Genomic DNA, 121896 nt, shown 5'->3' with positions numbered 1-121896 from the left:
ATAAATAATATGAATCTGCTTTCAAGCTTTAGTGTATTACAACAATTGCAGTCAGTCGGTCTTCCTGTAATAAAGCCCAGTTGGTTCTTACAGATAAGTGAATAACAACAACATTTAGCTCCTATATAGCAATTTTTATCCATATATCTCAAAGCAGTTTCAAAGTAGGGAAGGGTCAGTATCATCTCCACCACACAGGGGGAAACTGAGGAACAGAAAGGTGTAGTAACTTGTCCTATGTCACACAGCAACACTGGAAATAGAACCCAGTCCCTGATGCCCATTCGAGTATCCAATCCCATGGCCACACTAAATCCCATGATTTTTTCCTGGACAATGGAATTTTTCATGTGTGTTTAGTAAACAATTATCCATAGGAGCCACACAACAATGGATGCTTATTAGGTTTGCAAAACAGTGAAATTAAGGGCAGATTACGTGAATCAGATGGCTGATGCAGTTGGAATGCCTACTTGAAGTGATCATGTTTTGAAGGAAATCTAATTAGGCTGATAGAACTTTAGATGCCCATCAGCAGCCCAGGGAATGCACCAATTCTGCCAGTATTTCAACATTTAACAACTACCATTGTTCCTTCCCTACCCCCACTTCCTCCCCGCCCCCCTTTCCATTTGTCTTTTAAGGTGATGATGCTACATAGAAAAGGGTTTGTATAGTGGTAGGTGACTAGTGTCTAATTCTGAGGTTTTGGCCAAATTCTGGGTTGGGTAATTACATTCTGTCTACCTCAATTTCCCCTTGCAGCTCTAATGAGGTAAAGGTCTCTTCACAACTTGTCCTAAAACATTGTGTGGTATTGCTGTGGGCTGTTAAACAGTTAAGAATACTGTTGAAACTGCAAGGGACGTTTGGGTAGAGAGAAACCAACGACCAGAGCCCGAATTTGGCAAGGAAAGCAAGATTAGCTCTCCCACTCTTAGAAAAAGTGCCAATGAATCTGTAATGACTACAAGTGGTCAGACCCTTATTAGAAAGCATGTGCGCGATTAGAGCACAAGGTTGTCTGACCAACTTTGAATTTCAGAATATTTGCACCTGGAAAGTTATGTTTTATATTCCTTTGACAAATGAGTCAGCACAGAAGGCTGTGATACTGCAAGTCTGGAAGAGATTATCACAATTTTTTGTTTGTTTTGTTTTTGGTGGAATTTATTAAGTTTAAAGTTGGTGAGGAAAAAAAAGTTCCAGCAACTTCAACAAAGATAGTATCTTTAAAAATGTCATTGAAAACAGAAAGCCAACCCTAGTTATACAAGTGAGTCAGACAATGCATATTCAAGCTTCAGCACCTGGTTGTGCAAAAAAAAAAAAAAAAAAAGTCATAAAATTTTTAAACAAGTTTAACAGGCTCTTTAGTAATACAAATGTAGGTATTATAAATTATGCTAAATAGCTATGTTAGGAAGTACAAATAACTTTCTTGTCCCCTTAAAAATACAACTATACAATTAGAAAATTTTGGGCTAAGGTGATTTTGATACTCAACTCTCAAATTATACTAGTTAATACCACTTTACTCATCGAAGCTCATTTAGGATTTTAGAAAAACATTGTTTTAAAACTTGAAATAAAAAATACACCAGTCTCCCCATACAAACATTGAATAATCTTCCCATTTCTGCTTCCTTCTTATCAAAGTCATAATTTCTGTCTTCAGATTAAGGCAGCTATGAGTTCTGTCCTCGTCTCATTTCACCCATCTCCTTGATCTCGACCTTCTCATACTTCCCGGTCCTCCTTCTGGTAATAACCAGTACAGTAATCCCAGTAATAATAGTCAATATCACCACTGCCAACACAGCAATAACGCCAGCAGTCAGACGTTTCATAGAAAACTCTGGTGGCTTTTCATCCACGTAGTAAATTAAAATTCCTTCCACATCCAGAGGGTCTCCGTTAATGGAGAGGTTGAATGCATTACTACGATGAAATATGGAGTCAAGTTTAACATCTTTTTCAAAGTAATAAGCCACATCAGCTATATCAACATCTTCTTTGGATTTCTGGGAAGCATTTTGCTTCAGGTCAATATGGATGAATGGGTATTCATACTCAATGGCAGTAATGTACTTTGGATGCAGCTTGTATCTGTTGTGAATGATCTGTTTCAGACCATCTGCCACTTCAGAAGCATGGAAGGCTTTAGACCTCTCCTTGTGTTTCAGTTCGATGAAGATCCAGTTAGTTCTGACTAGTTCATTGCATCTTAGGGTTGTGTCACCTTTATCAGTTCTTCTCACCCCAGCAGAGTTCACACACCAGCAGGTATTGGTCTGATTGCACTGCCTGGCTTTGAAGATACCACTATCCTCACAGTCTGGATTGTAAACGCCATCATTGTCTAAAAAGCCATGCTCAGGTTTGGAGATACGCCTGCCCTTTGGGGAGCTCATTTCTGCCTTCATCAGTAGGCATTTTGAAGTCAACACTGAACAATTTACTCTTTGATTTGAACCCACCAACGTGCAGAGGCAGCTCCCAAGCGTGTCTTCAGTGCAGAGAGCCCGTCTGTTGGTCGCACAGGTACAGTTCTTCTGGGCAGATGATGATGCAGCTGCCAAGATCAAAACCAGCACAACTCCAAATCTAGATTCCATGTTCAAGTGAGAAAGAGAGGAAGAAGCTTGTGGGAAGAAATGGCAAGGGCTGTCTGAAAACTAAGCCCACTGACAGCTAGTCTCCTGGTTTTTGTGTATTGGTGAGCCACTCCCTATTACTCAACCCAAATCAGACCTGCCAGACAGGTTCTGCTCACAAACAACTGGTCTCTGGCAACACAGAAAACCCACAGAGAAGTCAGTGAGCTGCACCTTCTTCAATTATACCTTCAGGGAGTGGCAATAACTCCCCACCAGCCCATCTGTCTCCCTCCCTCCTGCTGAATGAGGAAATACAACAGGCAAGCAGCACACGCACCAATATAAAACGTGGCTCAACCAAACACAGAAGGGCCATTGGCCCTGCCTTGTGGATCAGAACACAAACGCAGTTTTCTAAGATAATGTGAGTCTGCCTGAGCCCCTTCCTTCCGTCTCTGTTTCCATCTCCTGCAGAAATAAACACAGTTAGGACCCTGTGCAGATGGGAACTGGAGAAAGGAAACACACAAAAGGTAGGACAGCAGCCTACGCTGGTGTTTGTGGAAGCCTTGCTGCCCTGATATTATGAGGGAGAAGTACCATAATTAGCGGTGGGATGAGGGATGTCACAGTTCAGGGCAAGGGCTCATGCATTTCCCTTCTGTGGTCCAGCAAAGGCACCCACTCATAGGTTTGTGGATCCCCAGCTGTTGCCTCTCTTGGGCTGAGACATGCATCTCACACTCCTGACTGAGGTATTTTCAGGTTATACAGTTCCCTGCCTATACTGTGAATTTCCCAGCAAAGTCAGACAGCCTAAGCAAGCCTGCTTTACTTTTCTCCTCAGAGATAGTAAACAGTGTAATTGGCTGTTACACACAGTTAAGTTACCAGACAACTCTTCCTAAGCAAGCATATTGACTCTAAGGAAAAAGCATTACAGAGAAAACATATTAAAAACAATAAAAGAACCTACATGCATGCTCAGCTTACCAGAGATCACCCCCTGACTCCAAGGACTCTGGCAGGTGAACAGTCCTTCAACCCACACCAAGGGGTTTTCTTGTGATTACAAGTTCATAAACCCTCCTACTCAGAACAAGAACACAGAACAGGCAAGTCTTTCCAGTCCTTCTCAGGAAGGACTGGGGCCCCTGCTTAGACCGAAGGTCTTGTCCATTTGCTGGATCAGAAAGAAGGCCCTGAGTCAGTCTTAACTACGCAGTTTACTCAAAGGTCCTTTCTTTGTTGGTCCCTGAAGAATCCAGTGTGAATTAGTATATGCGAGCCTCCCTCTAGGTGGTGGTACCTCTCTGGAGGTGTTACAACTTGAATGAATTTGTCTACCCATCCTCACTCTTCTTAGTTTTTGTAGGGCTGTGATCTACCTCCCCCATGGAATTACATACAATTCTTGGCCCACAACGATGCATAAACTTAATTCAATATGGTTTGTCCAGTATATTGCAAGAAATTGCCTTAGCTGTCACATGTCCCCCTAAAGAAGTGGGTATAACTAGGGTGCTGTCCAGCAGCCTAGGGGAGTGCACGGTCTTACTTCCTGGACAGGCTGATCTGTAAATGGCATTTTTGCTCTTAGTTTTTATAATTTCATATAGTAAATATTTTGCAAGCAAGCCAGCATTGATCCTTCAAAATCCCATAGTGTCACTTGTCCACCAACCTGTATAATTTCTCTCTTTAGAGCCTCTGGGCTGAGCACTCGCATGGCCCTTCTTATCCCTTAGCCTGTAGGTGTTAGCTTGAGATGGGGTTCTCTCACTCCCATCTGGTTTCTAGGGAGTGTGTGTGGTGCCTCCTTGTCTCCCAAAGGATTTGCTGCCCCAACTGTGGGTTGAGGTTCCCTACCCTGACAAACAAGGAAGAGCCTGACAGAGGCAGCACCACATTCCATCCAGACTGAGTACACCACGATAACAGGAGTTGTGGACAACTCAACAGAAGCTGCAGCTGGAGAAGAACACAGCAGCTAGAAGACTGGAATCAAGAAGCAGCCCAGGATCACCAGTGCTAGTATAAGAGAGAAGAGTAAGATAGCCACTTTGCACTAGTTTAAGACAAGGGAGGCTGCTGCTGCAAGGTAGGCAAGGGGCCAGAGGATGCAGCCTGCCTGATGAAATACATCTGATCCCTCAAGAACACGCACAGGACAGGTGAGCTAGTGAGACACTGCATGTAGGATGTGTCATTGTTTCGTATGAGGTAACTCTCCTGTGCTTTATCTATTAAGTAAAGAGCATAAAGTCGAGTAACTGAACAAAGTGTGTGTGCTGACCATTTACGACTGCTGTGGGCCCGAGGGAGTTAAACTGTAAACCAGAAGCTGAAGGGTTAGCGCTGCACCCAGAGGGGCTAGGCAGTTGGATGGTGGATTAAAACACTCAGTGTGATTAGGGACCACAAGATTGGGGCAGCAGCTGGACTCCATTGAGGTTCCAGGAGCTTAACACACCCCAGGGCATTCAGAGCACAGAGGCTTGGATTCCCCAGAGAGCAGTCCTAATAGGCAGCCAGGAAGGGGGCACTCATTAGGATCTATGCTGGGGGGGGGGAGAGGAAAGGGGTGATACTGCAGGCAGAAGCAGATGGGTGGAACAGCCCTGCCTCCTTGGCAAATACCATTTGGTTAATACTGCTCCTAGGAACATTAGCTCCCATGTTTACACTGTTTTGGTGAGGGGGTACTAGCCCCAGGCATGGACAATGGAGTTAGGAGCAGTATGGCTCCAAAAGGAGCTGTGCTGCCAAGGACAGGGCTAGGCTGGCAGAACCACAAAGGGGTAGCTATGACTAATGCTTCCTTTTCTCCTGGATCCCTGGACTCCATCGTCTCCTCCACGATCACATAATCTGCTCCTCCTCTGAAGGGAGCACAAATCAGTAATGCGGCCACAGCTTCCCAATCCTCTATCCTGCAGCTCCCATGCTGTTGTATTGTCTGGTTTCTTATTGCTTGGGGATTTTAGTTTTGTTTTGTATATTCAAAGTTCCTTTTAATCTGCTCTAATAAAATCCCAGAGCAGCTGCAATGTCAAATCAATGATGGGTTGACAGTTTCTCCACTTGCAGATTATACTTTCATTTATAAAACAGCTAGGGCATTCCTTCCTCCTAACGAGGATGGTTTCTGCCTCTCCTACTTCCCTTTGATATACAATTTAGCCTAAGCCAATAAAACATATAAAAACTTTCACACTTGTTCGGTTACCTTATAGAGTGGTTGATATTGTCATGGCAGTTTCTGGAGATACTAAAATTTCTGATGGTGGGGTAATTGCTCTGTGGGCAACATTCCAAGTTTCTTAACAATCCACACTCCATGAGTCACTGTTTTCACATCTTCCCATTGCTGCCAGTAGGTGTCGGACGTTCTACTTGCTCATTGCCTGTGGACCTGGGTAAGCACAAACTCCTGAAACTCAGATTCGCTGAGCAGCTTGTGCAAGATGTTGAGCGCCCTCAGGCACTCTGTAATTCACAGGATAGGTCCTGGAAAAAACTCATATTCAAACTCTACTTCCACAGGGGTTTTCCCAGGGCATGCCCTTTATTTAACTTAAGGCAGGTCTCATTGTAAATAGTGGACGAATTATTAGGACGTTACAGTGGCTGCCAATTCATATTTTCAACCAAATATGGGCCTAAATCAAACCAGCAGATCCAAATACCCTCAAACTTCAAGGAAGCTCAGACCTGAAGCTGAAATTGGTGGCTTAGCCCCCTCTCTATCTGTATCTGGAACTGAATAAAAGAAATTGTTATAAAATACAGTGTAGGGAATAATCCTTCATTGCCAAGAAGAGGAAGTAGGTAAATTCCTATATTTACTCCTGGTTCTTGTACAGGCTCATTTTATGACCTTGAGCAAGTCACTGCACTACTCTGTCTCTGTTTTTCCCTCTGTAAAATGAAAATAGTAGCTACCGGCCTTTGGAAAGAACTTTCAGACCTGCATGTGAAATTGCTAAGCAGTATTATTTGCAACTCTGATTTCTTATATTTTTTGTAATATATGGGGTGTGGTTTGTTTCAATTCTCCTCTCCTGGTATGAAGAAGCCATGTTGCTTCTTCCTCTTTAATGTCACTAATATTTACCTTCTTTTCTCTCTCTCTCTGACACACACACACAGTTGCCCAGGGTTTGGTCACATGTTCCTGGTTATTGTAACCTCCTTCACAGCCTTCCATCTTCAATCCATTCAAAATACTGCCGATGAAGTCATCCTCTCCAGCCACTCCAAACTTATCACCCACCTCCTCAAATCCACCCCTTAGCTAGCTTCCTGTCTCTTACCACAGCACCTTCACTGTCCCTGCCTGCATCTCCGCTCTCCATTTCCTCAAACTCCTCCATTTGCTCTCTACACTCCTCCCCAACCTCTCACCTTTGACTCTTTTACATTGTCACCATGGGAAAGTCTCCCAGTCAAGCCAGTCCACCACCTCCAAAACCAGTTCTTCTAGGTGCATTTCCTTCCCCTTTAGCCTCACGGAGCCTCTCTCCTCATAATTCCTTTCTTAGCCGTGTCTCGGCTGCCACTTGTCTTGTCTCTTTTATGTTATAAACTCTGTTTTTTTTTTATTCTGGAGAAGTTTTTTAACTCAGAGAGATCCTCAACTGGTGTAAACTGCCATAGCAATGGAGCTATAATGTACATGAGCTGAGAATGTGCCCACGAGTATAAGAATATAATTAGGAAGGCCAAAAAAGAATTTGAAGAACAGCTAGCCAAATACTCAAATACTAATAGCAATTTTTTTTTTTAAGTACATCAGAAGCAGAAAGCCTGCTAAACAACCAGTGGAACTGCTGGACAATCGAGACATAGGTGCCAACTTTCCCCAGCACCGGTGGGTGCTTGCATTCTCCCCTGCCCCGACTCCACCACCCTTTCCAAAGAAGACAGTCAAAAGAATGAAAAGACTAAATGAAAGAAGCAAACCTACCCCAATCTACAGCCAATAAAAACTAATAACCAGTTAATGATTTCTTATACACACTGGATACAATGATTTCTTGATGTCATCTCACCCTGCTCGGGACCACAGTCTTATTTCAGATCAGCTCAATTTCATTTAATGAATTACCATACAGGACTGGGAGTCTTGAGAACAGGGTTCAGTTCCTGCCTCTATTACAGGCTTGAGGAAGGAAGGTCCAGTGATTTGGGAATTAGCCTAGGACTTGGGAGATTCGAGTTCAATCACTTGCTTTACCACAGACTTCTTATGTGACCTTGAGCAAGTCACTTAGCCTCTCTGTTCCTCTGTTCCTATCTGTTAAATGAGGATAAGAGCACTTTCTTACCTCACAGAGGTGGTTAAGAGGATAAATCGATTAGAAAGATTGTGAGGTGCTCAGGTACTATGGTGATAGAGGTCATATAAGTGCCAAAGATCCACTTCTTAGACCTTAGGCAAGTCCCCAATATCTCTGTGCCATCTATAAAATGGGAATGCTCCCATCATTACTGGAATTATTTACACTGCAGTAGCACCCATAATAAGCCCCGATCAGAATCAGGGTCCTACTGTGCCAAACACTAGACCAGGGGTAGGCAACCTAATGGCACGTGAGCTGATTTTCAGTGTCGTTCACACTAACCAGTTCCTGGCCACCAGTCCGGGGGACTCTGCATTTTAATGTAATTTTAAATGAAGCTTCTTAAACATTTTTAAAACCTTATTTACTTTACATACAACAATAGTTTAGTTATATATTATAGACTTATAGAAAGGGATCTTCTAAAAAACGTTAAAATGTATTACTGGCACACGAAACCTTAAATTAAGGTGAATAAATGAAGGCTCAGCACATGACTTCTGAAAGGTTGCCGACCCCTGCGCTATACAAAAGACAGCCCATGCACCAATTACACCTCTACCCTGCTATAATGTGAGCCAATATAACACGAGTTTGCGTATAGCACGGTAGAAGCAGGGCTCTGGCTGCTGCGGAGAGCCCCGGGCCCTTTAAATCACTGCTGGAGCCCTGCCGCCGCTACCCCGGGGCTGCGGCAGCGGGGCTTGCCGGCGATTTAAAGGGCCTGGGGCTCCCCGCAGCGGCTGGAGCCCAGAGCTCTTTAAATCACGGCCAGAGCCCTGTAGCCCCTACTCCGATATAACGGGGTTTCAGCTATAATGCGGTAGGGATTTTTGGCTCCCTATGACCGTGTCATAGCGGGGTAGAGATGTATCTTATATTCTAAAAAGACAAAAAGTAAATAGAAGGTGGGGAAAATTGATACTCTATCAAAACAAAGCAATCAGGGTGACAGCATGTTAGAACTAACTGTCTCTCTCTCTCTCTCACACACACACACAGTTTTTAATGTAATACAAAAACACTTTAAAGATTTTAGGGGAAGGGATTGGTGGAAAGAAGGAACAATCAGGCCTAACTAACACTCCAAAACACTAATATCTTCAGCTGGAAGATGCTATATTAAAGCATTATATTTTTAGTTAAATATATCAGTGTAACAAAACTCCATCTACTGGTGCTTATCACACTTAGTTGAACCACATCATTTTTAGTGTTAATTTGTGCTTAATAGTCAATTCTTAAGTTATTTCAAAAGACAGAGAACTAGTACAAACACACACTACAGCTGTAAGGTTACTTGATACACAATTTTTCAGTGAAAGAACATTCTAAAAATAGCTACTAGGAATACTGACCATGTCTGAGCAACATGTAAACGTGTATAACTTACCATGGGCAATGACAGTACTGTGTATGAATTCCTGCAACTTAAACAATTTTCCTAGGAAATTAACTTATTTATTCGAGGTTTTTTAAGATATTGATGTACAAGTCAAGCACATGGTATAAATCCCTGTGATTAAATACTGCAAACAATTGGGTCTTTAAAACTTAAAACAGCCAACAAACACACATGTAAGTATATATGAACTCTTTGCACACACACAGCATTCATGGGAGTTACAACATATACAATCGATGAAGAGAACGTGTTGTTTTCATTTCCCAAAGGAGAGGTGTTTCATAATATTGCATTGAGCTCAGTTGATCACAGCATCAAGACAGATTCAATTTAAAGTACTTTGGTCAACTTGGTTTTAGGTCTTCTAAGATGCTGCTTACTATTTTCTTCTCTCTTCTGAGCAACTTATCTTGGCAAAATATGACGTGTTATAAAAGATTAAATAGCACATTCTAGCACTGTCATACTAAAAACATGGTGCTCATCAGAAAAGCGTCTGGATAAAAAATAGAGATTTCTGAGTAAAAAGAAATTATTCCCTGTGTGTGTTTAAAGTCATTTTTGCTACTACAATGAGAAAAGTAAGTTTTTACTATTTTTTTAAGTCATATTAGCACTGAATCGCTGACACAACACTAAGGAAGAGTGAGCTGGGTTCCTTTTTGGCTCATATACTGTCAATAGAACTGTTAACTATCATCACAAATGCTGCATTTATTATTTGTTTGTAGTGTTGTTGTAGCCTTGTGATCCCAGGATATGATAGGCAAAATAATGTCTTTTACTGGACCAATTACTGCTGGTGAAACAAAATATATTTATTACTGGCTATGACGCATGAACCAGAAAGAACACAGCTTGGATTTTAGATCCAGGATTAAGTTTGCAGCAATAGCAGTTACAACCATTTTTTCTACAAGTACATTGAGCAAATTTGGACCCTAATTCTACTTGTAAACTGAGTCAACAGGTCTCTGGGCAGGCACAAGAGTCCACTCATGAGAATGGGATTGCAGGATCAGAGTGCTGATGTGCAAGTCAGAGTGACTCAGATGCCACAATTTAAAACATCCTGTACCCAAAACATCTTAGCTGATATGGTATATATGACTCTTTAAAATCAATTGCACATCATTATTAATGTTTTTGCTCACTCTAATCATTAAAAAGGGGGCACAGCAGCCAGCAAATTTAGTTTCCATTATTTTAGCAATACTGCCTCATTGTATTTTTTTTAAATGACTCAAAAAATAACACTCAGAACAAAGACACTACATCTACCACATACTGCAGCTATACTTGAAGTTCAAGTCTTTTGACAAATGATTTTGTTTCTACAAATAACTATTTACAACATATTTTAGTACAGATATATACAATGTGACTTTTTTTTATAGAGGAACATATAAAACCCCTGAAAACTGAAACACAATACTTGATAAAGGAATACTCCAAAATTTAAACTGAAGGAGATGGGAAATCTGTTTTGTGAGCAAAATGTGTAGTTTACAGCTAGAAATACTGAGAGCCATGCAATACTTTCATTTAGGAAAGAGGAGAGAGAGATGGCATTTCACATTACATCCAATCTAGGGGAAATAAAAGGTCCACAGATTGGATATATATGAGAGAGAGACAGAGAGAGAGAGAGAGAGACACAGAGAGAGAGAGAGAGAGTGTGTGTATAAGGATTGCACTTCTTTTAAATTGATGGACTATACACATCACACTAGAATCTAAAGATTCTTATCTGCAGATTTACACAGTGCAGAAGGTTCTCTAATATTAAGACAATAGGTCTTGAATACAGCCTGGAAAAAGTCTCTAGTTATCTATGTTCGCATTTTTTCTAAAATTAGGTTCTGCATCATCCACTTTGAAATGAAAAGGGGCTAAACTCCATTTTAGAAAGCTCAACAGCTGATTTTACCTTCTTGGAAACAGGTATCTACTTGGGATGTGATCCCACAGTGTTAAAGTTTTGCAATCCTCACTTTTAATTGTTAACATAGCTTTTTTTCCCCTAAGTGCACAGAGCAAAATGAAGTTAAGATGTAAATCTGAAATATTTTAAATTGCATTTTTGTTATACAGGGCCAGATATAAAATTAAAATGTACATTTTATAGTATGATTAGATTCTAAAAACACAAGGATAATCTAAGTTCTTGGTTACTCTCTGTTTTCAAATACCTTAGACATTTTGGCCAAGATACTCTTTACATACAGTAGTAAGTGTACACTCATCAACAGTTTGCCCATGATTCAGGAAGAAATCTACCACTGATATTCTTCTACAAAAATTTACACACTGTGGTACAGCTGATAAAATGTTTGGAAGTTACGATTTCTGATAACAGTATTTCTCTTGAGGTTCAATTACAAATCAATCTGCTTACTTGGCATTAATTTATCTGAATATATAATTGTATCAATGTATAATTGTATCAGAAGCTGATATGAACAGCGTAGTTACTTGTTAAACTGCTATTGTAAAGAGAAGGGAAGTGAATATAACACATGTGCACTTCATTTTCTTTCTTGCTGTGCAGCTGAGACAAACATTTTTTTGGCTGCCATAATACAGTGATAGATTTTGCCATATGGCATTAACCTGTGATAACCAGGAAATGACAAATAATGATGATCTGATAGAACAAGATAGCATTGTGTCTCTGTAACATGGAAGATTGGGAAGAGTACAACATGTAATAACCAGAACTTATTGTTTCCATTGGAAACTGTGGCAACAAGAAGTGACAAATAATTATGTCCTGCTAGCCTTATTTCCATGTATTATGGAAGATGGGGAAGGGTATGTCAGAAAAAAATTGTCTGTAGTGGCTCAGAAAGGAATAACAGAGTGAATTAAATTAGGCAGAGTACAAGTTTAGAGTAAATACCAGGAAAATTAGTACCAGATCTACTATAATCTTTGCAGTGATAGAGTGGTATAAATCTCATCTGCAGAATTATCCAAATTTAGACAACACAATGCACTACGGGACAAATTCTTCCCTCTGATGTACACATCTAACTCTCAATACAATGTGTATCTGAGGACAGAAAAAAGGCCAAAATTCCATATTCAAAGACTTAGAGGAGGGACCCTCTCCTTTACGCACAGAAACAGTGTGCTATATTTCAGCTTATCCTTCCCAATGGTAGGTTGCTGGCCAAATGATAACCCAAAGTTTGTGATACTATTCAATAATTTTTCAGCATGTAAAAAATACAAATTTCACATGTAATCAGAAAACATCTGTTAGAGGTTTTCGAAATGCCTTTAGAACCATTACACTATTTGAGATACTGGATTATGTCCCTGTTACTGTCATCTGAGACAATAACTTTGAAAGAGGAACAATGGATAGTAGTCCATACAACTGAAATTTCATCACTGAAAAAGCCATCACATTGGCAATTCATTTGCACACGCATTCTTATTTTCTTCAGCTGTATTATTCTGCTTCTCACTTTTGTAGCTAGAAAGGAATAAGTGTTCTATCTGAGTCAAGAATTCTTCAGCAATGAAGCAGTTCGTTACCTTGCCCAGAGTCTTCCTCATACACGCCAAAAGCTAGTTTAAAAGAAAATTATTATTACGTTCAGAAACACATAACTGCTCAACTTAGACATTTCAGTAGAAAAAATGAACGAAACTGTTTTGTCTTTCTAGCTGATGAATGCTGTAAGAGTAAACCTTGATTTATTTGGCAGGTTTGCAGAAACCGTTCAATATAAAAAGTGTATACAGGGATTACCATAAAGAAACAGATCAGTGATCCCTTTTAGGGATCCTGACTCTGATAGTTCCCTATACAACTGCTTTAGAGGAAAGCCAAGCACAACTGGATCAATTGTGCTTAAGGGAAAAATTATTTTTCACTTTAGCTGATGATCAGTTTGTGTTCAATAATTGGCTATGAAATATAGGATTGAAATAATAATCTTTGCATCACAGGACTTACATTATTCTATAGACAATTATGCATGGGATTCTTTACCATAAATCATACAACAGTTAAATTCAAAAGATCTTTCTGCCAGTTCAATTTTAGATTTAAGTTGTTTATGAACAGTCATGTTGAAAGAAAAAAAAAAATGAGAGTAATTACTGCATGTCTTCTGTTTATATGACTTTTGCTTTGAGCAAATTTTCTGTCTTGTTATGCAATTAGTGTTACAGATTCAATTATTCAGAAATTCATAAAATTCTCACTTATGCATGACAAATATGGAGCAACATCATTTTAAGAATAGGATAAAGAACGTAGGAGACTAATTCTCTCAATGTGCAACAACTCTTGTTGACATTAACAGCAGTCAAACATGCAGAGAACAGGCAATAATTTGCTTTTTTTCCTTTTTAACTAAGGTTAAAACTTCAAATATTGCTTTAATCATTGGCCTCAACTCCAAAAATGAAGTCAATAGCAAGTATGGAAACATAAGCCAACCTTATTTTCATAGTTATGGTAAATAAAATTATGAGCTGCAATATAAAAGATATGTATAGCAACTGGCCTAAAATTGTGATTTTCATGGCTGAGAATATAGATGTTTCAGATTACTCCAAAAAAAGTGACATTTAAAAAATTGAAATGCTTACTTTTTGCAAACAGGTCAGGTCAGAATCCCTGTGAAAGATTTTATCCATGGGGACACTGCTATTGGAAGAAATATAAAAAGTCTTGATTGGATGAAATGGTGGATGAAATGGACAAATCTGTTTTCTGTTGAAATACTAATTATAAATACACAAAAACTGTAAAGTGGCTTATTTTAAAAACAAGTATATTGCAAGCAAACACACACACCTATGAGAGAGCCTGTATTTTTCGATTATCCATCTTGTTTTTTCAAACACTAATTCCCACTGAGGTTCTTCCAACATTTGATGTACTTCAAACTTGTAAGGCAGGCCTGTAAGTCATTAAAACATGATTACTCCCTGGTTCCCTTACACCTGCCACTCCTCTTCAAATCTGGAAGCAATCTCCCTCCTTCCTTGCAACTATTCATACTTTACTTATGCGTGTTGCAGCAACAATAACTTGCAAACCTATTACTTACGAAAACTAAGCAGGTTGAAGTGACACTGTCAGCTATTTTAAGGTTCCAAATTTAAGTTTGGTAGAAAAACAAAGTTTTTTTCATTAAATTATACCACATTTTTGTTTGAGGTTAAACTTTCAAAACAAAATAGCTCTGCAAAAGAATAGTAAAACAGCAAAATTAAACATTTTATAATTTATCACCACTTCCTTTTATTTTTGAAGTCACATTTCTCATCTCTTGGCTGGTGTCCCAGTGTTCCCTGTGGATTAAACCATATGGGTAAAATGTATTCTTTTTTATTCACAAGTGAGGTGTGGTGGCTGATACTGCGGTGACTGACTGTTACCCTAAATTTGGGGGGAGGGTAAGAGAGAGCAAGGAAAGTTAAGTTTCTAAGCAAGAACTTCAGTCCTAAAACTTCTAGTTACATTACTGAGAATGGGCATAGATAAACAAACCTAAAAAGTGTTATACACAGAATGCAAGAGGATGACTACTAGCCCACAAATCAGTTAGCAGATTACTAGAATTTACTGTCTTCACCCAGGTTAATACTAAAAATAAATCTTTTCAGGACCACAAGAATATAATGAGCTGATTCACATGTTTTCATTCAAAACCTCAAAGGAAAGAAAAAGAAGGCAATAGCTACAATTTACTATGTGAAAACATCTCAGATTTGAAAAAATGTTCAGTCGGTGCAAAATGGACTTTCAAGAGCAAGAATGTTCATCCACTCAAATAGTTATCACTAATGTGAAACTCCAATTTCTGTCCATTTCCCTTAAAATCACATATTTTTGCCACAATAGAACATAGCTGCCTCAGAGTTAAATATAAAAAATACAACAATGAATAATGCAATTGTTAGAGTGCTTCGCAAACCTTTAAGGAATCATTGAAGCACTATGAAAGACACTGAAAAATATACCATGTATCTAATATTGTAATTTATTTAGTTAATAGGAACAACTGTATAGAAAGAAACAGATTGTTTTTTTAAGACCCGTGCATGAATTATGTTTCTATCTGCACTGACTGGAAGGTGGCCACATAAGATACCAGAGTTTGATTTCCAAAAGTATAGGTTATATTTAAGAAAAATGTACTTACTCCCTATACTGTATCTATTTGCCACCTGAAAACAAGTCATCTCCACAAGCTACAGAACAAAAAGACGACGACTAAGGCCAGGTATCATTCACAGGCACTTTAGCTCTGAGTCATAGGAAAGTCAAGATGGCAGGACCAGGGTTACGCTATGTGACGCTGTCAGTATGGTAAACAAGGAGTATCACAAAAAGATCATCTACACTCTGCCCACAGCACTGGGAAGCACATTTCCAGGTGGTTGGTCTCTCCTCAGTACAGGCCATTATAAAACATAATGAGGGAAGTGTGAGATCTATCTATCTTCCCCAACACCGCAAGATTCAAGTCTCTGATGTTTGGAGGCAAAGGCTGAATTAGGGGGCAGCATTTATGAACTGTGGAACAGGAAAAATTAATTCTACTACTGGACTATTCTCCTGTGACTTTGCCTCAGATCAGCAAGAGAGTAAACATAGGAAACAGATCAATTCTTATAGTCCTTGTAATTTTTATACAAAGTGTCTCTAGTTTGTTTTTTTTTAAAAGGGGAGGGGGGGAAATACATCATATAACACATGAGATGAGAATAAATGAAAGGTGTCAACATGGAATGGGATTCAGTTTCTTCTGTGAGGTGTCAGGGTTTTTTTCCATCAACATTTTGCCCCCTACATGCTATTTATTAGTTATCAAAATATCCAAGTCAAAAATTGATAAATTTAAGAGATACTTACTAGCCAAAAGAATAAACCTACCAGCCAGAATTGATATGTGAAACTGGGTGAAATGGAGCAAGCCTGGAAGGTCTATGGGCAATATCCTTATAAGTAGCCCATTTTGTACTGCTGGAAAGGGGAAGACAGCTGGGATTCCTGCCAAGATATTAATCTGGGAATCTGTTTGGGACTACATCTTTTCATATTAGCCTCTGGCTGACAGGTACGATTAGTGTGAACCCCCTCTGCACACCAAATTCCCAACTACTGAAAAGTAGCCTCCAATTGTTCTACCCATTCATCAATCTCTCTTATTTGCTTCTCCATCCTTCTTTCTAGGTCTCTGTGATATCTTGGTCCTCCTCCTCTCCATGCCTGTGTCTGTTCATGGTTTTCTGAAGCAGCAGAGTGAAAGTGAGATAATTCTTAAGGGTTTCACTGGTGTCCACAGAGTTCTGAATATCAACGGTGAAACTGACCAGTCTTGGTAACTTCACTTGGCTGTGATTTGGGAAAGCCATGAGCAGCAACAGAGACAATACACATCTGTATGCAGCCATGAAGACAAATACTAGATCTCTGTATAGTTGGAAGCATTTCTTTTCACTCACGAGGTCATAAAATACTAACGTTTTTTAAAATAATAGTTAGATTATGCAGGAACTGATGGTTTAAGCCCCTCTATTTCAGGGAAAGCTGCCCAGCTTCAGAGATGAGAGAATACTTCAAGCCCTTGTTCAAGTGTTAAGAATCTAAATTTTCCATCTAAAATCCTGAAGGACCAAGAGGAGTGAGGTAAAAGTAATTAGTTCAGATACTTACGGTATGAGCCATCAGAACTGATCTCATCACTAATAACCAGACAAGTAATCTGAGAATATGGAAGAGGATTATTTCGGTTATAAGGACTTATGATCATTCCAATGAACATTGCCCCGCCTCTGGAGAAATAACTCTAAATGAAGGAAAAAATAAAATTAGTAATATATTTTCTAAGTGCAATACAAACTCCTCTTCCAACTATCTTTTATGTTAAAAAATTAGAAGGTAGAGAGAGACATTAGTAAATCCTTATGAATCTGAAAAACAGGTTACTCCACTAATGTAAATATAGAATATTATATTTATTATCCTTTTTCCCCTCAATTTCAATTAAACAATATCTAAATTAATCACTGTAAGACTCTGTAAAGCTAAAAATCAATTTACAACAAAAATGATTTTCAGTTGTGCAAACCAGAACCATTATTGCATTAAGCGTATTAAATTCTAAATACCAGAAATGAAAGGCTTTTTTAACATACACACAAAGAGTACCTGGTATTTAGCCTGAGTGTCAATATCTCGTATCGAAGGGTTGGGGTCAAATGCAGGATGAGAGTGGTACCACCCAATAACACTGTACCCTCTAACAGCCAAGGTTTCTGAGGCCTGAGTTTGAGACACTGGATCCATCTCGCACTGCAGTCCTGTACTGAGACTATTACATGGTTCTGCTGCACAAATCTGTAAATAACATCCACATAAGGATAAATGGAAACATTGAGTGAACACATTTAAACCAATCATAAATCCATGTTAAATACTAGATTCTCTTATGCAAGTATAGAAGAGATATGACAGCCAGTTACTTTTATGAGGTCTTAAATTTTGTAACGTCAAGATTACAATAATTAACTTTTCAAATTTCAACTTTTTAAAACTAAAGAACAACTAATTCAATAATCTGTAGGACACTAACTCTTGCATCGATTTTTTCAATATAAGGCATTTAACCAATACTTTTAGTGAAATGCAGAATGAACACTGAAACCCTTCCCCACCCCCCCAAGAACCAAAACCAAAACCAAAACTTACTTCAACAATTCTATCAGCTTCAGAGTATCTTCCACCTAACAGGCCTATTACTTCTGCCATGGAAACATGAGCATGCTAAAGATATATAATATATACACATTACTTAAAATATTTGTTAAAAATATCGATTTTCAGAACAACTGCTAATCTTGGATTTACATTATAAAACACCGTCTTCACAGGTTCTTTCACAGTAAGGTTTAGAAGGAAAACTGAGAATAATAAAGACTCTGAAATACTGTGTGTTTCAATTTAAAGTAACCGAATAAAGATGATCTTTGCCACCCATCTAAGTATTAAGCAGGTGTGAGGCATTGACGGTTGGGGAAACTGTCACCATTTAACACCAGGAACCCAGTGCCTGGCATGGCATATTTTGTTTTTACAAAAAGAATACACAAATACTGAATCTTCTGGATTGCTGGGCAAACAGAGTAATGATCCCAATGGGTTCCTAAGTGGTAACATGCACAATGAAGAGATGTTTCTTTTGGAGCAACTCCTATCACAAAAGATGGATATCCTAGGAGAAATGGAACTGAGTACGGATCTGTTACTGCTCTTATCTAAGTCAGTGACAACTCTTTAGTAACTTCATCTGGAACAAGAATAGGCATTAACAACCATTCATGTTGGTAGATAGCTTGCATAAACTGTGGTTATTATTACAGTAAAATATATAGACACAACCGTAAGGACATGCAGCAGTTTGGGATTTCTCCTGTAGTAGACTTTTGCTTTTAGCTCTAAATGGGAAGGAAACTAATTGAGAAAAATGGGGATATACCAAAATATATACCTCAGTCCATTATAAAACAATGCTTAATCCTTACCAAGTCCATTATTAAAAGTGCTTCTGAAGCCACTTTCACCTGAAATGGTTCCTGAAATGACAAGCAATAATGAGTACAAGAGACATCCTGTAAGTATATAAATGAATGTTCTTGATTATTCATGAATATGTACCTACTCGTTTTTCTTCAGTGAAGAAACAGCAAGGTATCAGCTGAAAGGGATCAAAGGAACTACAAAATGAAAGAAATTTTCTCTAAAGATAAGGACAATCAATGAAAAAAAATCTTTAAATAAATCACATTTTCTCCCAACAGCTCCTTCTTTGTTGTAGTTGCTCATCCCGCCACTCCAGAGACTGGTCCCCAATTACTGGAAATTTTGCAATTTACACCCATGGATTTCAACGGTAAATTTTTGTAATTTACAATTGTGATGTCAGACTTTTTAAAAATCTAGATTGCAAAGCACGTGTCTACATAGCAATGATTCATAACATTTAGGTTTGAATCTATGCAAGCCAATTATCTCTATTTCCAAAAGAGATATTGCAGAGCAAACAGCACACAAGAAGAAAACCTTTTGATTTGTCTTGATCCTTTAGAAGGTTTTGCAGGTTTAAGTTTCTCCTCCTCTCTCCTTCTTGCTAGTTCCTCAGCAGAGAGATGCTAAAAAACAAATTTTATCAGTAATGATTTCCAGGCTCCTTCAAAATACTTAGATTCTGGACACTAATTTGCACGCTGCAATGCTAGCAGCTTTTGTCACTGAATCACTCATTATGCACTGAAACAGCCAGAATACACCATGCAGTGTGAAAATAGTGACAGAGTCATTAGCACATAGATCTGTTTTTGCAGGAAGATGGAAGAGACTCTTCCTATCATCCCCCAGGCTTGATCTAATCAGAGTTCAGGTAATGGCATCCACATCTCACATAAGCCTTCACTGTCAAATGTATGCATAAGTACAACTTCCATTATAATCTGCTGGTCAAAACTTTCTCAAAGCAGTTCCTCTTTGGTGCTGAAATTTTCCACGTTGTCTCAACCTAAAGATCACTCTTTGCAGGAAATGGTAGACGCAGCAGCCAAAGCCATTCAAACATTTTAGTTATTAGATCCCATGCTTGCCTCAATCATGAAGCATGACTGTCTTGTGAGCGACATTTTGTACATACATAACTCAATGGCAGAAAAATGGTTTTTTTTTAAACTGCACGTGTTCTCTAGATTTCAGTGAGATCTAATAAACAAATTGAGTGTGAAAGAAAGTACAGTAGTTCAGTAATGTTGATGTCATTAAGTCACACATTTTTCCCCCACACAGGAAGAGTAGGATTATCTGTTAAGTTTCTCTGCTCATTCTAAGGTTTAGAACACTAGGAGTGTGGACGCACAGTAAACAACTGTTTAGTCTATATTGACTTTGAATGTTGATGGCACTGCAAAATACTTCAGTGTCATCTAAACTTGTAAACACTTCAAAACTCTGGAAAATCTTACAGTGTTGGATATCAGATAATTTTGGGGAGGGGGATGGCACTGTTCATATTTCCTAAACTCTATCCCTAGAGGAATAAGTACACGGCTGGAAACCTAAAAGGCCTACATTTTCTTTCCACCTCAGCTAGCCTTAATAAGGTCACAGGAAAAAGTGTAAGAATCAGGACTGAAACTCAGGTCTCCTGACAGTGCTTCCTAGGTATATCACAAATGCTCTATTTTTTCCCCATGATAACCACTCACTGAACCTGCTATAAGGTCCCCACTGTCTTACAGCTAAAAGCCCCAGGTAAAGGTGAGAACTGGTCAGTCACACATCTATCACTGCTGTCTTTCTTATGCAACATGTAAAACTCAGTATGTGATGTAAAGAAACTGCCTAACGTAGTACATAGTCTTCAGGAAGGTATTTTTTTGTTTTTTTTAAGTCACTATAAAAGATCTACAAAGCAATGCAAGCATTAAATCAGTTTTATTTGTTATGAAGAATGTTTAAAATAAGCAAGCTGAAACTTTTTTTTTTTAAATATAAACTCATACTCTTATTGCTGACAATTTGGAATAAAGACCAAATTCCAGATTTATGAACGCTTGATATTTCAACCGTAATGTTGAATTAGAGCTACATTTTTTATACACAAAAGGTTTATATGATGTGAAATGAAGAGCAACTTTTCACTGAATGAGAATAAGACTGACCAAATCTGCAAATTAAAATAAGAAACATTATGGCCACGCCATGACATAGTGTATGCTTTATAATATGACTGGACATGTTTGGGACATGCATACTCAAAGTACATTCACCATATTAGCACAATTGCCTAACAGTTGCTCCAATATTATTTTCAAATCATAGTTTCAAAAAGAACAAATGTAATTTTAATGCTTATTGTGCAATCATTTTTTCTAATGCCTTTGATGAGATATCATGCGATAAATAGTTAGCAAGAATCATATCTACCAGAACAGTTTAAAAACAGAAGAGTTACCTCAAATGTCTGTCCTTCCAAATCCTTGGCATCACACCAGTTTCCCCAGGGGTCTCGCACACGTCGTCTTCTTGTACGCTGTAAGAAGCAGATAAAATACTAGTCAAACATCATCAATCCATGCACATCAAAGCACTGACATTTGCTGAATTTAATCAGCCCTAAAATGACATCCAAATGGTCAGTGGCTCATCAGCATTAAGACTCCCAGAATAGTCCCACTGAATAACAGAGAACTCTTTACTTTTGTTTATATTCAACAGTTGGCAGCCTTTCTAGAAATAAATCAGGAAAGGGTTTCCTTAAGAGGTACAGTAAATACCTGAGTAAAAATCCATGGATCCATCCATCTAGTACAGACAGCATGGTTTAGGACATGTGGGCTTGGCGAATTTCTTTATTTCTTGTTTTTCTTCTTTTTTCTTCAATTTCAACAATTAATATTTATTTTTATTTTTAATTTTTAACAATTTTTATTTTCACAGTTGTGAGAAATTGGGTGGTGGGAGGGTAGAGTTGGAGTTAGGCTAGCACTGACACTAAGGCTACATGGGGCACCCTGTGTGGCTGAGGGGCTCAAGACACTGAGGCGCTAGGTGCCAGGGAGACCTGGCAAAACTAAGACCCTTAGCCAAGGCACCAAGGACAATGACGAGCCCCTGGCTGCAGGGAAGGCCATCCCGCTGCTGCACAATTCCTGCCAGGACAGCCCCTACACTCCTGACTGGTGAGTGAATGAGAGAGCAGGGCCGCGACAACAGAGCTGCAGAGGGCTCCCTGTGCTGCTGCAGTATGGGTGACACCCGTTCCCTGGAGGTGCATAGTGTGGGGAAGGCTGCGATCATGGCAGGGCAGAGCACAGACACCCAGCCAGGACTGCAAGGGGAGGTGGAAGATGAGCTGCCAGCTACCGGACAATTATCCTGTTGCCAAATGACTTTGTTCCCAGGCAGGACTTCAGCCTTCCCTGCACCTTGCACCTGCAGTGATCCAGCATCATCAGCCTTGCAGCCATGCAAGGAGCTCTCTGCAACTTCGTTGTCAAGACCCACTCACTCACTCCCATAATAGCATGGCTGCAGAAGGCTCAATCTGTGTTGCCACAGAACCAATACCACCCAATCCCTGCAGGCACAAGGTGCAGGAGGGGGAGGCTGCACTTGCATCAACTGTTACTAATGGATTTTTTTCCCATCACTTTCAGTGTGTCAGCTGAAATCAAAATTTACAGACATGGATTTAAATGGAATACTGCCGAGACTAAATATACTGGTAAAGAATTGCAAATTGTCATGCAAACAGTATGAGAATGGCTCATGCTTTCTGCATAACATTTTTATTTCATATAAGGATTTTCTTTTCTGCCACTTCCTTTGTGGGGTTGATTTAGTTTCCTTGTACCAATATATTTAAATACATAAGATATCTTTACAGCAAAATAGAAATTGGATGTGACATACACTTGTTACATAATTATCTGGCAAATCTTATTCTTTTAATGAAGCAATAAATTATTTATAACGTCCCATATATGCTTGGTTATAAATGCTGAACTCTAAATAAGTCACTCGAAAAACTTGGTAAATTTACACATTAAAATGTAGGCAGCCTCCCTACATGCTGCCAGAACACTCCAATGCTTTCTCACAGATGCAAATTATGCTGGGTTTTCTAGCTCCAGACAGATAAGACTGACCAAGTTGGAGCGGAAACCAACTGTGCAATAGAATAGTAATTAGGACAGGTATGACAAAGAGTAACACTAGTGCTAAAGCAGACACTTGAATCAAAGAACACACTGGAAAGTGATCAAAGCTGAATAGGTTAAGAAGAAATTCAGAGAGATGCCCTGTATCGAAAGTGAAAGTTGAAAAGGACCTACTGCTGACACATATAACTGTTTATTTTCATCTTACCATAGACTGCAAACGCTGAGCAAGCTGATATGCTTCTATGGTGTCTTTGCCTTCTTTGGATCGTGTTTTATCAGCCGGTTGTGGTCTGTTATACACAGCCTGTTCTATAGGAATGCAGAGAGCACACATTATTCTTCATTAATCCTGGTAAATAAAAATTCCATATTTAATACAAATCTCAACTAGGAGGTACTACTCTATGATCAGGCAATAGTATAGTCATCTGGTCCTCACTCAGTAGCATGCCAACTTTAGGAAAGGAAAACTTCGTTATCTGTGAATTTTCTTTCTAAGACCCTCCATGTCCAGCAGTCTGTACGGTGGGGCATTCTTCCTCCCCGAAGGTTAGAGGCAGAACAAAGTTTCACCTACAGCTAAGGGCCAAGATCATCACCTGTGGAGAATCCCAGAATGGTGGCTGCCAAAGCTGAAAATGACTAACGGTGGGGCCAATATGAGTCAATCAAGAGGATGGTGGCCGGTTCCTTTAAGATCTTTTTTCTCAACCTCGCCAGTAGAGGTACGTAGAGAAAGCCGGAAAGTAAGCATTATGGCCACCTTTGAGACAGAACATTGATTCCTTTCCTTGAGGCAAAGAGATCTGTGATTGGAACCCTGAACTTTTTCTACACCTCCTGAAACAGAGAAGGATTCAAGCTCCAGGTCCTTCCTGCTGAGCCATTATGTGGATAGCTTAGGGGGAGAGATGATGCTCTAAGAAAGTCAACAGATGTATCACTTCCTTGTGGATGGAGGAAGATTTCATTCCCCCTTGTTGGCTGATTTATGCAACTGTAGTGGTGTCATCAGCTGTGAGATACATGATGCTGGTGGACAGGCGTTTGAAAGCAGAGGAGGGGTAGTCTGATCATCCTGAGCTCTAGCTCATTTATATGCCTCTTCTTCAGACTGGACAAAGTCCCATTAGCCACTGTCCTATTGAGGAGTGTGTTCCCCATGTATGAATGTTTACAGTGATGGTGATCGTGTATTTCACCAGTTTTGAAACTGGACACGCTGTTGGAATCTTAAAGGTGATTCAGTCCACCACTTGAGGTAGGAAGTGATTCACTTTGGAACAGTGATTCTCTGTTCCTGATTGGGTGCAATTTCTTCCTATGATAAGAAAAATATATCTAAGCATCCTTAGATGAAATCTGGTCTGTTGTAGAGTATTTACATATGAAACTAGCATACTGAGGAGTTGTATCAAGGACTTCTAGGGATGTCTGATGACCAGATGACACTTAGAGAATTAAAGAGAGGGTCTTCTGTTGTCTCTCCTCTGAAATGGTGTCTCTGATCACTCCTAAAAGCAAAACTCACTGAGATGGCTAGAGAAGAGTCTTCTGCATGTTCACCAGAAACCTATTATCCCAGATGCAGGTTACAATCTCCTTTGGATGCTGAAGGGTGATCTGATAGCTTCCTTTCCAAGTACTTGTCCTAAGTAGGGATAAACATGTACCCCCTTCCTCTGAGAATGCAAGACCATCAGGATCTTTGTAAAGACTCGTGGGGCAGACACTAGTACAAATGGGGGAGCCCTGTACTGAAAAATTCTTCCCATCATAACAGAAGGGCAGAAATTTCCAGCGATTCTCCTTGACTATCACATGAAGGTAAGCCTCCTTGAGATTTAAAGAAGTCATTAAGTACTGGGGTGATAAGAGTTGTAATGATAGACTTTACAGTTTTCAATCAGGACTTCAGAGACCTGGTGGATTTGCTGAAGGATCTGAGATCTAACATGTCTCGTGTCCCCATTCTTCTTTAGAATCACTAAAAATACCAAAAAACCAGGAGTACTTGTGGCAACTTACAGACTAACAAATGTATTTCAGCATGAGCATTCGTGCGCTACAGCTCACTTCTTTAGGTGCATAGAATGGAACACACAGATAGGAGATATTTATACACACAGAGAACATGAAAAGGTGGAAGTAAGCATACCAACAGGAAGAGTCTAATCAATTGAGATGAGCTATCATCAGCAGGAGAAAAAAAACCAACAAAAAAAAAAACACCTTTTGAAGTGATAATTAAGATGACCCATAGAAGGTGTGAGGAGAACTGAACATAGGGAAATAGTTTCAATTAGTGTAATGACCCAACCATTCCCCGTCTCTGTTTAAGCCTGAGTTAATTGTATCTAATTTGCATATTAATTCGAGTTCAGCAGTCTCTTTTTGGAGTCTGTTTTTGAAGTTTTTTTAAATTCCACCGTGATTTTAACAATTTCCATCCCACCATCAACCTCAGCCTAGACCAATCCACACAAGCGGTCCATTTCCTAGACACTACTTGCTAATAAGCGATGGTCACATAAACACCACCCTATACCAGAAACCCACTGACCGCTATACTTACCTACATGCCTCCAGCTTCCATCCAGGACACACCACACAATCCATTGTCTAAAGCCAAACTCTAGGATACAACTGTATTGCTCCAATCCCTCAGACAGAGATAAACACCTACAAGATCTCTATCAAGCATTCTTAAAGCTACAATACCCACCTGCTGAAGTGAAAAAACAGACTGACAGAGCCAGAAGAGTACCCAGAAGCCACCTACTACAGGACAGGCCCAACAAAGAAAATAACAGAACGCCACTAGCCATCACCTACAGCCCCGAACTAAAACCTCTCCAGTGCATCATCAAAGATCTACAATCTATCCTTAAAGATGATCCCTCACTCTCACAGATGTTGGGAGACAGGCCAGTCCTTGCTTATAGACAGCCTCCCAACCTGAAGCAAATACTCACCAGCAACTGCACACCATACAACATAAACACTAATCCAGGAACTATCCTTGCAACAAAGCCCGATGCCAGCTCTGTCCACATATCTATTCAAGTGACACCATCATAGGACCTAATCACATCAGCCACGCCATCAGGGGCTCATTCACCTGCACATCTACCAACGTGATATATGCCATCATGTGCCTGCAATGCCCCTCTGCCATGTGCATTGGCCAAACCGGACAGTCTCTACGCAAAAGAATAAATGGACACAAATCTGACATCAGGAATCATAATATTCAAAAACCAGTGGGAGAACACTTCAACCTCTCTAACCACTCAGTGACAGACTTGAAGGTGGCAATTTTGCAACAAAAAAACTTCAAAAACAGACTCCAAAGAGAGACTGAACTCGAATTAATATGCAAATTAGATACAATTAACTCAGGCTTAAACAGAGACTGGGAATGGTTGGGTCAATACCTAACTGAATCTATTTCCCTATGTTCAGTTCTCCTCACACCTTATATGGGTTGTCTTAATTATCACTTCAAAAGGTTTTTTTTGTTGTTTTTTTTCTCCTGCTGATGATAGCTCATCTCAATTGATTAGACTCTTCTTGTTGGTATGTATACTTCCACCTTTTCATGTTCTCTGTATGTATAAATATCTCCTGTCTGTGTGTTCCATTCTATGCATCCGAAGAAGTGAGCTGTAGCTCACGAAAGCTCATGCTGAAATACATTTGTTAGTCTGTAAGGTGCCACAAGTACTCCTGTTCTTTTTGCGGATACAGACTAACACGGCTGCTACTCTGAAACCTAAAAATACCAAGTATACCCCACAAAATCTGTCTTGTTGATACCAGCTATACCGCCCTAATGCCAAGATGGCTTTTAGTTTTTGGTGTTTGGTTGTTTGATCTGGGAAATACTATGAACTTATCTCTGGGTAACTGCTAAGTTTGATGGCACAACCCTGTAGAACTGCCCATAGCATCCATTTGTCCAAAGTACACGTCACCCATATTTGGGTAAATTTCTGAAGCCGCTTGCCAAGTTAAGAGGTCTTCTTGGAAGTGGGGCCCCAGACACGGTCTGAGGCAAACCTTGCTTAGAAACCCACAGTTCTAGGAGTCTCCAATTAGTCAAATTAAAGATGTTTTTACTAGTCCAATCCTGAAGGCTTTGCTAAAACAAGGAGATCCCATGTTTGCCCAGGAGTGGAGGCAAAGAACTCAGGTTATCCACAAAGAGGTTGTCCTGGCCCCAGGCTGACTGTCAATCTTTGCTCTGCCATCAACCGACAGAGTGGGAGGGAACATTCCATAGTACAGATTGTAGGACAAGAGGAGGGGCTGTAAGAATTATGTATGTTCACTCACAAGACAGCTGTGGTTCCTTCAAACTATATACCAGGTTAGCTAAAGAAACAGGTTAAACTGCTAATTTTCAGTAAGTTATGCTTCTCCCATCTTATGAGAAAGTGCAGTCAATAATCAGAAACCTTACTTGAAGACACCAAGTATTTTGAAAATTTAAAAGCAAAATAAAAGCACAACTTATTTTCTTTCAGAAGGTTTATAATCTTAGAGCCATATTCTGCAACCTTTATACCTACTAATACCTATTCATATAAGTAGTCCATTAGGATTTACATGATGACAAGGGTGGGAGGTCAAACAGGTCAGGATGCCATTAGATGAGGTACCTGCCCCAAAGAGCTTACATGAAATAAGGGTGACTGGAGACCTCAGAGAAAAAGGGAGATGGGATGAAGATTACCCACATGGATAGTTCTGATTGGACTGAATGCAGAAGGTACTCAGGAATTAATTTAACTCAAAAAAATCTTTTGAAAATACAGATTTCTCTCTATCTTGATTTTTATACCTCATATAACATACACAACTTATCAAAATGGTTTCTGACCAATAACAGATACTATTAACATTGTGGTTATAATTTGAATGGATGCAGATTAAAATGTTCTTTTTACCACAGCCAAAGTTAATTGCTCCTATTAACTCCAGGTATGTGTGTATCCGTCCAATACAGTTAACATCACCACAGTTCTTAAGTCCTGGCCGTACTGAAGTCTTATTCAGGTATTTAGGTTTACATCGCTCCCTAAAATAAATCATAGGACATTTTCAAACAAAGATAAAATGGATCAGTAAAAATTAAAAAAAAGAATAGTTTAACTGTTCTGTGAAGCCATTTGGATTTCCTTGTATTTTTTCTACAGGAATTAATAGGAGATTCTATTTAACATGTGTAACACTCAGACCTAGAATGCTAGTGGTAAGCAAGCTTATATTCATCCCCAAAAAGCTGCTCATGAAGTAGGATTGTACTGTTTGAGTGCTGTTTTCTAAAGTATACTCTATGCAAAAGAACATAAGGAATAGTCAGAGTATCCATACAGATATCTAAGCTTTTTACAAAAGTGCTAATTTATGATGGCGTTTGAGGCTGTGCAGATTTAGTCAAATACATGCATAGAGAAAAAGATATCCACACACAGCATAAAATATAGGCCCTGGAAATGAATGGTGCCAGGGAACAAAAAGTTATTGAAATTAAATAACCTTGTTAAAATAAAATACTTGTTCCCATTTTGTATCACATGTTCTACTGTATTAAACAATTATTTTAAGTAACTGCATAAATAACTTATAGCTTCCTGTGTGATAATCCTGTTTTTTATCTTTCATGCACATTTACTGCTTTGAAGTCTGTCAAAATTTCCCTAGAAATATGGGCGCTTAGAACTACTCCAGAACTAGTGAATAGTTTATCAATTTATAAGGCAATTAACCTAGAGATGAGAGAATACTGTAACATTTTTTAAGTGAGTTCAGTTAAAGTCAGAAAACAAAGCTACAGGAGAACAAATTGCACAGCGAATTAGCCTGTCACAGTTCCTTAAAATGGCTCCATGGAGACGAACTGTACAATATTCAAGTCTCTTGAATACTGCTCCCTGTTGAGAAGGACCCATTTTAAAAATGGTTTTATCACTTTTTGCTCTAACATAGCCACTCTTAATAGCTGACTTTTCTATAAAGACTTTTTATAAATTCAGTCTTTTAGTCTCCTACCTGTCCCAGACTGAAGAATGGAAACATATTACAGACATCACTAGAGAACAACTTGAGTGGGAATTTTATGTAAGGTCTGAAGGACAGGACCCAGAATACAGAAGACATATACCAGACCCATGAATATATTGTAATATGCATCCCATCAACATACCATTACTGTGTGATAATAATTAAAAGTATTGCACTAACCAGTATTACTTTATCTTCTCTTCCCTGTTTGGTGTAATACACTAAATTGACAAAACTGAAGAAAGCATTCTAGAATAAATTGTAGTCATGTGTTCTGAAGATGGACACGCATTTTCATAATGCTCCATTTTAACTATTGAAATGTAAAATGTTCCTTTATATTTAAGAAAAAAGTGAAGAGGGGAGGGATATCCCACCCATAGCCAATGCTGTTACTTTTCAATCTTCTGAAAACAGCTCAAATATCAGAATTTTGGCAGCATTCTGAGCTAGGCCATTAATTCCATGTCTGTTCTAACTGCATCAAAACAGCACATCAGCTGTTGAAACGAATGAAATCACAAAATGAAATCAAGTTATCTTACCACTGATCCAAAATGTAATTTCTAATTTTCAGATAGCGCTCTGGTGTTTTGGCCTGACGTCCCTCAAAAAATTCTGGAATAGCTTGCTTTTCTTCTCCTAGAATGATATTTCTATCAATTTCCACTTCTTGATCAGGTGGCTTAAGCTCCTCTGCTTCTTCCTGATTTTCTTCATCCAATTGGCAAGAAGGATGGAAAAGCATTTCATTATTAACTAAGTCCTTGTGTTCTTCATTAAGTTCTTGATCAACTAATTGCTTGGTGTCATCAAAAGTCCCTTTTTTGTCTTGCTCACTTTTCTCTGTAAATTCATTAAATTGCAGATAAACTGATTTCACAGATTCATCACCATTCACGCTCTGTTTCTCAGAGCATGTGGCTGCAATGTTTGGAAACTCCAGTGCTTCTACCTTGCCTTGCTCGGCCTTTTGAAAATTGTCTTCTGCAAACTGGGGAATTGCAGAATTGTATTCAGCAGACCAAAAAGTAAGTTCTCTTTCTCTGGTTTCTTGAATTGGACACTTTGGAATATCAGTGAATTTAGATTTGCCGGGTTCCAGTGTGGGTGCATGAGAAAGCAACTCATCCATTTCATCTGTGATGTCTACTTCCTCATCATCAGATAACTTTTCAATTTTCACTGCGTTCAGGTTGGGGTCTGCACGGCCCCTCAGGTTTGCAGGTGCCCATGCCACCACCTTCTCTCCTTCATCCTCAACAGGAAGACTATTGCTGCTGTACTGACTTTGTTCCTCTTTTTCAGAGTCATCAGTTTTTGCCTTAAGAAAGTATAAATGGATTATAAGAAAAATTAAGCATTCCCCAATAATGAAGTTTAAATGAAAAATAACACTATTAAAATCAATGACAATCAATTTGGTTCAGTCTAGAGGGATCATTAAGTTTTATGTATTAATTCACAAAGCTTGCCTTTTTAAAATTGGGTTCAATGTTCAGCTTTCATTATGTTCTCTTTCAAAGGGCAGTCCTATATTTCATTATTTTATACTATATATATATATATATATATATATATATATATATATATATATATATATATATATATATATATATGGGATTAAGAAAGGACTGGCTGGCAAAGCTTTCAGAACTGTGGATATCTAGCATTAGAGTTAACATTCATCAGCTAATTTATATTCTCTCAGCTCATTTTACTTATAAGAAGAAACTATACATTAAGGAAATCATTTTCAGGTTTTTCTTACTGATTTTTGTTTTAAAAAGTAAACCATTGAAAAAATGCAGACTTAAGCAACTTATGCAGCATTATGGATGTGCGTGATACTTGATATTCAAAATAAGCCCAGTCTAGAGGATATTATAACGCATGTATTTATTAGCAGCTAAAGTACACACAATTGTCTTTTAAAAAAAGGTCCCAGAAGAGTTCAGCTGGCAGTCGGAAATGACATTACATTGGACAGTGGCAACTTCTGAGCAGTCAGAGGGCAATCTGTTTTCAATCTAGTAACGTATCTCAAGTATGTTGGTGTCCTATAAAACACACCATATTGTTTATTGCTTGTTAGAGGATTTAAAATTCCCAACAAGATTAGAACAATTCCAAACCAGGTCAAATTTCAGATTTAAAAATCAGCAGATAAGCAATATTTCAACAATAATGTTCCATAAATGCATGTTTGCATTCAAAATATATGAGGAACATACCTGCACCCTACTGTCTTTTTTACTAACAGAAAATGGCATTTCATATTTACCTTGTTTTTAAAGTACTGCCTGGCATAACTCTTTACTTGTAAAACAGTGCGACTTCCAACCAACTTGGCAATTTTTGTCCATCTTCGGCCAAATTTAGCCTAGTGTGACAAAATAAATTAAAATCAACCAATGTTTTCTACATCTAAGCATCACTCTTTACGCAAGGAGAAAAAGTTTTACAGAAACAATTGTTTATTAGAAATAAAAAATACTACTCAATCGTTCCAAAAAGTGCTATTACCTAGATACTGGACAGTCGGAAATTAAGTTTAAGCAATAAGTATTATCAATTCACTGCCCCTTTATGTGGAGACTCATCAATGGCCTGATCCTGAAAGCACTAAAAACCATACTGATTATTACCTTGAGGAGTCCCACTGAAGGTAATTATAGAAGTCTCATTAAATTAAAGCACTACTAAACTTAAATAAGTCTCTTGGAACTCTGGTCCTGCTCTTTCCAAACAGGTCCATAGTTGTACATATCCACTTCATGCCATTTCTTAACTACACTGTATATAAAAAGTAAAAACCCAGCAGTTCATATATGTGCACTCCACTCCAAGTACTCTGAATGAATAAAAGACCAGATTCAGACCCTGATCTCGCAAAGATTTATAAACATGCTTAATTTTATGCATTGTGAGTCCCACCAAAGTAAATGGAACTACTCACAGTATTAAGAATATACATAGGGTTTCTACAGGTTTGAGGTCTTTAATTATGCACAAAAGGCAATGCTAACGCAACCTCAAGATTAAGATTTTTTTTTAAACTTTAAAATATGGTTCTAATTGAAAGCGATTAAAAGTTGCATTGAGGGAAATCAAAATTTATTGTAGCCCCATATCACATGTGCTCATTTTAAAGTGAAAAGATTATTTTTCCTAACTGCCAGTCCTACATGCTTACCCTAGGTTCTAAAAGTCAAACTCGGTTCTTTTCTTTACACACATTACCACCTGTAATAGATAGATATGTGGCAGGCCAAATTCTACCCAGGCCAAATTCTTCCATAGTGTCTAAATGCAAATTGACACATATGTATCTGTGCTAGACTGAGGGTGTTATATTATCAGATGAGTGAATTTAATCAGGAAGGCTGCATTGGTTCACCTTAAATGTGAATGCTTACTATGAAGTTATGTCCCCAACAATGTTCCCTCTAATTTTTTCCACTCATGTGTGGAATAAATTTTGTTATTTGCACCAAAGTAATGTGCGGATGTGTGCCACCAGTAGAAACAAAATACCTAGATATAATATATTTTTATATATGCATTTTTTAAAAGTTACTAACAGAGATAAATACTCCAGCCAGAACAAGACAGGCATTTTAGAACTCACTACTAAAATTAAATTTAAGTGTAGGAGAGAAATAAAAATTATGAAATGCATAGACCAGTCAAAAAAGTAAAACAACACTTTGAAAGAATATAATTACAGAGAATATATGTGCACTGCAGGAAGTACCAAGAAGTAACAACAACAACAGTAGTGTTGGGAGGTGTGTGACGACCGCTCAAGAAATTTCTGAGACACACCCATCTGCTGTCTCTTTAAGGCACTCACTGAAAGCTCTCTGCCTCCTCAACCATGTTCCCCCCTCCTCCGCTCTGCAGAGATGGGGTACATGGGCCGGAGAGGAGAGGGAAAGAGGAGGAGGAGAGACAGTGTGAATGAGTTGGCTGCTGGGGAAGTCTCTGAGAAACTGTGCGCTGTCTCTTTAAGGCACTCACTCACCCAAAGATTCACTCAGACCTCAGAGAGTCCTGAGCCCTGTCCCCTCTACCCTGCTCTGTGGAGATGAGGTACAGGAGCTGGGGGAGGGGGATACCCTGACATCAGCACCTTCCTTCCCACTGCTGCGCAGCCAGCAGGAGGGTTCAGGGAGCAGCTGCAGGAGTAAGGGGGCTGCAAAACACTGGGGGGTGGGAGGGGTACCTGAACACATGCTGCCGGCTGGATCTGCTAATCAATTGTGCAGCACCTAAATCTCTCCTGGGCAGCCGCCCAACTGCACAGCTTACAGGGAACACAGGCCCCCAGTCATTCAAGAAGCTTCCTGCCAGAGGACTGATGTACCTTTGCAGGTCTGGGGTCTAAAGTTACCATGTAGGGAAGCACAATACTTTGCATCCTTCTAAATACTGTTTAAGCAGTATTACTTTCAATATTCTATAGCAATATGATTTTCAAAGTCAAAGTGGGCCCATTAAAAAGCAATATCCACTACAACATTCAAATATCAGAGGGTAGCCGTGTTAGTCTGGATCTGTAAAAGCAGCAAAGAGTCCTGTGGCACCTTATAGACTAACAGACGTTTTGGAGCATGAGCTTTCGTGGGTGAATACCCACTTCCTCAGATGCATGTAATGGAAATATCCAGGGGCAGTTGTATATATGTATGCTAGCAAGCAAGCTAGAGATAACGAGGTCAGTTCAATCAGGGAGGATGAGGCCCTGTTCTAGCAGTTGAGGTGTGAAAACCAAGAGAGGAGAAACTGGTTCTGTAATTGGCAAGCCATTCACAGTCTTTGTTCAATCCTGAGCTGATGGTGTCAAATTTGCAGATGAACTGAAGCTCAGCAGTTTCTCTTTGAAGTCTGGTCCTGAAGTTTTTTTGCTGCAGGATGGCCACCTTAAGGTCTGCTATAGTGTGGCCAGGGAGGTTGAAGTGCTCTCCTACAGGTTTTTGTATATTGCCATTCCTAATGTCTGATTTGTGTCCATTTATCCTTTTCCGTAGAGACTGTCCAGTTTGGCCGATGTACATAGCAGAGGGGCATTGTTGGCATATGATGGCGTATATTATATTGGTGGATGTGCAGGTGAATGAACCAGTGATGGTGTGGCTGATCTGGTTAGGTCCTGTGATGGTGTCGCTGGTGTAGATATGTGGGCAGAGTTGGCATCGAGGTTTGTTGCATGGATTGGTTCCTGAGCTAGAGTTATTATGGTGTGGTGTGCAGTTACCGGTGAGAATATGTTTCAGGTTGGCAGGTTGTCTGTGGGCAAGGATCGGCCTGCCACCCAAGGCCTGTGAAAGTGTGGGATCATTGTCCAGGATGGGTTGTAGATCCTTGATGATGCGTTGGAGGGGTTTTAGCTGGGGGCTGTATGTGATGGCCAGTGGAGTCCTAACCATACAATACCCGCACGAGGAAATAAGGAAACAGATCAACAGAGCCAGACGTGTACCCAGAAGCCTCCTACTGCAAGACAAACCCAAGAGAGAAACCAACAGGACTCCACTGGCCATCACATACAGCCCCCAGCTAAAACCCCTCCAACGCATCATCAAGAATCTACAACCCATCCTGGACAATGATCCCACACTTTCACAGGCCTTGGGTGGCAGGCCGATCCTTGCCCACAGACAACCTGCCAACCTGAAACATATTCTCACCGGTAACTGCACACCACACCATAATAACTCTAGCTCAGGAACCAATCCATGCAACAAACCTCGATGCCAACTCTGCCCACATATCTACACCAGCGACACCATCACAGGACCTAACCAGATCAGCCACACCATCACTGGTTCATTCACCTGCACATCCACCAATATAATATACGCCATCATATGCCAACAATGCCCCTCTGCTATGTACATCGGCCAAACTGGACAGTCTCTACGGAAAAGGATAAATGGACACAAATCAGACATTAGGAATGGCAATATACAAAAACCTGTAGGAGAGCACTTCAACCTCCCTGGCCACACTATAGCAGACCTTAAGGTGGCCATCCTGCAGCAAAAAAACTTCAGGACCAGACTTCAAAGAGAAACTGCTGAGCTTCAGTTCATCTGCAAATTTGACACCATCAGCTCAGGATTGAACAAAGACTGTGAATGGCTTGCCAATTACAGAACCAGTTTCTCCTCTCTTGGTTTTCACACCTCAACTGCTAGAACAGGGCCTCATCCTCCCTGATTGAACTGACCTCGTTATCTCTAGCTTGCTTGCTAGCACACATATATACAACTGCCCCTGGATATTTCCATTACATGCATCTGAGGAAGTGGGTATTCACCCACGAAAGCTCATGCTCCAAAACGTCTGTTAGTCTATAAGGTGCCACAGGACTCTTTGCTGCTTTTACAACATTCAAAGGCACTACTTGCAAAGGGCTATTTGCTTGACAAAATACCACCTTCTGTACCCGGCTATTTCAGTTGAAGAGATGTCGAAAATAAAATTACAAGAGTTAGAATTCTTTTTTAATGGCAAAAATGTATTTTTTCATTGTCTTCATAATAAAAAAAAATTAAATATTTTTGCTCAAACTTTCAAGACAATATTAATCTTTTGAAGAAACCAGGGCTGAAAAACTTTCACCTGCCAGGTTGACATTTGCTAAAGTAATGACAACTCAAACATGGAATTAGAATAGAAATGCTACAGCAGCCTTTATTTTAGCTGCTGTTAGTGCACCTTCTATAATATTACAGATATACAAGCTTTCAAAAGAAAAGCATGCTTACAAAAATCATTAGACGTAATCATTGCAATGATACTACAAGAACACAACTTGCAATTATCCATCAAAGTAGTAATTTAAGACTAATTCTGCTGTGTTTTACAGGTCAGATTAGATATATCATCCAAAGAACAGCAAAGCCTTCTGTTTTCAACCAAAGAACTAGCAAAGCCTTGCTAAAATAAATGAATCTGGGAAGGTCCAGGGATTCACCCACCTGGATCTCCTTGCATTGTCAGCGGTCTGTGTCTGTTTATTGTCATTTTTTCGCAGAGCAATAGGTAGGAGAAAAATATTTTTAGAAAATCTGACTGGAAGTCACAAAAGTTAGCAGGATGATTCAGGGATTGGTATATTTATTACATATGTTACAGTAATGTCTAGAGGTAACAGCCAGGCTGGGGTCCCACTGTGCTGTGCTCTTCCCCAACATACAAAAAAAGCTCCAAAGCGCATACATTCATGTCTGAGGAAAAATGTTTTTTCAGTTTACTAGATTTCCAGGCACCCCTTCATGTTTGACACTTCCTTTGTAAACTACAGCACTGCTATTGTAACACTGCAGTAGACAAATCAGTAGACCGTGGGACAGGCTAAGGCCCAAATCCTGCAACTGGATCTTATTTTGCAATGAGCACTCTATTTTTTTTTTATGAAAAAGGGTTAATATTGCATTTATTTTTTAAAATGAGTTAGTTTATTTTGTTTTGTTTTGTTTTTTTTACAGAAAATTGAACACTGAAAAATACAATATTTACCAGTCCTTGTTCAAATAGCTCTTTTTCTTCTATTGTCCACTTTACTGAGCAGCTTGCTGATTTCGTAGGTGAGCGAACCCTAAAATAAAAAGAACATGCAAGTTACTTTTAAATGAATGCACATCTCCAAAAGATTACAACAATTTCTGAAATGTAGATTATTATACTTCTTTAATGGAAATGTAGAGGATTTGTTTTAAACTTTTATACTTTTGATGAGAGAACTAATTCTGGAAGGTTTTTGTATAACAGAAGTTAATTCACGGCAACACAACACCCATCCACAACTTATTTTGCAGAGAGCTGTTTTAGGGGGAGGAGGGGGAGGACGGGCGACAGGCAACAAGGAAACTGCAAGCAGTAGGAAGCCAATTGTAATTGTTCTTTTTTGTGATGTGGACATGTCCTTCAGAAATCAAGTTAATTTAATACAGGCCATTTAACAGTCAAAAAGCAACTGTCTGTCAACTTGACAATGTCCCTTTAATTATCTTACACAATCAAAGAAACAAGACTAAAGGTTAAAGGGAAGGTACAACTGATATTTTATGCTAGTGTTCTGTAACTTAACATAAATGAAAAAAGGCACTTAAAAATACAGCTCAATTGTTCAAAAAGTACATACATGACTTTTCCTGTTCTCTTATGTGGACTGTAAAAACAAAACAAAAAAATGGTGACTGCTGATCATCTTAGCAAATATGTACCTTTTAAAGAAAGTCTCATTCCTGACCCAAATTTCTACTGTTCTAGCATTTCTTTCCCCCCAACAGCAATTTTACCTTTTCACAGATTTTTTGTCACCTTCCTTTTGATCAAGCCATATTTTTTCTGGAAGTGATTTATTAGATAAGTAATACCTGCAATCTTTACTAAGGAATTTTTGGATACACAGAACAGAACTATATACATGCAAAAATTCTGATAAAATTGCCACTGGTTTAAAATACTATTGAGTTAAACAAAGGAGGAAGTGACTGTTTGACTTTGTAAACCACATACTCACATTATTTCTAATAAACCAGCCACTCTGCTTCCTCCACAGCCTGTTATCCCTTATGACTTCGAAACAGTAGTAGGACATTTTCTTCTCATCAAACACCCACAGCCTTTTTGCAATTCAAGACTGAATAATTTATTCCCTTGGTAAAAACATTCTGTACTGACACTTTGTTGTTCCTCTGTAAAGTACTTTATTTCAAAGGAAAAAGGACAGGAAAACAGAGGTAACTCTCATTTGTAATATGGTCACCTAACCTGCTAACGGGGATTAAGTATCTCAGCAACATTAGAAACTCTCATATTGTCAAGAAGCATGAAGTGTTTCTCAGAAGTGGCATTAAAAGAGCTCTTGCAATGAATGGATATTTTTTTACTACCAAAGATATGAGTGAATGTTAAGTGAAAAAAATCAGGACACTCATCAAGTTTGGAGCACCTGAACTTTATGGATGTGTATATGAAAATTCCCTTGAAATAAAATACTTTACAGTTATATAAACTCTGTCATCTGAGAAATGAAATGTGCTTTATATGCATTAATAATCCTCACAACACCCATATGTGGTATTACTACTAAACCCATTTTAAAGATGGGAAAAAGGCACAAAAAGTTAAGGATACATCTATGCTGCAAAGAAAAACCCATGGCACCAACTGCCAGAACCCAGATCAATTTACTCAGGCTTGTGGAGCTAGGGCTCAGGGGCTAAAAATAGCAGTGTAGAAGGTTCCCACCTGGGCTGGAGCCCAGGTTCTGAAACCCATAAGGAGAGAGGGTCTCAGAGCCTGGGCTCCAGCCCGAGTAGGCCCATCTACACTGCTATTTTTATCTCTGCAACCTGAGTTCCATAAGCTCGAGTCAATTGACCCTGGCTCTGAAACTCAGTGTTGCGGGTGTTTTCTTGCAGTGTACACATACCCTGTGAGACTTGCAAAGCCTGAGAAAGCTGATGGTTGCAGAGTGGCTGAGCAGGGTACTGAATTCAGGCATATTATCTCATACTTCCATGCTCTAACTACTGGAGCACAGTGCTTCAAGTTCAGTAAACACTAATCTCTTCAAAAAGAATCCACTATATATCTGCTTCCTACTAGAACAGAGAATTTTATATTGCCCTAGGAAAGGAACAGACATATAAGCAATTTGATAAAAGGATACTCTTCTTCCAACAACATTTTCTCAATGACGGCTCTGTTCTCTTCACTAATGGTGCTATCCAGTGTCCATGGCTGGAAATGACAGATACATTTTTCAATTATTTTATTTGACACCCAAATATCTAATACTTCCTTTAAAGCAAAACCAATCACAGGTTGAATTTTTTTTTTAAGAAAAGATAAAAACATTAATTTATGTTCTCAAATGGCTGGGGAAGAAATACAACGTTTTGAAAATCTCTGTGAAAGATGTACCATTCATTTAAAACAGACGAACAAACCAAAAAGTCTTTATTGCCTATAAATTACTTACAAGGCTGTTATCTGTTCTCCAAGATGAATCAAGGTAGTGATCTTGCAATAAGCCAGAAGCTATATTTTCATAGTCTCTGTAATAAAATTTTCAATCATTTTAAAGAAGGAAAAAAAAAGATCTGAAAGTTCACATCATCAATAATGCAAACACTTTAAAAGAAAACAGGTAACCGTGTCAGAATTGACATAAAAATTTGGACTTTTATAGTTTTACTTGAATTCATTAACATAAGAATGACACAGAGATTCTAAAATTTAAAAAGGTAACTTATATTTTGTAGAAATATTATGTAGGGCTAGCTTTTCACAGATTTCCATTGAGCAAAGTGTAAATGACCCCCGTACAGAAAGGGACCTAACCTTTTCTTTAATATTTTTCAAACTGTTAGGGCTCTTACTAACAGCAGTATCTCTCCCTTCATGCTGTAGAATCATGCCTAAAGTATCAGCAAAATCAATTTCTGTTTGAAAAGTTAAAAATTTTCTTCCAAAAAAGACTGAAAAGAAAGTGTGAGCATAGCTGTGAAGTATAAATACATAACACAGGCACCAAAAGCTGGTAGTTGTTAGAAGACAGAAGTTTTGTTTTCAGCTGTCACTGCCTTCTTGCTTGATCCTCATTTAACCTCTGTCCCTCAATTTCCCCAGGTGTAAAATAGAAATAACAACCCCCTTGGTAAAGGTCCAAGATCCCTGGAGGAAAGGTGCTATTTTAGAAAAATGTAATTCTTAAGGATAATCAAGTATCAGTCTTTAATAAAACTGCTAACCTTCACATGTACTAGTATTTAGGACACAGCTGTACAATGTGATACCTCATGGCGTTAATACTTTAAGAAATCCAGAAAGAAGTCCTATGATTATAGAAGCTCTCATTTTAGTATACTGCATATACTGTATATGCTAAGTAAGTTAGTGGAAGCTGAAGGAACATTTTGGACTACTAAGCTTTTTTGTTTATTTAGCTGCATTAAGTAAGAAATATTACGATAATTGAGAGGAAAATGGACAATTCCTACTTTTGGAAAATATTATGTATTCTTAAAATCTTTTATATTTCTCTTCAGAAAGGGACAAGTATTCTGAAAGTATTCTGAGTTTAAGATGCTGCTGCTGTATGAAGAATAAACACATCAACATTTTATTCACTTAGAAGCCATTACTTGAGGTTGATGATGAGGGTAAAGTATTGTTACCTTCCTCTAAGCATAAAAAATTGCACTGAGGTTACAAAAGGGGAAAGAGACTGAAGACTGTGGGGTCCAACTGCACAAGCAAATCCTTGCAATAAAGGGAAAGAAAAATGCTAAAGTGCCTTGACTTCTTTTGTGATCATAAAAAGTAACAACGAGTAAAGAGTTTTTTAAACTTCACAGAATCATTGAAAGAGATGGAGAAAAACTATTAGCTCATTTACCCCAACATCCTGTCACTGCAGGATTGTTATATCGGTCATTGCTTTGTCCAGTCTAATCTGGTCATTCTCAGAACAGGTCTACACATAAAAAGCAGCAGCAATGTAGCTGCACGGATGTAGCATATTGTTGAGAATGCTATTATGCTTCTCCTGTCGGTGTAATCCACCTCCTCGAGAGGCGGTAGCTATGCTGACAGGAGTTCTCCTGTCAGCATAATGCTGTCTGCACCAGGGGTTAGGTCAGTACAAATGCGTCACTTAGAGGTGTGGATTTTTCACACCCTAAACGATGTAGTTATACTGATATAAGTTTGCCATCTAGACCCGGCCTAAGTGAGACAATTACTATCACCCCGGGGAAATTACCATACAAACTGATATTTTACTGTTGGAAAACATTTCCTGATAATCAACATAAGATTTCCTTAGTTCAACTTCATCCAATTACTAGGAAACTCACCCTTCCCTGAAAACGGTTATTAGCCATGTGCCCCCGAGGCGGTGCTGAAAACAGTTTAACTGATAAACAAGACTAAACTCTTTTCTCCCACCAGTTCCAGGTACCCCACTGCAGACAATACATCAGTTTCTTAGAGCAGAGAAAGCTCTAATTATAGGTTCTCTTGGTACATACTAAAAAAAAAAAAAAGTAATCTTCCTACATAAAATACATTTGACCCAGAACACCCTTTTCAGAAATACACAAAAAATATGATTTTAGGCATCAGAAAATTTGAGAACCATGAAGATGGGCAATGCATGCAATAAACACCCCAGGTTACACACATCCCACATGGGCTCCTTCTGCAAAAGTTTTATTTTATAAAGCACCTGTCACACACACTATGGCTTGCTCTACACTGAAAAGTTATATTAGCATACGTATGTTAGTCAGAGGTGTGAAAAAACACACTCCTGACTGAGGTATTTATGCCAACAAAACCCGAGTGGAGATGTAGCCATGTTAACAGAGGAGGGTTTCTATTGACATAGCTAACTTTGGTCAGGGAGGTGGTGTTCTATGCAGACAGAAAAACTTGTGACGGCAGAGGTTGTCTTTATACTACAGGACTATGCCTCAATAGCTATGCAGATGTAGTCTCCTTAGTGTAGACATACTTTTCATCCCAAAGTTGCTGTGGAGAGTTCAGTATAGATGCAGAAGCAGATTATTAATATGAGCAAGAGAAAAATTAAGAAGTCTAAAACAGGAAAGGTGACACAAGTGAAGCAGAGCTACAAATGGACAGGTCATATTCAGTTTTGCCAACTCTCACATCTTGCCATATTTTTCATAAAGCTCCAGCTTCTGGATTCAAGTCCTTATTTCAGAATCTGTTTCCATCTGAAACCAGAAGGGAAGTTTCTAACACTTTTGGTTGCACCCAAAGCTCAAAAACATGAGCCGAGTGACCCCAGGAAGTCTCAGAAACCAGACGGTAAACAAAACTGGCCCAGAATGTATTGTTCTTTTTGCAAAATCGTGACTTTCACACCAATCTCGTGGTGTTTGAGGCCTGACTCTGGCCTTTCACACGCCTGAGGCAGGCAGTGGCGTTTCTTCTGCCCCAAAGCGCTCTCCGCCGGGGTCACTAATACGCCGAAGCGCAGGGCCGGGGTGTGTGTGTGTGGCGGGGGGGGGGGGAACGCTCTGGCCCCTCCCGTCCCACGGGCTGTGCCATGGAAGATGCCCCGGCCCTGCGGTCCCGGGGCAAAGGCCTGTTCCCACCCCGACATCCCTCCAGCCAGGCCGCCTCCGAGCGAGGGGCGCCCGGGGCCTGCAGCCGCGCCAGGCTCCCCGCTGCGAGGGGGCTGAAGAGGAGCGAGCCCAGAGCTCCCCACAGGCCCGGGGAGCCGGGGGAGCGGCGCCTCAGGGGGAGGAGAGCTGAGCTCTCCCAGGGGCGGAGTCTCCCCCGCTCGCTCACCCCCGCAGCGCCCCGCCGGCCACGGCTGCTGCCGCATCCCCTTCGACGTCCACATCCGCCTCCTCCGCAGCCGCCATGATTCCGCCGCGGCCGCCGTCCGATCGCGCGAGAGGGGCGGGGCCTCAGGACCACACCCCCTCCCGCAGATCCGCCCCCCATGCAACTGAGCAGGCGCACAACTTTGAGCATGCGCAGGACGACGTTTGAAGCCTCCGCCCGACGTTCACGCTGCCCTTCCTTGATTCTCTTTCTACCCCCTTCGCTTCTTCAGGCTGTATCTGCCTGTGCCGCCTGAGGGAGGAGCGGGGCGCGGGTGGAGGGGCAGACACGGGGAGAAAGAGGAGCGATTCCCTAAGGGTAGGGGAAGAGAGGAGCAAATCCCCGGGGGGGAGGGGGAAAGAGAGGGGTAAATACCCAGGAGAAGGGGGGGGGGGAGAGGCAAATACCCAGGGGAAGAAGGAAGAGAGGGGCTTGGCTAGACTGAATTACTACATCCCAGGAAGAGTGATCTCTAAGAAGTCTTATGCTCTAGGATGATCAAAGAGACTCTACTTATCCTGGGCTGAGACTATGGACCTTGGCTATGAAATGCTCCTGTGGTCTTGGAATAAAACTCTGGCACAAGGAGCCCTTTCACTTTCATTGGAAGTGAGGCTGTGAGAAGCTTTTTCTTTTAATTTAGGGAGCTCTTATTTGAGTTTCAAACCCTGGATGAATTGTGTTTTTTTTTTTCAGATGGCCTTGGCTTTCCAGATCTGTTTTTCAGTTCCATAAGAGACCTTTTTACCCTTTGCGCTAAATAGATCAACAGTGATAACGATGGGGATGGCAAAATACTGCAAGGGTTAAGGATCATTATCAGGTAAAACATGACTTCGGATTTGGTTCTAATTAAAAAGCTTTTACACAATTATGAACCAATAAAAATATATTCAATGTAAAGAAAAATCTACAGGAAATGTTAAAATTAATGAACACTTCACTGCAGTGTATGTAGTCTAAACGTTGCAGCTTTGTGCTAGAACATGTGAGCTTGAAAAAACTCATTACAAACAACTGTGAAACTGACTAGTGTGTTTTCATTGTCCATGCTGAGAAAAGCAAAAAGTAAACAAACAGCATAGATCAAGTGACATGTAAAATGAAAATGTATTTTTATAATCTTAGTTGCTGTTTGTAACATAGGAAAGGAAATTTGTGTAACAAATATGATTTTAACCAAAGAGTAATACTTTAATAAAACTTAAATATACCGGTTTATATTGTATTTGAATATCTAGCACATTTTGACTAACCTCAACCATTACTGGCCAACCGCAACCATTCACAAATCTTGAGTCAGGCCTAAGAAAATCTTGATAGATCATCTTAAAAGTCTTGATTTTATAAAATAATTAATCTAGGATTCTTATTTTCATTCTGAATTTTGAGCCTGTAATGTTCACATTTTCAAGCTTTAATTTTCAACAGCAAAGGCTAGAAACGTACTTATTTTTTTACATAAAAAATGAGATTCATTCATGCTCATTTGACTCTCAAGGTTGGGTCTCTTAAGAAAGACACCAAATATCATGAGATTCATAATAAAATCAAGAGAGTTGGCAACGCATAGTAGATCAACAATGGGTTTTATATTTTTATGTGTATATCTATATTTACCACCTCTGAAAATTAGCTTATTTTTATTAGCCCCAGCTTCATTCTTCATTATCCTCATATTGATCAACCATGCCCAAGTATATATGATTTTAACATCTGAACTAAAAGATGTAGTATCCTATATATCCAGATTGCAAGATTATAATTTCACACACTTAAACATTTTTAATGTATTCCTCATCACAAATTCATCTTATTAACATTTTCTTTTTCAGAAGTGTTACAATCTGAGCTTGGTTGTCACTTGCGCTAAATTCTGCTACTTGCAGTGGAGTCTTTTTGAGGCCATTAGTGGCTTGTAAGTTTGCTTTCTCTCCCTGAGACCAGCTGACAAGTGAGTTTACCGAGTTAAAATGACCAGCCTTGCAAGCACAATGCAATGGGGTATCCTTGTTGTTGTCTAAAGCATTAATGGCTGACCCATTACTCAACAACAAATTTATCAAGTCACCATGTCCATGTTCTGCTGCAAGATGCAGTGGAGTCTTTCTCCAGATATTTTTATCATCAATATTTTTATTCTTCCCTGCTGTCAAAAGGATCTGTACTATCTCTGCATTGCCTTTGATGGTCGCATAGTGCATTGGTGTGCAGCCATCCATGTCCTTAATTCCAAATCTGGCCTTCTGCGCTAACAGAACTTTAACTGTATTGAGATGGCCTCCCATAGCTGCAGTGTGAAGTGGGGTCTTTTTCTCCTTGTCCATTGCATTGGGATCAGCATTAAAACTAAGAAGCAGCTCCACCATTGCATGATCTCCCTTTTCAGCAGCAAGATGTAAGGGTGTCTTTGACTGCTTATCTTTTGCATTAACGTTGGCTTTGTAATTCAGCAGCTGCTGAGCAACATCAACATTACCTCTTTGGCTTGCGACATGCAAGGGAGTGACTAATTCCTTAGTGACAGCATTAATTTTGGCCCCAGCATTGATTAAAATGTCAACTATAGATCCCTTATTATGAAATGCAGCAACATGGAGCGGTGTTTGCTCTCCCTGGCTTGTGATGTTAGCATTCATCCCTTTGCGGAGAAGCAGATTTGTGATGGAGACTGCCTCGGCTTGAACTGCCAAGTGTAAAACCGTGTTTGAGTTGGGCATCCTCTCCTCTAAACTAGCCCCCTTTGCAATGAGAACTTCTGCAGTCTCTGTTTTACCCATTTCACATGCCATGAGTAAAGGTGTGTATTGCATTTCATTGCGGGCGTTGATATCTGTGCCTCTGTCAGCTAAAGCTGCTACAGTGCCATGCAGGTTCTTCTGGACAGCTTTAAAAAGAGCTGACACCATCATGTCAGGGGATAATCCTTTAGAATATTCCAGCAGTATTCTGAATATGGATTGTTTGTTATTATTGAAGGCTACATCAATGATGTTAGAGTCAATGCTGGCTCCAGCTTCTAGCAACACCTTTACAGTTTTTTCAAATCCCTGGGAAATGGCGTAACCCAAAGCAGTCTGTCCCTTCTCATCCTTTGCATCAACTGGGGCACCATTCTTTAAAAGCATTTGTGCAAGGTTGCTCTCATCTTTGAGAGCTGCCATGTGTAAGAAGTTTTGCTGGTCCTTGTAGCATCTTGCTTCTTCTTTCAGGATCCTCTTTAGTATGTGAGTGTGGTGGTTCTCAGCAGCCAAATGAAGTGGGGTCTTGGCTTCTTTATCCAAACTGTATATGTAGGCACCAGCTTGGAGAAGCACTTTCACTGCATCATCCTGGCCTTTTTCAGCGGCCCTGTGCATTGGTGTTCTTCCCTTTTTATCCTTTACATCTAGTTTAGCACCTTTGTTAATTAAATATTCAATTATTGCAACATGTCCATTAGCAGCTGCAATATGCAGAAGTGTTTTATCTGAGGCGTTTACTGCATTAATATTATTCTCCTTCAATACTTTTGCTAGATCAGAAAGATCACCTTTAGCAGCTGCATCAAAGATATTAACAGCATTAGAATCATCTTTCTTAGGTTTTGCTGCAGGTAAATTTTGCGTTTGTTTAACTTTCTCTTTAGTTGCTCTTTCTTGCTTTGATAAAATATGCCTAGGAATATCTTTCTTCTCTTGGTTTTGTTCACTGGTCGTTTCAGTCCATTCCTTGTCCTTTTCAAGTAGATACCCTACCAGTTGTCTCCTAGCATCTTCAATACTTTCATTCACATCACTGACATATTTTTTAACTCTATTATATAGATTTGGCTCCACTTGTTTTAGACATGGATAAAAAAACAGCCTGCAAGCTCGCTCACCTTGAGAAACCAGGATATCCAAAACCCGGGAGTTCTTTGCTATTCGTGTTCTGTAGTAGGACATAACCATTTTTTTCTCTGGTGTAAAAATACCATTGTCTATCAGCCAATTAAGAAGATGGTCTGGGTTGTTTATGCCTTCTACCAGTTCTTCCTTTTTTGTCTTTAGGACTTCTATGGCATATGGATTTGTAAACAAGCTGTTTAAATACATGATGATATGAGTAACTTCTAAAAAATGGATTAAAATATCATTTGAAATTGAGCTTGATAGTGGAACAGCAGAGCAGGATCACATAATTTCACAAATTCTTCCATAAAGAACTGCTGTACGAACAACTGTAGTTCAATTGGAAATCATTGAAGAATACTGGGAAAGAAATCCAAAACTCCTCACCTTTAGTTTTCCATCTTCGTTAGAAGTTCTCTAATCCTCTTTGCTATTCCTTAGCAACAAGTAGAGTTGAGTAACATAACAAAACAAAACACAAATCAAAATAATAAACGTATTCTGTCCAATATGGCTATTTTACAAAAGATGGCTAATAAAATTAAAGAGGCAAAACTGCTTTTCTGAAGTTGGTAGTTAGGCTGCAGATCTTTGTTTACCAGGTTCCTCTTGAGGTATAAACTTTTTTGTTTGCTTCTTGTAGGCGGCAATGTGACCAATTTGTCAAATGTGACCAAACAAAATCAACAGCATAGTTACTGTTGCTATAATTACATTAGCCTTTGTGTAAGGTTAGATAAAATTGTACACACTGATAGCTGTGTAGGGGAAAACCCCAGAACATACAAGAATTCAAATAATAAAAAAATACTAAACAAAAAAGTGAGTGATTAAAAAAAGAGCCATTCCAAATTTGTTTAATAATTTCAAGATCATGAAACATATGACATATTTTAAATTTATCACATAATGATGCACATTTAATATAACCTAATGTTTAACCGATGACTAAACTTCAAAACTTCCCAAATTATTTCTTAGAACTTTATTCTTCAGTAAATTTGGTAGTGCTGACTTCATCAGTTCCTTAGACTTCTGCACACTTGGCATCCTGAAAGGACACTAAATTAGTGTGTTATATTTTTCAGGGAGGGATATTACTTTCTGCCTCCCATCCTGATATAGACCTTTTAGCTCTACCTTCTTTGAAGCCTAAATTTATGACCCTGCAGTACTCAGATAATTTTCTAGCACGACAAACAGTGGTGGATCAAGGTGTGATTCATTGTGTTATGTCTAGAATAAAAGTAAATAAGGCCCCAAACCTGAAAAGACTTAAGGTGCTTAATTTAAGGAGTAGTCTCATTGATTTTAGCCCTTATTTAATACTTTTTATCCATAGATTTCAAAGTACTTTACAGAGGAAAGTGGGTATCATGATACCAATTTTAAAGATTGGGAAACAGGCTGAGAGATAACATGCCCAAAGTCACACACCATGTCAAAAGCAGAGTTGGAAGCAGAATCTGAGAATGAAATCCTGACTCTGTTAAAGCCAATGGGAGTTTTGTTATTGACTTCAGTGACAGCAGGATTTCACTCCATGTCTTGTCTTTCAGTTCAGTGCCCTATCCACTGGATTATGCTGCCTGTAAAAGAAATGTTTTCTGAATATGTATTCAGAAAGTGACCATAACCTGTTACTAATTTTTAACTCTGACTTTTAATTTTCATAATTAAGTTTGTAAAGATTATTTTAGTAGGAAAATGGTTTATGGAAGAAATAGTCATTAAAAGGTAAAAGTTTCAGCAGGTATAGCAGCCAGTTTCAGAACTCAATAATTCCCCTGAATTACAAAAAATGCAGATACATCACAGATAGTAAAACCTGTACCAGTTACAGTATTTAAGCATTGTATTATCACATAATAGGAATAGCTATGGTTTAGTGAATTAATCACAGGCCTAGGATTCCAGCGACCTGAATTCTGTTCCTAAACCAACCAATGACACCCTTTGTAATCTGCAAATAACTTAACCTCTGGCCCTGATTTAGCAAGGTGCCACTTTTTAAGCATGTGAATAGTCCCACTGATTTCCACCTTGCTGAACTGGGACCTCTGTGCCTTAGTTATCCCATCTGTAAAATAGAGTAATAATACTTACACACATTTGTAAAGCCCTGTGAGAGTCAGAGATGGGGAAAATGTGGTGCAAATGGCAAGTATTATCATTATAAAATACTCTACAAAATTACTTGGAAGGAACCCATGAAAAAAATCTGGAGAGAGAAATTACAAAGATCCTTAGTAGTTTGATCAATGTCATGATACTCTTCAAATCTGCTATAAGCACAGTAATTAAACCTCCAACTGTGAATATTAAGTGAATCTATAGTGAAATACACCTAGCTGGCCTCTGGGTGGAACATTTGAACAATTTATGCCATGCTTCCGTTGGGAGAAAGACTATAAAATGTAATTTGGAAAAAAATAATATGCAACAATTTACTGGATGCAAATCATAATCTGTTACATATTACCGAATACCTTTCAATTACTTCTGTATCATGCATGTGAATCTGTGGCCATACTAGCTACCATCATATTAGCATTCACCATCAGGACAAGAACCACAGGTTTGCTAAGAAAATAACTGGAAATGCCCTTATTATTTTATGGATTACATTTTAGGGTTGCATTTTTTAAAAAAGTAATCCTGTACTATAATCAGTTGTCTTCACAGTTGTCTCTGGCTGGGACTGGATATATTATTTTCTACTTATCAGATATCAGAAAGGTTAATCCCTTTAAAAGTTCACTTGTACCCTTTTTTGTTGTTGTTTTTTTTGTGATTTCTGAAAAGGACTTGAAATATTTCCCCTCGTTATTTTTTCCTGCTTGCTTTTTCTACCGGAAATTAAGTCTTTGTTTGTCTTGAAAGCCTCAGTGAAATGACGACATCACAAAAGATAATAAAAACAGATACCGAGAAACTGAGAGGGACAGGGATTCCTAGACTATTTTAATGGATATTAATAAAGAATCATTTTAACTTATATAGCTATATCTATTTAACTTATTGATATTTGGAGAATGGAGATCTGTGTTAAAAATTCAGTATCCTTGTTCTTTCAATTAAACATGAGACCATGTGCTTAAAAACATCCGCGAGGCTCTTCAGGAAAACCAGACTTGATATTCCTGATATAGCTAAGAAAGAAGCTGGTAGGAGAGGGAGAGAACTTTTCTGACCTTCCTTATATAACAAATAAATATAAAATAAAAGACATAAACCCAATTTTTTAAAAAGTCCTTTCAAGGTAAGCTTTAACTATACAGGCTTCTGTAGTTCCATGCCTGTGAGGATAATTCCTCATTCACATAACTTTTCTTTTTTAAAGTAAATGACTGACTTTGTCCTTTACCATTCCTCATTGCTATATATCATGTCAGGACCTTTGTGTGTGGCATCATGGGGCTTTAACAGCATAGCTTATTTACATTAGGAAAATGTAGCAGAAATTTCCTACGGTTGCTAATACCAATTCATTTTCATTAGCAATAGGAGTCCTATGGGCCCTAGTGAAGATGGGCTGCTGGCAGTATGTTAAGCAACATTTCAATTAAATATAAGCTGAGAGTTAGAAAACATAATGCTTAAAATGTGAGGAGCCCGCATGTGCTACGAGTAGCTCTCAGTGGATCTAACATCACTGGCATTAGCTACAGTGTGAAATTTTTGCAAAATTTTCCTAGTGGAGACATGGATATGAAGTATCTGTAACATATGAATGTAGGATGTGGGCACTCTGTTGTTGACTGTATGGGCAGTCGGTGGGGGTCAACCTTGTAGAACTTAATGAGCAGGCCCTGAAAAGGGGAGTAGACTCCATGAACGGCAAAGGTCTTTAGTTGTAGCCTGAGCTAAATTAATTTCCCTTTTTAGAGCTTCTGATCACCACGTTAAACTATCTTGTCTGTTTAACCAAGTATAGCTGGTCCTAGAGCAAGTAACTTCTGAATCTTAATCTCAGCTCTGCTATTAAATTGTAATAATTTGGGTAAATTACTTAATCTCTGTGCCTTATTTACCTCTTCTGTTATAAGAGAAAAATATTTATCTACCTTACAAACATGGTTATAAGTAATTATTTAATATTTATACAGTGCTTACAAGTTGTGCTTTGAAGTATTACTGTTTTCTGACTTTTCACAGAGGATGTTTTATTTCTACAGAGAACACTAGGGCCCATTGTCTAGGCAGAATATACCATGTATCATTAAACATTTAATGTTATTCTTAATGTTTTTAATGAAAGCAAATAAATCTACACCTTGCAATGTGTTAAATCAACATTGTGGCAAATGCTGTTTCACTTGGAAGTGACCAGCAGAGGACACTGTGTCTCTACTGATCATGTTTAATGGGCAGAACCTGGCAGGGTGCTCTACAATTAATCATCCAAGGCCCAGAACCTCCAGCTGTGGTTTCTGTTAAAACCAAATGTAATGTAACCAAATGACTTCCAAAAACGTCTTACATTCTCTAGGGCATTTTCCTGATAAAACTGATGGAAACACCAAACATAAAAATATCAACAGTGAGTGAAATTGTGTTATTAATGTTTCCCAATGTGCGTTTTAATTTCAGTTAAGCAAAACAAATGCCAACTGTTTATTAAAAACATATCTTTTGCAGAATAACCAGTGTATAATAGATACAGCACCTACACCATTATCTCAGCATCACAAGGGACATGGAATACAGTTAAATAATCAAGAGGATTAATTCATAGACATGAATCGGGGATATAACATTGTTTTGAATAACTAGGGGTTTAACCAAGGCTTGGCTAGTTGAGGTTGGTGTAAGTCTAGATATAGACAATGCACAGCCTCAGTGTTAGAAGTGTTAATTAGGATTAAAATTTATTTGGCTCCATCACTGTAGTATTTGAAGAGAACTTATTCACTACTCACTAAGAGAGACCATGCTCCCCCTTTGCATACTGATTTATGACTCAGGTAGGAAATCAGAATTTAATCAGCTGGAAAAGTCAGGGCATAGAGGGATGTTTTCCAGTGTCTGGTGTTGTGCTTAGTCATATCTCCACAAAGAAAGAATTCCAGAGGTGGGGACCTATTACTGAGAAAGCTGCACCACCAGTTGGTATTTGAATAAGCAGTGTCCATTACTACAGTGCCACATCAACTGGTACTCTAAGTGCTGTAGTGGCATCACAAACATACACAGTACCAGGGGTCAGACCCAAATCCCACTGAAGTCACTGGAAGGTTTGTACTGGCATGGTTATTGCTGTAATTCTTTTCTTTCTTCACCCAATCCCATTTTCTACTATTGATCACCCTTTCTGTGTCATGTCTTAATTTAGGTCCTGTTCCTGCAATGGGATCCAATATCCCAGACCTGCAATGTCGATTGCTATGTTGCAGGGGTGTGGACTAGCAAATCCTGGCACAGGAGTGGGGCTGTATATTGCGAGCTCATTGCAGCAGGGACAGTTTGTGTTTATTCTATAAAATGCATACACACTCTTGAGTATTAATGATAAAAATAATATTAAAATGATAAAAAAAATATTAAATACTTTTATTCTATCTGTTCTTATTTAAATAACTAATGATAATGTCCAAATACAGTAAAACCTGTGTTATCTGGCACTTTACCAACTGGAAAGCACTGGAAACTAGCATTTCTGATATCTCCCAATGCAAATCTTCAATCTAGTAACTGGGACCGATGCCGAAGCTATTTGGGACCCAAGTATTTCCAAGAGCAGTTGGACTATGCACCAGTTAGCTGAGAAGAGCTGAACACTGTTCTTACTGTTTGTATCCGCCATTGTGATCGGTTGGTTTATTACTTTGGGTATTGTCTTGTGTTTATCGTAAAATATCAACACCACCCTACCACTATGGCATCCAAAATACCTGCGAAAAGCACAGGAGACAGTAGCATAGCCGGGCGGGGAGCGGCTGCTCCCCACTGAGCACATTCCCCAAAAGTGGCCCCTTTTTAATTTTTACACTCACCCCAGCAGTCTGGGTCTTCGGCAGCAATTCGGCGACGGGTCCTTCAGCCACTCTGGGTCTTCAGCGGTTTTTCTTTTCTTTTTTTTTTGCTTCGCCACCTTTTTTGTGTTTGCTCTCCCTGCTCGTAGAACCTGGCTACACCACTGAAAGGAGAGAAGCGTAAGAGAGTTGTGTTGACATTAAAACAGAAAATAGATAGTTGTACACATCTTGAAAAGGGCAAGAATTGGAATGTTTATTCATTTTATTGTATTCTAATTCTTTGAAAATTGGTAATCCATTGGTAAGTATAACTCTTAGTTAACTGGAATTTTTGACTATCTGGCACCCCCCATTCTGCCAACATGCTGGATAACAAAGCTTTTACTTTACTATACAATTTATTTTATTATAAATAAGTGGGGATCAGGGCCCCATCGTATGAGGCACTGCACATACATATAGTGGAAAAAATGGTTCCCATCCCAAATTAACTCTTTAAGGTTCTGATCCTGCACAGTGTTCCTCACAGACAGCCTGCAGTTTCCATGCAGAGTCCCACTGAAGATTGTTATGGGGATCTGTGCAGATACAACAGTCTGTCTGCACAGACGATAATGCAGGACCAAGGTTAAATATCAATAGAATACTAAATAAATGTGTATTTGAAAAATAATATATCATCATTTGAATTTCCAGTTGAACTGATTAAAATCTTGAACTAAGTAAAATCTTTTATGCATAGTCCTCACTTTTTAAGAAACTGTTTTTTAAAAAGTGAAGACTGTGCATAAAAGATTTTACTATTTTTGAAATTCTCTTTTCAAGTTTTCTGTGAGATTGTGTCACCAAATGTTTTGCTGAGAAGCTAAATAATAAATGTGTTTAAAAAAAAAAAAAGGTATCTAGTTGATTTTTGCAGCCCTGAGTAAGAAGGCAGCATTCTTTATACTGGAAAATTTTTAATTGGAATGGAAATTTGTACAAAAATGCTTTAAAAAAGCCTTATTCATAACTGTTAAAAATGAAATTGATTAATAATGTGCATAATACAAAAAATTCAGAAAAAATAATCACCAATTACTTTATGCATATATGTTGCTTAAAATTTGTTTTCATATTTATTTACTAGCTAAGGACTTGTATACACCCAGAAGCTGCACTGGTTTAACTTAAATTGGTTTTAAAATGATCTAGTTAAACTAGTACAAACCTATATGTGGACACTAATATTGATTTAAAACTGGTTCAGTTGGTTCAACTTGCACTTGTAAATTTATGAATAAAAGCTAAACAGATACTCATCAATTTAATCTTGATTTGTATCTACTCATAGAGTTTAGGCTTGTTGTAAAATCACAACTTTAATTAAACCAATGCAACTTTGTGATTAGATCAGGCTTAAGCTTGTAAATCACAAATTGCCTTCTTCAGTTTAAATGTGTCCTTTTAGGCAAATCTTACTATAAAAGCAGTTAGAGCAAAATGTTTTCAGTGATCTGTTAACATAAAATTTAAATGATGCAAAAGTATTAGTTTACTAAATGCCAAGGCAGCTTCAAGGATCAGCAGAACCAAATGGAGAAAGCACCAATTTTATCAAAGGGGAGGGATTTTTTTTTCCTCTTTAAAACCAAATATACTCTTGTGATTTTGTGTAAGGAATATACACTTTGTTAGTGAAATTTTACAGAAGGAAATATTTTATAAGAGTTCCCTGTTTTAATCCTGTAAGCAGGGCCGGCTCCAGGGTTTTTGCCGCCCCAAGCAGCCCCCCTTTCCCCCCCCCCCAAAAGCCGCGATCGTGATCTGTAGCAATTCAGCGGGAGGTCCTTCGCTCCAAGCAGGAGCGAGGGACCCTCCGCCAAATAGCTAGACATGCCACCCCTCTCTGGAGTGGCCGCCCCAAGCACCTGCTTGCTAAGCTGGTGCCTGGAGCCAGTCCTGCCTGTAAGACGAGGTTCCTTCTGCGATTTCTTGAGTTCTTAAGGCTGACTTTTCTATAAATATTCATTCCCAGAAGAGGAGCAAAATGAAGCAAGACAACTTGCATAGAAGGTTTTTGGTCCGATTTTGCTCTGTAAACCAGAGCAATTTCATCAAAACGAATGGAGTTGTTCTGGGTTTACCCCAGTATGCAAGCAGAATCTGATCCTTTGTTCTTATAAAATGCCCACAGCTATTTTACAAACCTAAGCCACTCTAATGTAACTTTAAAAGGAAATGTTTTGTCACACTGTAAACCAGTTTTCATTAATATTATTTATTAAATTATTACAGTTAGCTGTCAAACACTGGACACAGTGCAGGTACTCACCTAAACAAAGCCCTGACAATACAGTAGAACTACCTCAAGTTCCCCTGCGCCCCCCCCCATGCTGATTTTGCCTCTCTCTGGAGGAAATCCATTTACAGTAAATTGTATGAGAGTTTTATTTATTCTGTCAGAAGAATTTGAAAGCATTTTTATAGTTCCACAGCTGGGTTTTCTTTTCAGAAGCTGAAGAAATACAGTTGCAAGACTTGCTGAACTAAATGTAGACAACCACAGCATCATTATTCATTCTGGTAAGAAATATGGTTTCATAATTAGTCTAAAAAAAAAAAACTGACTCTTCAATTATAATGGTAGCATTAGGTTGCAGTAACACCACCAAGGCAAAAAGATGCTTCAGTTACATAATTGGGTGAATAGACATTAAAGACAGAATCAACTGTTTCTTATTAGCTAACAGCCTATTAGTGGGGTGGAAGGAGCAACTAGAACTGACTTCTGTAATTGTTTTCCTCTAGCTTTCAAAATGGTGACTACATGCCCTTAGGCCTCGTAAAAAGACAATTTTTTCTTGCCATTTCTGTTAATCCCTCCCCTGTTCAGGCCCCTACAAGTTTTATGAATAGTTTCTAATATTCCAGCTTCATGTCATGCCTCTATTTGTTGACCTTTATAAAGTCCAAAGTTCTTTCCCACCCTCTGAGCCCTGACTGATAATACATATTGTAGATTCTTAATTTGTTACTCATTGCCTTAATTTGACAGGTGCTTTTTGGAGAGTAGTTAATATAAAAAAAGAACTCTGCAAGAATGTTTGTAGTCCTCTGATCAGGATAATTCAGGCATTAGTTTTTTAACCCAACTTATAATATCATTGGGTAATATATCATCATTGGGTACTCAATTTTACTCCAATATGGAGAAACAAGGAAATTCAATAATGAGAGACTGCTCAACAGTGGCAACTGTAGTTGTAGCTTGACTTAGATTTTTGTCTAGACTCCCATTCTTAGAGAAGTCTGTATATTTGCACTATCCTTTCAAGTTAAATGGATATAATAATATTTAAATGTGTCCCACTTATCTTCAATTAGTAGTTTCTTTATATTCAAATATCCATCAACATAAAATCTCTAAAACCATTCTGTGTAAGTCTCCTTATCTGTAACACATTCTGTTTGCATACATAATTAAGATTCCCCTGGGAGCTAGTTTAATAATTTTTCTATAATTCTGGGTCATTTAAAATCATAATATTTTCCCTTTCTTTTTCTGGAGAAAAACAATTGTAAAATGTTTCATTTCCCTGTTCTCCCACCCATTTAGGCTAGTTTTCTCCCCACCCTGGCCTATGTCTATTTTTGGTGTCATGGTTATCACTTTTTACTTTTAAATTGCATTCAGCTTATGATTGCTATACAACAAAATTGAATACATTTCTACTGTAACAATGTTGGAAAACTCAGCTCTGCAAAATGGTTTGTCTGATTTTTATTTAGTCCATTAACACGGTGTATAATCTGAATATACAGTGAGTAGATTTCATTCCATTTCAAAAAATTGTTTCAACATGAGAGTACTTGCCCATGCGACAGAGAATTGGTTCTTTCACACGTTGGTCCCTGTCTCTTATCCAGGCTCTCTTTAGGTTGCTTCCTCTATCTTTCTGGTAAAATCCTCTGACTTTGACTAACTTTATTATTTCTATGTTGGTCCCCCCCGGATGTGCATGCATCTCTCCTGATGAGACTGTCTGGCTCCTTGAACCACAGAAAGGCACTAATTCAGCAAAGCACCTAAGTATATGCTTAACTTTAAGAAGATCCTTTAATTCCATGGAAGTCAGTACACATTTTATTCCCACTGACTTCTGTGGGACTTCAGCACATGTTTAACTTTAAGCACATGCTTACACTTTTTTGCTGATGGACTTAAACGTGCTTAAAGTTAATCATGTGCTTGAGAACTTACTGAATCATGGCCTCAGCCATTCCCCTAGCTATCAGTTTGACTCAGTGAAAAATACTTTGGTGGATTGAATGACCTCCCAGAAGCACTAAATCCTGACAGCTCCTCCAAAATCATGGTGTTTACTCTCATTGGCACATCCCAAAACATTCTTCTCTGTTCATCTGCACCTGTGACACTGCAGCAGCTCTGTTTGTTCCCAGCCCACTCTGGCTTCCTATTCCAATTTCCATTCAAACTGTGATTCACACAGCAAGGGAAAGGCAAGACCCAGCTGCCCGCTCTGTTTCCATCTCTGTGTAAGCCACGTGCACACTCATCTAACAATATAACTTTCATTTCAGACTCCTCTATTCCACCCCCACCGTTCTCAGAGCCCGCTCTTACAGGCATTTAACTAATTCTTCAGTGGAGTTGATTGAAGCTCAAAGGTCTGTGAGAGAATGCACTTGCACTATTGTAGAAAAGAGAGTTTTTGGGAGTGGGTGGGACTGACGAGAAGTGGTAGTAATCTGATTGGGGAGAAATGTGTCTGTAATTAAGGAGGGAGGGGCACATTGCATAGCTGGGAACATAAAAATGTTTGAAAACCCTTTGGCCGTTATCTGTGGTTGCTATCATCTTGAATGCTCTCACTTCTGGAAGCATCAGCCATGACAGTGATATTTGTGGGAACTAAATCACCATGTGGGATGATTCTATGATATATATTGCACAAAGTACTGGCTGTCAGCAGTGGTACTCCTGGGAATGATGTAATAAAAAGAACACAGTTGCTGTTGTTTCAGAACACGTTTGAGGAGTTGGATATTTGCAGGACTCCCCCTGTGCCCATGTAGATTGAGAATTCCCATTTCATCTAGCTATATGTTAGTATGTGGTGCAGATCATTGTTCTGAAAACCAGACCTATGTAAAAATAGAGATTAAAATCCCTCACTAGTTACACTACACATTTGACATGCAATGTACTTTATACTGACAAACCTTCAGCTATTTGTATATATTATGCCACGCTTTAAATCTTATGAACATCATATTTCAAGACAAAAGATCTCTTATGAGCAAAACTGTGGGTGACCATTTTAGTCATAAGTGAAACTTAGACATTTTTCCTTTCAAGTTGTCTACTTCTGTGGTTTTCATAAATTCATTTCCCTACCAATAAATAATTATGTGAAATGAGTTGGAGGGCCACATCATTAATCATACCATCACAACTGTCCTCTTTGTTATCAGTCTCATCTGAGGACTATGGCTCTGATTCTGCAAAGTACTTAAGCACGTGTATAACTCAGCACGCAAGTAGTCCTGTGGAAGTCAGTGGGACTGAGACTACATATATGATAACAGTTACATATGTGCTTAAGTGCTTTGTTGGATTTGGAACCTAAATGGTCATGAAGTTTGAACTAATTTCCTACCCTGTAGAAGTGGCTCTTCCAGAGCAAACCTCTGCACTACTGCTGCCTGTGCTGTACCTGCTCTGTGGACAAAGGAGGGACTTCAGTTTCCAGGCTGTTAATCTGGCACATTTCAATAGCAATAAATTCTCTTTACATTTAAGAGTTTTCTTGCTCTGAATCCTTTGGCCCTGATCCCCAGCTGTCCTAAATTGGCATTTGTCCATGAACTTCCACAGAGCTATGCTCATCTACCGCAGCTGAGGATTCAGCTTGTTTGTCAGTGTACCCATGAACTTTTCACTCTGTCACTGGATTCTGAAGACGCCTGCCATTCCTAAGGGTCCTGTAGCCATAAGTAACCATTCTGGCAGTCACAGGCTTTGCAAGGGCTTCATAGTCTCCCCAGCACTCTTCAGTCTTCCTTTTCTAATGCTCCCAATATCCTCAATCCTCTTTTGTACCAGTTCCCTCTGTTCCCCTTGAACATTACAGTCTCACATCCTTTTGAGCAGGGCCACCTCTACCATTTTTGCTGCCCCAAGCAAAAAAAAGCCACTCAGACTGCTGAAGCGCAAAAAAAAAAAAAAGCTGCCTGGACTCTGCCGCCCCAAGAATGGAAGGAATGCCACCCCTGGCACGTGCTTCCTCCACTAGTGCCTGGAGCCGGCCCTGCTTTTGAATCTTCTCTTCAACCTTTCCACGGTTTTCTGGCATTTCCTCCCAAAACCCAGCTGCTCCCAACCCAGGTCTTCTTAACAGTTCTGATATCCCATTGTCCTATTCAGGCAGTTTTGTTTCTCATCCTCATGTAGCCATTCCAATCGTCTATATAACACATACAAGACACACACAGGTTCAAATTCTGTTCGTTGTTATATTTGAGGCTTCAAGCAGATGGTTATTGGTAGCCTCCATCTAGGTGGATTTCTTGCTCCTGGGGTCCCTGTGCCCCTGGGTGAATAATGCGCTTTGTCTCCAAGTCTATAGCATATCAATATACCCTATGCTAATATCTCCATCAGGGACTTTTAGGCATTCCAAATTAAGTTAAAAGGAGTTAAATTGTAATATGCTTTTCTTATAGCGGGCAGGGCCGTCCTTAGGATTTATGGGACCCTATGCATTATTATTAAACTGGTGCCCTTATGCTCCACTGAAGGTAGTCCCCAACAGGTGCCACTGCCCCCAGTGTGTTGAGGGGGCACAGCCACCACCCCTGCCTGCACACTCCCAGACACACACCCCCACCATTTCTGACACACACCATGTTTCGTACATGGCAGATGCTGTGGCAGTGGCTCAAAGCAGGCTTTGCGCTGTCACATGGGGGCTGCATCTTGCCAGAGCCCACAGCCCTCCTGCAGCCCCTTGCTACTCCTGGCTCACCACAAGCATGTTGACAGGAAGTACCAAGCAGTAATAACAACAACAATAATACGTGTGTGTGTGTGTGTGTGTGTGTGTGTGTGAGAGCCAGTGTGTGTGAAAGAGCCAGTGTGTGTTGGGGGACTGTGTGACAGTGTGTGTTGGGGAGTGTGACTGTGTGTGTGACACAATCTGTATTGGGGGGCTGTGACTCGTGAGAGGCAGAGTGTATGTGAGTGAGAGCCAGTCTGTGGGTGAGAGAGACCGTGTGTGTGTGTGTGTGTTAGGGAAGTGTGAGAGACAGTGAGTGCCTGTCACTTTATGTCCCCCCCCCATTCAGCCGGCTCCCCCTCGCTGACTCACATGGAAGTTTCACTCATCCTGTCCTGGCCCCGGCCCAGCCCCCACCAGAGAGTGAGCGGCACAGGCAGGCAGGGTCCAGGGAGGGACTCCACTCCGGGTGGCGGTGAGCCAGGTTGCCACGCCACCAGTGACCGGCCACGCCGCTCTGGGCTCCCCAGGGCTGGGGCGGCAGAGCCCGACGTTGGAGCTGGCTGAGGGAGGAGTGAGTGAGTGAGGGGGCGGGGTTGGGGGCAGGGAAAAGCTGCCCCCCCAGCACAGGGGAGGGGCCGGAGAAGAGAGGATTCCAGCCACGGCCAGTGAGGGGAATGGTGCCCCAAATTTCTGGGTGCCCTATGCAGCCACTATCAGGACAGTCCTGATAGTGGGATTCAGCTGCCAAAACTAAACGGATTAGGGGCTCAAGAAAGCGAGTTCCTTCTTGAACTACGAGGGCTCCAACCTTCATAGGCCCCCATCTCTGTGTTTCTTCAGTTAAATATTAGTGTTACTTTCACCCTCCTAGGTTTAATATAACATTAAATAACGGGAGGTGATATCAGTGACTGTGTTATTCACTTTCATGATTAACTCAATAAGATCTCACTATTTTAATTTGAAGCTGCCAAAGAATGCACAGATCTTGTAGTAGAAGTTAGATTAAACTCACTACTGGGTACATATAACTTTAGCAGTGTCAGAGATAAGCAACAGAAATATTATCTGAATCTTAGCAGATTAGATCTTAGAGACTTGCGCTTATCCGACCTACTGCTTTATCAGTGAGCTTTGACCTGTTTTTTGTGTTTTAAATCTTTCTAATCCTAAACTATAAAGTGTTCTTTATCACATGCATCATCTTAAATTGGCATCCTGTTTTGCTAACTACTAAATTGGAGTTTACTATTTGAATACAGACGTCCAGGTATATTTTTTCACAACAGACTCAGTCAACATTATATGCATCTGACTCTAAATTCTGCACATATTCCTAGTGCCAGTAGTAGAGTGTTGTCCCTTCCTCTTCTCCTCCCCCGCCACATACTGGCATAATTTCCATCCAACAAGACCTTCATAATTAAGAAAGGAAAAGGCTTTCCTGAACAAGCTTCCTGTGAATCCCATCCAAATATGGAAGAGTTGTGTAAAGAATCTGGCAGGTATTACCAACATACGCCACTTAGACAGTTAATCTATTACTTGTTTTAAGATGTCATAGCATGGATAGCAAATGAATTTGTAAATCAGAATGGTTTGTACTCATTTTCAAATAAGATATCTTAAATGGTAAAGTTCCTATCTATCAATAACACCCACAATTTAAATTAAAAGTTTTGAATATTACTACCATTAGTCATAGGAAATCCGGCATGAATGGCCAGTGCTTAAGTTTAGACCTCCCCCATGATCATGCCAGGCCATACAAGGCATTTTCAGGAAAATGTTTAATCACAATTAAATACTCTACTTACTTGTTAACCCCTCAGATGCATTTGTATGCAAGTATAATTCTTTTTTTTCTGCACAGCACTCCCCATTTTCTTGTGGTCAAAATTAAATGAAAAATTTATGTACACTGATTTTTAAGGCTCTCTGTATTTACATGACATAAGAATGCACATAGATGCCACATACCATTAACTCTACCACAGCTAGAAGAAAATCAAATTCAATGAGGAAGTGCTGCCTGCTGAAGGCCCTCTGGTCCTACCACACCCCACCCCCAGGAAAATGAGCAGGGAAGGCCTGCCTAGAAAGGTCTCTAGGGAAGCAGCCAATCAGAGCTGAGCAGGCTCAGTTAAAAGGTGTGGCAGGGCCTGATTAGGGTGATTATTGGGTGGGACTAGGAGAGTGAAGGAGATGTGGAAGACTGTGAGAGGCCATAGGTAATGAGATTGGGAGAGAGACCCTTCTCAAGCAAGGATAGAACTGTGAAGCTTTCCAGATGCAGAGGCCTAGGAGAGAGAACCCTGACTAAAAAGGGGCAGAGATGGTGTCAGGCCTCTTTGCCTGGAGAGCTTGTGAGAAGACCCTGAGAAATCAGGCTACAGACTGGGAAACTCTCCAGGTAAGGAGGCCTGAGAGAGACCCTGCTTAAACAGACAGAGAGCCCAAGAAGGTGGTGGGACAGAGCGGGAAGCAGCCCAGGAAATGCAGCAATAGCAATTAGTTAAGAAAATAGTATGTGGCTGCTACTTCTAGGCTCCCTGGGTTGGGACCCAGAATAGTGGGTTGGCCTGGGTGAAGGGGCCAAAGCCTTGAGAAGGAGACAAGCTTTGTTTTGGAGCGTGAGAAAGGAACTAGAGGTTAAACAGGCGTGGAGGTGGGGCTGAAGTTTGCTAGAAAGGACCAATTGTTTGTTGGACTGTGTTACCCTGGAAGGGGTTCCTTCACATGTCTTTAGACTGTGTGACTTAGCTGTAGGGCTGAGCCACTGAAGAAACACTTGATGCCAAAAAGCGGGTGCTAGGAACAGAAAAAGGGGAGAGTGCAGGATTGCACCCAGCTGACAGGAGGTGATCACAAAAGTGAGTGATCCTCATCACAGAGATTATCTTAACAGGTTCTAGTGTAAAACAGAAGTCAGCTAACTCTCACTAGTCTAGAGACGTTTTAAACACATGCATCTGACGAAGTGGGTATTCACCCACAAAAGCTTATGCTCCAATACATCTGTGCCACAGGACTCTGTTACTTCTTAAATACAAGGACATTCACAGAATCTCCATTATAAACAAGTTTTTCACATCTTAATTTATTTTCTAATACTGCTCAGCACAAAATGGCTTACTGTTTGCTGTAAAAAGAGCTGTCACTATCACTACTAATACCACATTCCCACTTGTGATGATATCCCCAGGATGCAGATTGGGACTGTGGGAGCACCGTGCCCTCTTAACTGTCCAGTCTGGGCTCTCTCACAATGCTTTGCTAGTGACAAGCAGCAAACCCCTCCACTCAGTACAACGACATGTGGAGCCCCACACCCAGTTAGATTGCTTGAATGCTCCCAAAGCCACTCGTGAATCTCAGAGAAAGGCACCAGACAAATCTCCCAGCCTTGTACCCTAGGAATATACCATCTTGCACTGCTCAAGACCCTTTCTTGAGCAATGCAAGTTTATTAATTGGCTCACCACTCCATCAATGGAAAGTGGATGTACACTGGCCTTTATAAACCTGAGCAGATTTACCAAGCGCTTCAGGCTTCACTGGTAAAGATAAACAGTAAAACAAGTTTGATTACACGAGATAGTTACCAATCACTTAACTTAAAACCCATCTCTGATTTTTTGCCCAAGGAAAAAAAATATAAGCACACAGTCTAAAGTCTCAACCCTATTAGACTGGGCACCATCTAAATGAGGGGTCGTCAGCCTATGGCACGTGTGCCAAACACGGCACGCAAGCCGATTTTGAGTGGCACACAGGGGCAGGAGGCAGAAGCTTGGTCCTGCAGCAGCCAAGCTTCACCCTCCCCTGCTTCTTCCCCCAGTGTAGTGCTTTCCTGCCCCTCCCCCTCTCCTTCCCTGTGCCAATCAGCTGATGGCCCTAGTGAGGGGGAGGGGGAAGAGCGGCAGTGTGCACACAGCTCCATAGAGAACGCAGACAGAAGTAGGGAAGGGGCCTTGGGGAAGGAGGTGAAACAGAGCATATCCCTTCCAGCCCCCTGCCGTGAGCCACTCAGGGCAGGGGGCTGAGAGCACCCCAGCCTTCTGTCATGCACCCCCCACACACCCCCTCTGCCCTGACCCTTGACCTCCCCACACCCCCAGCTCTCTTCCCTGAACCTTGAACCCCCCCCACACACCCAGCCTTCTGCCCTGCACCCCCATACCCCTGAACCCCCCCACAGTCCTCATCCCTCTGTCCTGACCCCTGAACCCCAGCACAGCCAGCCTTCTGCCCTACACCCCCCATACCTCCAGCCCTCTGCCCTGACCCCCCTGCAGACAGCCAGCCTTCTGCCCTAACCCCTCCCCCCCACACACACACCTACACACCCAGCCCTCTGCCCTGACCCCTGAACCACCACCCCCGCCCCCAGGTCTGGGGTCCTAGCCGCAGGCCCCGCTGCTGGCCTAGATGAACAGAACCCCAGGCTGGCAGCGAGCTGAGCAGGCTGGTGGTATAAGATCAGCATTTTAATTTAATTTTAAATGAAGCTTCTTAAACATTTTGAAAACCTTGTTTACTTTATGTACAACAATAGTTATATAATATAGACTTATAGAAAGAGAACTTCTAAAAACGTTAAAATGTATTACCAGGACATGAAACCATAAGTTAGAGTGAATAAATGAAGACTTGGCATGCCACTTCTGAAAGGTTGCCGACCCCTGATGTAGATTAAGCATTTTTTTCATCACCCCACTGGATATTGCAGTTCATAGTATGCAGGTTTCACTCTTGAAACCTGTGCCAGTCTCCTCTGTTGGAATCTTCAGTCTTCTGAGTGTCCTTGTTGCTTGCAGCATAGGTGGCGGGGGAGGGGGAGGAGAAGAAAAGGTCAAGCAGTGGGCCCTTGTGTTCTGTCTTATACCTTTAGTTCATGTGCTTGGAGCACATAAGTCCAGGCATGTCTAGCAGGCATTGCCAAGTCCCCAGGCAAGGTTGAACAATTGCCCTGCTGTGGCCTTGTGCAAGTGAGTCACTGCATTGTAGCTCCCTTGCTGGACAACTGTTGATGGGTTGTTTGACACCGGCCTGGGTGTTGGTTACTTTCCGTGCTGTTGTCTCCGGGAAAGCTAATTTCGGGCCAGTTCCTCAATTTACAGCATGTTTTAGTGACAACCATACAACACAGTTTCATAACTTCATATGCACTAATGATATACATATTTAGCTAGAACAATGACTTTCAGCTGGTTATAGCCTTCCCCTGATACCTCACATGGCAATCTTTATATACAATATCACAGTTGTATATAAATGAGGAATAATGGGGATTACAGGGAGCTCCCCCAAGGTATAGAATGTCACAGTACCCCTGTGGACAGTCTCAGCAGAGAGCCCAAAAGAAAGAATGGCCCATGGACAAGGACCTGCTCTCTCACTCCTAGCGATGGTCCTTTCAAGCAAGAGGTAAGGCACAACAGCTTGGGGCAAAGAGGAGCCAGCTAGCACTAACACTTCTGTACTTATTTATAGAAGTAGTATCTGTTTTCAGGGCTGCTCACTTGACACCTCCCATGAACACCAAATACACATGGGAAAAAATAATGCCACTCTGAAACCAGGATAAAAAGACTTATTCTATGATCCCAACATCAAGATAGCTCAGGGATCAGATGAGACTGGTAAAGGAGCAAGCACTGGCTCGAGTAGACTGTCAGAACTACCAGGTAGCTGGGAATTCTCCCAACAAGCTAATATCAATGAGCAGCTTGGAGTAGCTTCTCCCATGAACAGCCTATATATCTGCCTTAGCATCACTGGGTTAGGCCCTTGCTTGTTGATTGGTTGGGCTCTGTTTAATTGGCATGGACCTAACATGTGGCTTTCAGGTAATTATCTTTGATGGCTCACCAGCTCAGGGAGGACTCAAAGCAATTAAGCTCATTGTGACAAAGTTCCTCCTCTACCTTGGTGGGTCCTGCGCTTATTTGGCAGATTTGCTGTCCTCAGTGATCTTCCTCACAGTCTGGGTCAGCTTCTCCTGTGTCTGATTAGGAGTTGGGAGGTTTAGCGTGAACCCGGGCCCACCCTCTACTCCGGGTTCCAGCCCAGAGCCCTGTGGATTGCAACTGGCTATAGTGCCTCCTGTAACAGCTGTATGACAGCTACAACTCCCAAGGCTACTTCCCCATGGCCTCCTCCAAACACCTTCTTTATGCTCACCACAGGACCTTCCTCCTGGTGTCTGATAACACTTGTACTCCTTAATCCTCCAGCAGCACACCCTCTCCCTCTCCCTCTCCCTCTCCCTCTCACTCTCACTCTCACTCTCAGCTCCTTGTGCCTCTTGCTCCCAGCTCCTCACACACACTTCCTCTCCTCTGGCTCCTCCGTCCCTGACTGGAGTGAGCTCCTTTTTAAACCCAAGTGCCCTGATTAGCCAGCCTTTATTGGCTGCAGGTGTTCTAATCAGCCTGTCTGCCTTAATTGGTTCTAGCAGGTTCCTGATTATTCTAGTGCAGCCCCTGCTCTGGTCACTCAGGGAACAGAAAACTACTCACCCAGTGACCAGTATATTTGCCCTCTACCAGACTCCTGTACCCTACTGGTCTAGGTCTGTCACATATCCCTCCTCCCTGCTCAACACCAAGGGGTTGGGCATCTTGGGATGCCAAACTGCACATGTGACAAGCCATCAGCATTACCGTGACAGCTCCCTGCCCTGGGTTGCACACGGAACTGGAAAGGTTGGAGGGATAAGAACCACCTGGTCACCCTTGTGTTCTTCTCCTTGTTCCGCTGCATCCATTGAAGAGGGGCATGGTCGGTCATGAGGACAAATCTGCGCCCGAGCAATTAGTAGCGCAATGCTTCCATGGCCCATTTTACGGCGAGGCACTCTCTCCACCACTGCATATTTTTGTTCCCTCGGAAGGAGTTTCCTACTGAGGTAGAGAATTGGGTGTTCCTCCTCGCCGACCATCTATGATAGAACGGCCCCCAACCCTACTTCCGATACATCCATCTGCAGGATAAATTCCTTGGAGAAATCAGGGGCTATCAGTACGGGGTTACTGTGGAGGGCAGTCTGTAGGTCTGTGAATGCTTCCTCTGCTGTGTCAGACCATCTCAGCAGATCAGGTCCACAGGCTTTCACTATGTCTGTCAAGAGGCTTGCCCTTGTGGGGGACAAATCGTCGGTAATACCCCACTACACCTAGGAATGCCCGGACTTGTTTCTTGCGATGTGGTCGGGGCCAATTTTGGATGGCCTCCAACTTGTTCACTTGGGGTTTTACCAGACCTTTTCCCACAATGTAGCCAAGATATTTGGCCTCCATAAACCCTACAGCGCACTTGGCAGGGTTTTCTGTAAGGCCAGCTCGCCTGAAGGTATCAAGGACTGCCTCCACCTTCTCTAGGTGGATTTCCCAGTCTAGGGTATAAATGACCACATCGTCCAAGTAGGCAGCAGGATAACTGTTATGTGGGCGTAATAGCTTGTCCATGAGGCGCTGGAAAGTAGCTAGGGCCCCATGTAGTCCAAAAGGGAGGACAGTATATTGAAAAAGACCCTCTGGTGTAGAGAACGCAGTCTTTTCCTTTGCATCTGCCACAAGTGGAATCTGCCAGTACCCCTTTGTCAAGTCTAGAGTAGTCAAGTACCGGGCATTCCCTAGATGGTTTACTAGCTCATCTATGCGAGGTATGGGATACGCGCAGAACTGGGATACTTCGTTTACTCGCCGAAAGTCATTGCAAAACCTTGTGGTGCCATCAGGTTTGGGCACCAGCACGATTGGGCTGGACCACTGACTGTGAGATTCTTCGATGATCCCTAACTCCAGCATTTTTTTTACTTCTGCTTTTATTTCCTCCCTTTTGGCCGCTGGCACCCGATAGGACCTCATTGTTATTCTGGCCCCAGGGTTCATGACGATGTGGTGATATGTCTTGGTTGTTCGACCTGGTTTTGTCAAGAACACAGCTTGGTTCCGGAAGATCATCTCAGACACCTCATTCTTCTGGTCTGGTGTTAAATTGGGAGACATTCTCACCTGTTTGAAAGGCTTGTTTTCCTGGGTTAAGTCTTTTTGGACAGTTATGCATGCCTCTTGTGCATGCCAGGGTTTCAGAAGGTTGATGTGAAAATCTGTTCTTGTTTTCGGCATCCTGGCTGCCGCACCTTGTAGGTTACTTCCCCCACAGGTTCAACTATCTCATAGGGTTCCTGCCATTGGGCCAGAAGCTTGCTTTCTGCTGTGGGTACCAACACCATCACCCAATCCCCTGGTTGGAACTGTCAGACTTTTGCCTGGCGATTGTAATGGGTTCTCTTGGCCTCCTGTGCCTTTCCAAATGTTCCCATACAATAGAGGTGACCCGGGCTATCCAGTCTCTCATCTGTATTACATGTTCTATTATATTTCTCCCCTCATTGGGTTCCTCTTCCCATATCTCTTTGGCAATATCTAGTATGCCACGGGGGTGATGCCCATATAATAATTCAAATGGGGAAAACCCAGTCGAGGCCTGGGTATCTCCCGGATAGCGAACATAAAGTAGGGCAGTAGGGTGTCCCAGTCCTTCCCGTCCCGACTTATCACCTTCCTTATCATAGCCTTAAGGGTTCGATTAAACCTTTCTACCAACCCATCAGTCTGCGGATGGTAAACTGAAGTTCTCAGGGTATGTATATGGAGCAGAGTACGGAGGTCCTTCATTAGCTTTGACATAAATGTGGTTCCTTGGTCTGTTAATATCTCCTTTGGTAGCCCCACTCGGGCAAAGATCCCCATCAGCTCTTTGGCTATCGTTTTAAAGGCTTTGTTCCGCAGGGGGGACGGCTTCTGGGTAGCAAGTAGCATAGTTCAAAACAACAAGTATATATTGGTGGCCCCGAGCCGTCTTCTCCAGAGGTCCCACTAGGTCCATGGCTATTTGCTCAAAGGGGACATCTATGATGGGAAGGGATACTAAAGGTGCCCTCAGGTGGGGACGGGGACTGTGCAGCTGACACTCCGGGCAGGACGCACAGTACCTCTGCACTTCTTCGTGTACTCCAGGCCAGAAGAACCGTCGTAGGACTCTTGCCAGGGTCTTCTCTACCCCCAAGTGCCCCCCAAAAAGATGACTATGAGCAAGACTTAATACAGCGTTCTGGTGTTTTTGAGGTACTAGGATCTGCTGTACCTTCTGCCCCTGTATTGGTGCAACCCGGTGTAAGAGATTCTTCTTCATTATGAAATAGGGTCCTGGTCCCTGGGTTTTCCCTTCCACGGGGACCCCATCTATTTCAGTCACCTCCTTTCTAATGTTGTCGTACCTTGGGTCTTCAGCCTGGTCCCGTCCAAAATTTCCTCTTCCAGGGCTAATCTTCCCAAGATCTAGGGGCCCAGTCTCTGTTGCCTCTACTGGTTCAGAAATGTTAGAGTAGGGGTCAGACTCAGGTGCTTCTCCCTCCTGGGAGGCCTCCTTTTCAGCTGCTCGGGTCCGCCTACCTACGAGAGCGACTCTCTGGCTTTGAGTCAGTATTCGGGTTCCCAAGGCCTTAGCTGTCCTCCTTTCCCTTTTTGACTTTCTACCCTATCTGGGAATGGAAAATAAATCTGGGGATATTTCAGAGAAGACTGGGTGTTGACAGTCTACTGTGGAAGCCTCACTAACTTCAGGGTTCCCCTCTTTCTCCAATCCTTCTACTGGGAGTAAGTTTCCAAACTCTGGGAAGTCCCTCCCTATGAGCACCGAGTATGGAAGTTTAGGGACTACACCTGCTGCTACCTCAGTAGTGTTCCCCTTAATCTTGATTTTTACTGGGATAGTGGGGTAATAACCAACTGTCCCATGGACGCATGTTATCCCCGTACGCTTAGCCCACAGCAGCTGACTACACTTCACAAGCTTCCCCAAGACAAGCATGATAGCACTCCCCGAATCAACCAGTGCTGTGGTCTCTACTCCATTTAGCTTTACTGGTCTGGTGTACATATGTGGGCTTAGTGAGACCCCCACAAGGTGGATTAGGAAGCATGGGTCTGCCCAGTTCCCCAGGTTACATTACATAGGCTCCTCAGGATTGGGACACTGTGCAGCTATATGTCTCCACTCCCCGCACGCATAACATCTGTATTGAGCCTTAGGCATTCCCCGGTCTCTTGGTTTGGGCAGTCTAACATCAGGAACCTCTTCTCCCTCAGTGCTCTGACTCTTTGTGGCTTCCGGTGGGCCTTCAGCCCATCTCATTTTACACCTGTGATCTCCTGGTTGCCCAGTCACCCAAGCTCTAAGGCTTGGTGCTGCTAGTTTAACCTGGGGTGCGTAACTGGTCAGGTCAGCTCCCTCGCTGTCCTTCGCCTCTCTACCAGTGCAACAATCTCATCATAGGTAGAGGGTTTGTTCTGGCTTACCCAAGCACGAAGGTCTGGCGGTAGTCCCCTCATGTATCAGTCGATGACCAGAACCTCTAGTATCTCTTCCGGACTCTGGGATTCCGTTCACAACCAGTTTCGTGCAAGATGGATGAGGTCATACAATTGGGACCGCGGGGTTTTGTTTTCCTGGTACCTCCATTCGTGATACCGCTGGGCCCACACTACAGTTGTTACACCAGGTCTGGCCAGGATCTCTGCTTTCAGCTGGGGGTAGTCCGCTGCAGCCAGATCATAGTAGGCCTTCTGGACCTCCCCACAGAGGAATGGGGCAAGGATGCTAGACCACTGATCTCGAGGCCAGGCCTCCCGTAGGGCTGTCTTCTCAAAGGCCAGAAGGTATGCCTCTACATCATTCTCCCGTGTCATTTTCTGCAGCCAATGGCTAGCCTATATAATCTGCATCCGATCATGGCCGCGGTTCAGCTCTGTAAGGGTCTTTACCTGGTTTACCAGTTCCCGCAACATAGCTCGGTCTTGAGAAGCCTGGTCCATCAGCAGGCGATTAGTCTTTTGCTGCAGCCGCACTGCCTCCTGTTGGGCAGCTGCCTGGACATGGGTAGCCTCCTGCTGGGCTGCCGTAGCTTGTATCAATGCCCGCACTAAGTCATTCATTGTGGTGAAAAAAAAAAAAACCTCTCTCCTTTTTTTTTTAAATCACCTTCCTTCTTCCGCCACCTTGTGCACACCAAATCCCACTGCTCACACCAGTTGTGACAAAGTTTCTCCTCTACCTTGGTGGGTCCTGCGCTTATTGGCAGATTTGCTCACCTCAGTGATCTTCCCCACGGTCTGGGTCAACTTCTCCTGTGTCTGATCAGGAGTTGGGAGGTTGGGGGGAACCTGGGCCTGTAGTAAGTGAAGGCCCTGATAAAGGCCCAGTATGAGGCCTGAGGCCTGAACTAAAATAATGGCCAAGACTTTGCTAACATAAAGCAAAGTGAAGCTGTGAGCCAGAGGCAGGCCCTGCTCACAGAAGCTGGCAAGGAAAGGGCTGATGCTGCAAGAAGATACGTACCTAAAAGGTACTGAACACTAGAGATCAGAACATTCACATACTTGCACATTCCACACAGATAACAAGGAACAGACTGACCCATCCCAATGACAGAGGCAAAAGGGTAATATGATGGATAGAGTTGTTTTGTTCAAACCAACATGTACAAGGTGAGAGGCGGCACCTTACTACGTAGAGGGGTTGTACCTTGCTACGTAGAAGGGTTGTACCTCAGTACGTCAGGAGTGATGTGTAACTTGTTTGTACCTGTGGCACCTTATAGACTAACAGACGTTTTGGAGCATGAGCTTTCGTGGGTGAATACCCACTTCCACGAAAGCTCATGCTCCAAAACGTCTGTTAGTCTATAAGGTGCCACAGGATTCTTTGCTGCTTTTACAGATCCAGACTAACACGGCTACCCCTCTGATACTTGTTTGTACCTGTGTATAAGAATGCATCCTTGGGGCGATGTCTTTGTCTGGCCTAGGGGGCAGTGGAAAGTCCCGCCACTGACTGAGCCGAGTCCATTGACCGTGGGTACATATTCGCAGTATGCTCAGTAGACTAAGTAATCTGCGGAGAACTACTACTGTATCCAATACGGCAATAAACCTGGCCGACGTGCCTTCGTACCTTACTAGACTCTGTGGTCATTGGGGGTTCTCTTCGGGTCTGCTGTGTCAGCTATCAGTGCAGAGCTGGGGCAGCACATAGACGGAACACACGCACGCAGCTGAGTGATACCAACAAGGAGAGAGCAGAGCACCACACCGGTAGCATCTGACAACAGGGCCCATCCTCTACTGGGGGTTCCAGCCCAGGGCCCTGTGGATTGCAGCTGTCTATAGTGCCTCCTGTAACAGCTGCATGACAGCTACAACTCCCTGGGCTACTTCCGCATGGCCTCCTCCAAACACCTTCTTTATCCTCACCACAGGACCTTCCTCCTGGTGTCTGATAACACTTGTACTTCTTAGTCCTCCAGCAGCACACCCTCTCACTCTCAGCTCCTTGTGCCTCTTGCTCCCGGCTCCTCTCATGCACTTCCTTTCCTCCAGCTCCTTCCTCCCTGACTGGAGTGAGCTCCTTTTTAAACCCAAGTGCCCTGATTAGCCTGCCTGCAGGTGATCTAATCAGCCTGTCTGCCTTAATTGGTTCTAGCAGGTTCCTGATTACTCTAGTGCAGTCCCTGCTCTGGTCACTCAGGGAACACAAACCTGCTTCTTCAGTGGCCAGTAGATCTCCCTTCTATTCCTCTGCTGTAGAGGGAAGGAGAGAGAGGGCTGCTGCTGCTGTTCATGCTGAGCACTGGGCCCTTGCTGCTGCTGCTCTTCCTGCTGCTCCCTTGGCTGGGCCAGACACCACCACTTCCATCCCCTCCTCCTCCTCGCTTCTCTGCTACCCTCTAGTTGGCTGGCTGCTGATCCCCTCACCACCCCCCCTCGACTGCTGCTTTTGCTCCACCTATAGCCCCGGGGGTGGGGGGAGGAAGGCTGCTGGCCTGCTTCCCAGAGAAGAAGGGGAGTGAGGGGCCCTAGCTCTTGTTGCTGAGGACACCATCTGAGCGGGGTACCTCCTGCCTAGACACCAGACCACCACCACCTGGAGCTGCTGGGACTATTGTGGCTGTTGCTAGGGAGCTGTTGGAGCCCGGAGAAGGAGAAGGAGAAGAGGACCACCCGCTGCTGGAAGACAAAATGAAGACCACTGTGGAGGGGGTTTTACTGGAATGAGTCTTTTTCGAACTGTGTTCTTGTGGTGGGGGTTTGGACTGTGTCTGTTGGGACACTGGAGGTGTAGCGTGGAGCCTGCCCCCAGTCCATCCGTGTTCCCCTTCGCCCCCACCACCATTGTTGCCCCCTCCACCACCCCCGCTGGCTGTTTTCCTTCTGCTTCAGACTCCTGCCTCTGGGACTGAGCTGCTCGCCTGGCTCACCACGCCTGCTTCCATCATTTGGGCCTGCAGCAGCGGCAGCCAAGCATTGACTTTTGCACAAATGCCTGTGGACGCACCACCTCCCCCCGCCCCCTGGACTGACCCCCTTTCCTTTGCTACATTTGTCCACCCCACCTGTTTCCTTCTGTGGCCCTGATAGTCCTGCCCCAGCCCTGCAGCTAGCCCCGTGATCCCTCCACCCCATTTCCAGCTCGCCCTTCCCCCCCACCCTGTGATCACCCAGCCCTGATTGGTCCCTCCCCTCGTGCGCCCATGCCCCCTCCCATGCGCTTGTGCCCTTCCCCCGTTTGAGTTTGCCCTTGTTCACTGCACCCTCTTATGCCGTTATTCCCCTGATCCCCTAGTGCAGCTAGAGGAGCCGGAATTCGCCTCTGAGTCAGTGACCTGACACCATCCTGCCCTTAAGTCCTTCGTTGCTCCCCATGCCGCTTAGCCTTCCCTTTCTGGCACCCTCCTCCCCTGCCTGCAGCCTAAAGGGGAGGGGTGGTCGCCTCCTCTCCTTCTCCTCCCCTCACTGTTTGTCCCCCTCCCTGCTCTCATTATGGTGAGGGACGCGGCGGGGGAGACCCCTCGCGATGCTCCTACTGCCTCTCCTCCACCTGCCTCGTATCCATTTCCCAAGCCTCTACCTCGACCACCATTGCCAATCCACCTACCACCACCCCTGCTGGGGCATCAGCAGCGGCGAGTACCGGGGAGACCTCCACTGCTGCCATGTCCCTTGCCCCTTCCGATTTGGGGGGAGCCCTCCCAGCCAGTGTGAAAGGTCGAGGTGGGAAGAAGGGTAAGGGCCCCTCTAAAAAGGCCAGGTCTTCCATGGCAGAGACTGCCCCCACTGCTGCAGCCCCGCTACCGGCCGCAGCGTCCCTCCCTGCTGCTCCCTCCACCAGCTCCGTGGGTGTCCCTCCCCTGGCCCCCAAGGCTCCTCTGACCACTGCTTCTGCTACCATCTATAGCGGCCGGGGTCCGTTCCCCACCTTGACCAGGAAGCACGGTGTCCGTTGCCACCTGGTGCTTGCCTCGCCCCACGTGAAGACCTACGTGCAGGCGTTGGCGAGGGTGGTGGGGCCCACGGCCATCGTGACAGCCTCCAAAATGTATGGGAGGGTGGTCTTCTTCCTGGCATCGGAGGCCGCCGCCCAGGAGGAGGTAGAGACGGGCCTGGTGGTGGGGGGCGTGTTCGTCTCCCTGGAGCCGTTGGAAGACCTGGGGGTCCGCTTGATCCTGACCTCCATCCCTCCCTTCCTGCCCAATGCCGCCTTGCTGCCCGCCCTTTCTGCCCTGGGGCGCCCCATCTCCGTAATCAGCCCTCTCCCATTGGGCTGCAAGGACCTCGCCCTCTGTCATGTCCTCTCGTTCCGCCGGCAAGTGCAGCTTCAACTGCCACCACCGGCGCGTAGCAGAGAGGCGCTTGCGGAGTCCTTTCTGGTCCCCTACCAGGGAGCCCACTGGGTGCATTATTTGACGGGGGAGGCCCGGTGCTACCTCTGCCGGGTGATGGGGCACGTCCGGAGGGACTGCCCCTTGGCCCAGCACGGAGGAGTGTCCGGGACGCCCGAGCCCCGGCAAGGCGCCGGCCCTGTCACCGCCAATACCCCTGGCTACCTGGCACCCGAAGCTGCCCCTCCTCCTTCTCGGTCCACCACTGTGGAGGAGGGTGCAGCGGAGATACCACCAGGCATGGGAGAGAGCTTGCCCCAGGGGGAATCCTCCCTCATTCCTGCTACCCCACCATTGCCTCCCCGAGTCCCTGAGCCATTGCCCTTGCCCCCCGACCCGACCCCTGTTAGCCAGCCCCCGGATGATGCCATGGAGGTCTGGTCCTTAGTGCAGGGGAAGCGGGGCAAGTGGAAGGCTCGAGCCCTGTTACATCCTTCGGATTCGGAGACCCCCTGGAAGAGCAGGAAGGGGGGCACCAATGACGAGCCTTCCACCTTGCCCCCTGACGACTCCTGTTGTGTGGTACCGGCTGGGAACACCGTGGGAGCACCAGAAGGTGACACCACCCCTCCTCTGGGGTCCCTTCTTGTGGTAGCCCCCGAGGGAGCCCCTCTCGCCCCCTTTCCATCTGAGGCCCCTGCGAGCAATGAGGTGGGCGTCGCCTCGGGTGCTGGCAGGGAGGGCCCCGGGGTGGCGGACGGTGATCTCCCTTCCATCTGCGAGGAGAACGAGGCCCTGGGTCTGGCCCCGGTCACCCAGGGGGAGGACGACCCTCTGCCAGCTGGCCTCGATCTGGGCGACCTCACCCCAGTCCCCCTGTCCCCGTGTTCCCTTCCCCTGACCGCTGCTTCTCCTCCTGCCTCTGAGGGTCCCCTGGAATCTTCCATCAACCCGGCTGCAGGTGACACCCTGCTGACGGCTGCCGAGCCCATTGAGGCGACGGCCGGTGCCCCGCTGCTGGGACCTGGTTCCCAGGGGGTGTCCCTCTTGAGTGTGGAGCACCCAACCTCCTTCCCGGGCAGAGACCCCGTTGACGACCATTCATCTCCTGATGCCGGGGCTACCGCCCGAAACATAGTGGCTGAGCCCGGCATCGTTGGGGGTCTCCTCCTAACTCCCCAGATCTCTGAGCCTAACCAGGAGGGGCCACCTTCCGGCGGCCCAACTATTGAGGCTCAGGAGCCTACTTCTGCCCCCCTTTCCGGTTCCCTTCCTGATCCCCACCCTACTTCTGTCCCCTGCCCTATTCCTGATGCCAGCCCTGTCCTTGTCCCCTCCACCTCCCGTGCTGCCAGTGCCGCCCCTGGGAATACCCCTCAGGGAGCGGCTTTAGTTGTTTTTCCCCATCCCGACCCATCGGGGGCTGCTGTTTTCCTTACGCCGCCCCCTGTTGAACCGGGGAGTGGGGCAGGTCATGTGGCGTCAGCCCATCGGACACCACGTTGGGGGTCTGTCCCCTGCCTGCCCGCCTCGGTGGGCCACAGGGCTGTGACAGGGGCCCCACTGGGGGACAGTTGTAGATCAGTGACCCTGCCCCCCATACGCTGAAGGAGGAGCTGCGGGAGTTCCTTGAGGACGTCTGTGGCTCTCATAACAAAGTCCAGCTTGCGCTGCAGCAGTGGGGAGATTTCCGTCAGGTCCTCCGGGCCGCAAGAGCCCTCATGGGGGAGGGTAAGAGGGCCGAGAAGGAGGCCGTCGCGGCCTACCAGCGGGTCTGCCTCTTCTGCGACTCTTTACTCACCTATGGAGTAGGTCACAGATTGCTGCATGCCCCGACGGAGGCCGTGGGCGTGTCTGCCGGCGGGGATCCCCCCCAACCCTCCTCATGGCACCGATCATCTTTGCCACATTAAACACCTGGGGCTGTAGGATGGGTCTCCGCAGGAGCCAGGTGCTCTCCTTCCTTCGGGAGGGGGGGTACTCTGTGGTTTTCCTGCAGGAGACCCATACGGATCTGGCCACTGAAGCTAGCTGGCAGCTGGAGTGGGGGGACTTTAGCCACCTCTCATTCCGCACGGCTGGAGTGGCGACCCTGTTCTCCCCCGACCTACAGCCCGAGGTGCTGGGGGTCGCTGAGGCTGTGCCGGGCCGCCTGCTGCACCTCCGGGTCCATATGGAGGGGCTTGTGGTTAATTTTGTCAACGTTTACCTCCCAACATCATCCCCAGAGAAGTTGCATTTTTATCAGCAGGTGTCCGCCTTCCTTGGCTCCCTGGATCCTCGTGAGTGCCTGGTCCTGGGCAGGGACTTTAACACCGCCCTCGAGGAATGAGACCGCTCGGGGACCAAGCAGTGCCCAGCCGCCGCGAACGTCCTCCGGGAGATCGTCAATCGCCACTCCCTGGTGTATGTCTGGTGCGACCACCACCCGGATGACGTCTCGACGTTCACCTTCGTCCAGGTGGAGGCCCATCGGTCATGCCACTCCTGGCTGGACTGTATTTACTTGTCGCGTTTCCACCTTTCACAGGCCCACTCCTCCAGCGTTCGGCCGGCCCCCTTTTCAGATCACCACCTTGCCACCGTGACGGCCTCTCTTGTGCGGAGAGGCCGGGGCCGGCCTATTGACACTTTAATAATAGTTTGCTGGAGGATGCGGGCTTCGTGGCATCCTTCCGGGAGTTCTGGCTGGCCTGGCGAGGGCAGAGGTACGCCTTTTCCTCGGCGTGGCGGTGGTGGGATCTGGGGAAGGTGTGTGCCCGGCTCTTCTGCTGTGATCACACCCAGGGTGCCAGCCAACGGAGGGATGTGGCAAAAAGGCAGTTGGAACGGGAGGTCTTGGAGCTGGAGAGGCATCTGGCCGCTAGCCCCGAGGATCCATCCCTCTGCGGAGCATGCTAGGAGAAGCAAGAGGAGCTCCGGGCCCTCGAAGACCATCAGGCCCAGGGTGCCTTTGTTCAATCCCGCATCCGCCTCCTTCGGGAGATGGATCGTGGCTCCCGCTTCTTCTATGCCCTGGAGAAAAGGAGGGGGGCCAAGAAGCACGTCACCTGCCTCCTGGCAGAGGACAGCACCCCCTTCACAGATCCGGTGGAAATGTGCGAGGGGGCCAGGGCCTTCTACGCAACTCTTTTCTCCCCGGATCCAACCGATCCTAACGCTTGCAGAGTGCTCTGGGATGGACTCCCGATGGTCAGCACAGGCGACCGGGACTGGCTAGAGCTGCCTCTCACTCTGGCCGAGTTCTCGGAAGCCCTCCGTCGCATGCCCACCAATAAATCTCCGGGCTATATGAATCTGATTACCCTGTAAAGTATTTTCCTTCCTGATTTTACAGAGATGATTTTTACTTTTCTTTCTTTAATTAAAAGCTTTCTTTTTAAGAACCTGATTGATTTTTCCTTGTTTTAAGATCCAAGGGGATTGGATCTGGACTCACGAGGGATTGGTGGGGGGAAAGAAGGGGGGATGGTTAATTTCTCTTTGTTTTAAGATCCAAGGCATTTGGATCTGTGTTCACCAGGGAATTGGTGAAGTCCCTCAAGGCAACCCAGGGAGGGGAAAGTTTTGCAGGGACAGAGTGCTCCAGACAGTGGAATTCTGGATGGTGGCAGTGTACCAGATCTAAGCTAGTAATTAAGCTTAGAAGTGTCCATGCAGGTCCCCACATCTGTACCCTAAAGTTCAGAGTGGGGAAGGAACCTTGACAGTTGTGAAGGCCGTCTCGATGCGGCTAGGGTCCGTGCTGGCAGACGTGATCCACCCAGACCAGACCTACACCGTCCCGGGCCGCACGATCTTTGATAACCTGTATCTGGTCCGGGACCTTCTGGAATTAGGGTGTAGCGATGGTCTGTCATTCGCCCTCTTGTCTCTGGATCAGGAGAAGGCGTTCAACAGGGTGGACCACGGGTATCTCCTGAACACTCTGCGAGTGTTTGGCTTCGGACCCCGGTTTGTGGGTTTTCTCCAGGTGCTGTACGCTTCTGCGGAGTGTCTGGTCAGGCTCAACTGGACCCTGACCGAGCCAGTCAGCTTCGGGTGAGGAGTGCGGCAGGGGTGTCCCCTCTCAGGTCAGCTGTTGTTGTCCCACAAACTTACACAGGATCGTTTTAGGGGTTAAGACAAAGATGCCACATTTATTATTAATCCGTAACTATTAGCAAATACCTTAATGCTTATACACATACACTCACACACACACACACACACACCAAAATGTTCTGCAGCTGCTGGATAGTTACCAGTCCTGATTGCAGTTTGAGTTCGCAGCTTGGGATTGGAGCTCGTGGCAGCTAACTGGCCAGGAAAGCTGAGCACGAGGAGGAGCCGGGTCTCTGTCGGGCGCGCACCGATGCTCCTTGACGTTGGTAGCAGAACGTTACCCAAAATCTCTCATCTCACCCTTCCCTTTTTATAGGAGTTTAGTTTGGATTCAAAGTTCCTAGGTCTCGCTGTGTCACGCCGCCTCTGGGTTTGCTTGATCACCCGTCAATTGCAGGCGTGACTGTCAGCCTGGGACCCGGCTTTGATCTTCCTTCCGTTGTTTCTTTTTAGGGTGGATGCTTCTTGCTTGAGTTAGGGCTGTTGTCTAGTTCTTCAGCCGTTGGTATTTGAACTTTATCTCATCAGGACGGGCTGGTGCTGGAGGTTGATTCTATCACCCATGCATACCTCATTCACACATCTCAACTAGACTAATAAAATTACAGTATGGCTTGCAAAAATGGGGGCTGCAGCACAAGCCTTCTACAAAATGGAGTCAGCATTTTAAAATGGGTTTTGAGTTACAATATTGCACAGAAGTTACAATGTTACAATGTAGGCAAAATGGCAAGTGTAATGAAATGGTGAACAGAAGTTACAATGGTACAGTGACTAACTAAAAACAATTTCATTCACATTGGTTCTACACTGTACGCTCTGGCGATCGAGCCCTTCCTCTGTCTCCTCCGTCGGAGACTGACGGGGTTGGTGCTTCGGGAGCCGGAGCTGTGGCTGGTCCTGTTGGCGTATGCCGACGATGTGCTCCTTGTGGTCCAGGACCTGGGCGAGTTGGTGTGGGTGCAGGCTTGCCAGGCCATCTACTCGGTGGCCTCCTCCGCCTGGGTCAACTGGGGCAAGAGCTCTGGCCTGGTGGTTGGGGACGAGTGGCAGGCGAGCTCCCTCCCACTCGCGCTTCAGGCCATCCGGTGGAGCACGGGTCCGCTGCTCTAGCTCGGCGTTTACCTTTCTGCCACGCATCCGTCTCCGCCGGAGAACTGGCGCGGTTTAGAGGGCAGGGTGACAGAGCGGCTTCGGAAATGGAAGGGACTACTCCGGTGCCTGTCCCTTCGAGGGAGGGCACTGGTGCTCAATCAGCTAATCATGTCCATGCTATGGTACCAGCTCAACACCCTGGTCCTGGCCCTGGGTTTCCTGGCCAACCTCCGGATAACGATTCTGGAGTTCTTTTGGCCAGGGATGCACTGCGTCTCTGCAGGGGTCCTCCACCTGCCCCTGGAGGAGGGGGGGCAGGGCCTGAAGTATTTACACACTCAGGTCCATGTCTTCTGCCTCCAGGCCCTGCAGAGGCTCCTGTATGGTGCAAGTAATCCGGCGTGGAGCGTATTGGCGCACGCCTTCCTCCGCCGCTTCCGAGGGCTCCGATACGACCGGCAGCTCTTTTACCTCCATCTGAGAGGTCTTCCGCGAGACCTCTCCGGGCTGCCGGTCTTCTACCAAGACCTCCTCCAGACCTGGAATCTCTTTTCAATGACCAGGTCTGTGGCAGCCACCGTGGAGCCCGATCTCCCCGTGGAGCCCCTGCTACACAACTCCCAGCTTTGTGTGCAGGTGGCAGAGTCCCCCGCAGTGTGCCAGAGGCTGGTCTTGGCGAGAGTCACCAGGGTCAGAGACCTCCTGGACTACGACCAGGGAGACTGGCTGGATCCCCTGACGCTCGCTCAGCGCATGGGGCTCTCCAGCCCTCATACTCCCCGGTGTGTACTTCAGGAGGTGGAGGCCACTTTACTGCCCGCTGCTCGGGCCTACCTCGACCGGGTCCTGCAAGAGGGCACGCCTCACCCACCCTCCACCCCAAGCCCCGTGGACCTTTTTATCGGGCCCGCGCCCCTTGGTCCCAATCGGCCCCCTCACCCTTTCACTGCGAACTGGCTGCACGATCTGCAGCCGGTTCTGTTCCAGGCCGCCCCAAGGAAACATCTGTACATGCTCATGCTCCACACTCTCCACTACCTCACCCTCACATCCCGCCCCGATACCAAATGGCAGGACCTCCTGCCACCTCTCGAGGGTGAGAGGCCCCGGTGGGCCAGCTTATACTCTGCCCTGGTCCCAAGGCCCGCCAGGAATGTCAGTTGGCGGCTCCTTCATGGGGCCGTAAGCACGGGCGTGTACTTGGCGCAGTTTACCCCTGTCCCCGACACCTGCCCTTTTTGTGGCATGAAAGAGACCCTGGCACACATTTATTTAGAGTGCGCCAGATTGCAGCCCATGTTCTGGCTCCTCTTGAATCTTATGTTGCGTTTTTGGTTGCACTTTTCCCCTCACCTGTTTATCTACATACTCTCCATCCGTGGCCCCACCAAGTTGCAGGATCTCCTTGTCAACCTCCTCTTGGCCCTGGCCAAACTAGCCATTTACAAAACCAGGGAGAGGAGGTTGGCTGACGGGATTTCCTGCGACTGTGAGGTCTATTTCTGCTCCTCCGTCTGTTCACGCATCCGGGCAGAGTTCCTCTGAGCGGCGTCAGCTGGCTCCCTTGATGCCCTCGAGGAGCAGTGGGCGTTGTCCGGGGTTCTCTGCTCGGTGTCCCCATTAGGTTCCCTTCATTTAGCCCTGTGATCACACTCCCGATCCTGTTTTTTTCATTAGTTGTGCCACGGAATTAGTTGGTGTCACAGACCTGTGGATCCTCCCCTTAGGCTAGGAGGAGTTCCTTTAGAAGTGGTGGGGCTTTGCCCACCCATCTCCTGGATACCAATAGGACCAGACTCCTGTACCTCACTGGCCTGGGTCTGTCACAACATGCTTAACTTTAAGTATGTGAGTTGTCAGGTGGACTTGTTTGGGATTTTTCATGTGCCTAAAGTTAAATTTGTGCTTAATTGGTTTGCTAAATCAGGGCCTTATTGCTAATGGTGTGTTGTTACTCAAATAAATCCTTTCCAAGAAGTTGAGGGCTAAGCTCTTAATAAGAGGTTTGAGTTATTTATCATATATAATTCAGTGAGACAGTGCTATTTTCAAAGTGGAAAGATAAAAAAGGCAAAATAATAACTTTATTTAGAGATGTAGCTACAGCTATTGCAAGGGAATGATTTGAAAGAAAGACATACTGGCTTTGTTGCTCAGAGACATTGTCATATTATATGGGTAAAATAGCTTTGGGAGTGTCTGTTTCACTAGTTGAAAAGAAGCACCCAACAGCTGAAATCAATTTCTAGTTTTCATTTTTAGAGGGGGGAACCCACACAGGTTGAATTAGTATGTTGCAGATGGCTTGAATTAAGGTCTGAGTATAATTGAAGGAAACCCAGCGCATGAAATGGCAGTTAATATTTAGGTTCAAGATTAGTATTAAATCTTTGGCCCTGGCCAGTAGACATACAACAGACACAATTTATGAATAATAATTCAGAATTCTACTTTTAATTAATGCAGTGAATTCTTTCACATTGATCCAGCCTTAGATCAAAATGTGATTTAATATTAGCACCTTTCATATGAAGGGTATCTCAGGGTATGTAAAGATTGATGTATGACAATGAATAGAAATGTGAGATAAGGTTAAATACTTTCATCACTTGAGAACTGTAGTTATAGCCTAACTCTTCTCATATGTTTATACAGCACCTAGCACATTTAGGGAATTAATGCAATACAAATAATAAATACTCATCAGTTGTACATGCTAGAGTGTGTTTTTTCCAGTGGAAATGTTGAATTTTTTTGTTTAGTTTGAAGCTTATCTTGAACTATTAAACACTTCATGAAGTGTAGCCAGGGCCGGCGCAACTCATTAGGCAACCTAAGCGGTCACCTAGGGCGCTAACATTTGGGGGATGGCGACCACGGAGGCCAGATCTTTGGCCGCCCTGGTCGTCACTGTCATTTCAGGGGCGGGACCTTCCGCCACTTCTGTTGGGGGTGGCCTTTCAGGGGCGGGACCTTCCGCCGCCTAGGGCGGCAAAAATGCTGGCGGTGCTCCTGAGTGTAGCTGATAGAATAATTTAGATTAGCCTGTAGATTGAAGGGAGGCCAGACATAGCTTTGCCTTAACAAAAGAGAGGATTTTGTCCAGAATATTATTCCCTGAACAGTGCTATGGAATTTTGAAGCACCACCTGGACAGGAATCAGTGATGAGCAGAAGGGAATTCAGTCTCTCATCTGAATGCTGTCCATGGGCTATTCCCTCAATCTTGCCCTGCTCTGTCAGCAATTTATAGGATCTGAAGTCCGGCACAGAGCTGAAACATGTACCCATTACTTTCTGGCCAGAGGCAAGAGAAGTGCCAGCTGGACCCTACAATTCTACTTTTAGGAATTGAAATATGTTTTAGGACATTAAAACTTTGGGCTCAGTTGTGCTTGGTTCTGCACAGGTGTGCAAGGCAAGGAGAGGATGCAAGGATAGGGTTGCCAGGCATCTGTTTTTTGACCGGAATGGACAATCGAAAAGGGATCCTAGCAGCTCCACAGGCCATGAAAAGTCTGGTCAGTGGTGCAGTAGGTCTAAGGCAGGCTCCCTGCCTGCCCTGGCTCTGCACAGCTCCTGCAAGTGGCCGTCATGTCCCTGTGGCCCCTAGGTGGAGGAGCAATCAGGGAAGCTCCTGGCGTGCCTCTGCCCCCAGCACTGTCTCTGCAGCTCTGATTGGCCAGGAGCTGCGGGGGCCGCGCTTGTGGGCATCGTGCAGAGCCACCAAACCCTCCGCCTAGGGGCCACAAGAACATGCCAGCCACTTCCAGGAGCTGCGCAAAGCCAGGGCAAGCAGGAAGCCTGCCTTAGCCCTGCTGCGCTGCTGACCGGGAGCTGCCTAACATAAGTGCCGCCTGGCTGGAGCCCATGGTCTGATCCTCCTCCCACACCCCAACCCCCTGCCTCAGCCCTGCACCATCTCCCACACCCTAACTCCCTCCTAGGCCTGCACTCCTGCCCCAGCCCTGAGCTCCCTCCTGGAGCCTGCACCCCACACCCTTTCCTGCACCCCAACTCTCTGCCTCAGCCTGGAGCCCTCTTTGCACTCTGAACCCCTCATTTCTGGCCCCACCCCAGAGCCTGCACCTCCAGATGGAGCTCACACCTACTTCTGCATCCCAACCCCCTGTCCCAGCCCAATGCAAGTGAGTGAAGGTGAGGGAGAGCAAGTGATGGCGGGAGGGGGAATAGAGTGAGTGGGGATGCAGGGCAAGGCCTCAAGGAAGAAGCGGGGCACAAGTATTCAGTTTTGTGCAATTAGAAAGTTGGCAACCCTATGCAAGGAGCCCTCTTTCTCGTCATGTCCTTGTGTGACAAGTGCCAGCATACATGCTAGTCCCCTCCCTGAAAGATGGAGAGAAGATGAGATTGTCAGTACAATGCTTTCCACACAGACCACAGGGCTGGCCCCACTTGGTGGGAGGGCATACTGCACACTCTGAAATGGTGGTACGGTGGCTCTGCTCCCCCTGTTCCTGAAGGCATTAACTTCTGCAGCTCCTCCTCTGGTATTTTACTCCCCCTACTCCCCAGGCCAGACTGTGACCTAAGAACTGACAATTTAGCCCTTGAGATGTAGTATATGATGAAACTGCCAAAACACACAATCCTCAGTCTCGGGAGACAGGAATACCATAGTAGATAGAAATCAGGTAATGCCTTTCTCCAGCGTAAGTGTTGGTGTTGCTAGTGTGTGATGGGATCTGTGCAACTGTGTATAACACAGAAAGGGTAGCTTCAAATGAGCTTACCTTCCTTAAGCTATGAAGTCCCCTTATAATACATCTCAATTTGATCTGAAAAATAACCAGTCCTGTTAATAGTAAATAATTGCTACTTATGTGAACACTTCATCCAACCAAAATAATAGCTAATAGCCATAACAGAAATAAAAAGTAACAGAAACATTAAAACAGTCCCTTATGACACTGTCACTTTGGTATCTCAAAAAGAAATTACACTAATTTGTTTCAAGAACTTAGCAAGGAGGAGGTTGATGGCTAAAGAGGATCAAAATGAATCCAAGCAAGTAGCGCTGTGAAAAGAGCTTTTAAACTGGATTTCTAATACAATTACTCTATTGGGCCCTACCTGTTCATTCACCTATTTAATGAGAATCACAGCACAATATACTGACAAAAATATCTGGTTGAGCTAGGCTGGTTGCTAGCTGGTTCCTGATTGGTTCAGTGTTGGTGCTCAGAAATAAAACACACAGAGAAACAGGATTTTGTTGTTCCTAGGCTTTCCTCCCTTAAAGGATGTCAGCGCCTGTTTCAGTTTCGTTAAAGAGAGAGCTCTGAATCAACATCCTTTGGTTGAGAAATTCTATTGAAGTTAGCTGGAGTATTTATCATCTACCATTTGTATGCATTAAGGGCCTGATCCTGTTTGCAGATTTGGGCCCTAAGCCATCTAGAGCCTGATTCAAAGCCCACTGAAATCAATAAGCTTTGGATCAGACCTCAATTCACTATGGTATTTTTAGGGTTAACATGGTGATATTTGGCTTCCTGTGAGTTCAACATTCTAACATTCTTGATTTACAAAATCTAGACAAATTAGTCCCCTCTTTTGTAGTTTGGTATGGACATTTAAGAAATCATTTATAAATTGCATTTTGTGCTTCATGTGCCAAAGAGGCTGTTTCTATTGCACCTTTTTTAAACACACATCCCAGACATAGACGCATGTGATGTGCAGCAGCCTTCTGATCTTTTGCACACATTTTATCAGATAGGCACACACAGAGGAAGTGCTTCAGAACCAGGGAATGGAATAGCTGGATGAAACACATCTCTGCAGTTCTGCACGTAGGAATGAAAGCACACTTAACAGAAAACACCATGGAAAGTTATTGAAGATAAATGTTCTGTTTGCTGGTATATTTTGGAAGTAAATTCAAAACAAACATAAATCAGGAGTATGCACAGGGATTTCCATGTGGCAGATTTTGAATAATAAAACCCTCTCTTGCACACTGGTGCTGGAACTGGGTGTGCTGCTGCAACGCATGTCTTGAAGTAGTAATAACAAACACCAAATACATGGCTTCCATTGACCTGGTGGGTGCCTGGGGCAGTCCTCACTGAAAATGCTACAGTCAGGGCAGGCTGCAAAAGGGAGAGCAGATACTCCCGAAACTGGTGGTTAACACTGAAGTTTAAACTCACTCATCAATCACAAACTGTGTTTTTGATCCCCCACAGTGGTTATTAAGAAGCTGAAAAAAAAATCACACAGTCCCCTTTACTGCATTCCAGTTCTCTGGCACCCAGTCAGCACATAGGTCCAGTAAGAAGTTATTTAATAACTCTGCTCACTATACAAAATGTTCTTCTGGCTCCAAAAGGTCAGCTGTGTTACCAAGTCTGTATGGGTTTGGATCTTACCCAAAATACCATGCTGCCAGCCAATGCTTTAGTGTCTAAAACTAAAGGTGTATTATAAAGAAAAAAGAACAAGAAGAGAGTTGTTAAATGGTAAAGCAGTCAGATACATACAGAGACTTTAAAGTCCAGATATCAGGTTCTTAGTAGTATTGGTGAGTTTGCTGGCTTGAAAGTCCTTCTGGAACACATCCACAGCTTGAAGAGGTCATTCAGTCCTTTGTTCAGAGCTTCAGTTTGTAGAAAAGTTGCTCCACAGGTAAGAAGCAGGAATGAAGACACAATGGAGAAGATGCAGCCCCTTTTATATTCTTTTGTCATGTGGCTTGTACTTCCTTTGTCCCAGACACAAGCTTCACAGCACCTGGCATAGAAAAATGTTAGTTTTGTCCATAGGCATGCCCCTACATGTCTTGCTGACTCAAAAGTTGTATCCCCTGGCTCCTTTCCATGGCTTCATTGAACCACATAGCTTCATTGATGGACCATCGAACAGGTTAGGTAATGCTGATGCCAATCTGTCTGTGGGGTATCACCTTACATACCTATAACTCACAATTAGGGTGACCAGATGTCCTGATCTTATAGGGACCGTCCTGATTTTGGGGTCTTTTTCTTATATAGGCTCCTATTACCCTCACCCCCTGTGTCGAGTTTTCATTCTTGCTGTTTGGTCACCTTACTCATAATACAAAGGTGGTGCAAACATATAAACAAGATTTTCATACTTGTTAAATCATAACATGTTTACTGACAGCTTCCATGGCATATCTGGCACAAAATTCATTGTAATTTTATAATTGTGGTATTAATAATAATATAAAATGTCTCACAATTCTACAAAGCTTCACATCTGTCATCAGCACCCCACTATAAAAATTGTTCTGGCACCCCTGCTCTTGCAAGAAATACTTTCAAAGTTAGGTGCCTAAAGTTGTCACTCAAATAAAACAGCCTCTTTAACATGGACTGAGTGCCACAATTCCACTGAAGTTAATGGTTGTTGAGGGTGCTCAGTATCTGAACAATCAGACCACGGTTTTGCAGACCTCTACTTGGGAAGGTTTCACAGATTTAACCTACAGCCTGAATTTAAACTGATTTATTTAAACTGATACACACCAATGTGTGGACACTCACTTCATTTTCAGAGTGACTTTTGTTCAGTTTAGCTGAAGTCAATTGGGATCAGGTTTGAAATAAGCCATTCTAAAAGCAAAATGGAAGTGTCCATACAGCAGCTTTAGCCAGTTTAAATAAATCAGTTTAAAAATCATTTTAAATGGTTGAACTGGTGTAGCTTTCTTGTGGAAAGAAAGACCTTCATTTGAGGCTGTCCAAATTCCTGTTAAGAGACAAAAATACACTCGGCAAAATATTTTGTTCTTGTTTGCATCCTTCTCCCTGCTCTTAAAATGATGTGCTCTCTGCTTCTTGACACAATCATATGTAAGTATTTTTAAACATGTTTTCTTTCTAATACTTATCAATAGCCTGATTTCCAAAGTGCCCATTCATTTTCATAGGAACTGGAGTTGCTCAGCACCTCATGTTACCTTTATTTAGGTGCCTAATTTTAGGCACCGAGGCTTGAAAATTTGGACCTCATTTAAGGTTGACATTTTCAAAAATAATTAGCATAAAAGTAAAAGGATTCATTGCATGCCAAGTTGAGAGGATGCAGAAAAGTAGTTATGGCTTGTAATCAACCTGCTTTCCTAAATGTAGGTTTCACAAAGTAAAACTATTTCCCCATTCTTATCTTCCCACCCCTACAGTTTCTTGTATCTCCTTGTCAAGTGCTGGAAACGGGCCATTTTCATTACCACTACAAACAATTATTTTTTTCTCCTGCTGACAACAGCTCACCTTAACTGATCACTCTCCTTATAATGTGTATGGTAACACCCATTGTTTCATGTTCCCTGTGTATATATCTGTCTTCCTACTGTATTTTCCACTACATGCATCCAATGAAGTGAGCTGTAGCCCACGAAAGCTTATGTTACAATAAATTTGTTAGTCTCTAAGGTGCCACAAGTACTCCTATTCTTTTTCCTAAATATAGGTAACTTTAGGTATGCATTCTGTTGGTTGGGGATCATGATATTAGAGAAACCCCAAAGTCTCTAGTGTAGCAGAGAGAATCAGTTAGAAGCTGTCTCATCAACTCCCAGAGATCTCCATATCGAGGAAGGGCTCAGTTTTTAACAGGTCATAGCCCTAAAAAGCTGATGTAGTGAGAAGCTGGATATAGATTTTCTACCTCTTTCTCCTCTGATTTAGGGCAGGAAGGTGTAGTATGGAGGGAAATATAATCAACAGACGCCTTCTCCAATCTCTGGTTCAGGCAGGGAGGGAACTGTCAAAGTCCACCAAACTCAGCTATTTTCTTTCCTCTGAGAAATATGTATTGATTGGAAATCTAATGCTGAGTTTAATGGCTATCAATTGTTACTGACTTTGCTATTACAGACTAGCTGTGAATTCTTGTATCACAGTCATTCTTAATCTACTCTCTTACAGTGATAGTACTTTGAGCAGGGGGTTGGACTAGATGATCTTCTGAGGTCCCTTCCAACACTAATAATCTATGATTGATAGTTTTGCACAGCTTTTATGCAATCTTATATGAAGAATACACTTTGATAAATATTTCTAAATATGTTTTCTTTTTACTTTCATCTGCTTGTGTCAGGAAGCAGAGGACAGACAATTGGCAGGATCACGTGAAGGATGCAAACTAGAAAAAACAAGATATTTTGTCTTAGTTTCTCTCCTCCCCTCTCCTCATCAGCAATTTCAGTTAATTCAGGTTCTTGTTGATAAACCTGAAGTGATAGGGACTGAATCTTGATTGGCTCCCATAGGCACTATTGAAGTATTAATAATAATTAATAAAATGGGTTTTAATGCTTTTTTATAAAGAGATTTAAGCAGGCAGTTTGTGGTTTTTACTTCATATTTTTATACACCAGTGGAAGCCATGCTTTCTGTTCATGATTTATCAGAGTAAAATGTTGCATGAATAAATTGGCCCATAAGTAAAATTTACAACATGGCAGACTTTTGCAGGAAGCATTTCTTTTGTCCAGTTAGCTAGTCATTAGGTCAACCCCGTGAAAGTATTAAGCCTTCATTTACATAGAAGCTATTAGTAGCTTTTACTTTCTCATACTAAATATCATGGCCATATTTTCAAATTGGGTGTCTAAAGTTAAGTTCTTAAAGCCACAGTTAGACACCTAAATTGAAGTGGCATGATTTTCACATGTCTTGAGCTGTTGGAATTTGTGAGTGCTCAGCATCTCTTAAAATCAGGCCACTTTGAGTTGGGTGAATAACATTAGGCACCGATGTTGACAGTAGTGGGACATATTTAAAAAAAAATCTCAGTAGCTTCTGAGATAGTTGGAACTTTTTTGAATCTCCCCTGTTTCTTCTTTGAGTATGTGTCTTGTGGATCCCACTTCAGGTATGCGTGTGCTTCATGCACATGAGATTGCAGTCTTTTGAATGACAGTGTCCATTGTGTTCTCATGTCCCCCTTCCTGAGGCCATAAATTGCTGAGTGGCCACAAATGTCCCTCAATTCCCTTGGACATTCAGAATTCTAGATAAGGGAGATTCAGAAAAAGCAGGATTGGAGGACTGGTGGTAGGAGCCACATGAATTACAACATCTCACTGAATGTCGGTTACTATAAGATAAATAATCAGTCTTTAAGAATTCTGTTCTATTCATTCTTTTTTGAGCTGTTCTGAAAAATGGAATTTCTGTCCCATATGAAATTCTGGTATTTCAACATTTGGTCTCATCCCAAAATAGGATAAAAAATCAAAATATTGAAGATTTTTGCTGAACAAAATTTTGAAAATATTCAGTTCATAAGCTTTTGACATGAAAGCTTTGCCATTTTCAATCAAAACAATGTTTCATTTTGAATTTTCCTGTTAAAAACATCAGAAAATATAGTCAAACATTTTAAAAAAATAAAACAACATATTTTTCTGGGAAAATTTTTCAGCCAAACCATTTTGAGCAGTTCTACTTACTTCGCAGTATTTATGTGACTTGTTTACTTTTTTGAGTTTTAGTTTGTCCAATGAAAGCAGACCAGTTACTTCCACCTTCTGGTTCTCACAGCTTAGCAGGATATTGTCGCAACTGGACTTTCAACACTGCAGAGAACTACAGAAATAAAAATACTTGTCATGGGGTGAGGAAGAACAAATTCACAACAAATTCAGATTTAAATTTTTTAACTCTCCCTTCCCCACTTAATTTTGTTCTTGTTGTTTGTGCAGCTATACCACGGGGCCTGTCCTGGGGGAGGAAGCTTGAAATCCCAGTCCAAATTTTACATCTATTTCCCACCTCTAGTTTAAGGCATGAGTATATGAGGATAATTGGGAATGATGATCCCGATCCTGCAAAGGGGTCTGTCTAGGTGAACCCTGGTGCCTGTGTGAAGACCTCTTCCAGTGAGACTTTGTGGGCATAAAGATCCAACCACACAGATCTGATTAGAGGAATGGGTCTTACATATGTAAAATTGGGGACTTAAATGGGCAGAATGAAGATTAGCTGAGAGTTTTACAAATACATCAGGGACAAAAGGAATGTCCAAGGTGGTGCAGGGCTTCTGGTAAAGAGGAGATAATGCAAATAACAGAGGAGGACACGAAAAAGGCTAAAATGCTCTATAGGTATATTGCTGTCTTTGTTACAAAAGATGAAGAAAGTAGGAGGCTCAGGAAGATGTATGATAGCTGGAATCTAGAAATATCAGGAATCAGAATTAAGAAGGGTCAGGACAAAATACTTAGTTCCTGTCAAAACTGACAGGCCCCACTTGTGAATTTGCTTCACAAGCGCAGCCAGATCATTCCTTTTAAACAGAGTAGTTTTAAGTGTCAAGTTAAGACACAATTGAAACAAAATCCACTCAGGAACCTTTCAGGTACATAAAATCCTCCCCAGTTTTCCCATGTTTCAAACAGGGCTCAGTGACTAGCTTGTTGGACTTGTTCCATATAGGACTCCTGCTACTATTCAGAATATTATTAATCTCTTAACATGGCCTAAATTTGTGTTTGTTATTTGAATTATTCACCCAACTCTTTTGAACGCATGGAAATGTGATGCCCTTTGAAATCTCTGCAGAAACTTCCTGTCCGCTGCTATGATTGGTTTCAGAATCACAGGGCAGCTTTTGCTTTTTTTAAAAAATATGTATATTTCTACCAGCCACATGCATTTCCTGGGAAGAATGCTCCCAGGCTCCTGATATGTGGTCCCTCCTGTAGATTGACCCTGTTCTTTCCTGACTAACACGTGACCTGAGCAAAATCTGTTTTCAAAGGCATTTATTTTCTTTTAAAACTTGCATCCTTCAATGACAGTAGCTGCTTTTTAGCGCCATCTACTGGAATTGTCTAATCTCAGTAGATACTCTCATCTTCCCTGCTGTCTGAGCATTTCAAAACCCAGGTTACCAGATTAAAGGGAGTAGCATGGCAGGTGTTCCCAGTTTGGAGAAATTTCTGGTAGGAGCAGTTACTGTGTTGTGTCACTTAGCTATGCTATGTATTGTCTGATGAATACAAGACTCAAAATACAATTTTTACAGGAAGTTTAAGAATTTTTCTCCTTCCACTTCACTTTTCTCCATTAAATTAATTTCTAGGTTCTTCATATATGTATGGACTACATAAATGCAGGATCTTGCCAGATCCCAACCTATTAGGCTTTGCCTCAAGACTCCAGAGAAGGTTGTAACATCCCCCTTTCTGAATTAGGTTTTTCCCTTCTTTCCTAACTAGCCACTGTTGGTGTGTCACAGCTAAGGCAGAAAAAATATGAACATCTAATGTGATCTTCTCAACGGAGACTGTAATGTATTTCAGTGAAGAAACAATAAACAATGATATGCAAAATCACAAGAGAGGATCGGCTTTGCAAAACCACTTTAAAACTGCTCATGTCTTCGTAGGTGTTTAACCATAATTACACGATTACGCGCTACTAATTTTCTTTCTCATAAGCACAAGTTTTGTACATAGGAGTATTGTATAATGTTCATTTCAGCAACAGGACATGGCAAGAGGCATGAGTAGGGCTGAGATATCACCAAGTCTTTGGTGAGTTGTTGAGCACAAGGTCATGTGTTGCAAAGGGCTGCTCTGTGAACCTGCTACCATCATCATGTGTTCGACTCAACCATTAAATGTCCATCCAAGTACAGGAGATGGAATCTGTGGTCAAATCTCTCTTGCTACCCCATATTGTAGGGATCTGTGGGACTAGAACATGGGCTTGTAGTACCTGGGACAGCTGATGGTTCCACATTGCCACTAGGAAGTCATGCAGAGCTAAATCCAAGGATCACTGGGATATTTGGCACCGTAGGAAGTACCACCCAAAAGATCCAGAGTGCCAGCTTCCAGCAGCCTTGTAATTGGATCCTTGTCAATATTTAACCCTGGAGAGTGGTCGTCAGGAAGTGTTGTGTCTCCAAGTGCAGTAATAGTGGCAAGAGTCCAGGGTTCCCTTTCCTAGCAGTTACAGGCTGAGGGGGGCAGGGGAACAGAAACCCAGGCCAACCCTGCTCTACTGGGGTTCCAACCCAGGACCTTTCAAAGCAATAGTCCAAGCACGTGACTTAGAGACTGGCACTCTTACTCCAGTTCCCTGGGTCACTTCCTACCCTCAGCTTCTGTTCCTCCATCAGCACCATGGATCTGCCTTGGGATCCTGCTTGACATCCTCGCAGGTCCATCTCTGGAGCACCATCCACTTCTGGCAGCCACTCATCCCCCTGGCTCCTTGCAGTTGAAGGGTCTGCAGCAGCTTGACTGTAAGACCAGGTCCTGGCTGCTTGGAGCCCTGGCAGCTTCTCTGCAGGATGCTCCTGCACCCAGCTGCTCTCCTGCTCCATTCACTGAGATTCAACTGACCTGTTTTTTTTTTTAATGCTCCCTTCACTGGGAGTATGCCCAGCAGAGGTGAGGGGGTGTGGGTTCCTGTGTCCATTGCAGCTCCTTAACCCTCGTCTCATCAGTGCAGGGTTGGTACACCCCGTCACAGTGGACCAGGAAGTTTGGGCAATCACACAGACATCTGGCCTGCGGTGATTCTAGCATTGGCCTTGTCTTGTCTGCTGACGTCCAGTCTCTGAACCCAACCTGACTCTTGCCTATCAATCCTGGCTCTAGTGATTGCGCTGATCCCTGCTTGCTGATTATGGCCTTGTGGCTGTCCTTGACTTTTGGACCCCAACGCAGCTGTGACTGCTAAACCAGACTGCCCATGCCCTGGTCCCTTAGACAATTGCCTAAATTTTGAAAGGCTTTTCCTATGCAGGGTGATTAGTGTCCTTCTTCCCTCCCTGTAATGTTTCTGTGATACACTTTGAGGTAGATTCTACATTGTAATATGTTGGTGTGTATGTTTAAAAAAATCTCCTTGTTACACTGGATTTTTGTTTACTCCTTATGTTTGTAACCATTCAATTTGTGATTTAACAACTTTGGACACACTGCTGCAACTCTTCTAGTTTTTTTCAGGTGTGGGGAAATCTATCATATTATCTAGCTTTTGGGGGGAAAAATTGTAGCTGAGGCACTGAACTAGAACTTACCGATTTGAGTTGTCCTCCAAGCTTTGCCACAAACTTCCTGTGTAAGCTAGGACAAGATCACTAATCCCTCTCTGCCCATCAGTAAGAGAGATAACAATTCCCTACCTTGCAGGGCTGTTGGGAGGATAAATTCATTAATGCATGTGAAGTGCTCAGATACTACAGTGATGAGCATCATAGAAAACGCTATCGTTTTTTCTCAAAGGTAATAAAGATTCTTCCCCTTTGCCCACAGGGTAGGATAGGTCCTACCCTTGCCCATAGGGCATAATAGACCACAGAATTGGAGATGGCTTGTTCTTATTTTCATGATTGCTTTCCTTAGCAAATGGAGGTGACTTGAGGCCATTGTACCTGAGTAGTGGTAGGTGTATGCTACCTACTGGGGTATGGTGGCTTGATGGAGGAATCTGTTAGTTACTATTACTGCTGTCAGAGAATAAAAATGACAGGCAGAATTTCCTTTACAAAGCAGAATAAAATAGATATTGACTGGTTTTCCTTTTTATAATGGCAAGCAGTTATTCTTTGGGCTGAAAATTATTCAGTGAATAATCATGATCAAAGACCTGTTGTGGCTCACTTTTCTACTCATACGGTGTGTTTTAAACTATAGACTCAAATGCTAATCAATATTTCTGTAACACAAGCACATTGTTCTGATTAGAATGCTCACTGCCTGGGCACTTCTATGTAGCCTGCTCTTTGAAACCCTGCCTTTTTTCTGACTTCACTTCCTGAATCTGCTGACACTGCTCACTGCCAAGCAAAATACATGTCCACAATGCTGTTGTTTGAAAAATATTCCCTTGCGAGTACAGCTGGGGCAACAAAAAGTTTCTCTCTAAACCTCAGAGAACTGACTATCTCTTATATGAGCAAGAAATAGTATGCATTAGACAATATGTAATCTCAACATTTAAGCAAATATTGAATTGCTGCATTTTTCCTTCAAGTCTTCCCTTATACTTGTGTCTAGGGATCACTGAGACCTAAAAGCATGATTATATTAAAAGTCAGCAGCAGTGAATCAATGTAGTGACAGAATGGCAATACCAGAGACTCTTCTCAAAACAGACCCTCCCTCTGCATACCCTGTAAGCTTGCCCTGCCTGTAGTGGCCTGGCGTCTCAACACTGACCTCAAGACATCAGCGGGAAACTTTAATACACTGTCCATCCCCAATTCTTCCCTTGGTGCCCTGTGAGACTGCCTACTAGGATGGCAGTTAGGCCCAGATCCTTAAAGGATTTGTGGAAATCAATGGAAACTAGGAGTCTAAATACCTGTGAGGACCTTGGCCTCTTGTGCCAATTGTGATAATGGATTTTGTGATGTGCCCACCTGTGTGTCGCAAACTGGACTGAGACAAGCAACTCATTTCATAGAAGCTAGTGAACAATTATCCAACTCTGGACATATTCCTGGTTTTGCTACTAGTAATCAAGCTTTTTCCTACGTTATCAAATGTCATTTATGAGATAGAACACACCATAACTGTAACATTAAGTGTGTGTATGATGATGAATGGGTGGGACAGTATGTCATGCAGCTGTGTCTAATTAAAATGGAATTTTTGGAAATATTTGTTCAGGGTGTGTGTGTGTGGGGGGGGGGAACCTTACATGGGCAAGTAAAAGCCTCATTAGTAGGATCTCTTCCATAGCACAACATTGTCAAGAGTTAAACCTGTACCTTTGCAGGTAATTAATCTTCTTACCCTGCTTATTTTGCTAGTTGGCACTTGTTAAGTCCCTGCAAAGTCACACCCAGCAATGCTGTGTATTATCCTTCTTTCTATTCCTACATATGGTCAAAATCATCTTACCTTCCGGGAGGCTGACATCAGCAAAATGTACTCTTGGCAATCTACAGCATCCTCCCAGTAACCCTTTGTTCAGTAAGTGTTTGTTACAATTTTATGTATCTGATAGTAGCAAATAGAAACTGAAGCTAATAACTCCAGCTACCAACACATGTATAATGAGGGAAACATTTACTATAGTATTATAACTTGAAACAATCCATCATGCATATGATTTGATACCCAAGGATCTATAACATGGGCAAAGGATCCCCTTTCAAAGGAAATATACATGTATGCTATACAGGGAAACATATCCTGAGCTCAAATAGTAGCAAAAAGTTTGTGTGCGTGTCAAAGTTTCACTACCACTTAATACCAGTCTGTTTTATATAGTTTTATTCTGAGATGATGTTAAGCAAGACTGTCACCTTATTTCATGTTGTACTCACTTATTTGTATTTTAACTAATTAAAGACAAAACTTTCAGGCAGACTACTATAAAATATTAATCATTTATCAGAGCTATAATGTCTGTAATTTGTGAATTAAACTTTCTGCCTAGCTTTTCATAGCATCTGTTATCTCTTAGATATATGGTTTTAAAATCACTCTAAGTACATTTATATAAACCAGACCATTTAATTGGATAGAGCCAGTAAGCTGAAAATCCTGAAATCATAAATTATATTATTTACCACAAAGAGGGGTTTATTTCAGATGAGTTACTTTTCCTCAGCTATTGCTTATGTGCTCATTCTATTGTCAGAAGTATTCTCATACTTTCATTTTTTAAATGTAAATTGAAAATGACAGCTAAATTGTCAACTGTCTTTTTATTTACATACTAATTTTCAATTTATAGCTACCTCTGTTCTCCCATTATGTTAAATTTCCCTAATTTTCATATTGGTCAATACATTTTAGTCAGCAAAAGTGTCTAAAAGGGAAAAGGAATTCAAGATATGAAAAGGGGTTATAGAATGATTTTATTGTGACTACAAATATTCATGAACAAAGACCACTTCTTATCTAGAAATAATTAAGACAGTAATGAAGCATCCCTATGAAGGATATACTTTTTGTGAAGTTGTCTATCTTAAAGATATTGTTGGGAATATTATTTTAATAAGCATTTAATATTAGACAGTTACAGTTCAGACTATTCTAGCACAGGGCAATTTGATACAATGGTAAACTCTTCCAAACTGCTTAATTTTTAAAGCTACTGTCTACATTGTGCTATTGAATTAGGGTAGGCAATCCAATCGGACTTAAATCCAGAACACTTAAAATGCATAAGCTACTTCTGTTTATGTTACAGGGTGTGGTTTAATCTTTCCACTTCTGACACATTCTCAAAGACATGTCTTCTTGTTACAATGTAAGTTTAACACTCTCTACCATTTAGAGTTCAGTGTATATGATAAAGAGTCCTGATTTAGGTACTGGCAAAAGTGGGAGAGGAAATGTATTTTTAATACTTTTATATATAATAGAAAGTTTCTGGACTTTTTTCAAAAACAAACAAAAAAATTATACTTTATTACAAATGGTAAATTCAGAGTGCTCAAAAAACCCTTATTTACAAACATTACTGGACAGAAAACAAACATAAAAATAATTTACAAAGTCATGAAGTAGTTTATTGACATTAATCAGCTTTCATAAAATAAAAAAATGTACATACACAATTTACTTGAAGGCAGGCAGTATAGTTTAGTTTTTAATCAACCTCCCACAAACCTCCCTCCCAGTTGTGTTTTCTTTAAGAGTATTACAGAAAGCAACCTACAGTCTCTATTGCATTTTAACCTTTAATACTGAATGATCATCGAATGTTAGGTCCATGCAGGTCTTGGTCAATATTAAACAAAGATCTGATGTATCATCTGAGCAGGAACAGCACTTCTTAGAGTGGTGCTGCTTTGCACTAGCTCAATTGAAGGCTCGCCAGTCTTTCCACACATGTGCTTTGTGGGGTGCAAGCAGGACTCAATGCCTCTCAGCCTTTACCATTAGCTTTATGCATCTGCCACTTGTTATGGGTTTGTTTTTTCTGTTGCTCTACCGCAACATCATAGTTCTTTTTTTCAAGTCAGTCTCTTCAAAATGTTTGCAACTGTTGTGTTAGCATTAGCTGGCATCCACTGTTGACATGGTTCATGACCTTCTGCTTAAGCTGTGCAACCTGTTCTCTGAGCATGTTGGCAGTGGATGCCAGTTCTGAGTTCTGGGCTTTCAAAGTTTTCACTTTTTCTTCCAATCTGGCAATCCTTTCCAACTTCCTTTTCCGGCATTTGGAGGCTGCAATTCTGTTTCTCATGCGCTTCCTCTCAGCCTTGATCCTCTCCTGTGACTCCATATCAATGGGGGACAGTGGAGGAGTCTCTCCTGGCATTTCAGGTACAGTCTGGGGCTCCTCTTTCAAAGCTTGCAGCCTGGGATGCTGCACTGGCATCGGAGGATTAATATGATGCTGAGGTGGATAGCCCATGTTATTTGCATTGTAGTTAGGTGCTGTGCTGAGTGCACTTGGGTTAAAGTTGCTGAGATTGGCATACACTGGAGGCTCGCTGTGCAAAGTGGTGTTGAAACCATTGTTGCCAGCCATAGAAGAAACAGGTGTCATACCACTGTTAACAGGCTGGGCAGCAGATGTAACACTGGGCATTGTATTCTGGTTGTGTAGCTCTGCCAGTGCCCTCACAAAGCCTTCAGCAAACCCTTCTTGCTCATCAGTAACATTTTTGGGACAGAGAAACTGTGTTGGGGTGGGAGTGGTGGTGATCAAGCCATTGCTGGACTGGATGATGAGCCTTTCCAGTTCAGGAGATGCCAGCTTGAGGAGACCAACATCTGGGGAGGTAAGAATATCAGCATTCTTGTTCCTCAGGTGGGGCTTGAGGTTGCTTGAAGGATCAGCCAGGTTTAGAGTCATATTCTGCTTCAGGACTTTAGGATTATATCCATAACCACCACTTTCTGGCTGTACAAAGGTAGCATTTAGGGCATCATCATAGAATGTAGGTTCCATCTTTGCAGTCATAGAACACAGTCCAGAAAACTGTCTTTAAAGCAATAACAATTAAGCAGCGCCAAACGCGTTTGGTTTCTTAGGCCCGTTCAAAGAAAGTTCACCTTCACTTTAAACTATTACTAGTGTAACTCTTTCAACAATGAAAAAGCTTTTTCTAACAAATCAGTAAGGATGAACTAAAGTCTTACTTTTTTGGCCACCGTACAAGTGGCTTGAGTCTCTTTTCCCCTGTTTCTTCAGCGCATCAGGGCTGAACTTTTTCAAACCCCAGAAAGAGTCAGCCTGAGAATTGGGTCGCCGGAGTCCTGGTGTCGGGTTCTGGGATTTCGCTCTCGGGTGAGACTCGGGAACGGAGGAGAAATCCAGTCTCTCGCCCGGCAGTTTCACTCCGGAGCGAGTGTCCGATGGGCAGGTTCGCCGCCTTATCGCTCGGTGGGAGGGTCAGAAATCCGGTCACTTTCCTGCCCCCTTCTCCCGCTGCGGGGCTGTGTGGGGAGCGCGCTGCGGAGCCCGGCCACTTGTCGGAGCGTTTCCCCGCCGGCTGCCAGTCCCGGGGCTCGCGGCGCCGCACCCCTCGGCGCAGACGTTGTCCCAAGTACGTTCCCCTCCGCGCTCTGCCCGCGGCTGGACTCCCAGCTGCGGAGCCGTTCCCGGGTCTCAGCCGGGGTCCGAGCTGGCCTGGTCCCTGCCGGGAGCCGCGGCAATGCGAGACGCCTGGCCGCTCTCCGTGCCTTGCCCGCCTCTCAGGAGCCGCTCGCTCTGTGCGCTGCCGGAGCGGGCCCGCCGCCGCCGCTGCCTAGAGCCTGCCGCACACTCTGAGCCCTTTCCCGGCGTGCAGCCCAACACTTATCAGCGAGCAGTAACCCACCAAAAATAGCCCATGATGTCACCCCGCGGCCTTCCCATTGGCTGCGGCAGCCTCCCAGGGGGGTGGCGGGCCGCTGGCCCGGCCTGTTGCAAATGAGCCGGTCTCCATGGTCACCCCACCCCTAGAAGCTTCTCAGCACCTCGCAGGGCACTGTGGGATGAGGTAATGCTTGTTCTCAGCGCAGGGCATTGTGGGCTGACGTATTGTTTTTGAATATCTGGTTACCCGCTGAAGCGCTCTGGTGGGGTTGGAGGATCTGGGCTGGAAGGGGGAGCCTCCTTAATAGGCAGGCACCAAGTGGTGGACCGAAGGGGGGGTGGGGGCAGGCCCATAGAGGGAGACGCTGCTTTGGACACTGGGTGACTAATGGGGTTTTAGTCAATCCTGCGGCTTGAGCCTTCACGGTTAAATCTGTTAGCAGGGGATTTTTGTTAATCTGGGGCTGCTTGCTCGGGATCTCTTTAGGCCGCTTTCTGAGCTCCCCCCCTTCTGGGGTGGTACGGCCCTTAAAGTGGCACTATCGTCAGTACGTGCAGCAGACGGAAGGCAGAAAACAGCTACGGGGAAGGGCAAGGGAGGAACCTGAGTCGCACGTGATGCCTCCCCCGCCCCGCCTCCACTGCTGCCGCCGGGCGGCTGCTGGGGGGTGCGCGGCGCGTGCACACGTGCTGCGTGACCCCTGCGTGCTCAGGGCCGGGGGCGGCGGGGAAGCCGCCGCTGTCCCGGCCGATCTCGGGGAGGGGAGGCGACCCCCGGCTGGGGGGTTTAGCGGGAAGGCAGCTCCCGAAGCTCCACCAGCGCGTGGGTTTCACTGCGGGCCCGGCTCGGGGCGGTGCTCTCACTCCTCCGACTTGTTCCCGCCTGGGACCTGCGGAGCCCGGCCGGGGCTGAATCCACGTGATTCCCTCTCCCTGTGCAAACCAGAGACGTGCCTCGCTGGCAGGCGTGAGCCCCGGGGGTGTGGGGGGGACGTGCCAGTGCCTCTCCCCACCTTCCTGCCCCGCTGTCCGCTGGGCCCTGCGAGGTGAGCCCTTGTGTCGCCTCCCTGGTGCACCGGCTCTCAGAGAGAGAGCGGAAAGTGTCGCGTTCACACTGAGCTTTCCCAGCCCCAAGGATCTGCCGCCCTATGCAGGTGCTGACGTTGCCGTTAAAACGTGGCTCTATGCGCTCTGCCAAGCTCACCAGTTTGTGGGGAGGGTTCATTTGTTAATATGTCTAAAGCTCTTCGGAAATAAAAGTGCTAAGTATTATAGAGGCCTCACTGGCGTGCCATCACCTCGGAGGTGGAAGGGAACAGCTGCTTAGCAACACACAGCCACTAATCTAGGACAGGTTTCAGAGTAGCAGACCTGTGAGTCTCTATCCGCAAAAAGAACAGGAGTACTTGTGGCACCTTAGAGACTAACAAATTTATTTGAAGTTTTTTTGTTGTAATAGTGCGACACTTAGGTCTATAATCGAGTGACCAGGGAGACTGAAGTGTTCTCCGACTGGTTTTTGAATGTTATAATTCTTGACGTCTGATTTGTGTTCATTTATTCTTTTACGTAGAGACTGGCCAGTTTGGCCAATGTACATGGCAGAGGGACATTGCTGGCACATGATGGCATATATCACATTGGTAGACGTACAGGTGAACAAGCCTCTGAGAGTGTGACTAATGTGATTGGGCCCTATGATGGGGAAAGCTCAGTGTGAACGTGACACTTTCTGCTCTTTCTTTTGATGCATGCAGTGGAAAATACAGTAGGAAGGTATGTGTGTGTGTGTGTAGATATATATACACACAGAGAACATGAAACAATGGCTGTTACCATACACACTCTAATGAGAGTGATCAGTTAAGGTGAGCTGTTACCAACAGAAGAGAAAAAAGGTTTTTGTAGTGGTAATCAAAATGGTCCATTTGCAGCAGTTGACAGGAAGAGAGGGTGTGTGTGTGTGTGTGTGTGTGTGTGTGTGTGTGTGTGTGTGTTACTTTGTGTAATGACCCATCCACTCCCAGTCTTTATTCAGGCCTAATGTAATGGTGTCTATTTTGCAAATTAATTCCAATTCAGTAGTCTCTCATTGGAGTCTGTTTTTGAAGTTTTTTTGTTGTAATAGTGCGACACTTAGGTCTATAATCGAGTGACCAGGAAGATTGACGTGTTCTCCGACTGGTTTTTGAATGTTATAATTCTTGACGTCTGATTTGTGTTCATTTATTCTTTTACATAGAGACTGGCCAGTTTGGCCAAGGTACATGGCAGAGGGACATTGCTGGCACATGATGGCATATATCACATTGGTAGATGTACAGGTGAACAAGCCTCTGAGAGTGTGACTAATGTGATTGGGTCCTATGATCGGGACACAGGCACTCCTTTTAGTCTAGGACAGGAAGTGAAGAAGACTAGTATATTATACTGTACATAACAGATCCACATTGCTTAGGCTCCTAACAAGTAAAACAGTTATAAAAGTTACGTAGCCAAATTACCTGTTAGTGTAAATTGCAACAGCTCTATGGAACTTTGCAAATGTACTCCACAAGCGAATGTTGATTCACCTCTTATTATATGTAAAACTGAAAGTTATTTATGGATTTGGACAAGTACTTTAAAAAGTGAAGCATTCCAGTAATATTTTTTTGTTTTAGACATAAGAACTCCTTCCATTTCCAGATGGGATTTAAAAAAAAAATAATACAAATCCGAAGCGGAAGTAAACGTCATATCCCACTATTTTTCTAAATGATCTCCCAGGTTCTTTTTTCAGTTTGAAAATTCTTTTTTCTAGCACCCTCCACTTGAATTTGAGCAGTATATTAACTTGCAAAAGAGCCAGTACTGCTGTTTTTGGAAAGTAACTGGTATACAAATAACATGTGCAGTCTTTGTAGCATTTGGAGTAATAGTTTATAGTGTGAAATTCTAAACACTCCTGAACATATTGCCTACTATGTGAAGATTCTCAACGTATTGCCACAGTACATGTAACCAAAATATGTCTCTGATCCAGAAAACTTAAATTCTGTGTAGCACATAACTAGAACTCCAATTGTTAAATAGTTAAAAAAAATCAGCAATATCATTGCATATAAATTAGTCTCTAAATCTATGATAAGCCTGTTCAATGTTAGATACATTCATTTTTAACTTACTTTTTAGCCTTTCCCTGCGTCATCAAAACTACACTCAAGATGTTACAAATAAAATTGTATCAGGGCTGCCCAGAGGACCCTGCTGCCCAATTGCTGGCAAAGACCCGGCACTTTGGCGGCAGGTCCTGGGGTGGAAGGACCCCCCGCCACGGGTCTTCAAGGCACTTCGGCAGCGGGTCCCGGAGTGGAAGGACCCTCTGCTGCCGAACTGCCTCTGAAGACCCAGAGCGGAAGAAGCTCTGGGGGCCCGGGCCCTGTGAGAGTTTTCTGGGGCCCCCGGAGCGAATGAAGGACCTCACTCCAGGGGCCTTGAAAAACTCTCATGGGGGTCCCTGTGGGGCCTGGGCAAATTGCCCCACTTCCCCCCCCCGCCCCCAGGAAACCCTGAATTGTATTCCATAAAGATACATTTCAGTTTCTCATTTGTCTGTTCAACAATGGGAAATTTAAATTTTACTTACTACCATTTCTTGTGCCATCTTTATATTCTGTAGTGTCAATGTGCAGTTATCAAGTTCTTTAAAGGTTTGTCTACTGTGGGAAATTATTCTGGAAAAAGGAAGAGTGAATTTAAAGCGCTGTAGCTATTCTGAAATAATTCCCTCTGTGGACACTCTTATTCCAGAATAAGAACGCCTTTTCTGGGTTAGCTTAATCCATTATTAAACTAAACCAGAGAGAGGCCCAGATCCACAAAGGTTTTTAGGTGTCTAATTCCCATTGAAATTAATGGGAGTTAGGCACCTAAATACTGATAAGCATTTGGGCTGAAGGCACTTCTACTCTGGAATAAGAGTGTCTACATGGGGAGCTATTGCACAATAGCTATTCCAGTCAATTTCCTCATGTAGATAAACTCTAAATCTTAGTAGAGTTAAATACGATTGCAACGATCTTTAATTTGTCCAGGAGCACTATTTTTATCTACCTAACTCTATTTTTGCTGCTAACATTACAAAGCCAAGTTAAGATGTAATGCAAGAATATGGTTAGTGTACTGTTCAGGACTCTGTTTAGCCAACTTTATCTGTACGAACTGAAAAACAGGTTACTGCTCCATTGGGGTCTGATCCAACTGCCCTGTTATCAATATGAGTTTTCCATTGACTTCAGAGAGTGGAAGTGTGTGTTGTTAGTATACTGTTGTGTAGGGTGTTTTTTTTTTCTTTTTTTTTTCACCCACTTCGCTGCCAGGCAGGCTTTGACTTCCTTCTGTTCACAAAGGTGGAGTTTCAGAACCAGGCAGGGTCAAAGTAGGTCATTCCAGTTTTGCTGGGAACAAGTTGTTACCATGGCCTATTGCGAGGGCGGACACCCATCAAACACTAATTATGTTAACTGATACTCATTTAGAGGCTATTGGATCAGTTGAGCAACACAGTTAAGCTGGTCATAAAATTGACTTTGTTTCTTTTTTCCACTTGTTTCCTCCTGCTTGTTGCCTGTATATCATCATCTGAAATGAGTGGTGGCTATCTGCTCAGTGGAAGATTGGGAATCTTGGCTCAGTACCCAGCTGACCAACTGAGATTCATTCAGTACCACGGAACGCAGAGTCTGTCTGCACTGCAGCTCCCTGCCCAGTAGACAGATACAGATACATACTAGCTCTGCTCAAACTAGCGTACTAAAAATAGCAGTGTGAATGGTATGGCACAAATGGTAGCACAGATTAGCCACACAAATAAAAGTCCATTCATTCTTGTGGGTCCATACTTGAGTGGCTAGCCCAGCCCTCTGCCTGCGCCACAACATCCACACTTATTTTTAGGGCACTAGCTTGAGCAGAGCTTGCACATGTCTATTTACCTGGGCTGGGAGGCAATCTCCCTGTTGCAGGGTACACATACCCGCAGAAAATCTGAATCAGAATTAGGCCCCATTGGTGCAGAGATTTTGAGTCTTCATGGCCAGAAGCCACAGAGCTGGGAATTTTGGGTGAATAGATCCCTCAATCAGCTATTACTTTAGGCCTCCTCCCCTCTTCCTGCTCTCCTAAAGCAAATAGTGCAGTGAGATGAAAAAACACTTACTGAGCCATTTGTAGATGAGATCCATTTACATGCCTGAGTAAACTTACTTGTGGGTAGGAACTGGAAATTAACTATATATTCCCATTGATGTGACAGGCAGCTGCTTTGACCAATGGTAATACAGATTTTGATTTATAGAGTTTTCTAATCAATCAATACAGGGCTGCATGAAGCAATCAGATGATCTGAATAATTAAATGGCCTTTTCAGGCACACAATATCCATTTTTCAGACACACAATGGGTCAGTTACTGTTTTTTCACTTTTACAGTGAGCACTTTTTTTTTTGGCAACACTCGCAGAAGGAATCAGGCACTTTGAAAACTTAAATATAAAGCATAGATTTAAACATTTAGAATTCAGTTGACATACTGTGTGATTTCATCAATAATTGCCAGTCACCTTCTGAGCTTTGGGTTTATTTTGTTGACCATTTGAAAAGGCATAAATAGTAGTCTGAACTCCAGTTGCAAAGGAAACAATACTTGTGGAAATAAAGTAGCTCCTTATAACATGCCTAAAATAAGAAACCTACATTCAAAGTGTCTCTTATTTTTCACCACCTCTTTCCACATTTCTGTAGGAGCTTTGAGAATACTTTCCCCCCATGCCTCATATATCTTTAACCTTGAAGCTTTGTTCACCACTACCATCCTTCAGGAAGAGTAAGACTGGGAAACACTGGAGCTTCTCAAGCTGTACCTCAGCTTGAAGAGTGAGAGACTGGGGCCTGGTCTACACTACGTGTTTAAACCGATTTTAGCAGCGTTAAACCGATTTAACGCTGTACCCGTCCACACTACGAGGCCCTTTATATCGATATAAAGGGCTCTTTATATCGGTTTCTGTACTCCTTCCCGACGAGAGGAGTAGCGCTAAAATCGGTATTACCATATCGGATTAGGGTTAGTGTGGCCGCAAATCGACGGTATTGGCCTCCAGGCGGTATCCCACAGTGCACCACTGTGGCCACTCTGGACAGCAATCTCAGCTCGGATGCAGTGGCCAGGTAAACAGGAAAAGCCCCGCAAAATTTTGATTTTCATTTCCTGTTTGCCCAGCGTGGAGCTCTGATCAGCACGGGTGGCAATGCAGTCCCAAATCCAAAAAGAGCTCCAGCATGGACCGTACGGGAGATACTGAATCTGATTGCTGTATGGGGAAACAAATCTGTTCTATCAGAGCTCCTTTACAGAAGACGAAATGCAAAAGCATTTGAAAAAAAAAATCTACAGGCTACACAGTGCTGCGTGACAAGCGTAACGGGAAGCCAGAGACTCAAATAGACGCTCATGGAGGGAGGGAAGGAAGGGGTACTGAGGACTCCAGCTATCCCACAGTCCACAGCAGTCTCCAAAAAGTATTTGCATTCTTGGCTGAGCTCCCAATGCCTATAGGGTCAAACACATTGTCCAGCGTGGTTCAGGAAATAGCTCATCAATTTACTCCCTCCCCTCCCATACGTGAAAGAAAAGGGAAAGAAATCGTTTCTTGACTTTTTTTAATGTCACCCTATGTCTACTGAATGCTGCTGGTAGACGCGATGCTGCAGCAGTGAAGCGCAGTATCTGCTCCTCTCCCCTCCCTGGTGGCAGACGGTACAATATGACTGATATCCGTCGTCACCATCAGTCCATGAGTGCTCCTGGCTGGCCTCAGGTGAGGTCGGCTGGGGGCGCCTGGGTAAAAATAGGAATGATTCCTGGTCATTCCCAGTAGATGGGACAGAACGGCTGGTAACCGTCCTCATCATAGCAACTGGGGACTGAGCTCTATCAGCCCCCCTCCCTTTCCTATGTAAAGAAAAGATTCTGTACTGCCTGGACTATCATAGCAGCGGGATGCTGGGCTCCTCTCCTCCGCACCGCTTAATGTCCTGCCTGGACTGTCATAGCAGCGGGAGGCTGCCTCCCCCTCATTTTATCTCACTAAAAAGTCAGTGTTTCTTATTCCTGCATTCTTTATAACTTCATGACACAAATGGGGGGGACACTGCCACGGTAGCCTAGGAAGGTTGGGGGAGGAGGGAAGCAACTGGTGGGGTGGTTGCAGGGGCACCCCCCATGAATGGCATGTAGCTCATCATTTCTGCGGGATCTGACACGGAGCAGCTGTACTCTCTGATACACTGCTTCTCTAGTACACTTGCCCCAAATTCTAGGCAGGATTGACTCTATTTTTAGAAACCATAAAGGAGGGATTGACTCGGGGAGTTTTGCTTTTGCGCCCCCAGCCGGCCTCAGCCAGGGGCACCCATGATAGTAGCAGACAGCACAGAAGGATGGATAACCATCACCTCATTGCCAAATTACCCTGGCAGCAGTCAGTACAGAACCACTGGTAACCATCTCTGCTATCATGCAAAAGCAAATGAATGCTGCTGTGTAGCGCTGGAGTATCTCCTCTGTCTGCGGCATCCAGTACACATATGGTGACTGTAAAAAAAAAAGCTGAACGGGCTCCATGGTTGCCATGCTATGGCGTCTGCCAGGACAATCCAGGGAAAAAGGGCACGAAATGATTGTCTGCCGTTGCTTTCCCGGAGGAAGGAATGACTGACGACATTTACCCAGAATCACCTGCGACAATGATTTTTGTCCCATCAGCCACTGGGCTCTCAACCCAGAATTCTAAGGGGCGGGGGAGACTACGGGAACTATGGGATAGCTACCCATAGTGCAACGCTCTGGAAATCGACGCTAGCCTCGGACCATGGACGCACACCGCCGAATTAATGTGCTTAGTGTGGCCGCGTGCACTTGACTTTATACAATCTGTTTTATAAAACCGGTTTATGTAAAATCGGAATTATCCCGTACTGTAGACGTATCCTGGGGCTGATGGCTGAAATCAGGTTTCCTGTAAAGCAGGACAGAATGCTATTCCTGGTCTTTGCATTTGAAATGGGCCTATAAAATTGTAGTTTATCAAAATTACAAACACTTGTAGATTAGAGAGACAAGAGTGAGGTAATATCTTTTATTGGACCAACTTCTGTTGGTGAGAGAGACAATCTCTCGTGGTGAGACAGAAGAAGAGCTCTGTAAGCTCAAAAGCTTTTCTCTCTCTCTCACCAACAATTGGTCCAATAAAAGATATTACTTCACCCACCTTGTCTCTCTAATATCCTGGGACCAACACATTTACAACACTGCAAACACTTGAAAATAGTTATCATGTCTTTCTCCTCCATCCCCTATTAGTCATCACTTAGCCAAGCTATACATATTTATCCCTTTTAATCTTGCTTCTTATCAATCCCTTTAGTCTGTCTCTCCACCCCATCATTTGAATGAATCACCGAATTTCCTCCAAATTATGTATTGATGGAATGGAGGGAAATGGTGGGTGAGAGAGACAAGGCTGTGAATGGCAAAGCTGGGAGACTTTGCAAGACCTGTTGAGTTACCCCTTGGCCAGGACAACACCACCAGGCACCAATCATGATAAGGCAAGTGACATAGACTGTACTGAGGGGAGGTGCAGAAGTTCAGGAAAAAACATTGAAAACAATGTTTATTTGCTCATTTGGACTTCAGGCTTTTTTTTCCAAGTATTTTGTACAAGTAATTGGAACCTGTAGTATTTATATTTAACAATTAGAAGAAGAGGATTGCCATGGTCATCTCTAGAGTTGATCAAATAATAGTATTCACAAACAACTGATGATTTTCCCATCAGCTGTTACATAACATTATTCACTAATATTTCCCCCCCTTCCAATCTAGCTCTATAAATGATTGAATAATCACCAGATATATGTTAGGGGATATTTTGTCAATCAATTTATTATTATTATTATTATATATTATTTATTATTCAACCAGCTGTAGTTATTGCACAATATCCCTTCATTGATATACTGGCTAGGTGAAAGTTAATGGCTATTGTGAATTATTAGAGATGGGTATGAGCCAAAATCCTGGCTCTTAACTCCCCCAAACATGTAGGGTATTCCAGATCTGAATCTCATGGCTGTAGTCTCTTTCTTGTTTATTATTTCTGTAGCACCGGAGGTGTGCACAGTAGTTTATGAAACACACAGCTGGATGAAGTCGCTGGCCTGTAGAGCTTACAGTGGGGGATAGATGCACTACAGAAAGTAAGGCTGGCAGAATAGCAGTTGATCAGCAATGAGAGTCCAGAGAAAGAAGAGGGTTTAAAGGTGAGATATAAAGGAAGAGTGGGAGGATATGTGACATATGGGAAACAGAAGGCTGTTTCCAGCCTGGCAGGCAGGCAGCATGCAAAAAAAAATCTATTATTTATAACATACAAATAGAAATACACAAATACAGTTGGAGTGGGGGGCAGATGAATACACAGCCTTGAAAGATATTTAACTGGCTTGAGGAAAAAGAGCAACTCTGGAAACTTCATTCAGGCTTGACTGAATTCAATTTCCATTGTGGAGCACCAAGCTTCATAAGTGCCATTGTGTTTCAAGGTCTGGCTTGTTAACATTTCCAAAAAGTGTGTTTCAATGGCACATTTTCTCCATAAGTAATGTCAACAAACACTATTGGTTTTATTTATTTGATATGACTGAAAATTTTTGATTAACAAGGTTTAACAATTCAGAGCCCTTGATAAGATAGCCTTCCTTTTCAAAGCCATTTGATTATGACCCCAGAAAGGCTCTGGAATGCTTGTATTTTTAATTAATAAACAACCTGGCTTCCTATCAAAGCTGAAGCCTCACACTATATCAGCAGCTGTTGGAGCAGCAGGGCTCCTGGCAAAGAGGAAAGACAGCACAGGAAAGGAAGTGACTCTGTGTGAGACCAGAAAGGCACAAATGTAAAGGACAGCATAGGGAATTTGTAATGAGTTTTGGAGCCTTTCATCAGTAGGTTAGGGGTTCAAATCAGGACCCAAGTTATTAGTGAAAATCATTAGTCATTACCATCTGACAGTTGTAAAGTGTCCTGTATGAAATGGTTTGGTGGTATCAATCTAGCTTTTAAAGAATTGGTGTCCACACCACAGCACTCTTACTCACAGCTGGCACTGTTGTTGGCCATCAGTAGTAAGTAAGCCTTTTAGAATGGCCCTGGAGATGGAGCAAATTGGCAGAGCTCTGTAGGGAGCCTTACATGGTAGCTACCCATGCAGTACGTATGGGAAATTTCAGTCTTCGTGGCAGAGTAATTTTTTTTCTGAGGTCAGTTTGCAGGAGATATAGGAGTTACTGAATGGCTAAGAAAGAGGAGGGCATGGAGTGGCTAGGATGTTTTTTCAGAGAAGATGCAGGGACAGACAATACTGTAGACTGAGAATTGGTATTGGCATCACCCTGGGATCTTACGGATTGTACAGCAGGTACAAAATGATGGGCAGGGAGAAGTGGGCAGTGCACTTAGATGTTAGAGGAAGTGCAGCACAAACGACTAGCAGTACCTTTGGCCAATGCACTGGTTAGGTTGAGAGGACACTTTGTTTACCCAGTCCTTTGGGAATTAAAAAATACATGTTTAGTACATTGGGAACATTATGGTGAGATCGTGTACTTTAGGATGAAAGAAGAAAGCTAACGGTGCACAAGTCGAAGGCAGTGATAGATGCTATTTGAGATTCAGCTGTTCTATATTTTAGGGAGTATAACTGGAAAGAAACATTCTGAACAAGGTTGCACAGTATGCAGAGATCTGGGTACCATCTGCAATGTGCACATATTTGGTGAGACTTCAGTTCAGCCAGAAGTTGGCCATAGACCCAGCTAAGCCATATGAGAGAGCGTAAACATGAATGTGGTAAGAGCTAATGATGTGACCTAGCTTTGTTCCCTTTGGCACGTGTTGAGCTAATGTTTTTCCCTTCTCCAAAACCATTGCAGTATAGGAAAAGGTGCGTAGCTGGCAAGTTAGCAAGCCCAGGCGTAAATGTTCAGGGTGTGGATGTTTACAACTTGTTGCCAGAAGCTTCAAGTAGCCATCTAGGTCAAAGATCCAGGGTCCCTTCAATGGAAGCAACAAATTCAGCCACAGCCGATGATGATAATAATAATAATAATAGAAAATCTTATCTTTTATGTATTGTATTTATTATAGAGCATCTATCACTGTATCAGTTGGGGGATGTGAAGATGTATATCTATATCTAACCTTTCAAAACAGCTATGAAAATTCAGAAGGCCAGGCAAAAATCTGTTCACCTACCTACTTATTCCAAAGTGACGGTAATGAATAAAGTAATTTTATTTTGTCTAAAAATAAGTTCTTACCCCACTAAAGTGGGTGAGTAGAATTGAGGCTAGAGTTAGGGACAGAACTTAGAAGCTCTGGGTTGTATTCTCAGTTCTGTCAATGACTTGCTGGGTGACCTTGGTAAAGTCACTTTCTAACTCCATGCCTCAATTTCCTCATCTGTGCAATGGGGCTAGTGTTACTGACCTCATTTGTGAAGCGCTCTGAGAGCTATGGATGAAAAGTGCTATAAAGCAGCTAGATATTAGTAGTAGTATAGAAATGCCTAAAGATTGACTCCAGTTGACACAGGGAAGGTATGGAATTCAGACTAGAGGAAGGGGGTTCACGTTATTAAAAAGCTTGAGAATCACTGCTCTATTCCACTATGGGAATGGCATACCTGGCTTCGCAGTCATATAAAACCTTTGCTTCTAGCCTCATTGGATTGCAGGATATCATAAAGTGTTTATTTATCCTTCGGTCTTGCATTCCTTTTTTTTTTTTTTTTTTGCTCTTATTCAGGACTGAATACAGCAAGTGCTGGATCTCAGACCAGTGTCATTTACAATTGTCGATCCTCCAGTGGAATCCTCATCATTGGAGATTTTTAAGAATAGGTTAGACAAAGACCTGTCAGGAATGGTCTAGGAATATGTGGTCCTGCCTCAGCACAGGGGGCTTGAGGTCCCGTCCCTTCCAGGCCTACATTTCTATGATTCTATGATGGTTCCTTGTGACAGAGTTCTGAGAACCAGAAATTGGACCAGCACTCTGGTCACTGTACATCTAATTACCCTCCCTCCCAGGAGGAAAGGAATGACTAGTTACTGGATCAGCCTGGACAGGGAAGAGCTAAGGGATTAATGAGCTTGTTAACTGCAAGAGTAGCAGCAGAGAACAGGAAGGAAAGGCAAATCTCAGTCTCTTTTCTTTCTTATGATTGTATGACACTAAATAAGAATTGCGGCATGGGACTGTGACACAGTGGAGGAGGATGAAACACAAATAAAGTACATAGGAGTGATCACAGAGTGGAGGCCTCACAGCCATTTATAGGAGAAGACAGGAGTGGTGGGCTGTGCTATCACTTCCTGCAATGTAATTCCCAGAAATTTGCCTACTACCTTGGGCAGCTTTATTATTTTGAGCATTTCTATTTGTAGTAATTTGTGTTGCAGAATAATAATCCTTTGCACTCATATAGCATCTTCCATGAGCGGATCGCAAGATGCTTTGCAAAGGTTAATGAATTTCTCTTGGCAAAAGAGATAGGTAAGTATTCTCTAAGGTTCACAGATGGGGAAACCCATGCATAGAGAAGCAGAATCCGGATCAAGGTCACACGCAGCCAGTCTCTTGGCAACTATTAAAAGAATTCAATAATCATAATGCCAACTCCCATGCCTTAACCACAAGATACCATGAGAAATACAGCAACTCAAGTGTAAGCTGCAGGGCAGAGGCCATGTTTCCCATCTGTACAGCAAAGGGAGTCTTGTGTTCCTCATGTTAGCCTCTGGATGCTCCCCAAAACACATATAATAATAAAGTTTTAACAAGCCATGGGGCAGATCCGCAGCTGGTGTAAATCAGCAGCGCTCAGTGGCAGTCATTGAAGTGCCACTGAAATCAATGGCGCGACTCCAGTTTCCCCCAACAGAGGATCTGGCCCCAAAGTGAATTATTCAGCCACTGGACAGCCCATGGAGCGAATTTCAATACTTCTCATTCAGCCGCGCTTTGAAGTTGCTTCTAACACACCTTGACCGTCGGCAGCAGCAAATCGGCCCGCGTTTCAGCCGAACAAAGGCCCTTCTCAGGGCGGCGTGTTGTGTAAACAAAGCTGCAGCCCTTCCCTTTGCACGGATAGGGTGCCACTGGGGTCATGTGGAGCCTGAAAAGCGCAGGGCGTGGGAGCCGCCTGCCAGCGTTCACGTTCTGTCCTGCTGCGCCGGATTGCGACAGCCCAGCCTGGCTGCACCACTGCACGTTCTGTAAACACGGCTCGGCGCTGGCAGAACAATGCCCGCCCCTGGGAAAGGGTAACCGAGGGGGTGTTATTTAACGGCCAGAGAGTCTGAAAAACAAGACCTCTTCCCCTTAGAATGGTGCCGCTTTCCAGGCTCCCTCCAAACACCCCGGCGCCAGAGGAGATCTGTGTATCAACAGACACCAGAGGGTTAAAGTTGGAGGGGGGAGACCAGAGAGGAAAAGCCCATGGAACTCTGTGTCGATGTAGCATCCATCAATACCCATCGAGATCTTCAGGGCAGCTCCGGTTTTGCCTTACTGTCCCCTAACCCGGGGCTGTGGTGACCTGTGTGAACACACTTTGGGAAACATATAATAATCTTTGAAGTGAACAGTGTCCCGTCTGAAAACGGGCCTTTCGGTGACCTGTGCATAGTGGTTTTTTGTAGAGTTAGGTGGGGGAATCTAGTCAGGGGCAACACACCTTTAAAAGTATTTACCATGCAAGTGAAAGTAAAATGTATTTCTGTGAGTACCAAAATCCCCTGTGGCTTTTTGTTGAGTGTTGTCCCCACAATAGGTGGTATAAAAACAGCAGAAAAGTTGTCATCAAAGTTTAACCTTTTCCCCTCAGGTTGAGCTGTTCTCAGACTTATTTTAGGTCCTGCAGATTAAAAACAATGTATTTAATTTGTTTGTTTTGTAACATTTTTTATTTTCTCTGCTGCCTCCTCCCTGTACTGGCTGTATATATTTGCGCTTCCTCTAGGGTTGTTTTTATACACACTGAGCACTTTCTTAGGCGGGTGTCTTCCAAGCCAAATGAGGGTGTTTCCAATTCTTATGGGAGTTCCCCCTTCCTCCATGCACAGCAGCTGGGCAGTCCGCTGCTGGGAACAATAGAGAGGAACATCAACAGCCTTAATAAAGCTTAATTGATAGATGTACATTAACTCTAAAACTGTGTGACACCAATAGCTGCCCAAATACAGGACAGCTGTTTGTGTTTTCTTGGTGTGCCAGTTACACAGGTTTAGACATAGTGTGCACTTAAAATTTAGGCATTTTGGCCCAGGTCCACCAAAGTACTTAAGCTCCAACTTCCACTGCATTCAGTGGAAGTTTGTAGCCTAAATACTTTTGAGGATCTGGGCCTTTATTGACAGTGGACCTGAAAAAGTCTAGAACTGTAGTTAATGTCTTAGAGAACATTCACAAAAATCACACATTTACAAAAAGTAACCTGCCTCTGTGTAAACAAGTATTTGAGTAACAGGGACACCTACAGAATATATACCGTTGAAATGTAGAGATGAATAATTGTTCCTAAAATCTTAAAATGAAAAATTGAAAATAAATAAATCAGACAGACAGAAGGTTTTAATTAATTATATACAGAACCTATATATACGATGCCTACCTACTAGTGGTGAAATATTGGCTCCATTGAAGTCAAGGGCAAAACTGCTATTCACTTCACTATGTCCAGGATTTCATCCAATTGAAAACATATAGATACAATCAAATTTTCAAAAGCATCCAAGATACCTAAATAAGTGGTCAGATTTTCAAAAGAGCTCATTTGCAAGAAACACTTTCATTTTCAATATCTGCATTAGAATTTCTTTTCACAAGACTCAGGGTATTAACTCTTGTATCTTGGCCAAAATTCCAACCCAGAAAGAATGTATCATCTAAATTCCGCTTTTGGTTTCGTTTGTATCAGGTATCCTTTGGTGTAGTGTTACTGTGTTCTATTAAAACAATCACTGTGTTAAAGACCTTGGGAATCATCTGGATGGAAGAGATTGTGTACAACGTAGACAATCATACCATCCTGGGGAAAACCCAGAGTACAATAATTAGAAACAATTAGGAACAAGACATCAAAGGGTCTCAGTGGGAGTCCCAAGGGGAAAAATACATCTTAGGTTTGTTTTGATGTTGTCTTACATAAAGTTAAAGATGTGGGGTGTGTTCTAGGTCACCACCTCAAGAGGTGTGCACTTAAGACAACACAGTCACAGACTCCAAGACTTCCCTGTGGTTTATTTTGGTTGTAGGGCCGTGAAGATAAGACACATAACTGTACCACATACACGGTGGTGCTATCCATCTGATAAATTGCACTAACCATGCACCTTTGACCACCTTGCCTACATTCTGTCTGCTAATCTATTTCCACCAAGACTACTCCTAGCATTCCAAACCCTTGAGAAGCTTTAAAAAAACACTCACAAAAATGTTTTTCTTTCTCCAAATGTGGAATTCTCCCCCCAGATCATTCTGGTCTGAGGCACAGGATGGGTAACTTTCATTCCTGAATTAGTGACAAGTTTGGAGGGCCAATATCTTGTGACCCTTCAGGGCTAAGTATGGGGGATTTATCCCATTGGGAATCTGAGAATTCCCTTCCTTTTCAATGGACACATTTATTTATAATTCTGATAGCTCACAATCCATTGGTCCTTTAATTTGTAATATTGTTTTAGATAAGAGTAATACTAGGTAATTTTTAGAAGCTTTTACTGTGTTTTAGGCCTTGGCTATATTGGGAAAATGCAGCATGTTATCAAAGGATTTAAACATGATTATATAAAAATATGTTAGCTGATTATGACTAATCCACCTTTGCCACCACTGGCTAAATCATTGTTTAACATCACTTATTAGAATCTACACAAGCTGCTAAATCATGTTTGGTTAACTAATGTGTTTTAAACAATATGTTTGCTAATATAATACATTTTCCCAATACTGTAGAGAGTTTCAAGGAAGTGGAACCCATCCCTGCACTCTACTAGGCATGGAGCATTAGCCAGGAATCTGGCTCTTGCAAGAGGCCTTTTAATTTTTCAGATATGATCTTAGCTTAGCAGCTACACTGCTTTCCCTGCTGGAAGGCCTACACAGCTGATCTCAAGATTCTAAAGAAGTATGAGTAAGAGAGTAGTACAGTGGTGATGGAGGGATACAAGGTATAATACCAGTAGATTTTTAGAGTTTTGGTAGCAGATGGGAACAGATCCTCAAAGGTATTTAGGCTCCACCTAACTTCTAGTGATTTCAGTGGAAGTTAGGAGCCTAAATACCTTTGAGGATCTGAGCCATTGTATCTAAAATGGTTTTCCTGTAATAACATTTCTTACACGGTGGTGACTCCATCATGGTGTGGTATAAGGATGTTTTAGACAGTTGTTTGGTATGGGCTACATAACTCACTTGTTGCCTTGACCCTTTTGAGTAATGCACTCATCCTAAGAAAATACAAGCTAGAAAACCTTTACACTGCCCCATTAAGTTCCTACTTTCTCTTCTTTTCCAAGTTCTGATAGTGCTTGTGTACACAACAACAAAAATGAAACACACATAGGGTGACCAGATGTTCCAATTTTATAGGAACAGTCCCGATTTTTGGGTCTTTTTCTTATATAGGCTCCTATTACTCCCCACCCCCTGTCCCGATTTTTCACACTTGCTATCTGGTCACCCTAAACACACACCTTGCAACTAATGGATCTAACTGAAAATGAAAGAAAAACAGCATGAAGACAGAGTAGCTTCCACTTTGCAGCTCCCCACCGGCCCCAGCTATGCTACTTTGGGCAATGTATTCAGGAGGGGGACTGAAACATGGGTCTCCTACAGGGGTGCCCTAACAACCAGATTCCAGAGTTATTTACACGCTATCTCTCTCTGGCCTAAAGACTGCTCCACTGTGGAGAAATACTTTGGGAGAAATAGTCATTGGGCCAGAGAGAGAGAATCCCTCTGAAGTCTGGTGGTTAGGCCATGCACAGGGGACATCCAGGGTCCAGTTCCCCTCCTCCAGTCAGTCTTGTGTTATTTATTCACAGTGGAACAGCTTCATCAGGAGAGACTGCCCCACTTCAGCATATCCCATAACTCAGCAGTAAGAGCATCCTCCCGAGGGGTGGGACACCCTGTGTTCAAATCTTTTCTCCTCTTCTAGCAGAAAGAAGGGAATTGAACCACATCTTAGCCAAATGCTGCCACATCTCAGACAAGTGCTCTAACCACTGGGACAAAAACTATAAGGTCAGCAGTGCGCCCCCTACCCCTAGGCTGCCAGATTTTGAACAGCACCTGGTCTGATAGGTGGTCTCTGAGCACACCTGTCAGATTGGGCCCTACTTAGACAGCTGAGTGCCTGTCTTCTCTGTTTGTGACTTGCTGTGGGACTTGGACAGGAGATAGGCATCTGGATGCCTAGAATGAGGCAACAGTGCCTCTGCCCAGAGGCAGAAACTTACAGAGAGAAATGTACAGAGGCAGAAATCTACAGGGCTCAACAGAAGTCTTGTGACTCACCCTGGAGCTGAAAACTGAGACTCTAGGTGCCTAAACCCAAGATTAGGTTGCCTGAGTCTAGAGTTTAGATACCTAGGTACGTTGGTGGATCAGAGCTGAAGTGTTTTGAAACTGTGTCATAATACTCAATTTTGAAATATTTCATCAACAATTTCATGAAAAAGGTGAACAAAGGGAAAACATTCCCCTCCCGCCCCCATAATTATCTTTAACCTGCTCTAATTTTAAGGCAGTTAGGACAAGATTTTCATATTTGCTAAAGCTAGATGCTGAAATAAATGGCCTGCTTTTCTGATTGGATGAGGATCTTGCAGCTCCTGTTAAAATCAATGGAAACTACAGTTGCTCAATGCCCTGGAAATCTGGGTGCTAAATATAGATTAAGATGCCTGACATTCAGCACCCACTCTTGAAAAATTTGGCTTGACTGCCTTAAAATGTAGCATTAAAATGACATGCTGTTCTCCCACCAGTCATCTGCTTTCCCAAATTTGAAAATGATCTTTTAATTAATTAAACTTTCTTGCTTTCTAAAGGTGGTGAGGGCCTAATTCACTAATATTGTAAAGTGCTTTGAGAGTCTCAGATGAAAGGAGCCAGAGAGATGCAAATTGCATTAGCATTGATGTTATGCAACAGTCTCCCCTTTGAAACTGTGGAGTGCATGTGATCCTGACGTTGTTTCGGGAGATGTTCCTTTACCTTGATAGTATGTTTTCCTGCAGTACCAAATATGGTCTTGAGGAAATACCTGTCTTTCTCCTTATAAGGATAGGGAGCCACTTCCCGGGTTCGCTGTCAGTTTTATTGCTAGTAGTAGTTAAACAGCTCCGCTTAGCCTCCTGCCTAAAAAGGCAGTTCCTGAGCTCTCTAATCTCCAGGAGTAGAATTCCGCAGAGCATACAACCCTCTAAGGTCAGTCATTTACTTACAAGGACGGCAGCAATAATTCTGGATCTTACCATCACTTTCCAAGGAAGCCAGTCAGTTTACATGGACAGTTTTGATGATCCTCTACTGTAGTGATTAAGCAATCAGTGAACAAAGTGAAGGTGCGGGGCCCCATCCTGCAAGCTGCTTCATGCTGCTATTTCCTTCACCAGCACAGATCCCCATAGGACTCTGAACAGCCACAGGGGTGCACCCAGGGGGAGCAGCTGCCAGGTTGAGAGGCCTTAATTTGAAAAGCACCTTGGTGCGTCCTAACTCAAAGGATCTCATATAAATGTAAGGAATATTTTAGCTATTAATGGTTTTTCAACATTTTTGAAGAAATCCCCGTTTCTGAATATTCACTTGCCTCTTTCCCAGTCACTCACATTCTTTTTTAGGGCCAGATTCTTACACCTTTACTCAAGAGCAGCAGTGTCTTTCCAGTGATTTCCCTAAGCCTAAACGTGACAATTCTGGGAGGGATTTTCAAAAGCACATCTGGTTTAGCTTACACACAGCTTTTATATCGGTGTCACTTAGGGGTATGGTACAACCCCTAGTGTAGACGGTTATACCAGTATAAAATTGCTTATACTGGTATAGCTTATTTCCCTTCCCTTACCAGAATAATCTGTACTGGTATAATTATATTTTTACTGGTATAAACTATCCACACTAAGGGTTTTTACTGCTGTAATGCCAATATAGTTAAAGCAATACAACTTTTGCATGTAAACAAGGCTAATAAGACTTAGGAGCACAAGTCCCACAGGAGAAGTTGTAGTCCTTAAGTCACTTAGGAGCTTTTGAAAATTCCACTCCCTAACGCAAACCCTTGCTAGCTCCCCTCCCCCATATTAATTCTCTGTGTTTTCCTATCAACACCTCCATTTGATTTCAATGGGATCTGCTGTGGAATAAGGTAAATAAAGGTATTGAAACCTGGCCCTTACTGTTTAAGGGGCAAACAGATTCAACTACCTTTTTTTGTGATAACACACGATAAGGCAGGCTCCACGACAGATCAGTTTAATAGGCTACTACTGTGAAAACAATGCATATGCACATAGTCTTTGAAGTATTTATTTGTAAATGGGACTTTTATGGAAAGTGGTACTACAAAAGGCTAAAAAGCCTTTACCGAATTGCTCGCCTGACTGGCTCTGGTGCATGTCTGGTCTTGAGTTATATGAAACTAATTTTTTTTGAAAGTGTAAAAAATAGTTTACTTATTTGAATTTAAATAAGTAACATAAAAGGGCGCTTATCCTGGGCTCCAGGTGCCCAGGCCATTAATTAAACTATACGATGCAAAACTATTACAAAATCTGTATTTCTAGAACCTGAGATCAACAAACAGTCACCGGTGGTATTTTTGTTTTGGGAGAGTTTTTTATATGGTAGGTGGGGAATTGGAACTGATAGAATTAGTAATGGAGAAACATTTATTATTGGTTGAGTTCTGGTAACCTATAGAGAATATTCACTGATATTTCCACAGGAGTTGTTTCATGAGGTGAAAGTCCCTCCTTTTGAATACATAAAACATCCCATCTAGCCCTGAAGAGAATTATCCTATAAGGAATATTAGCAGAAATGGATAATAAACATTAAGGCTAAGATTTACTTAAGTGACTAGTGATTATTAGTGCCTCAATTTTTGGGTGTCCAAATTTAGTCACCTTAAAAAGGTCTGATCTTTAGTAAGCAGGGGTCAGCCTTGTGTCTGTGGTCAAAATGTTGAAGTCCGTGGAGAGTGCTTATGGTCCACTCAGGTGGCTCTCTGCAAGCGGTTCCCCGTCCTTGCTGTTGTTGGCAGAAGTGCAGCCAGGTGGCTCTGCTGGAACAAGGGAGAAAGAGCCACCTCACTTCCTTGTGCTACCACACGAGTTGGGCCATAATCTGATAGTGAGAAGAAAAACAGAGCAGTAAAGCGGTTTGGAGATTCTTTTATTAGTGTCAGAAACCCCAATTCTGACACAACATGCTACATGAGGCCAGGGTTCTCTTTTAAAGAGCAACCCTGTATGCTGTAGGTGGGAGAGACATAGAATTTAGTCACAAAGTGTTTATGAATCACAACAAGGGGATTCAGTGGTTACATTGTTGAGAACAATCCAGTTTCTTGCCTCATCAATGGCTGATGTTCCCATTAGGCAGAATCCAGGAAGAGATTATGGAGTTGGCACTGCTTGTTCATAAGAACATGCTAGTTACATTGACAAAGAAAGTCTACCTATATTATAATGCCCCACCTACACTACGCAAATAATCTGTCGCTGACCACAGTTATCACCACTGGTTTACCCTCAACACACATCATGTAATATTTAAAAAAATGGAATTCAACTAGGCCTCTACAGTGCTTCTTGTAACAACATTAGAAATGGCATTGTCCCATCTACACTAGTAGCTTAATTATTGTAAACAACACTTGAGGGGAGGCCAAGGAGTTCGGGTGAATGATGGAGACTTGTCCTCACGCCAACATTTCTTCCTCACTGTGCAATGGTGTTTTCCTCCATATTCTGGTGAAGGGGAGGCAGAAATCTCTACTATGGCTTGCTGGCTGGTGATTAGATTATTTTGAGGTCTCCTGACTGAGCCATGACGGGGAATACTGGTGTCAGAATCCCCAAGGTTTCAGATGACATTGTGGCTCACCAAGAATATATTTCTTGTAAGCCCCTATTCCCCAGCTAGTGACCCAGCCTCTTGGTCATGGAACAGGAGATTGGCAGTACAATCTAAGTCAGGGGTAAGCAAACTTTTTGGCCTGAGGGCCACATCGGGGTTCTTCCTTACCCAGGTGTAGTGTATTAAATTGTTCCCTGTAGGAATGTGCTACTAACAGTGTATTGCTTATGGCTGCCAGTCCTGGGGTTCTGAGAGGCATGTTAAGGGGGCGGGGAGCAGAGGGGTTGGATAAAGGCAGGGAGTCCCAGGGGGCAGTCAGGGGATGAGGAATGGGGGGGGGGATTGGATAAGTGTGGGAGTCTGAGGGGGCCTGTCAGGGAGTGGGGGTGTGAATAGGGGTCGAGGCAGTCAGGGGACAGGGAGTGGGGATGGCGTGGGGTCCCGGGGGAGCGGTTAGGGGTGGGGGGTCCTGGGAGGGGGCGGTCAGGGAACAAGGAGCGGGAGGGTTGGATGGGTCGGGGCTTCTGAGGGGGGCAGTCAGGGGGCAGGAAGTGGGAGGGGTAGATACGGGGCGGGAGCCAGGCTACTTGGGGAGGCACAGCCTTCCCTACTTGGGAATGTGCTACTTACGGTGTACTACTTACAGCTGCCTGTCCCAGTGCTCCATAAATAGCACATTCCCACGGGGAGCAATTTAATACATTACATCCCGGCAACTCCTGCACAGCAAACTGAGGCTGCAGGGGAGGGGGAACAGCAGGGGAGGGGCCGGGGGCTAGCCTCCCCCACTGGATGTGGTCCACGGGCCATAGTTTGCCCACCTCTGATCTAAGTATTTGCCACCACTCGTCTTCTTCCAGACGGCAACAGCCTAGAGACAGAGCTCACAGCTTTCTCCACCCAGGAGGCCAATGTTACTTCAGATGATTCCCTCACCTGTCCAGTCCAACTACTAAAAGACAGGTAAAGATTGGTAAGGGGCAGGGGTACTTTAAGAAGGGAGTCATGTGGCATTGGGGAGGGTGGGAGGAAATGCTGTTAGAGGAATGTTTTGCTTCCAGGTCCTGGGCCAGATTGAACTGGTTCTTTCAGAGCAGATGAGATTGATCTAGTATCACTTGCCTGGGCTGGTAAGTCTGTCCCTATATAAAGGAGAGGACGCAGAGGCTTCTACTCAAGGTAAATCAAAGGGAAAAAGCCAGGGCATAATGAGAACCCCTCAGGAGGTGCCCTTCTTTTAGGGATCTAGGACATCTTGCATGTTTGTCCTTCATGAACATCTAATTTCCATAAGGCACACACACGCCTGCATATTTAAACCAGATCTGCCATGATAAAATCAGGTTAGAATTGTACAATAGGCTGGACTAAACTACCTGCCTAAACACAAAAATCCCTACAAAACCTATTTTTAATTTTTATATTAACTATAAACTACAAATTATCTAGTTAGCAAATTCAGAGGAAAAAGAGAAGTGGCATGCTTCTTGTGCCTGGTCAGTTTAATCCTTTCTAATATCCCCAGTAACGGCAAAGACGAGTAAAGTGCTCAGATAGAAGAATTGATCCACTGAAAGCTGTACCCTGGAAATGAACTCCA

At 43.0% G+C, this 121896-nt stretch overlaps 4 protein-coding genes and 1 long non-coding RNA gene across 9 annotated transcripts; 1 reads left to right on the top strand and 4 right to left on the bottom strand.

Moving 5' to 3' along the window:
- Positions 1 to 1128: 1128 nt before the first annotated feature.
- Positions 1129 to 2618, bottom strand: TACSTD2 (tumor associated calcium signal transducer 2). Its single transcript, XM_050962069.1, has one exon. It carries the CDS (start codon positions 2616 to 2618, stop codon positions 1689 to 1691), a length of 930 nt encoding a protein of 309 aa, XP_050818026.1. The 3' UTR covers positions 1129 to 1688.
- A 362-nt stretch (positions 2619 to 2980) lies between these two features.
- MYSM1 (Myb like, SWIRM and MPN domains 1) lies at positions 2981 to 42585 on the bottom strand. 5 transcript variants are annotated; one of them, XM_050961990.1, is made up of 21 exons: positions 42492 to 42585; positions 39148 to 39223; positions 38836 to 38906; positions 37457 to 37534; positions 37300 to 37326; positions 36675 to 36753; positions 31429 to 31527; positions 29690 to 30468; positions 28028 to 28158; positions 23281 to 23384; positions 21365 to 21442; positions 19447 to 19535; positions 19046 to 19100; positions 18909 to 18959; positions 18076 to 18150; positions 17536 to 17724; positions 17041 to 17173; positions 14170 to 14275; positions 13962 to 14019; positions 12897 to 12929; positions 2981 to 3068 (listed from the first exon to the last, which is right to left on the bottom strand). In XM_050961990.1, exons 1-21 carry the CDS (start codon positions 42566 to 42568, stop codon positions 3015 to 3017), a joined length of 2442 nt encoding a protein of 813 aa, XP_050817947.1. In that variant the 5' UTR covers positions 42569 to 42585; the 3' UTR covers positions 2981 to 3014. The 5 variants fall into 5 exon arrangements, with proteins under 5 accessions (XP_050817947.1, XP_050817944.1, XP_050817945.1 ...); XM_050961987.1 differs by lacking the exon at positions 2981 to 3068 and having other exon boundaries at positions 12201 to 12929; XM_050961988.1 differs by lacking the exon at positions 2981 to 3068 and having other exon boundaries at positions 12201 to 12929; positions 13962 to 14016.
- A 113-nt stretch (positions 42586 to 42698) lies between these two features.
- On the top strand, positions 42699 to 51925 carry LOC127055277 (uncharacterized). Its single transcript, XR_007775441.1, has 3 exons — positions 42699 to 42848; positions 43227 to 43353; positions 51738 to 51925. It is a non-coding gene; the product is annotated as an uncharacterized LOC127055277 (long non-coding RNA).
- LOC127055239 (CARD- and ANK-domain containing inflammasome adapter protein-like) lies at positions 43364 to 52465 on the bottom strand. Its single transcript, XM_050961999.1, has 2 exons — positions 52399 to 52465; positions 43364 to 47453 (listed from the first exon to the last, which is right to left on the bottom strand). The coding sequence occupies exon 2, from the start codon at positions 46604 to 46606 to the stop codon at positions 44339 to 44341; it is 2268 nt and encodes a 755-aa protein (XP_050817956.1). The 5' UTR covers positions 46607 to 47453; positions 52399 to 52465; the 3' UTR covers positions 43364 to 44338.
- A 43652-nt stretch (positions 52466 to 96117) lies between these two features.
- Positions 96118 to 99038, bottom strand: JUN (Jun proto-oncogene, AP-1 transcription factor subunit). The gene has a single exon (XM_050962067.1). The coding sequence runs from the start codon at positions 98196 to 98198 to the stop codon at positions 97257 to 97259; it is 942 nt and encodes a 313-aa protein (XP_050818024.1). The 5' UTR covers positions 98199 to 99038; the 3' UTR covers positions 96118 to 97256.
- Between the last annotated feature and the right edge of the window lie 22858 nt (positions 99039 to 121896).

The sequence above is a fragment of the Gopherus flavomarginatus genome, chromosome 7 (genome assembly GCF_025201925.1).
Source record: "Gopherus flavomarginatus isolate rGopFla2 chromosome 7, rGopFla2.mat.asm, whole genome shotgun sequence".
In the NCBI taxonomy this organism is placed as follows: Eukaryota; Metazoa; Chordata; order Testudines; family Testudinidae; genus Gopherus; species Gopherus flavomarginatus.
Note: the sequence above shows the minus strand (reverse complement) of the source record. Positions and strands in the feature narration are given on the sequence as shown.

What these genes read in the sequence shown, in the direction of transcription:
- JUN (XM_050962067.1), bottom strand. Translation starts at nt 98,198, where the DNA reads ATGACTGCAAAGATGGAACCTACATTCTATGATGATGCCCTAAATGCT.
- LOC127055239 (XM_050961999.1), bottom strand. Translation starts at nt 46,606, where the DNA reads ATGTATTTAAACAGCTTGTTTACAAATCCATATGCCATAGAAGTCCTA.
- MYSM1 (XM_050961987.1), bottom strand. Translation starts at nt 42,568, where the DNA reads ATGGCGGCTGCGGAGGAGGCGGATGTGGACGTCGAAGGGGATGCGGCA. An exon ending in GGCAGTACTTTAAAAACAAG is followed by an intron (nt 30,469 to 31,428) that starts GTAAATATGAAA and finishes TACTTTCTTAAG; the next exon opens with GCAAAAACTGATGACTCTGA. An exon ending in AAATACAGGCTCTCTCATAG is followed by an intron (nt 14,020 to 14,169) that starts GTGTGTGTGTTT and finishes TTCTTCCAATAG; the next exon opens with CAGTGTCCCCATGGATAAAA.
- TACSTD2 (XM_050962069.1), bottom strand. Translation starts at nt 2,618, where the DNA reads ATGGAATCTAGATTTGGAGTTGTGCTGGTTTTGATCTTGGCAGCTGCA.